At 38.1% G+C, this 121,776-nt stretch overlaps 7 protein-coding genes across 9 annotated transcripts; 5 read left to right on the forward strand and 2 right to left on the reverse strand.

Annotated features, from left to right (window-relative positions):
- Nucleotides 1-25,459: 25,459 nt before the first annotated feature.
- Nucleotides 25,460-34,801, forward strand: LOC121191193 (galactosylgalactosylxylosylprotein 3-beta-glucuronosyltransferase 1). 2 transcript variants are annotated; one of them, XM_041052317.1, is made up of 7 exons: nucleotides 25,460-25,581; nucleotides 30,175-30,282; nucleotides 31,426-31,574; nucleotides 31,811-32,322; nucleotides 32,483-32,779; nucleotides 33,015-33,120; nucleotides 33,529-34,801. In XM_041052317.1, exons 3-6 carry the CDS (start codon nucleotides 31,457-31,459, stop codon nucleotides 33,099-33,101), a joined length of 1,014 nt encoding a protein of 337 aa, XP_040908251.1. In that variant the 5' UTR covers nucleotides 25,460-25,581; nucleotides 30,175-30,282; nucleotides 31,426-31,456; the 3' UTR covers nucleotides 33,102-33,120; nucleotides 33,529-34,801. The 2 variants fall into 2 exon arrangements, with proteins under 2 accessions (XP_040908251.1, XP_040908252.1); XM_041052318.1 differs by having other exon boundaries at nucleotides 31,426-31,568.
- Nucleotides 34,802-34,922: 121 nt separating this feature from the next.
- LOC121191192 (beta-galactosidase-1-like protein 2) lies at nucleotides 34,923-41,818 on the reverse strand. Its single transcript, XM_041052316.1, has 19 exons — nucleotides 41,704-41,818; nucleotides 40,977-41,162; nucleotides 40,829-40,897; nucleotides 40,246-40,341; nucleotides 39,619-39,727; nucleotides 39,429-39,521; nucleotides 39,218-39,299; nucleotides 39,076-39,140; nucleotides 38,865-38,949; nucleotides 38,012-38,149; nucleotides 37,703-37,783; nucleotides 37,506-37,615; nucleotides 37,258-37,404; nucleotides 36,606-36,677; nucleotides 36,395-36,473; nucleotides 36,204-36,291; nucleotides 36,006-36,117; nucleotides 35,783-35,899; nucleotides 34,923-35,351 (listed from the first exon to the last, which is right to left on the reverse strand). Exons 1-19 carry the CDS (start codon nucleotides 41,793-41,795, stop codon nucleotides 35,265-35,267), a joined length of 1,908 nt encoding a protein of 635 aa, XP_040908250.1. The 5' UTR covers nucleotides 41,796-41,818; the 3' UTR covers nucleotides 34,923-35,264.
- Nucleotides 41,819-42,211: 393 nt separating this feature from the next.
- On the forward strand, nucleotides 42,212-49,909 carry ei24 (EI24 autophagy associated transmembrane protein). The gene is made up of 11 exons (XM_041052303.1): nucleotides 42,212-42,329; nucleotides 43,439-43,575; nucleotides 45,005-45,150; nucleotides 45,833-45,893; nucleotides 46,441-46,507; nucleotides 46,592-46,716; nucleotides 47,286-47,405; nucleotides 47,777-47,888; nucleotides 47,983-48,094; nucleotides 48,314-48,388; nucleotides 48,469-49,909. The coding sequence occupies exons 2-11, from the start codon at nucleotides 43,534-43,536 to the stop codon at nucleotides 48,629-48,631; spliced, it is 1,023 nt and encodes a 340-aa protein (XP_040908237.1). The 5' UTR covers nucleotides 42,212-42,329; nucleotides 43,439-43,533; the 3' UTR covers nucleotides 48,632-49,909.
- Nucleotides 49,910-50,353: 444 nt separating this feature from the next.
- On the forward strand, nucleotides 50,354-57,282 carry stt3a (STT3 oligosaccharyltransferase complex catalytic subunit A). 2 transcript variants are annotated; one of them, XM_041052194.1, is made up of 18 exons: nucleotides 50,354-50,400; nucleotides 51,190-51,310; nucleotides 51,412-51,472; nucleotides 51,568-51,689; nucleotides 51,907-52,052; nucleotides 52,203-52,293; nucleotides 52,382-52,488; nucleotides 52,573-52,737; nucleotides 52,928-53,108; nucleotides 53,270-53,425; nucleotides 53,569-53,660; nucleotides 53,818-53,973; nucleotides 54,958-55,146; nucleotides 55,268-55,384; nucleotides 55,462-55,564; nucleotides 55,781-55,969; nucleotides 56,265-56,380; nucleotides 56,899-57,282. In XM_041052194.1, the coding sequence occupies exons 2-18, from the start codon at nucleotides 51,223-51,225 to the stop codon at nucleotides 56,935-56,937; spliced, it is 2,118 nt and encodes a 705-aa protein (XP_040908128.1). In that variant the 5' UTR covers nucleotides 50,354-50,400; nucleotides 51,190-51,222; the 3' UTR covers nucleotides 56,938-57,282. The 2 variants fall into 2 exon arrangements, with proteins under 2 accessions (XP_040908128.1, XP_040908129.1); XM_041052195.1 differs by lacking the exon at nucleotides 50,354-50,400 and adding an exon at nucleotides 50,414-50,569.
- Nucleotides 57,283-57,537: 255 nt separating this feature from the next.
- si:ch211-266i6.3 (cytoskeleton-associated protein 2) lies at nucleotides 57,538-60,785 on the reverse strand. The gene is made up of 7 exons (XM_041050808.1): nucleotides 60,689-60,785; nucleotides 60,133-60,218; nucleotides 59,200-60,023; nucleotides 58,774-59,110; nucleotides 58,623-58,683; nucleotides 58,232-58,520; nucleotides 57,538-58,101 (listed from the first exon to the last, which is right to left on the reverse strand). Exons 2-7 carry the CDS (start codon nucleotides 60,175-60,177, stop codon nucleotides 57,837-57,839), a joined length of 1,821 nt encoding a protein of 606 aa, XP_040906742.1. The 5' UTR covers nucleotides 60,178-60,218; nucleotides 60,689-60,785; the 3' UTR covers nucleotides 57,538-57,836.
- A 943-nt stretch (nucleotides 60,786-61,728) lies between these two features.
- Nucleotides 61,729-65,637, forward strand: thap12a (THAP domain containing 12a). The gene is made up of 5 exons (XM_041050754.1): nucleotides 61,729-61,885; nucleotides 62,590-62,707; nucleotides 63,044-63,142; nucleotides 63,252-63,288; nucleotides 63,411-65,637. The coding sequence occupies exons 1-5, from the start codon at nucleotides 61,800-61,802 to the stop codon at nucleotides 65,225-65,227; spliced, it is 2,157 nt and encodes a 718-aa protein (XP_040906688.1). The 5' UTR covers nucleotides 61,729-61,799; the 3' UTR covers nucleotides 65,228-65,637.
- Nucleotides 65,638-66,297: 660 nt separating this feature from the next.
- Nucleotides 66,298-79,750, forward strand: si:dkey-250d21.1. The gene is made up of 11 exons (XM_041051166.1): nucleotides 66,298-66,643; nucleotides 68,341-68,461; nucleotides 69,468-69,575; nucleotides 69,686-69,722; nucleotides 69,887-71,688; nucleotides 71,817-71,847; nucleotides 72,861-74,626; nucleotides 74,744-74,792; nucleotides 74,987-76,785; nucleotides 77,451-77,487; nucleotides 77,572-79,750. The coding sequence occupies exons 1-11, from the start codon at nucleotides 66,555-66,557 to the stop codon at nucleotides 79,104-79,106; spliced, it is 7,374 nt and encodes a 2,457-aa protein (XP_040907100.1). The 5' UTR covers nucleotides 66,298-66,554; the 3' UTR covers nucleotides 79,107-79,750.
- Nucleotides 79,751-121,776: the final 42,026 nt, after the last annotated feature.

A 121,776-nucleotide genomic window follows, 5' to 3' on the forward strand; every position in this document is an offset into this window, starting at 1 on the left:
AGGAGGTGGGCCAGGGGGTTTGACAGCTTTAGTTACTCATTACATTGCAGATTTAGAATATTAATTCAAAATATGGATATTTGATTATCCATAGTGAATTAACAAATGACAAGTTGAGCTGGATTTGGGGATTTGGGATTTTTTTTGCCAGAGGTCCCTGCTTTGACATCCCTGCTGCAGTGACAGACTGATTTCATTCAAACGAACGAAGAGGCTGCACTTCTTCATGCAGGGCCTAAGTCAGTTTGAATGTGACCCTACAAAAATTATTGAACGTGGCTCCCCCGCCTTCGAACATAAGAACAGTGTGGGTGGAGGGGACTTCAGATGCTGTTCAACCATCTGGTAACCACTTCAGTTAGAGTATACTGTCAACTTACATTTTTTAAATAGTTGTAGTAGTTTTATATTTTTTTTAACTTCTTGTTTAAAGCCCCACACAGACTTATAAGATAAAACAAATACCATTGTCCATGTCCATACCATGTCCTCCTAAAACTCAGCTCACTACATCACTTAACAAATAAGACTTTTTTTTTTTTGATGTCATGATACTAGCATGTCAACATGTACTGTAGAACTGATTCTCTGCTCTGTAGGTAAGTAATTATGTAGTGATGGATGAAGAGAGAGGCTGCCTGGCAGTGCTGGAGAGTCATCTGTACCCTGCAAGTGCTTGGATGGCATGTGTGTACAGACGAGCGCACATAAAGTGCACTTATAAAGTGCACACATCATATTAATGCTGCCACAAGTAGGAACAGGTGAATTTTCTGCTATTGCAGAACTTCCCCCTCGTGGAGCATCTTCTTAATGGCCAGAAAACAGCTCCCTGCGTAACATTTGAAAGTCCAGACGTGATTTATAACACAGTCAGGACCAGTATGAATCATTTTGACAGTGAGGCAGTATCACCGTCAGGTAGGAATGAGTCCCACAGACCTGTTGCCAAACTATTTTGTGTTGCAAGATGGGTTTTCATGTTTCCTTAGAGCCCAGCGCTCTCCCAGTTTGCTCCAAATGGCAATGTTATTTGTCATGTGAACATGGCTGACAGTCAGATGGAGAAGGTGGATCACATATGTGAGGCCTGAGAATGATCTATTGCCCCAGATTGTTAGATATATGAGGTTTGTTTTACCAGAACGACATTTCGGGACATGACCTTAGGGTTATTCTAAACAACCTACATTTTTGTACAGAATATTTAAAATGAACAACTCTATCATCAGTATAAATAAGTGTAGAATTCTTAGCTGAAGCCACCAAGAAAGAAATTATTGCAGGACTGATGTTGTTCAGACCAGAACCTGCTCATCACTGCTGTCAAATATTTAGTAAATGATGGACATGAGACATAATTTGAATGTAATTTCAGTCTTATTTTTACATTGCCACTTTTAGAAAGTAATAACTTTTTTTTTTTTTAATTTCATTGTCACCCCCCAACCCCTGTGTGACTGTGAAAATAAAGCGGGGGGGGGGGGGGTTGGTCACACCTGCTGTACCTGTTGTCAAGCCGGTGATGGGAGGTCTGTCAGGAGAACTTGTCTGATTCTGTCTCATTTGTCTCATTACACTTCAGTTTGAAGTCTGACACTGAGCTTGTTTGTCTCAGGAATGTATTTTTCTCACGTTTAAAGAGGCCTGACGCTGACAGTATGTGAGCTGAAGCGAAAAGACGATTGTTATAAGACAAGGACTCGTAACAAAAATACTGCTGGATGATTATACAAATGGATGAGTCAAGGGATGTTATTGAAATGATAGAACAATGCAAGCTGTGAAGCTTGACAACATCAACAGTTTCCAGGAAGCCCATTAAGAGACAGCCAGGGCGGTGATGATGCAAAGTAGAAGATGATAAACATGTGTTCCAGTAGAAAGCCACATGCAGTAGGAGGAAAATGTCAGGTTTATTTCTGAACCTGTATTCACCATCAATAACAGAGCCATTTATGAAACAGCAGGGGCTGTTTGTCCTATCAAAAATAACCTGCTTCTCAATACCTTATTTAAAACAAGTGTGCAAGCAAATTTGCGAGGAGCTTCTGAGGTTTTGAAGCTGTTCTTTTGTGAGTTACTGTCACCAGAGAGTGAGATTCATCACAGTTTCCTTTCAGACTGCTGGAGCTTTTTGGTAGGTTGCATACGTTTAAAGTCAGAAAGCTCCGGAGAGGAAAAACACAATGTATATTACAACCCTTTGTCTTGGTGCTGTTTATAAGGATATGTGCAAAGCTGATTGTTGCTTTATGATGTTTTTCTGAAATGCAATATAATAAGAATTATTTGTGGGCAGATGTTATTACAAAAGCCCGAAGAATAAAACTATGATGCTTTCCTCCTTATTGAAGAGCCCTGCAGCTGTGCACTGCAATTTGTCATGGCAGAGGGCCTTGATGAAGGTGTTAACCTGGCTGGTGTAATATATGTGCTGTGTATAGTGTCTGTGTGAGCTGTCAGAACATAATGATCACGCCTCCCTTTTTGCTCGTATTCATAAATTATCGAGGCGTGGTGATTTATTGCAGGCTGTCACCGTGGCACAAAGTGTGCTGCAGCAAACCCCTGGAACCAAAGCTCCTCATGCAGATTCACATGTCGCAAAGTTACAGCATTAAATGAGTAGTTGTGCGTGAGGTGATGATCCCACTGATTTATCAAGCCTGCAAAATGATCAAAGTGATCCCAGTGTGAAAAATAAATTCTGCATTTCACTGTGGGTGACCTCCAGCTCTGCATTGGACACAGATAGTGAAGTAAATTAAAATAGCATAAAAGAAAATGTTGACTGCATTAAGAGCAGTAAAGTCCCAGCTCACTGCCATAAAATGGTTTCCTGTTCGCGGCTTTGAAAACAGCCACTGTTGTGAGCACACATGTCAAACTAGGCAGCGGTGTCAATTTAGGCAGAGGAGGATGTGGCAGCATGAGGCCTGGAATGACTGTGGGGGTTCTCAGGAGGTCTCACTGAGGAGTAACGCTCAGTTAATTACTGCCATTATTTCCACAGTCTCCTCCAGGGATAAAGGTCTTCTTGCTCGAGCTCTCATTATTAAACACAAGGTTGTTTGTCTCCTTATGTTGTGGGAGGACATGGAAATAAAAGCTGAGGGTCTGATTTAATGTGGTGCTTCTTCATTTTGGGCATGTGCATAACTTTAGACAGTTAAGGAGTAAGATGGCTGCAAAGAGGCGCTCCCAGGGTTTGTATGTTTTTGTTGTCTGGTAATAAAGGGTGACATGAGGCTGGTGCACTGGCTTTTAAAGATGCTGGGCAAGTACTTTTAAGCACAAGTGCACTACTGTCAAATTAACTGTGCTTCTTTGGAGGAAAAAAAAAACCTTACACAAATGAGACTATGATGAAGACAGTTAATGCTACTTCTTCTTCTCCCACTGTCTTTGCCACCGTTTCCTCCTGCTGCTCCGTGGTTTTTGTTTTACAGAGCAGCTGTGAGGATAAGGCTGATATCATCCTTTATGAAAGCCAGTACCTACAGAACAGAATACGCTGACGAGACGTTAAAATGGTGCAATTAGAAGAGTGGAGGGGGTGTAAATTGCTTCCCATTTGGACGTGTCTGAGCGACCTCCCTTAATATCATAAAGCAAAAAATTCAGCAGATGTGAAATATGAAATTACAGAGGTACCACATTTACATGTGATTTATATGTGATACACATATGTTCTTTATGTTTACAGATTCATTCATTTATGATTTATTGATGTTAGAATGCAATGTAATACAGGCCAGTTAGATTGAGCTACACAACCTCTGGGTGCTGTGGCTTCCTTTGTAGGCTCTGTAGGTTTTCTAGAAGAGTTCTATGAAGAATTGCTGCTCGTATGATTCACTCTGTCACATAAAGGCCATTATTCTGAGCTCTGATCACCATTCGTGTCACATGCCATACGTATAGCAGAGGTGTTATCCATCCTGTGGAGAGGGAATGATTGGCCCTGATTTCTGCTGGAGTGGTGCTTTCATGCAGGTTCCCTCACTCTAATTTGGAAAACGTGGGAGGAGGAACGTGGGCAATCGAGTGGGAAAAGTCAAGTCAGTTTAGTTTATGTAGCTCAGAATCGCAAATCACAAATTTGCCTCGAACTGCTTTACAATCTGTCCTGTCTTGTCCTATCCAGGACCCAAACCAAAGATGCCATGGAAGCCATGGCTGTGAATTGCTGTTCAGTGGACAGACACAAACAACAGTGTCAACCTTCCTTCCAGGGACTTGCCATTGCATGGAGGTGACCCTCTCATTCTGCGAGGAGACCTCCAACACAGCATGCTCATCCAGGGGCTCGAGAGTATCCCCACGCCTGCCTGGTGCCTCACACTCTGAGTCCAGCCCCTTGTGCAGGACTTTGGTTCCAGAGCTAGTGCTGAGCGTGGGGGTGATTCCCACTATGTCTGTTTGGTCGTTTTCTAGGACAGCAGCAGTGCAGAATTGCAGGTTCTGTTGATTCTACAGCAATTCTTAATTTTGCTGGAACAGCGCACAAAGCTGATTTTATTAAAACCATTTCAAAAGTGTGACCACTGGGATGTAAGGGGAAGATAGTGAGGCAACAGTGAGGGCTGCAAAATATCAATAAATAATAAGACTATTTATGTAAAGCAGTGACAACACCTCTCTTCAGTATTCTTTACATTTAAATCTGGTCCATTTAGTATGTTTTATTGAAGATATTTTAGTGTATAATTCATCTTAGGTGGATTCAGAAAATGTAAGGCATGTGAGTAAAAGAAAAAGTGGGAATAAATAAATCTATCTGGCAGTACTCTGTCAGATTTCCCCACAACTAATCAGAAATGCACATTTAAAGTGTGTACAGATAACATACTTAGGATGCTGATTTAAATTGCATGGTAATCCTGCATGGTAAAGTGTTCTGTTGATGAGAGAATACTTGTGAATGAAATATTAAGATCCAGCTTACATATATTTTCCTGAGACTATGCCTGTACTAAAAGGTACGATGTAAAACCAAGCCTGCATGGAAATGCAGATAAATATGTCTGTAGACATTTTAGTTCAGCTTGTTCATTTTAGGTATTACAAACATATTGGCTTCTGAAACAAGTCCTTTGATTCAGACCAGATGATTAAACATGATTTTTGTAAAATTCATTAAAAAAACTAAACCTTATTGTAAGGGGTAAATCTTGTGTTAAAAGTCACCCTGTGATCTGGAGGGTTAAGCCCACTCTGTCCCTGCCATGATGTGTGGGTGACTGAATGTACAGACACAGGAAACTGGAGTTTGCTGAGAGAAACAATCAGCCCCAGTCACATTAACACCAGCAGCACACCTGAAGAAAGAACAGTGGTGTGCCTACGCATGCCTCAGTACTGTCAGAGTGTTGGTGTTTGCACAGTGTGACTCAGTGCTGAGCAGGAATACCCAGGTAACTTAGAGATAACGTGACAACAGATTTCAAAGCGACAGGAAATTAGTAACTGAAACTTCTGAAAACCCTCTTGAGTAAAGTAATAAGCATTTACTCCCCCATAAACTACAATATTTTGCTGATGGGCTATCACAAAAAATAATATGCTAATAAAAAGAAATTATAAGGAAAGTATAGGCAAAAACGATAACCACACCACACCACAATTTAAAAATATATGGTTTACAGATCAAATTGAATGCACAATTTAATTCAATGTTGTTTTTTCCTCCCTCAATTAAAAATTCATTGTCCCTGTTGAGGGCTCCTACAAGATTCTTCCTGGACCCTAAAGCCACAACACTTCAACTCTTGCACCATTTTTTACTGAATAATGAAGCAAGGCCATTTGTTTTTTTAATAATTTATACTACAATGTAAAATAACCTTGGGATAAGCCTTGGTTCAAAATATATATATGAAGTAAATACAGGAACATGTGAATGTCAGCTTGACTGTGGTTTTACTACAGTGAATATAAGAAGCACATCTAACTAATAATCCTTCTAGTTTGATTCAGTTGCCCAGAGTTTCCTTTTTTTTGAGTACATCTAGGTGTGTAATTAAATAATCCAGTTTAGTTTGCATCACTTTTTATAGCCCTGAAGCATTAAGAGCCAAAATAGCCATTTGAAGCCCTGCTTGTTTGAATGTGGACGATAAAAAACACTTGCAGAGGTGCAATTTCTAACAGGACTTAACATCTAACCTCAGATGGCTTCAGGTAATTACAAAATCGGTTATATAACGTAAGGCTCCTACAATGAGTCAGTGTCACTGTGTAAGTACAGTGTAAGTCAGTGTTTCTTTAAGCTCTGCTGATAGAAAAAGTAGCCTCTTTGCACATTCGTTGCAAGTAAACACAGCTTCGTCTGCTGTGTGCTGGTACATGCAAAGCTATGGAGCAAGCTAAACAAACTATCCCCAGGGGTTGAATTTTGCAATAGCTTTTAAACCAGCGGAAACTGTATAGTATAAAACACGGTAAGCTTTGGTAATGTCTTCAACATGTGTTTATTTACATAAACCACAATCTGTCACCGTCTGCTTCCCAGTTCCTCTCAGCCTCTGTCTCCGGCCCCCTATTCTTCATTTGGGTCCATCCTTCCTGTGCTGTTACGGCAGTTTGTGACAGAATGATCTCACCAAACATGGACCCAGCAGACAAGTGCCTTTCAAGGAGGCACTGTATGATTTGTTGTACACCCTCGTGCTTGTTTAGAGAGTGGAAAAGAGCCTCTTGTGTTGAGCATGGCACTCAGGGAAGCATCTTCTAAGCCATGGTTGAAGAAATGATTACCCGGTGGCTTATGGACTTAAGGCTGATTCCCAGCCTGTCTCCGAATCAACGAGCCACCAGCCAGTCTTCCAGCCTACTAGCCACTAGTCTGCATGCTAGTTGGCTAGTCGAGACTAGCCTATGTCTCGTCTGTTTCATTTTGTCTGTACCTGAACCCATTCCTCTGGCCGACTGTTGTCCGTTCTTGACTCTGAGCTGGCCAATGTCAAGTCTGTTCCCTAGTTGGTTCCTGACTAGCCAACATCAAGCTTGATCCCGAGTCGGCCGACATCATGTTTGGTCCTGGTTCCTAGTCAGCAGCCCCTGCCAACCCCCTTTCTGATCTCCAGCCAGCTCTCCTTGCACACTGCCAGACCTCCTAGAGCATTGATCAGCCATCGTCTCAAACGACAACGACCATACAGATCATCATGCTGCGTGTTCGATGCTCCAGCCTTTATTGCGTCTGTTCTGCCTGTCTGTCCTCCTTCCCAGCTGTCCACCCAAGGTGTACTGCTCTTCCACTCTCCATCCAGCAGGCCGTCCTCTGTCCTGACCTGCTGTTCGCCCAAGGTCTTGTGCAAAGTTGCCAAGTTGCCGCACCAGGTCTTGTACAGAATTGCTTCTGTATTGTCCCCCATGCAACGATTCCTGCTCGGCTGATATCAGCCCTCCATTTCTCCAGACCTGCCATTCTTCATCCACCCAGCAGATGAAGTCCTGAATCCTGTTGTTTGTCTCTACCGGCCTAACCTGCCTATCTGCTTACTCACCAGTCATGCTTGTAAGCCTTATATCTTATTAATTAATTAATTAATATTAATAGACACTTCACCTCATTAGCTTGCCTTTGTGTCTGTGTTTGGGTTCTCCCTGCCTGTGCTGCTACACCACTTTCCCTGATGTAACTCTGTTACATCTGTACACCTGCCATCCACCTGAACCACCTCCTGGTGACTCTGCTAACATTAATAAATGTAATTCTTCTTTCATTCAAAAAATACGTTGCCCATGAACATAATCTTGCTGACGATTATATTTCCTACAAAACAAATTTACTGTTGCGGTTTACTTGTATAGAAATGTAAGTTCTAGGGTACAGGATTGTTCATAGTGCGTGTCGATAAAAAAAATTGTAGTAGGCCAAAACAAGGAAGGATAAGTCATTCTGTGTGTGCATGAAAAGTGTTCATGAAGAGTAGTTAAAGTCAGAGTCACCTCTCGCACCTATAACTTGAACCCGTTTGTTATTCAGCTGTTCATTTCACAACACAAAGACTGGAGAATCAGCCACAGAATACCAATTGAGCTGGGGAAGTGATTTGTTTGCTGGTTTGGGAAAGCCTGGCTTCAAGGCTCTTTGTGAAGGATGAATTAACACACATTGTAGGCCGCCCATTGAGACACCCAGAGACAAAATACCCGACCATTCAGCTTGGCTGAGCCTTTTTTTTTTTTTTTGCAACTTCCTTTGCCTTGTTCTCTCCCTCTCTCAGTCACCATTGCTACAGTTTGTGCAGCTGTTGTCTGGTAACAGTGGCAGTGACAAGATAGATGCTGCTTTCCCATAAGGCATTGGCTATGCAATAACTCTACTGTACTTAAAACAGCCCATAAGCCAAACAAACCACACTGAAAGCACAATCATCTCTCAAAAGCATTACTGTAGCTGCCTGCCTGATTCACCAACTCACCTACATGCCTTACCTGGCTTTATCAAATTTACATACAGTATTTATCTCTCATTTAAAATACATACGTGTATATATATATATTTCATGTTCGCAGTTTTCTGAGGCACTAGCTGTAAGAAGGAGACTACTGTGCAGGGCTTTGCCCTAAATATTGCCTTCACCCCTCTGGAGACCAACTTCCAGGAGATCTGGAAGTCTGTCAAAATGCTTACAGGGTCCCCAGGCGCTTTGACCTACTTGTTTCTTTTGCACAGCAAACTGTGGAGACATACAGAAACGGAAAATAGTTCATCATGTAAAGCACCCAATCATCTCCGCCAACACTCACATAAAAAAAGAGCGATGCAATGGCATGTTATTTTGCCAAAAACTGAATTCATTAAAATGAAGGCAACACACAGCGCAGACTAACTTCCCACATCACATAGGTATAAAGCAGAATGTAGGTTACTGAACCAAGCACTACAATCAGCTCTCCCACAAATTTTGCAGCAAAAGGAATAATCAAGATTATGTATCATGGACCATTATGAGACCATCATTTGTACATTTCCAGTTTTAATAAGATATGACCTTCAGTATGTATTTGTACATGCTGTATTAAGGCAGACATTTGCAGCAAAGGATACTTCACTTTACAGCTACATAACCAGGAGAAACATACTAATGCCTGCAGTTTCACTTTCTTTTTTCTCCACTAAACTTTGCAGCACTTCTGGGAAAATAAACAAATGAACATCCAGCCTTACTTACAAATCGCTGTGATTGGGGACAAAATGTAAAGGTCAGAATTCAGACTTTGAAAGGCCACAGCTGCTGCACCCTCCGGTCTCATTTTGATGAAGCTAGGAGGGATAATGTATCTTGTTGCACGCTGGCTTGAGCAAGGAGTGCATTATAAAGAAAATAAACACAGCAACACGTTTATTTACACAAAAACTCTGCCCACATATACAGTACATTACTTTAAGAGGAATATCTGTGGACACTGACCAATCATTTGAGCAATCTGCTACATTATAACTCGTGTCATATCAACCTTTTCATTAGCAAGGTTATGGAAATAAGCCCTTGCTCCAGCTATAGTGTGCTATTATAATGAACTACACTTGAGATAAGGGTTAAAATACTTCTGGTCGGTGGTGTAGAAGAGTGTTGTCACAGAACTGGAGCAGAGAGATTTCAAGGAATGATTGATGGCTTCAGGGGGGTTATTTCACTCCATCACCTCTTGGCTGAGGTGCACGTCTTACATAAAACAACACTGTTTTCTTCTCGTTTTCTTGCCATTAATCAATGTGGTGCATTACAGAGGCGTCTACTAATATGCACACTACCACAGCTTTACTACTGTTACAGTGAGGTGTTGGATTTTCATTTTTTTTTTTAATTACTGAGGTGTCCCATGATGCGTAGCCACAATCCATTATTTAGCAAAGGTTAGGCTCAAGTTTGGTGTATTACCCTCAGTAGCTTAGCATTTCTTTTAAATGTCACACCTTTCAAAAAGAGGAAAAGTGGCACTTAATGGTTCCTCAGGGGTGATCTTTCAATGTCAAAAAATGTCATCGCGTCCTACGTGTTTGGAAGGTAATTTTTGTGCTTGTTTAAATGAGAGGCTTTTCATCAGGCACCTTACATGCAGGCGATGTGATTTGGATCCTCTTTCCACAGTCTCTGTTTCCTTCTTAGACACACACAAACAGTACACAACTGATTAAATGATGCTTCCCCTCCTCTTTTCTTCTCATCCTTTTGAACCTGTGTCCCTCTCCAGTAAATGCCAGTAGCTGCTCATTGGGTGCTTAGAGGATGGGGGGGTTGGTCCTGTCCTCAAAGCAGAGACTCCCTCAGTCCCATATAAATACACTCACAGATGTCTCGCTTCAAGCCTCTCTGTCTGCCTCTCTCTCTCTCTCTCTCTAACTCCTACTGGATTCAGACAATTAATACTAAGAGCAAGAAAGAGGAAGTCGAAGGTATTTATTTGATGCAAGGGGAAACAGTGGGAGAGAGCAGGAGCAGCAAAAAGGTTGTGGAATAAGAGGAGAGAAAGAGTGACAGAGAAAGGAAGAGCGAAGGGAGGAGAGTAGAATAGAGAGAGGGAGGGTTTAGTGCCAAATAAGCTGCCCCCTCTTCTCCCACATCTCAGTCTGTGAGCACTGGAGCACAGCGTGAGCTGTGGAGTGCGTTCCCGACATGTACACCTGTAAGCCCTTTTCATTCACTGAGGGATGCAGCATTCATGTATGAATGGCAGCGACACCGTTGAGGCGTTAATGGCAGCAAAGAGTATTTGAAGTCTGTCTTGATGAGATCATTTGAGCTCGGAGGCAGAGGCAGCGGAGGAGAAGGCGACATGCACATCTACAGTTAAGGTCTGAACCTTTTCTCTTCTTTCTATCAGCCTTTTGAAATATGCAGGAGCAACACACACATATTTTGACTGTTTATGGAGGATTTATTGTTGCTCTCTTGGGTCTAATGTCATACTGCATGTTGTATGTTGAAGACGAGCTACAACAGAGATGAGTTTGTCAAACCCTCTGGTATCTACATGGTTCAGCTACAGAGAACTTTCATGCTGATAAAAGTGATTGACAGGAGGACTACAGTGAATCATGGGTACATCATTAGAGAGCTCATATGTTGAGGAGCTATGTTTATTTCCTAATTTCTTTGTCGTTTATTGTTTCACAGCATGAAATCTGGTCTGGTTCGTAAACTACTCTCGCTACAGTGACATTGGTTGTCTGCCTTAATATGATTTATGTTTTGTAATGTCACTGTCAAACCTTAGTCTGCTGAGACGTAGCCTGTCATTCTTGGCTCCGCTCAGCGCTACAGAAATGTAAATCTTTTAATTAAACTTTGGATAATCTTCAAGAGTTCATTCTGGCATCTTTCTGGCAACTTGTGTGGAGGAAAAACTGACACTGATGAAGATGCAGCACATTTAGTAAAATACATCTCACTCCCCTGCGTTATTTGTTGCCACAAAAATTCAGTAATTTAGGGAAATGGATTTGTCTCACCGTCAAAAACAACAGCACACTAAAAACAAAACAAAACAAACAAAAAAAAAAAGGAACAGGAAAAAAGAAAACAATACATCAGAAATCACTGAGTTGATTCGAGTTAAGATCTCCCAGCATTGGGATATTCTACTGATGTTGTTTCTGCCTTGCAAACTGTAAATCAATGCTTTTCAGTGTTTCTGATGCAAATTCATGTAAAATGAAATACTACTGAACCAGAAGCTTTAGCGACATGTCTCACACTTTGCAGTTTCCTTAATGGACTCTTGCATCCTCAGCGCTGATTCAGACCTTAACACAAAGCAGATTTGCAAAGCAGAATCCAGTGTTAAATCCCTGTTGGTCTAAAGTATCTGCACACAAAAATTCCACAGTTTAAATGCTCACTGTTCACTTAAACAGGGACACCTAAGTTATGAACAGGGAGTAAAAAGAACACTCAAACCACCTACAGATTGTACCAGTGAGTCAGTTTATTTTTTTCACATTAAAATGTGTTAATTGGAAATTATATCATACTGTGCATGTGTTTTTTTGACACGTTTTGAAATAACAAGCAGGTTAGAGAATGAGCCAATTTCCGAAAATCTTTTTTTTTTTTTTTTTTTTTGGTTCATACCAAAGGGAAAACAAACATGAACCTGCACTGCAGCCACCTCACTGTTAGTCAGCTATAAGTTCTATGACTGCGCCAGTACTGGATCACTGCTACATTATCTTTATAGATATTTAATGAGGTCTAAAAATGTAACTTTAACATGTACACTTATGAGGCTGCTTATTAACAAATTGCTCACAAATGCTCCCTGTTGAAATGGTTTGATCTAGAATGAACACGAACACCTGCTTGAAATTCATCAGAGAACTGTTTCATGGAGAATTGGAAATCTTTCCCAGCAATTTTGATTCTGCATCAGTTCCTGTGGAAACCAAATCAAATGCATCTCAGCAGAATTAAGAGCAGCTCAGAAGGATATTCAAGAGAAAATCATTACGCTTTGAACCAGCTCTGCACCCTTGCCATTTTTTATCTGCATACTCTGCTGTGCTCTTGATGTACATTACATAAAAGTGCCTTTGAGTCAGATTGTTTGAGGTTGTTTTTGCCCACTTGAAAGCTGGTTAAGATCAGAGGCAAATTCTCACTTCAAGCAGAGGGAATGCTGCATGAGCAGATCAATACACAGAGCTGGTCCTCGCCAAACCAGCACTATCATCCTACGATGCAGGATGCTGACTCCTCTGAAGTTCCCACTGAACTCTAATCTTTCATGCCAGGAACTGTGTCATTAATGCAAACTGAGGAGTGACTGAATGATAGATAGATTTTTGAATTTATTTGTAGTACCCAGTCCACAGAGAAGCTGTGGACTGGCTGTGTGGTGGTTGTAGATGTCCTGTAATGATGTGCTTTCGTTGGCGGGCTGGGGCTTGTCTTAGGCAAGTACTCAGACTCTTCTGTGGGAGTTAGCAGCAGTTGAATGATGTCTGTAAATAGTGAGGTAACCGTCTGATGGTTAGTTAATAATATGTAATATGGTCCAAACTAGTTGACGGGTTTCCTGGAATGGAAGGTGTGAGGTTCACATTGGTGATCAACTGATCCTCTGACTTTTTGTCTTGTGCCATCATCAGGTCAAGTATAATATATCCATTTATTTAGCTTATGACCAAATACCTGCAAAACTAATGACAGTCACATCAACTGTGATTTGTGTTTAGTGATAATTAACAAATGTCAGCATGCTAACACGCTCCAATAAAATAATGATCATGGTAAATATCATGCATCCTGCACTGTCACTGTGAGCATGTTAGTACGCTAATGTTAGCATTTACATTATTAGAGTCCAGTTTGAGTAACAGATCCAGCAGGTAAGTGTCAGGCAATGTGTTTTTGTCTTCTTCTGTTCAGACCGACTTAAACCCTGTGAAAAAGCACAGCCCTCTCATTCATTTCAGTGAGACTGGTCCACTGACACAGCAGGGGTGCCAGTGCAGAGAGCTTAGGCAAAAAAAAAAAGATGCAGGATCATCTAACAAATTTTTCCCTCGCTCAATTTTTTGCCAGACTCCAATGCAACATTATCCGACGAGGTGCTGAGATGGCCACGCTATCACACAGATTTAAAGGCTGAGCTTTTTTCTTCAGTAGAAGCTGCTGAGAGGGTTTAAACTGATTCAGGAAATTGTGTAATTCAGTGAACATAAATGCACTTTGTTTGTCGGCAGCTGTTGTGACTAATCCTGCTCCTAATTATTGTGACATTACACTGGAATTTGTGCTGCAATTTCCACCTGTATGGAAACAAGTTTGTTTCGCCGGCCTGTGACTCAGCTTTACCAAAGGCCAAGACGATACAGATACAGTATGCCCCACTCTCTTCTTGCAGTGAGACTTTAAGGAGTTTTTTTTTTTTTTAAAGAAATTTAGCTTGCAGTAAACATGAGTGAGGAGTGACTTTTTAACATGTTTTGAAGCAGAGGGTGGCCGTAACGCTTTGTTGCACTGGGAGCAGTCTTCACATAGAAATCTTGAAGGCAGGTGCTCAGTGATGCCAGGAGTAGTCCTGAGACAAACAACATCAGCAGGCAGGCCCTCAAGCTGTGAAATTTTAATGTTAAAATAAACAATATTCATCGGCTAAATGGTAATATTACAGCCTAAATTTGTATAAATGGCATTATAGTGATTGTTGAGTTGTTATCTACACTTCTGAACACATACAGTAGATCACTAATATGTACATTCCTGTATGGTGTAGTCCCGAGGGTGAAACAGAAGATATGGCACGCTTTGTGTTGATGTGTTAATTGGCTCATCATGACTTATGTGGTCACACATGTCCTGGTTAATGATGCCAATGAAGAGTGTTGAAATCAGCAACACGTTTCACAGCATGTATATTATGTATATTATCATGAAACAGATGAACACCATAAGTGCAATAATAACTGACTTTATTTATGTAGAACTTCTCAAAAACACAGTAAGAAAGTGATTTAAAGTAAAAAAGAACAAAAGTTAAAAAGTAAAAAAGCATACATTTAAAACAAGATAAATTATTAAAACAGTTATAAATGCCGTCGGTTGAGAAAAAGCTATGACTGTTTTAAGAAAAGATTTGAAAAAGGATACTGAATTAGTCCGCTGCTTAGGCAGGGAGTTCACAGCCAACACCCGGTCACAAATATAAGCAGGAGCCTGATCACTGATGCCTTAAATAAATGGTAAAATGTTAAAATCAATTTGAAAACTGACAGGTAAACAGGGAAGGTTAGCAAGAATCAGTGCAATGTGGTCATTTCTCTTAGAGCATGTTAAAAGCCTGGCAGCAACATTTAGTATCAGCTGTAGTCTTTGGATGTTCCACCGGCTGATACCAGAATGAAAAGGCGGTGCAGTGGTCCAGTCCAGGAGATAAAAGCATGTGTGACCTTTTCTAGATCTGCAGATGAAAAGAATGACCTGATCTTGCTTAAATATCTCAGCTGGACAAAGCAGGATTGTTCAGCCTTAGTCTCCCGACAGACAAAGGACAACTCTGAGTCGAAAATAACACCTAGGTTACGAGCTTCTTTTTTAACATTATTAGATAGAGCAATCAGACTGGAGGAGAGATGGTTAGTGCTGGGGCCCAGTAGTGTATAGTTCAGGGCAGAAGATTATAAATGACATACTGGTGGTATTAGGCTTTATGGGAACAAACGTGAAAATCAACATTATGACTATGCATGATTTTTGCCATGTATAACATTATATTGTAAATAAAATTGGACCCAGTATAGACCCCTGTGGGACCCCACAAAAGAGAGGTGCATGAGAGGAGAAGGCATCTCCAAGCACAACAGAGGAGGGCCTGTTAGACAGATATGAGATGAACCATACCAGAGTCACGTCACTGATGCCTTTATAGTTTTACAGACAGCTGATTAAGCCATTGTGGTCCATTGTGTCAAAGGCTGAGTCGAGATCAAGGAGAATTAAACTAGTATAAGCTTGCATCACCAGCAACTGCTTGGGCGGCTAAGGACATTGGTTTGCTTCAGTGCTCTGCACAGAGTGAAAACCAGATTGATTTTTTTTTTTAAATTTGTTTGTTTATTAAAGAAGCCAACTATAGGGAGATTTTTTTTTTATCTTAGGTAACAATGGCCACTTAGAGATGACTCTAAGATTACTGAAAACAGGAGTATCCAGGAAAAACAACAGTTAATAATGACTAAAATATCTTGGCCAACTGTGTGAAACACTGATTTTAAAAACTAAGTGGGAATTCAGTCTGAAGGGCAGGTGGATGATTCTGAAAGTGCAACAGTGGGTTCCAGGGTTGACAGAGAGATTTCATTAAAGTGAGTCAGTATTGAAGATGGACAGGAGTCAACATCAAGCTCTCTGAGTTCTGAGTTCTAATGTGCTGCTGAATCTCCAGCATTTTGTTGTAAAAGTAATGAGGAAATTCTTCAGATCTCTCTGGGGAGGATTCAGCTGGCTGGAGATCAATCACCAGGTTATGGCTTTAAAGAGAAGTCTGGGATTATGACCCTATTTAGTTATCAGATATGAAAAATAAGAGTTTTTTCTTCTTCTTTTTTTCCACACTGATAAATGGACATCAGATGTTTAAGAGAGGCAAAGGGAATCATCACATTTATCCTTCTTTCATTTCCTTCTGCCTTCTTGCATAGTCCTTTTAAATTCCTTATTTCTTAATTTAACCGCGGTAGAGAAGAACATTCTTTCTTTTAGTATCTGACAGGAGCTATAGAATCTAAAATATTTGTGCAGGAGCTATTAAAAGCACTGACAAGCTCCTCTAGAGTGAGGTGTTCATAGGTACGAAAAAATGTGTTTGAGGCAGTGAAAGAGTGACAGAGACAAGGAGCAGAGAGTGAATTAAGGAGGTGGGAACAAATCAGTGTCAGGGTTTAGGGTCAGGAGAGAAGAATGGTGTGAAATCAGCCCAGTTCACATCTTCCACACAGAAACTATGGAAACGCACATGGTCGAGTGTATGCTGTTTGCAATGTTCAGGATGTGAGACATACTGAATTTGATTAAAGAAAATCTAAAGTTTGATCAAATCAGAAGTTAAATAGGAGGAAGAGGGGCAACAAACATGAATATCAAAATCATCAATAAGAACATAATGATGATAAAAAAAAAAAGGTCTGAAACTTCCTGCAGATAGCCAGAGCTAAATGTAACAGTGCTGTACCGCCAGGAAGAGCAAGGCAGGCCATGCTCGACCAGTTAATGCTATAAACAGTTTGAATCACATTGAAGTGGAGGTGATATCTCGCCTTAAAATCATGTTTGCATTCAGCTCGCAATTTACTGCCCTCTTGTGGCTGCAGTATGTTATTGTCTGTAGAAGCTAGGTTGACTTCCAGCCATTGTATCTAATGTTTCTGTCACTTCTGTGGCTGTGTCTGATGATAAAGGCTGGGGCTTATCAATCAGCGTATTTTGGACATTTATGCATTGTGGGTAATCCTGGGATACTGGACGGATGACTAGCTATCGCTAGCTACAGACAAGTATGTTTCTCAAGCTCCCTTTGTCTTCAGCTTCCACTGCTCTGAAATCAGTTATGATATTGCACACATTGTTATACTCATGCACAGTTGCATGTGCATGTGTACTTGCACATTTGAAAATGACTTCAACTGTCTTTTCTTCCAAAGTCTTTAGAGGTAGCAGTAGCAAGCTCTGTTTGCTCTGTAAACGTAATTTGCTCCTTTATGGAGAATCTGATTCTGCAGTGAGCTTGATGTTTGATATGTTTGATTGTCAGTTCAAAGGAATAATCCTGATACTTTTTCAGAAAGGACGGAGTGCATGTTCACACAGAGTGCAGCAAGATGCAGGAGAAAGACTTTCAGCAGAGTAAAGACAGGCCGCACAAAATCAGGAGACAGGACGGGCTGTGAATTTAAAAGTAGCTACTATGTTTTAGTCTGGTCCATTTTTCTAATTGGTGTAGTAAACAGCTGAATTGCATATGGAGATGGTGGTTTGTGGGTCTGGGGCAGTGGAGGGTGTAGCTGATTATTCAGCTTGCCTGTCTGTAAAAGTCACCACACGTAACTGGATTAAAACACTTAAAATGGGCAATTTATTTTAAAAAAATAAATCTAAGACTCTCAAAGAAAGCCAAGTAAGACTGAATAACAACAAAAATTATTTCTGTGTATTCCTGCAATGCCCATGTCTCAACCCGTCAGTCTTAGCTGGACGACAAATAGAAATTCTGGGGGACATGATTCAGTGAGAGGAGCAATTTATCAGGAGTAATCCAGGACTCTGTGATGAAAAAAAAAATCAATATTTCTGGTCGTGATAAAATCCTGGCAGATAAAAGACACATTACATTATGACTCTTACAATACGTAAACAGAAAAGAACTGTTTCTGCAGAGGGAATGGAAGAAGTGGCTTTAACTGTTTCTGTGTGGACTGTGAGTACATTTTGGTCATGTTGGTATCACACACTGCCTTTCAGTGATCCTAACAGAAATGAAGGAGGTGGTGAGGGAGATAAAACCAACATCAGCAGAAGCAGCAGGACTCACACTGTGAGGGACAGGACCGTGAAGTCCAGAGCCAGGACGCTGGGCAGGGTCTCACTGGAGAAAGCATCAGTTATGGTTAAAAACAATAAAATTAATCAAATTAGATTCAATTTCTCTGTTTTTGATGAAAAAACAGAATTACTAATAAAACCAAGCCCAGTAACAGTTGGAAAATTCTGCATCTAATGGTGTAGACAAGTGGTATCACACTTCACTTGCTGGTGCAATTCTTGAGTTCTGCACTGATTTTATTCAGACTCACGGCAGCTTTTTACACAGCCTTCCACAACCACTCTGTTGTCTTTGCTGTAGATGTCTCACTGATAAAGACTGATTGTTATTAACTTTATTATCTGCAAAGAGGAATTGATCTGCAATGTTGGCACAGAAAACATACAAATAAAAATAATAATAGGACAGAGGACACACAAACAGAAACTCAGACTCATGGATCTGTTACCCAAACTGGACTTCCTGGATTGTATTTCCTGTCTCACCAGTAACTGAAGCAACCTGTTTGTCCGATCTAGCCCCTTAATGCAGAGATGTGTTCAATCTGCTCTGGTCCTGTCAGTCCTGTTTCACACTTTTTGATTTACCGTGTCGCCATGTTTTGGGCTCAGACCATCACATGACTCTTTGACTCTGTCTTGTAAGAAAAACAAAAGCAACAAAGTGATCACTGACTCTGAGCTGAGCCCCCTGCTCCTTCAGACTGGGGAGGATAGAAAGAGAAGGAGCAGCAGTGTGTGTTTCTTCAGCTAAATGAGTCACTCTGGTGATGCCTGGACCACTTAAAACTTACTGCACTATTTTTAAAGTTTCTCCCCCCTGGGGCAAACATTTTCAGCAATTGAGAAACTCGTAAACAAGTCTGTGTGTGTGTGTGTGTGTGTGTGTGTGTGTGTATGTGTGTGTTTGTAATGAAGATGGGTGGCGTACAGAATGGTTGTGTATAGTCTAATGGAAGCTGCTCTGCCTGTGTGCATTATAATTGAATCAAGGCCATGCATTCACTTGGTTGCTGATTGTGGTTGCTCGCTTGTTGTATATGAGGCAGTGATTGTTTTGAATGTATTTTTGCTCGTGTTGGAAGATAAAATTGCCTCTGTGGGGGTGCACAATACATTCAATCAATAAAATGTTTTTAGTGCTAATTTATTCAGATTTAACAGGAGGATTTTACGTGCATGAGTATATACATCTCACCTATATTTTCACTTTATGCATTTAGATCTGTAATTTGTGTTCATCACATCAGTTTTTTTAAGTTCATTCAAAGTCTAAAAAATAAATCACATCCTGTCTCACTGTACATCATACAGCACAGATGCTGATTTTCATGATGCCCGTCAACTCCATTTATCTCCGCTTCGTGAATGTTGCCACATTTCCTCCAAACGTGAAGACGAGAATATTCTGATGTCGCTTCAAGGCAAAATGAGAAGCTGCACCATTAGCTGTAGCTGCTTACACAGAATTGTTGTTTCTGGCTTTGATCATGAGAATAATTGGATTAAACTAATTACATGCCCAGCAGAATATTACACTGGTGCTCAGTGATCGTGTATACACTGTGATTTCTGATGGAACTGATTGTCATTTGCCTCCGGCTGCTGATTTAAATTGTATCATAAGAATGCATCAATTACAATATGGTCGTGTAAGAATTGTAATATAATTATTACTTTGATTATGGTCATATTTGGTGAATTGATACTGCAGTGAGACATGAATTTTGATGAATGTTGATTGCCTCAAGGGAAACCAACACATAATTATTTACTCCATCAACAAATCTAGTATGCAAAACAGCAAGAAAATGGTAATATTCCAGCATGATCAAATTATTCTCAACTTAATGCATGCTGTAATTATATTATAGTGTGCCTATAAATAAAGACAGGGAATGGGGGCATACAGGACCCATGGTGCTGATTCATTTTCTGTGTCTGAACCGTTATTGAAGTTGAAACAGAAGTTGATGTAAAGCTCAAAACTTTTTAATGTATTGAATTCGTCTCCAGTGTCTTGTAACATCAGCAAGATGGAAAATTGTGAAACAAACAATAATAAAGTGTGAATTTAACATTTAGATGACTTTGACCATGAAAGCAGCTTATTACATTGAGATTGGACTCCTCATGCATGAAGAGAGTCGGAGCAGTTCACTGAGACACGGTTCTTACTTTGCACCTGCCCATGATAAATGTCAGTGAGTTGGATTTGATTTGGCTCCATGGTTTTACCAGCCAGCACAACAAGACTGTTCAGTTTCTTTCTGGTAGCTAAGGAGATGTTGTCAAAACAGACAACAAACCAAAAGCATATTTCATCCACTTTGATGTATAAATCAGTGAAAGATAACATATTTCATTAAGAGTGTATTGAATATTTTCACATTTTTTTTAAATAACTGAGCTGACATATGGAAGAGTTGACTAAATTAAGCTTTGGTTGGAGTGTACAGTGCTGTGTTGGTGAAAATTTGCTTGCCAAACAGATTTGGAGTATTTACTTTTAATGACCATCTTCAGCTTGTTGTATGTATCAGTGTCCAGCTGATATACTGATGGTTGACATTGCTAGATGAGGAGGCCAATGGTAAGCATGATTAAATACAGTAACAGTGACATGATTCCTTTTCAATTAGTAGACAAAAATGTAGTGCCAAGAGCCACACAGCCTGTAATCTCTATTAATTAATGTGCCTGCGAGGATACACACACTGTCGTTACCCCTCATATTCACTGAGCTTAATTGTTATTTTTCTGTTTCTATTTATTTAACACTTTTGTGTTTGACTATGTATGTTTCACTGAACTGACAGTTATAGGAAAATGCTTGCATTTAAAATACTGTGAAGCATTTAGCTAATTACAAAGCTGTGGCAACATATTAAAACCCTTTTAAACCTGCCATAGAACCAAATCCTCCAGAACATATTTTACATTTTTACCTGCTGTGGTGCCACATATTTTTCTAAATACAGAGATGTCTTAGCTGTATCCCTCAAAATTAGAAATATAAAAAAGTTGCACAAAATAACTTTAAACCACAATAAATTTGAGTGTATTCACTGGCTAGTCTTTGAGATACACTCAAATTTATAAACTAAGACTAAAACAAAACGAACACCCGCTATCTGGATTATACTAGTTTTATTGTGTGCGCTGTTTATGGATTTTTTGCGACTTTTTACTGGTTTTCTGCACACCCACTCGTGGAAGAGAACAGCTCTCTGAGACATGTTTAAAGTTTGATATGTAAGTGTTACTCCTCCGGTTTAATATGCAAAAAGAATTATTGCTCTATCTTATGTGGTTGCAGTTTTACCGGCATTTAAAAATTGATATGCAAAAGAGATCGCCGGCGCTCCCGTCGGTTTAAACCCCTTAAAGATCGCCGGCGCTCCCGTAGGTTTAACAGGGTTAAAGAGAAATAGAGTCAACAACCTGACTCAATAATATCTATTATGTAGAACAATGCATATAAAGTTTGCAAACATTAGTAAAGATAAGCCACATTTTTCTCATTCTCTCTCTTATGAGCATTAAAATGTACATAGCAGCCAGTGCTGTTTATTCAATTCAGTTAGATTCAATTTTATTTATTATATATCACCTTCCAAAATCAGAACTGCTTGAACAGAATTGAGGGAGCTTTATCAGGTGCTTTATATTGGTTTATATATGGTTCCAGAGTTTATGTTTGTTATTGTTATAAATATATATATATAAAGCCAACATATACACAAGAAGATTCTAATTACAAATGCAAACAAATGCAAAGTGGGCTGTAAGTGGGAACATTTTTCCTGTCGGAGCTGTGAAATGCATTGTTGGCACAGTGCTATCTGTTACTCATTAACACTTTCACTGAAATGACTTCACACCGTCTGTACTTGTAACCGTCTTCACAGCAGAAAGCTGTAATTGCATACGCCCACATATTAAATTATTTAACCATCTCTCTTTTTTTTTTTAATAAAATAATTTCTGTAGAAAACATTCTTTAAAATCTATTTCTCATCCATTAGTTATAGTTTACTTCTTAAAACAAACTTTGGCTTCGCTCTACCCATATTTTATCCATAAGCCATGACAGTAGAAATTTGAGCACTAAATATCACATTTCCTGATATGAGTCTAGCCTTAGTAATTCTATATTTACTTGTCACCACTGAGTGCACAATGACGGCTGATAACAAATTACAATAGATTAATTCTGGAGCATTGTCTTGACAAATGAGGTCATGCTGGAAGCACTTGCAGCAAGTGTGTGTGCGTGTGAGTGTGTGTGTGAGGAGGAGACAGTGGAGGGGCCTAATACAAGTCTACCAGTCTTGTCAAAGTCAGACTGAAATCAGCAGGATGCCACTCCCCCACATCAGTTACAGATGGCTTTTGTATGATTTCTAAAGATCGTGATGTTTGATATTCTTCCCATCAGCTCACTGAAAAGACCTCAGTGCTTCCCTGTTGCTTCTTTACCTTATCATCGTCATCCCGTTTAGAAAAGTTAGGATGTTGTGCTGTCTGACAAAGACTGCCCCCCCCAAAGACCCCCTGCATCAGCATTTTATTTTAGACATGAGAAAGTGAAAACTTGTGCTTCCAAGTGGTGCAGTGAGAGGAATATTTAGTTCTGTTGGATGTGAGGCAAGACACTTGTAATTACCCACCACTCTACGTATTCATGTCAAACCATGTTTAGCCATGCTAGCTGTGTGGTTCTAGGGATGGCAGACAATCATGTCCCCCTGATAACTTTGATGACCCCTTAACTTCTCATCTAGTGCCATCATCAGCCTATGCTTTACTTTGTCTTAGCACATATTAACAAACTCTTCAAGAGTTCATAGCTTCTCTCAAAATACATCAAGAATAATTAGTTTGATGGCAATTTTGACAGTCACTGCTCTATTAAAGTGTGACCGTAAACCTTTGCAGTAACACTTATTGTACTGTGTTGTGTTGTATTCTGTGTACACCGAGATGTGTATCTACAAAATACAAAGTAAGTGAGAGAAATAACACTTGCAGAGATGGAGTTGTTGCAGTGAAGCCACTAATTATCACCCTGATGATTTAAAGGGCCCGACACCCTGGAAAATACAGTGAGTTATGCCTCACGTTGTTTTCAGCCTAACAAACTATTAATGGAATTTGGATTTGAATGATTTACATTTTAACAGCACACCTATACTTCTTTCTATATGACACCTTTGAAACTGCATCGTCATCTCATTAATCACACTGCTGTCAAACAGTGAATGGCGTTTCCCTCAGCTTCAGCACTTGAACAGATGCAGGCAGAATATTGATGGATTGATGGAAGTGATTAAATAACAGAAGTATGAGAGCACAAGGAGAAATACGAGAGGACGATGTGAAATTCTTTCACAGTGATTGTGCCGCATTACAAAAATGATTCCAATTTTTCCAGAAACTTATGATTCATCTGACTTAGAAATGTCCTTTGTGGCAAATGTCTTGCAGTGTGTATGGCAAACATGATGAGCTCAAAAGCACTCTGTAGTGTCACATGAGGACAAGGCAGCATAATGGCGAGTTGTTTAGAAATAATTCCCCTTTGGGGATCCTGGATACTCTGACACCAGGCGAGGGACGAGGTGTTGAGCTGAGAGCAATTATTCATCTACAGTAAGTCTGTTTACATGCACACATTATTTCAAATAGCACCGCAGATCATAATGCAGCTAATACTCATGAAAGGCTGTTTATAAGCACCATCTTACTCCGCTCCACATTAACATGTGCATGAATAAACAGCAGTGGAAGGATTTTCCAAAGGAATATGAGGCTGATGCTGGTGATGAGGTAGTGTTTTTACTATCTAAGAAATAAAAAAGGCTGAAGTTAAAAAATGTGATAAATCAACACACTGACTTGTTAAAGACATTTGTGTATAGATATAATACAAATGTCACAAATAAAATAGCTGTTGAGAACCTGCTGACTGAATATTGAAAATATATCTTTCACGACATGATTTCAAACGTTAACACATTAACCTGTCAAACACAGGTGTAACTATTGTATAGTAATGATGGCTAAATTCCACTCAGGTGTGCCAGTTTCAAGGCTCTGGTATTTTACATGCTGGCTCACTTGCAAAGGCAAAATGTGACACTTAAAATGCAACAGCATCATTAATCATATTAGCTACGATACATTCAAGCAATGTCGGCTGAATTGGAAATAAAGAAAAACCTCACATAACAGCAGTTTATAGGTGTTCACATTATTCCAGGATAGTTACCCCCACTGCCAGTCCTGTAGTCAAACCAATTAAATGTCCCAAATTAATGTCTTTTATTTTTTTATATTTCTGTCAAAACAGACAAACAAACAGTGTATAGCTCAATTATTTCATTAGCTGAAATGATTAAATTAGTGCTAATATTGTTATTTAGATATAATTTCCAGTAATGGTGCCTTTTCAGCGTGTGGGAGATATTTTCAGTGTCAGAACCTCCTAATATCTCTGATTTGGATGAACAAATCAGAGGCTGACATGAATGTTTTCCCTTTGCTTGAAATACGTCTGCAAGATGACATGAACTCCGCATTACATCTGTTATTTTTTCCCTGCAATGATAAGTCATGTCTGCCTTTACACAGGTCAGCAATAAGCATTTCTCTGACTGGTATACAGTAGGTTTTATTTCAACTACCCTGATCTCCCACAAGCTTTAATGGTAGTACTCACTCATCTAAGCCTCCTGTTATAAACAGTAACAGTCGCAGCCACTTCACCATCCTCCTTGATTACTGATATGAGCTGTGCTGCCGTTCACACTGCTTCAGTCTCTAGCTATGAACTTCCTTTAATTCAAGGCATATTTTTACCCCATCCCATTATTAGACTTTTCAAGCATAGGGGTCCATTCAGAAAGCACTCCTTTCATATGCCTGTCAGGAAATGAAAGCGAAGTGAATAGAAATGCCCTTACTGTCTGACTAGTGGACCATGTGACTTACATAGCTGTTTATGCCTCAGATAAACAACCCCCATGTTATGCATGGCTCTCTCAATTTTTCAAATCCCACTTCATCCCCAAGCAAGAATTCCATTTGTGGGGCTGTGACATTTTTTTGTGTGATTTATTCTATTGTCCCGAGTCCTGCGGCTACGGCTGCCCCTCCACCCGTCCCCTTGCCATCAGCTTTGACAATCCCAGCCTTTGTTTTTGCAATGAGAAGCAGCATTCTTCCAGAGGGATGACCTCCTCTGTCTCTACAGGGGCTGGCACTGAGGACGCGACCCTACCCAAGGATTGGATAGCACTCGCCGGATGCTGTGAACAAAATCCGTGAGTTGTCACCCCAACTCCGCTGCTCGTATGTGCACCGAACACGTTCTCCTTCAGCAGGAAGATAACTTGATGGATCCCTCTGTTCATCACAGCTGACACATCAAGGCCCAGCACCATTATCAGCACCTTCATCATTAACAGAGCACAATAGGATCAGACTCCGTGAGGAAAGTGGACCATCATTCATTTCTGTAAGTAAAACTTGATTATATTTACTGTAATTATTGATTTAACACTGTATTGTAATTAGTTCATTTGAGAGTCAGAGCTAATTGATATTATAATTGTTAAAATATTGTCTAAGCTGAATAATAAATAACTTTCCCTTGGCCAAAAAAGCACAACAAAAGTTTTTGCAGTACATGAAGGAGAGAAGAGATCTCATTCCTAAAATCCCACTGCACCTGAATATTAGAATTCCAGACCAGCAGAACACCGAGACACCAGGCTCAACTTTTACACACTGAACCAGTTGAAAAGGATTGTGAAAACACACACACACATATATATATAAAAAATACAGTAATACACCAGGTTACCTGCAACTGTCGATCATATACAGCCATGTACACTGGCCACTATAAGGATTTAAGGGATGAATGACAGTTGTCTGGATTCAGATGGCAGAAATGAAAGAAAATCTCTAATCTTCCCCTGCAGTGAATTTGTCACTGACAGCATTATTAAATGTACTGCAAACAGAGCAAAGCTTTGTTGTTGTTGTTGTTGTCTGTGACTGTGTCCGCCACCTGCCTGGGGGACTGAGGATGTGCGTGGAACTTGTTTGCTGTAATGAGGATTTGCACTGGATACAGTGTGCGGTGTCAAAGCCAGGGCTAATAAGTTGGAGGTTGAAAGCAGAGACAAAATAAGAAGGTGTGGCCGTTAGTGGTGTAGGTTAGTGAGACTGAAGCAATTTATCAAGACTCCATATCGTAGGCCTACCTATCTTTTGTTCTGTGCACTGCTCTCCAGGCTTGTTACCCTTTAAATGGAAGATCTTTCATCAGCCTTCCTTCAGTTTTTATCCGCTTCATAGCCCCTAGCAGCCACTGCCATTTGGCTGTCATTAGCACTAACAACATTAGTATGGATTTCCCAGCTGAGACAGGATTTAAAAGACACGTCTCTGAGAGGTCTGATATCAAGAGAGACCTATTTATAGTTTTCATGAGCCGAGCCATACATTTTAAACAAGCAGTAAGATGCTTTCGATCTTTTTAAGTGTTAAGTGAAGCTGGCACCACTTTCCACTCATCCTCCTTCCACTCCTGGGCCTTTGATCCAGTGAGGGTCTATCATTAGTGAGCGCTGGTTTGGAATCATTAGGCTTGTGATGTATGCCTGAGTCTTGTTTCCAGCACTACATCCAGGTCCATGCATCTACCTGAACTGGTTTATTCTGGTGCAATTTATGGGCTCACAGATTTATTTATTTATTTGTGGTTGCTTGGTCATTTCTTATATCTGATGCCATTAAAGTCCCACATGAACAGAATGACACACTTTGTACCAAATAAAGCAGCACAATCACGACACTGTAGTGGATACAAGTTCAGGTCAGTTTTGTGTGATTTAAGCGAATTATTCTTCCTTCTGGGCAAACAGGTTGTTGATTGCTGCTCTGACTGGCAACATCTAAATTAGCTTCATGGTTCAGTGCTTGCACAGTAAAATTGCCGTTTTTTTTTTTTACGAACGAGTCAGCACAGCTGAAGGAAACTATGCCTCATTATGTAGATGCATCAAAATGAATTAATTCAGGAACTTATCAAGTGTAAGATAAGAAACACTATGAAACGGTGAAAGTCTCAGTATTTGTGTATGTTCCGTTTGTTATGGCTCCAACCTTAGAAGGTTAAAATCATTACACTTACATGTTGTAGCTCCAGTTTTTATTCATTCATTTATTTATTTATTTTGTGCTGACTCAGCTACACCCTACAGGTGGACAGCCCTCCTGTCTAAAACCAATCCACTCCAGAATCCAGATCCTAAAAGAACAACTGAAAAAGGCCTGTTTCTGTTTTTCAGTTCATCTTTGACTTTGTGTGTCTGTTTTTTCAGATGTCTGTCTGCACTTGTGCTTTCTCAGCTGATGAGACCTGATGAACAAAAACAGGTTAGCTCTAGAAACTTAGCTGGAGCTACAGTATTTTCACATACCACCATGTCTCATGTCCTCCCATTATCCTCTGAGTTGTAGAAATGTTAACATTAGTACTGGTGATGGTGTGATCACCGTACTTACTGCATTTAGCTTTAAACATCCACCACATCAGTGGTTGTTGCTACACTGAGAAACAGGTGGAAGCTGAAAACTTGTCCTGCTTCTTTCTGTCCCTGCCTTCTGAAGTGCAGTAACAGATAAGAGTTTACAGACAGTTTGATGTTTTGATGACACAAACAGAGTTATTTTACTCCAGTCAGCATGCTGACTGTGATCATGTGCCGTCAGGACAGGAATTTCTGAGTTTGATTGACAGGGAAAACAGTGTTTCACTGCAGCACATCTGCCATGAAGACAGGTTTGTAAACTGGGTTTTCATCATTAATTAGCTCCACCATAAAGGTTTTTTTTTTTATTGTTCTCATTTGTCTGTTTCTTTGTCTGATAGCTGGCAGGATTTCTCAAAACCTCCTCAGCAGATTGATGCTTTGTCTTGAGAGACAGATGGAATTTAGTGGAAAGAAAACGCTGCTTTATTTTTGATGCCGAGAGAAATTTACATTCTGTTCAGAAGTCCTGAACTGTGAAGTGGTCTCACATTTTGTTTTCCCTGGACTCAGATTAGTCCAACATTAACAACAGGTCATTAACAATTCATCACAAGTAGATTTTTCTGCCATTTCAAATTTTTTAGTAAACAGTTTGATCAGCTCTCCTCCACATCAGGAGTATATTCACAGAATTTCCTTCAACAAATATATTTGATTGCCATATTTTTTCAGACATGTCCTCGTTGTCATAAATTGTCATAATTCTTGAACACATTGTGCAAGTGGAACCAAATGTAGATGAGAGATGCTTATATCAATTCAAGCAGTACCACTAAATGTGCTAGCATTTTGCCTATAGCTTGTCCTTGCACTGTGCCCTGTTCCCTGGATTTAAGCATTTTCCAAAAATCAGCACTATAGTACTAATGGTGATGCATTTAGTGTTGTTTTATGAGGATCTGTGAATATGTAGATGAGAGAACATAATCCCAAACTGCTTTTCCCTCTTTTTTGTCATTTCATGTTACAGCTTTGTCTCGCATCTGTTTGTGATGTGCCTGTTTGCAGCCATGACACCAATTCACCTTCAAATGGTGATGCAAAATGTTGAGGAGGTGGAGAGCGAGTCATGGCTTTTCAACATGATGTGCATGGATAATTAGGTTGTCTATATCGATGACATGCTGTTCAAACATGACCCTATTAAACCCATCCTGATGTGTTAATTATCTAGCACAACCTTTGATCTCAGACTGGGGTTGATCCTTTTTAATCAAGGATTAATTATGTCTAAAGACTTGTGATTAACCAGCAGAGGATCTGTCTCATGAAGAGACTCCTGAAGAGAGAGGAAACAAAAGCACACAGAGTGGTTAGAGCCTGTATTATGGATGTCTGTGGTGTAGATTGAAGACTGCAGGGCATGTGGACTGCAGGAAACAGCTGACCAAATGGATGATCAGTGAGCTGCTGTAAGCATGAACATGTATACACATACATATGTCTGCTATCAGGATTTTTTTTAGAGAGAATTTTACCACCATCAACAGAAATGCTTGCATAGCCACCACAAATATAAGCTGAACCAGGTAAAACTGCGTGGCTGTAGGTTTTTTTTTCCTTATTTCCTGTTTCCACCCTCCACCATCTAAATTCAAATGCAATGCCTCAGTCATAATGAAGAGAAGAAAAGAAAGCCTCCACCAAAGTACATTCAAGTATGTCTAATATTTCAGTTGTTAACGACCATCAATTTATCGCCACTCTGAGCCAATCTAAATTTTTCCCGTCTGCATTTGTCTTGTATTTGACTTTGATTTGCACACTTAGTACTTAGTAATTTCCACTGTGTAGTGATGTTTCACAGCAGGTTTAAAACTGGTCATGTTTACGTCAAATATAAAGACTTCATGCTCACCACCTCTAGTTCATTTACGTTCCCCATCAGTACAGTTCAGCTTCTAAAATCCTTCAGACATTCTGGATTTGGACTTTGGTCCAGAACAGTGCCACTAAAATATGTTTGATTAAATTGTTTAATTACAAAATCTGCTCTCAGGAGCCTGTTAAAGACCATGTATGATTGTTTTGTGGCTTAAAGACATACTGTATATCTTTTTTTTCCTGAAAAAAGATATGTCTTTATTTTTTCTTTTTACACCAGTTATTACCAGTTATTATTATAGATTTAGTTATACATACTATCTGAAATTAGTTTCTTTGACAACTTAGCACATTTGCTTTTCTATTTTTGTGGCAAGGGTGTAATCGTGGCTGTAAACGGCATGAACCCTACTGCTATAATACAAGTGACTTTTTGTAATGAATCACATCAAAGTCACACAAGTAATGTAAAAGGAACAGTTGCATCCACCAGCAATGTTAAAAATTTCTCAGATATATTTTGTAAATCTCGAGGAACCTGATCATAAAATCATCAGCTTTCACACTTAAGAGCGTTTTGAATAACTTCAATCCAAGAACAACATATCTGCACAGCTACCCTGAGATACATGCCATGCTGTCAAATGAATTCTAATCCTACATATGTTTTCTCTCTGCAGGGATAATCCACTGAACTGAACCACTGATGCACAGTTTCCTCTCCTCCAGGTTTCTTTGTGCAAAGTATCAAACCTTGGATTGACCATGTGTGTTGGCTATAAACTTAGGTAAGACGGAATGGAAATAGACTGCATTTATATACTATAGTGCCTTTATCCAAAACACTTTACCATTTCTTGCTCATTCACACACACAGGCACACAGTGAGCTACCTTGCAGGCTGGATCAATTTGTAGTTCAGTGTCTTGCTCAAGGACACTTCAGCATGTGGAGGAGGTGCTAGGGATAGAACCACCAAACCTGCAATTAATATCTGATCCAGTCTACTTCCTGAGCCACATATGTTTTTCATTCTTCGTTCTACCCATGTAGAATACCACGTAGGACAGATTCTCATGTAAAAGCCAAATAACAGCCTCAGGCTATTTTAAGGTTTAAGGAACCTACAAAAGAGTGAAATCATGATGTCGATGTCTGTGTCAGCTGTTTACAGGCAGGAAAGGGGCCTGACCCCTTCAGCCACGCTGCAGCCGTCTTCGAATCATTAACTCAGATGTTCTCTGTAGTACACCAGTATGCTTTCAAATGAGACAAAAAGAAAGCTCGGAGCAGTTCCTGACCTATTTTCTGTTTTGCAGCAGTTCCAGCAGGCTGAGACTGCTTCTTTACAAAATGCCTCCTTCCTTATAGCATGTGCCTTGCAGCTACAGTATGCTGGTGTTCAATAGAGGGCCACCATGTATGGACTTTAAAATGCAATTCACATGATTTGAAAATTCAATAAACCAGCTCATCCATTCACAGGCTAAAGAAAGAGTGCTAAATATATCACTAAGAGCAGCAATTGTTTCCTATAGAAATGATTGCTCTAAGTGGAGTCTGGTGAAAGACACACAGCAAAATCAGCTAACTTTAATCATAATTATACAGCACTCTTTAAGAAACATTTGAAATCAGTTCCATTCATGTATAAGTAATAAATAAAAGTCCTTAAAATGTAATTAATTTAATAAACAAAACAAAGTAATAACTATAACAGAACAACAGTAATTATATATATTAGGATATGCATACATGAAATAATTACAGCGATATAAATCCGACAGCATTTAAAAGCAGATTTCCAAAGACACTATCTTGTTCTCTTCTGTGAGATCTATAGATGGTTATTGGAAAAGCTGCAACACCTCATTTCACAGCTCTCTGGCTCCTGCGATTCTGCGCCTTATCATGTGCTGTATGCCTTGCAGGTAGTGACATGACTCAGGTCTGACCCTGGAGATGCCGAAGAGACGAGACATTGTCGCCATTGTGTTGATCGTGTTGCCTTGGACACTGCTCATCACTGTTTGGCACCAGAGCACCATCACTCCACTGCTTGCTACTCGAAAGGGTAAAGGTAAAATAGATCAAAGAGCGAGTATTTTTTCCATATGCTTCCAGCCAGGGGGAAAAAGGTCAGATGATGCTGGAATGCCATGAGGCAAGGGTGTTATGCACAGGAGGTCAGGTCTCATGTAGGACAACAAACTGTTGAGAAGAAACGCAGATTTGAATTTACAGAAGCTGAAAGTAGCTGCATCCACTTTTGAGAGCACACAGAGACTCATTGTGTTCATTTTCCCTCCTATTTAGATGACAGGCATGACGGTCGCTCCAGCTCCAGGAATACTTTTGCTTTCAAGGAGTCCTGCTCACTGCAGAACCGGGACATTGTGGAGGTGGTGCGCACTGAGTACGTCTACAGTCGGCCTCCGCCCTGGTCAGACTTCCTGCCCACTATCCACGTCATCACTCCCACTTACAGCCGGCCAGTGCAGAAGGCAGAGCTGACACGTCTGGCCAACACCTTGCTCCACGTGCCCAACCTGCACTGGATCCTGGTGGAGGACTCTCAGAGGAGAACCGCTCTAGTCAGCCGTCTTCTCCTGGAGACAGGTCTCAACTACACCCACCTCAATGTGGAGACACCTAGGAACTACAAGGTGCGTGGGGACACTAGGGACCCCAGAATACCACGTGGTACCATACAGAGAAACCTGGCCCTCCGGTGGCTCCGTGAGACATTCAGTATAAATAACAGCCAGCCTGGGATTGTCTACTTTGCAGATGATGACAACACATACAGTCTGGAGCTGTTTGAGGAGGTGAGAAGATGTGTCTCAAAGCAAAAGCAAACATGACTTAGAGAGACTTCCTACCTGTGCTTCCTACATGTCTTTAGCTAAATCTACATTTTGGGATTTATGGAATTTAAAGTGATTGACACAAGTGACTTTTATCTCTGTCTGTGTTTCTAACTACCAGATGCGTTTCACCCGAAAGGTGTCAGTGTGGCCAGTGGCTTTTGTGGGTGGCCTTCGGTATGAGTCCCCTAAAGTAAACACCCTGGGCAAGGTTTACGGCTGGAAGACTGTATTCGACCCACACAGGCCCTTTGCCATCGACATGGCCGGGTTTGCAGTGAACCTGCACCTCATTGTGTCTAAACCTCAGGCTTATTTCAAGTTACGTGGAGTGAAGGGAGGATATCAGGAGAGCAGTCTATTAAAGGAGCTGGTGACTCTCAGTGACTTGGAACCTAAAGCTGCTAACTGCACTAAGGTAAGAAAAGAGTTTTCTGCCTGTAACAAGCTGCATCTGTAAATGCTGGTAGTGTAAGGAGGATGTGTCTTTACACTTACAGCTCATTTAAAATGTGCTACATTCTGCCTCTGGGTATTGTGTAATATATTGCAACTGAGCTGCATTTCAAGCCAGAATTTATTTTTCTGTCTTCGTATCTCATCATATTGACTTGTATTTCTGTTTCTCTCCTTTCCTTTCTTCTTACTCACAGGTATTAGTATGGCACACACGGACAGAGAAGCCTGTGCTGGTAAATGAGGGCAAGAAAGGATTTACGGACTCTAACGTGGAGATATGACATACTTCATCTGACACAGGTAATAACAGAGATTTAGAAATGCAAATTATAGCCTTTCCACACAGTGATTATTTTGGGGGATGGTGCACACATGTGCACCATGAGATATGGACCTCACTTGAAATAGATGCCTGACCTTTATATAACATGTTTAAAGGATTGTCTCCTGTGGAGTTTGTTTTGAAAAGGTGAGACATGCTAAGGGTATGTGTCTATGGATGGAAATGTTGACCTGTCTGTCGCTTTAGTTTTCAGGTACCAATTAGTGCCATGTCGAATATGTTGGAGCTTTCAGAAAAATCCTTGTCGTAATTGAGACTTGGAAATTTCCAATTACGATAACTCCAACATGTCATTAGTACAACCCCACAGAGCCTCTTAGTCTTGTTCTTTGTTTGTCCTTATCAAGTGTAAATTGTTGTTTCAGGGGAAGTTTTTCTCCATGGGATTCTACCTGGACTCAAACCAACCTCAGAGCTCCTAAGAGTCAGAAATATTACCACAGCACAGTAGCTGTACTTCAGCGCAACTTAGAAATGGAGAACCACCTGTCCACCCCAGGAGGCAGCACAAAGCCATGTGCGTGTACCCACCAGAGTATCAAAGCACAACTGCACGAAAACAAGCCTGTGTGTTCTGTTTGGAGCACTGGCCGATGTGAGACGCTGGTAGGAGTTGCCAAAAGGAGCCCACTGAGGTCTCCTCAGAGAGCTGAGACAAAGGATGTTATGCGATTTAAACTACAGGAAGGGATGGCACAGCAAGCAATAAACAGCCCTCTCAGCACAGACAACACCAGCCAACCATCCAATCAGCATTAAATAGGACCCTTTTGTTCTAAGGCAAGCTGGCTGTCGGGCACAGGGCTGCACAGAGGAATAAAAGGGGTCCTTGTCATAAGTGAGTCAGCACTGACTGACAGACTGCGATGGGGGGATCTGAGCCCTCCCCACGTCTACTGTACAACACTGAGCTATTTAGATAGCACCCTGAACCCAGCACTAATTAGGACTTCTGTTACTCCTCAACACACATTCACACATGCTCAGCTGGCACACTGCACACTATGAGCACACAGACACACACACACACTCAAAAACACAGAGCAACAATGTCATCCCTTACAGTTGTTTACTCCAAGCTTTTGTTTATTCCTGATATGCTGTAACGCTACTGAGCTCTGCTCATATTTAAGGGAAGATTCAGTATTCCTAGGGGCCTGTTCACTTCACAGGCTTCCTCATAAGCTAATCAAAAAACTCACTCAGTGAACTGAAGGTTTCTCAGCAGAATTATTTATTGTTTCAGTGCAACTGGTACCATTCACTTGTTAGTTGTGAGCTATGCTTGTGAGAGTCAATGGGATATGAAGTCACTACTCTAAAAACTGGATGTGCATCCTTTCAAATAGCTGTATTACAAAGTCTAATTATTCCCTCCATGGATGGCTGGCTTGGAAGTGATGATTTCATACCCCAGTGACTTGCAGGGGCACTGCTTACAAATGCTAATTGGTCTCTCAGACTCTGCGACTGTTTATGGTTTGGTCAGTTATTGATGTGAGAAGCATCTAAAACCTTGAACTTTCACTTTAAGAAAAAGGGTTTGGTGTTGCTACATTGCTGCTTGTGCTTCATTTGAAAGCTGTTCACATCACTTCAGCTTCAGCTTGTGTTGTCCCATAAACTGTTTTCTTTTTTTTTGTTTTGTTTTGTTTTGTTTTGTTTTGTTTTACAGGCTAAGATGTTTCCAGTTCAGTCACTGCTACCCAGCACACACTGAAGAATATTCACGTAAACAATGCAAATCTAATACTATGACATATAACTGCCATCCCCAAACACAAATTATTACTCTTTAACTGGGAATCCACAGGCAGGATGATGTAGTTGATGTTTCTGCTCCATGTGTAAAGAGTCACTGGATCTAAAGGTACTGTATGTACATAGCTATAAACTACTCCCATACAAACATGTCTCACTCTGTCTTTGATTGACAGGTGTATTAGATAAATATTGGGCTGCATGTATGTGGATTTTAAGGTATTAGAAAAAGAAGATGATTTTAACAGCACTGATATATCTGAATCTGATGTGTGAAACACTTTGTAAAAGAAGACACATTTGTACACAAAAACAAAGCTCATACAGGCGGTGGTGACAGTCACTGGATGTCTGCTGCCATGCCAAGATCAGGTGTATCCTCAAAGTGGACCCTGTAGTCTCCTTCTTGCTCCTCAAACACAATGACCTTATTTATTTAAACAGAAAAAAAGTGATAGACTGTGAGCCTGTAGAGACCTGCGCTGTGCTTTAACACTGTAAAACACTTAAAGGAATAGTTTGACATTTTGGGTAATGCAAGATCAATTGCACTCTCATGTCTGTATGCTGAAAGTGAAGTTAGAGCCGGCAGCCAGCTGACTTAGCTTAGCATAAAGACAGTGAACATGGGGAAACAGTGGATTAAACAGTGGACTATGGATTAAATTAATAATATATATTATGTGCTTTAGAGGTGCTGTTAGTACGTTTCTGTGACGAGGCAGGGCCAGGCAGGCAGTCTCCCCATGTTTCCAATCTCTATGCCAGGCTAAGCTAAAAGTGTCTTAGCATTCAGACATGACAGTAGTATCAGTCTTTTCATCCAACTCTTGTCAACACAGCAAATCACAGCTGTACCTGGTTGATTCCACTGTTGAGAAAAGGACTGGGGAGGTAGAGAGTCTGCTGGGGGCCAATGGACCAGTAGCGGCCCAGATTCAGCCCATTGATAAACACAACACCTTTCTCCCAGCCCTGTGGATCCACAGAAAATGTAAGTGTTTCATGGTGCATACATGAGGTATTTCTCATACAAACACACATGCGCAAAAACACACATAAACAGATTTGTTTCACTTACTGGCAGCTTCACAAATGTGTCACTCGGATACCCATATGCAAACAGCCTCCCCATGAAAAATCCGGGGAAGCTGGAAGATTCAGGAAGAGTTTTCCATGGTGCCTGATAAAGACTGAAATAAGGCATCCACTTCAAACACACAATTACAGCAAAGTGAAAGTGATATGTAGTGTGTTAGATTCAATAAAGAACACAAACCTATCAATAAAGCTGGGTTTCATATCCAGGCTGTATATTGTAAAATCCCGCAAGGGGATATTGTTTAATAAAATGTCTCCCACGAGGCCTGTAAGAACACAAATCAAAATTGGCTTGTACAGTATGCACTGAGTGCTTGAGTGATTTAAAAGCATGCAATAGCAATGAACTGCATATTGTCTGTCAATCACCTTTATGTTGTTTATCAAGGTCCCTTCCCTGGTGAACTCGTCCACAGTTTTCCACCAGTAAACTCAAGGTACGCCGTCCCTGCAGGGATCGATTGCTTTAATGTCTTTTGCAAATTTTAACGGACAACACTTCAGCATCCATCACATCTGGTAAGTACTGTGAATGCTGTTTATTGGCCATTTGCCTTTGTTTTCCAACTTGATGCCATACCTTACCATCAGGAACCGCCAGCTCCACACTCTGGCGCTTGAAAAGGCCAATGTAGCTTCGGTCTACAAACACCTAGGAAGAAACGTTTTTCTGTAAAATAAATTGTATTATAATAGAGGACACATAAACTCTGTTCTGCTTGAATTAAAAATCTCAAATGTGGCTTTAGGTTTGCCAACTATAACCACAGACTACAACAAAAAAAGAAATGTTTGCATCTTTTATGTGTTGAATGACCTGAAATGTGTAATGTGGGCATATAAACAATATGGAGCGGCTGCTTCATTTTTCTTGTACAGGAAAAAAACAAGGTCTAATGTTTTAAGTAGTGGACTTTAAGGGTGCCGGTATGCAGACTTTCTTACGTTTGAACAGAGCCAGGCTGGCTCACTCCCCTTGTTTACAGTCTTTATGTTAAGATAAGCTAACCAGCTACTGGTTATAACTCTATTTTGTGTATAGATAAGACAGTTGTGTTGATCTTCTCATCTACTGTATCTCTTGGCAAGTGAGCAATATTTCCCACAATGTCAGACTCTTCCTTTATATTTAGTTTCAACAGCTACGAATATATTAAGGATCATAATGTATGAGGGTAGTTAATGGCAGGCCACAAAGTGAAATCATGCCTTCATGTACTCTGAGGACTCACTAGGGCTCGGTCTCGGACATTGTTCCCAGACCTCAATAATCCTCCACTAGTGATGGTAGTCTCATACAGAGTGTAGCCATAGGACTGGCCGTTCCCATTGTTCACAGGTAGATTCTCCATGTTCACTGGCTTGTGTGACTTAAATGGCTGTGGAGAAAATTGAAACAATTAAATTAGCTTACTTGGCTGAAAAGTACTCTTCTTATTATTACACATATAAATTACAGATAATCTTACATAAAACATACTCCCTCAGTGAAGCTCAAAGCATCCCATAAGGACAGGTGCTGGTACATGATAGCTGGTTCATAAGCCTCCCTGTAATGCAGGGCCGGCATGTCAGGAAAACTCTCACTTCCTGCACAGAGAGGTCCAAGACACGATCAGACAAAGACGTAGGTCACAGCATCACTTTATTCTCCTCTATGTTGAGTGTTAAACTTACTGCTGTAGCGAGAGAGTAGATCTCTAAGGAGATGGTACTTTGGAGTATACTCCCCAGATTCAGACAAGGGAGCATCATAATCTGCAAAAAAAAAAAAGAAATTGTAACAGGCCGTAGATTAAATGTCATGCACTGCCACCTGCTGGGTGTAGAGGGCAATGCTGTTCTGTAGACAGGAAGAAACACAAAGTGCACCTCAGCCCTGACATGGCAGGGTTTCATTATTATGATTAAAAAAAAGGCTTATGTTTTGCATTAGAGACACAGCTAATTTGTTTGTGATAAAGCACATGACACAGAGGAACCAACCATAGCTGGGGACCAATGCTTTGTAGGAAGGATCAGCGAGTGCTCCGCTTGTGAACCCAAAGCTGGAGCCTCCGTGGAACATGTAGAGATTGACAGACATGCCGCGCCTTACAATTTCCCTCACGGTGGACACCATATCTGACAGGAAGTTCAACATGTAAACAAACTGACTCCTTAATAACACAGGGAAATCATAACTGCAATACCTCTGAACCTTTAATGGAGTTTTTAAGCCATGTTATTGAAACCTTATCAACCCTTTGCTGACGTCTTTGTCATCTACACTGACTCATTCTAAAGTAAGCTGGCCCCGTCTCTATCATTTGCATTTGTGTTCACATTGTTGGTCTGTAGCTGCTGTTCCTCATGCAAAAAGCAAAGTGGTAGGAAAATATATCTATATATAACTCAAATTAATGAGACAGAACTCATTTGTTTACAGCAGATTAGAGTGACTCAAGATTAAATAATGCTACAGGGTGAGGTAAAAAGAAATATTTAATGAAGAGATGTCATTGGTAAATAGACAAAAGATTTTAAGTGACTGCTACTGTGATGGGAGTAGGAAACTCATGGCAAAGTAGCTTTGTTCAGGTTTTCAAAAGTGAATCTACTGATATTTTGTATTAGAATTTATTTAGAATTTGCATTCCTCATTCTGACTTATCATGTGTTAAATGTTGTAGCATATAAACAAAGCCAGTCCCAAAAGCAAGCAGTAATGATACTGGGTGGATTATCATGGAAAACTGAGCATGGATTGAATTGAGAGCATGAAAATACCAGTATAGATGAGTCACATTCATCTACAAAAAAAAAAAAAAAATGAACATGAAAAAAGAAACTCCCCTACCCTCTGGAGGAAGCACATGGTGGAGGTCACCCCACACATCATACCAGCCAGTATAATAGTCCATCACCATGGCGGGGCTGTTGGGCTGACACACAGAGCATCATAGTTAACGGATTGGGCCCAGCTATTACCTTAAACTGCTAATTGTTCCCACCTGCATCAACTGCACTGTGACAGACAGTGAAACAGTGTGGAAAGGTGAGGTACACACCTGGATAGCATTCAGATCCTGGATGTCTCTCTGATTTAGCTTCTGCAGCTTCACTGATCTGATGGCTGCAAGATAGGATATCACAAAATAAGCTGTATGTGTGTTATTGTCTGTGTGTGTGTGTGTTAATAATTCACTATACCTCCATTTACACCCCCCGACTTCAATGTATTGTGGTTGTCTGATGTGAGTAACAGCTCACTGATCCCTCTTGACTGTAAAGCCTGTCAAAATAAAACAGAATGTCAAGACTTGAGGTATGAACGTCATTAGACTGATCAGTTCTATTTTAGATCTGATCTATTTTACATGTGTGTTTGTATGTGCTAGAGGGAGCAAACCTATCATATTACCTCTTTAATAAAAAGCATGTAACTTTCATCCTTTGCAAAGGAGCCATATCCGTTTTCAACCTGCACTGCGATAACAGGACCTCCTTTTTTATACTATGAAACACAAGCAAACATTTTATTATAAGGATGACAAGTTAAATGAACTGGAACTACAACACATTTGTTTCCAGCGTCAGTGATGAAAAGCGACCTGCAGCGGAACCACTTTTGGTATAAGTTTGTCAAAAAAAGTGTTGACAGCCTGAGTGAAGCCTGGGTAAGTCGTCCTCAGTCTCATGCTGCTGTCACGGAGGAGCCAGCTGTAAGCAGACACAAAACAAGATGCTTAGTTATGACTAAAGCCACAGCGCTACAAGAATAATGGAGGCACAGTAAGTCTACCATAGTGGACAAAGCTTCACATACTGGTCAAGGACTCCCTTTCAGCAAGATGTGACTTTTTCACCCTGGTTGCATTCAACAAGAAAGTGGCACATTGTGGTTCAGATCAAGTGGCTTTTGTGCTGTTGGCTTAAAGTCACTTGCAACCACAATTCTATTTATTCAAGGACATAAACTGGTCAGAACTATTCCAACAAAGCTTTGGGTTTAAACCTACACCTTGCGTCATACATAAACAGGGCATTTCTGCCTTTATTTGACAGCAGTAGTAGAGATACAGGCAGGAAACATGGTGAGAGAGAGATTCCCCAGCCAGGAGGTGAACTGTGAATGTTGTAATTGTGCCTTAACTGTTAGACTACAGGGGCACTGAAAATCAGGATTTCTATGTAGTGTTTTTCTTCAAACAATTATATGCAAAGAGCAATAGCACTACCTTGGCAGTCCGCCTAGGTCCAGCTCAGAGGAAATGTAGGGCCCTGGACGTAAAATCACCCACAATCCCAGTTCAGCAGCAAGACTGATGTAGGCTCTGAAACAAAGTCAGAAAAGAAGAAGAAATAAACAGTTTCTATCTGCACACACACAAAGTTTAGACTGTGAGTTAGGACCCACATCTCATTGTTTGAGGAGTGTGAAATGTGCTTGGCAACAGCAGTGGCAGGCTGAGGCGTCATATTCCTTTTCACTTATGGTTAATTGCTTGATAAGTTGCTGTTGTTGTGGAGATGCCGCTGTTGTCAGGTTGGAGTCTGCCTCTAGCTTCTCCCCTGAGCACTGGGGCAGATGGATGAGAGGGAGGGGAGAGAATTCCCAACACGCCTGAGCAGGTAATATTGTTAGTACAGCAGCTAAAGAGGTGGTGCATGGTGTTTCCATTCTTATTATGGTCATTTTTATAGTGCGTATTTGAATTAATGAGAGCGTGGACTGCACTCTCAGGAACGGCACATGCGGTGGTGATTAATCATGAGTATTTTGTATTCAAGTCACATTCAAACTACTCTACTCCAGCTTACTCTAAATCCAACTGTGTGTGGAAGTTGAAAACCCCTCTCTCTGGTTGGTGCAGACTCCATGGCACATACCTGCAAGGACAGTCTTTGTTACAGTTCATAGTGGTGACCAGGGTTGTGACACAAAACACATCCGTAGCAGTTTTCGTACGTGGTGAGGGTGTTGATGCCACAGGCCTTCATTTTCATCAGGCGGTCCCTCCAGTAGGCCCTGGGCACACGGAAATAGTGGATGGATCCCCCGAAGATATGGAAGGGCTCTCTCTCCAGGGTGAACTGGGAGGAGTTGGCGCTCAGGCCCACCTTCCTGCTCATCCTCCGTCCCCCTGCTGGCATGCTTGAAGAGGGGGTTGTGGTTTATTTGTGTCACACTCATATTGTGTAGCACATAGGCTATTGTGCGTGAACTGACCACATCACATGCTCGATAGGAATTTGCAAATGTCTTGTGTTGGCAAACCAGCAGGAACAGATTTTGAATTTAGAGGCAGGACAGACAGTCCATTATGTTGTAGCTGAAATGGGTCTCTATTAAAGTCCCCAGGGCAAAACTTCTATGTGCAATAGTTAGATATAGATTCAATTTGTTTCACTTTATAGTAGCTTTAATACCTTGTGGTTCCGTATTCCTATCCTGCAGAGATTTATTGTAGAGTCTGTAGTGTAGTGCCTTTAAGCATTCCCATCACATTTATAATAGAATAGAATATAAATATATAGTGTTACGCTCTAATAGTCTATCCCTATCCCTACAGAGACTGTACTGCTATAACAACTCGACGGATCATTAATTAACAATAAGGTTTGACATCAGGCGCAAACTGCCCCAAAGTAGCTCTAACTGAAAGATGTTGAACAACAGTGAGAACTTAACTTACCCGAGATATATGTACATAATGAAGCCAACGATGCACAGACAGATAAGTGCATATTTCCTTTTGTGCGTGTTCCTTATCCTCAGGACAACCATCGAGGGTGTGTGACACGGGCAGCAGCCGGGTGAAGTTTACATCAGCATCTGAGCACAGATGAGCGCACGATGGGGGCAGGAGTAACGCGCCGCCTCGTGGGAGTGACCCCGCAGAGCCACGGAAATCTAATACACCTCAACAACAGGGTTTGCCCGTGTGTCTGTGATACTCTCTGGCTTTCGTAGAGTTGAATAGGCGAGGATGACTTTTGTTCGAAGTAACTACATCCAGTGTAATTATATTCCTGATAGTAATAATACCATTTATTAAGACATAAACTTCATCATTTAAACTTTTTAATCGCAAAATGTTTATATTCAAAAATAGTGTCTGTAGATAAATAGTGTCGCCTCTCATCCTCCACCCAGGAGAGGACTACACTTCCCATGTTCCTTAGAAATCGGAGCTTGCGCAATATGTTTTCCACGGCCCTGTCTGCTGGTAGTGTCTGTTCAGTGTTGTTGTTGTGACATTAAGGGGGGCTAAAAGAAAGAATTAACGAAGTTAATACAACCCTGAGCCTGTCGCATGAGGTAAGGAAGACACCGTGATTAGCTGTGCGCTCTGTCTCTGACTCCACTCGCTGGTTTCGGTGTTGTCTTGACGGAAAACACAACAGTTACATTAGTTGTTGAGCGTTAACAGTTAGCTAGCAGCACAGGCAGACAAGCTAGCAGAGCACTAAACAAACCAACGAAAGCCAAAGATTATGAAACCCGAGGCATCAGTCTGACTAGAAACACCCTGAGGGTCTTCACATATCAAATGGTTAAGACTTTTTGGCTGGCTGCAGAGATCCAGCTAACACTGTTCGCTGTCACCTATGTGAGCTAACCCACTGAGTCAGCCTGCTAACGTTAACTTAGACAAACAGTAATACCAAGCAGCTGAAAAAGCGTTTTACTTTCATCGTGCCATGAAACGTCTATAATTGACCCGAAACCAAGAGAGGTGAGGCTGCTGTTGTACAGCGTTACCATGCTAACAAATTCATGGCTTTACTGTAAACAAACAGGACAATAGCAGCGTTCACTGGGCAGACTGTAGCTCTGTTTCCCTGTTTTCAGTTAGCTAATAACATCAGATCCTGTTAGAGTTCATTCTGTTTATGAATAGACAACTCGTTTGTGTCCAAAGGAGAGATTATTAGATTATTATGAAAACATGAAAAAAAAAATAGGGAGAAATGACAAATCACGCATTGGCATTACTTTTTAAACCAAATGTGGTGGGTAGATGTGGTATTTTTAGAAACACAGATATGAATCAGTGCAAAATGGCTGCTAAATGATGAAAATACATAGAAAGAAATGATGTACATGAAAAATTTAGAGACCTAAATAAGTCATTAAATAAAGGGCTGATCTTCTAAACAAGTTAAAGCTGCAGTTATTTTGTATAACTATGTTCAGTTCCACTGATGGATAAAGCTGACATGGGTGTGAAAGTCAAGTGAATTACATTTTACTGCAAACAAATTCACTACTGAATGTGCTTTTAGCAACTGTGTGTCTCATCATACCAGAGTGAATCTCTGGCTGTTTAGATTCTTCATTGTAAGAGCAGTATAAATAGAGAGAAAAATGTCCACTCATTAACTCTTTTGCTCACTTTCTTCTTCTGTGGTTTTGGGTGGTTGCAGGTTACTGGGTGAGCCCCTCCCTGCCATGAGAGCTGACCACCAGGTCACCAGCCCCCCCTCCTTCTGCAGTTGATGGATCTGCAGCTGGTCCAGAGATGACAGACAGCGTCAGGGCCTTCCTCCGCAATGTTGCGACGGTCAGCACACACACACACACACACACACTGGCATACAGTACTAACACACAAGCTGTGCCATATGGCACAAGGGTGAAGTTTGCAGACAGTGAAACTAATCCATGCTGTCATACTAATGGACTGATTCAGCTTCATTTTGAAATATCAAAGAAATACACTCACTGGCCACTTTATTAAGTACACTTTAATACACTTTATTAAGTATAATTGCTGTTTTATTTTGCCACGTATGTAAACAGGGTGGAAAGCTGTTTTATGAGATTGTACAGGTGTACCTAATAAAGTGGGTGTAGTGTAGCATATTTGTTGTTCATGCATGATTGTTGTTCAGTTAAGCAGACTAAGGACCGTAATCTTGACACACTGCCATGTCATACAGTCAAGAAAACAGGTGGCAGATATCCAGAACTAGACATACGCCCCACTTGCGTGTTATTTATCCCTCTTATCCAGTATCCCTGAAGTCAATGTTAGGTTAATAGAGCCTATAGTATATTTGTTGTAGTGTCCACAGAACTCAGTTGAATTCACATTGAGCATCCCATTTTCTTACTGATGAACAGTACTGTGCAAAGGTTTAAGTCTCTAAAATTCAAGTGAGGATGCTTTAAAAAATAGTGGAAAATAGTAGTTTTTTCAGTTAACTTAGTTAAATCAGTTAACTTAAAATTATCTAGTTAATGTTGATGTACAGAAGGTAACTGCAATCAGACCAGTCTTCTGGAAATGTTTGTGTAGTTTTCCTAGGACAAATGAGGATGGTTGAACTTCATTTTCTGTTTATCACCTTGTACCTTATCACAGTGTACCCTCAGCTTGAACGTGAGCTGGCTGTACTCCAGACAAGTCCGAAGATAATATTTGTCTTTGGAGTAATTCCAGATAGCTCTTTTCTGACCCCGTTAATTGTGTCTCTCTGCTGCCTCCATACAGCAGAATAGACTTTGTGGAGCGTTTCACTAAACAGTCTGTAATAGCTATTGATTACAATTGGGGCAAAAGTCACCTTCATTAAAAACTGGGCTTCAGCATAATATCCTGCCATCATCCAGCCTCCATTATCTCTCTCTCATATGATGGAGGCATTTCTCTTAATGTGACAGGGAAGGATGTAATTATATCATAGAAGGTTGGACAGAGGGAATAAGGGAGCATTATACTAAATAGTAAATAGTAATTCAAATTTTTTATAGAGAATATGTCACAGGACGTCTGTGCACTGCTTCGACTTGAGCAATCATGATTTAATATAAATATAAAAACTTATGAACGTATGATACTTATGAACCTGAAGCATTATCTCTGCAAAGCTCTGAAATTCTTGTGCTCAACAAACACTAGCTGAGACGTTTCAGGGCTCCATTACAGAGGTCATTTCAGCAAGTTAGAAACCTCATGTGTGCTTTCTCTGTTTCTCTGGGCTGTCTAGGGGATCAAGGACTCCATATTGGGGATTGGAACAATCTCCAAGCTGGATGCCCGCATCCAGCAGAAAAGGGAAGAGCAGCGGAGGAGAAGGGCCAGCGGGGCCCTGGCACAGAGAAGGGCACAGAGTGAGGAGCGCAAACCAGACAAGTAGGCCTGAAAAGTGTTACTGTTATCTGACTCTGGCTATTTCAGAAAATTCCCACAGATCATTTTTATTTCTTTGCATACATCATTGTGATTTATGGGATTGGGCTGCTTCCACTACTCCTCCGATTGACAGTAGTTTGTACTCAATGAGCATAGCTTTGCAGATTTTTTCATAAAGACTTTCAGAATTATAAGAGATTATGTTTCTCACAGGTAGAACTTCCTGAGTACTATTCCCCACAAACTCTATCAATCATGGCGAAATCAAACTGAAGACAAGTGATGTTTTGGGTTCGGTCCTACCGATCCTTTCAAAAGAGCAGGAATTTACACAGTTTGAAAGGAAGTGCTAAGCTCAGGTCAACAAAATCCTCTGAGCATCTGTGGCTCTTCTGTCTTGTAAACAAGATGTGGTTGGACATTTGTTTAAATTATAAGGTGATGAAAATAGCTACATACATGTATAAATTACAGTATGTTGTTGGAGTACTCATCAGTCTACAGGGTGTACACCCCTCATTTGAAAAGACCTAAATCCTAATTGATTCTGATCCACACTTCCAAATACCTTTAGCCTGGGACAGATATGTATAATTAATATTTAAAGTAAAGTTTAAGTGAAACCACACTGTGTCTTTAATAACCTGCAGTGATGTTTATTATTATTTATGTTCTCTTTCAGTGAACCCAAAGTAGCCAGCAGGATTTTTCAGTGCTGTGCCTGGAATGGAGGAGTGTTCTGGGTAAGATAATGGACCTGCTGGTACAGCACAGCCTTGTCTCTCACAGACAGGCTGCAGGTTCTGACTTTGACAGTTTGGATATTTTTTCTTTTTTTAGCCACGTGATCTCCTAGACTTTTCTCTTTTAGCTTCTGTACAATTTTGGGATTAAGTCCTTCTTATAAATGTCAGTTGAAGTAATTGTTGCTCCCATGGTGTGTGGGCCTTAATAGCCCCTGTCCCTAATCCTTTGGGTGCTGTCTGCTGGTCCAAAAAAATCTTAATGTCTTGAATGTGATTATATAAATGCAAAAGCTTCCAAGCTCTTAGAGTTCTTTTTATTCCATTTTATTTTCCTGCGTGTCAAATTGATGTAACGGTCAAGTATCAGTGAAACTGAACAGATTCTGAAATGCCTGCTGTGTGAGGAACAGTGTTCACTTCATTTAGTCATCCCACTTCAGCTTGTTTTTTCACACTTGTAAATATTGCTGTATATTATACTACACAACACAGCTTCAAGTATTATGAGTTGAAGAGTAAATATATTGTTTCATCTCCTCTACAGCTCAGTCTGTTTCTCTTCTACCGGGTGTTTATCCCATTGCTGCAGACTCTCACAGCAAAAGTCATCGGTATGTATGGCTGCTAGTGAATCTGGAGCAGGTTCTCTGTGTTGTGGTAGGAAGCAGTCAGCCAACCAGCTGTTTTTGCTGCAGGTGACCCCTCCCTCCATGGCAGTGTGTGGTCCTGGTTAGAGTTCATCCTGACCTCCGTCTTCAGCGCTCTCTGGGTTCTCCCCCTGTTCGTCCTCAGCAAGATAGTCAATGCCATCTGGTTCCAGGTTAGACCCTGCTTTGCTGTGCTGTAATGATATGATGCCACAAAAGGCAGGCATTATAAAATCTACACATAGATCCCACTGCATAGACTAATATATCCACAGAGTCCTTTTCAGGGGTCTTCAATGACTTTTGTTACATGCTGTTATGCAAACAGCTATTTCTACAGCTGCATAATATACATTTTATTGTCAGTGCAACATGAGTGTTTATAATACATTTACAGTTACAACTGACTTCAGGCTGAGATTCACTAAGCTGGTGCTGCTTCTCATACTTTACAATGAAGTCCGTTCTTTCAGAGCAATGTTTCAGACTGAATAAGCACAAAAATGGGCAAAATACACAGAAGTTATAGACAGATTGTAGATAAAGTTTTACTGAGTTGAACTAAAGTCAGACAGTTTGTGGATTCCTATGACTTCAGCTGCTTCATAGTAAAAGCCTTGCTGTTATGTAGCTCTTTTATGTTAGAGGATCAGTATATAATAGTACATATTAAAATATTGAAGTGCTTTGTGTGCTTTCAGGTTTTCAGGTATGAATGTTAGCGTGTGATTCTCTGTTGCAGGATATTGCCGACCTAGCATTTGAAGTGTCTGGCTGTAAAGCTCAGCCGTTCCCCAGCGTCAGTAAGATCATCGCAGACATGCTCTTTAACCTCCTCCTCCAGGCACTCTTCCTCATTCAGGTACATTTTTAGCACAGACATGATACACGATCACACGGTGCTGTGTGACATGCGCAGACAGGGACACGGATACCTTGTGTCCTTGTCTGTGTGTGGTCATTCAGAGTGGCTGCTCTCAGCAGCATCATCAGAAAATGTTCAAAATATAAAAAAGCTGAATGCTGTCACACTTGGTGAGGTTTATTTCAGGAACCGGTGACGAGGGCTGTTGTTACTTGTTTCGAAAACTTTTAGCACCCCAACTGCATTCATTTCTACACAAATTAGACAGAATCTCCAAACTAAAGCAACTGAGATGAAAATGCATAGACTTCTGTCTTGGTCCAGTCTTGGTGAATATAATTATGTTGTGTATATCCACGGTCCTCTAGGGTATGATCGTTAGCCTCTTCCCCATCGATGCCATTGGACAGATGGTTAGCCTCCTCCACATGTCTCTGCTCTACTCCCTGTACTGCTTTGAGTATCGCTGGTTCAACCATGGTGAGATGCCAACATTATGCCTCACATCCAAAATAAATCATCTGCAATGAAAGGAGAGCTCAAACAAAAATATGGCTGTTTATGTTTGTTGAAGGCATCGAGATGCACCAACGACTGTCCAATATTGAGAGGAACTGGCCTTATTACTTTGGCTTTGGTTTACCAATGGCTCTGCTGACCGCCCTGCCCTCCTCATACATCATCAGGTAAAACTGCTCGATTCATCACGAAATAAACAGTCATTTTTCTACCTTAATGCAATTTTATATCATAAATTAAAAGGTGTGGAGCTGTAACAATTAGTTGATTAATCAACCAACAGAAAATTAATCATCTATTTAGTTGTTTCAATATTTTGTTTGTTTGTTTTGAACCTTATGTTCTCTGTGGGTGAATAATCTTTAATATATGTCTTATCTTCCTAGTGGCTGCTTGTTCTCCATCCTCTTCCCTCTATTCATCATCAGTGCTAATGAGGCTAAGACGCCAACTAAGCTGTAGTAAGTGTAAAAATGTATTTTATTTTTTTAATGGTTTGCTTTCGATGCATGATTCACTGATCACATTTCCACCGTTTCAGCCACTTCCAGCTGCGTCTCTTCTCCCTGGTTGTGCTGATCAGCAACAAGCTTTTCCACAAGACAGTCCACCTGCAGTCCTCCCTGACGTCGTCCGCCTCCTCAGAGAGGCTGTCCTCCCCTCACACCTCCCCGACCCGCCAGAGACCTGGGCCCACCCAGTGATGGATCCACTTGAAGGAGAGGAGATGGCGACGGATGAGCGGCTTCACTCAGTGTGAAAAAATGATTCTTCCAGAAGGATTTCCCTTAATGAAGATGACATGTGGTTTAGGACAAAGGGTTTAAATGTTTTTATCTAATCCCAGGCCCTTTGGTTGTTCATTTGCAGCACCCCACCAGACACGTTTTTAGTGTGACACAAAAATCGACTGCCCTGTGCCTCACACTCAAAACACATTATATACTCAGCTCTTGACTTGTTTTCTTTTGTGAATTTTCTTTCATTGTTTTTTGTATAATGTGCCATTTGAGTGAATCTCCTTTAATAAATTACAGCACAAGAAATCATGTAGTTTTAATATGTTTAAGCAAACTTATGACTTTTTTTTTTTTTACTTTAAAGGGGCTTGTTTGCATTGAAAAAAACAAAGCACAGTCTTGTTTTACACGTTTTCGTGATGTTGCAAGTCACATTCCTTCGTCACAGATTGAATGCTTTCTTGCACATGGATCTGTGTTTCTCTGTCTAATTATGGTGTCCAAGCTGTTCCAGGAATGACCTTGTACGGTTACAAAGGGAGGATATTTTCATTCTGTTACAGCTTTGTTTTTCAAAGAATTTACAAATCAGTCCAGGAGCTGCTGTAACAAGGATTGCTGATCTTAATAGTGGAAACCAAATAACAAAGTCACTCTTGTTGTGTGTTGACTAAAGGTTTTCTTGGTGTCTCATCCCAAATTCAGATGTCACTCCACTGTCTGAGACGTACGTGTTGCAAATTACAAGGTGACACCAGCAGAGGAAAAGCTGCCTCAGTGTTTTCAGTCTGTGTGAGTTTAGTAGGTGATAGGTGAGATGACACTGCCAAACTGTTGCGTCTTTGTTTTATTTCACTTCGACCACTACGATGCTAAGCTCTGTAATAAAGGAAGGAGTTCTGTAGTTTAAGTCTTTATATCAGGTGACCAGGCTTAACCTGCTTTCTCTAGTTTTCCCCCAGAGAGCAAATGAAACTGGTCCCTAAAGATCCTCAGCTGTTTGCTTTTTGTGCTGTACATAGTATTAATTCATCCTGAATGTTCAAGCAGAAGCCCACCACCATGCAGAGACCCAGTCACCAAGTTTTCACTCACTCATCAGAGGGGAGGGACCCTGATTTGAAAAGTGTGCAGTTACTGTAAGGAGAGCATAGTGTCTGTGCAGACTGATATTTGTGAGTGAGGTTTTGTAAAAGTAATACGTCTAATTTCAATAAAATTGGTCCGTATTCAACATTTTGATCACTGTGTGCAGGGATTTGCTGCTACTTACCGTACTTAACACTGTTACACATATGTAGTGATATGGTGGGTGTGCAATCCACATTATAATGTACGTGCATGAAGAGTCTATGTCATTGTGAGAAATTAATATACATGTTGATATACACATTACTTCTCTTTTTGCAAGTTAACAACTACATACTGATGAAGTATTAGCTACATTGTCATGTAGCTAGTAACTGGACACCGGTGACATTTTCTTGTCGTAGGAGCTGTGAACCAGTAGGGGGCGACACCTTTCCTTTGCCCACTAAGGACACGTCACTACACCACAGCGACAAGGTAGGGAACCGAATTTGATGGACGGCCAAAGAGCCAATCAGATTTATGTGGATTTTAGCTTGACTGAAGCTCAACCAATAAACGCGCAATATTAGCACAGCAGGGGCGGGATTAGCTCACGGCGAAGGTAGTGTGTGAAAAGTGTATGAGTAACAGGAGCGGAGCGGGTGAGTCTCACTGAGCATTAAATAGCAAACCTGTGTACTTATTTAGCAGCAGCCCTTTTTTATTTTAGGCTGCTGACCTCCTGCAATACATGAAGGTGACACCGGTATTTACAGAATAAGTCAGAGAAGAGACGTGGGGCAAGAGTGTTCATCAAACAGCAGCTAGCAGGTTAGCCTCGCTAGCTACTCACACACTTCTCTAGCTGGATGGAAGCAGCATCAGTACTAGCCGGCCTGATGCTGACTGTCTAACCTGTAACAGTGCGTGTGCTCATTGTAAATGCATACATAATGTGTGTTAATAGCTTGTTAACAATTACTAGCTGCTGCTGATTTCTTGCTCTGAGATGTTGGAAAGGCTGGGAAGCTGTCAGTGCTGTAAGGCGCGCTCTGATGGTGCTGCCTTTAAAGTTAGCTTTAATTTGAGCTCTGCTGAGCTTAATGGTTTATGTTTTCACTTTGCAAAAATACTTCTTAATGTAAAATTCGAAGAAAACGGACACATGTCCCTGCAGAAGTTTTCCAGAGTCGGCGCTTCCTGGTTCCTGACGCCACATCTTAGTGCGTGGCCTTATCTGGTTGGGCTGGATATGGTGGTTGACTCCTAGGAGCTGCAAGACTTTGATTTCTCTTCTGAAGATTTGGCTTTCATTTTCTCAATTAGCATTTTTTTTTTTTTTTTTTCTTGCTTAAAATGAAGCATTTCCGAGTCAGTGCTGGACTGCAGATTCTGCTGCGCTTTTCTCCACAGTTGTCTCAGTGTTACAGTGTTTGTCTTCCTCCCAACAGGTAGTACGGTGAGCTGTCCCTAACCTCGCCAAAATGACCAAGCTGGGCTTCCTGCGTTTGTCCTATGAGAAACAGGACACGCTGCTGAAGCTGCTCATCCTGTCTATGGCTGCTGTTCTCTGTGAGTCTTCTACTTCCTACACACACACACCAGTATTGTCTCTTTTATATTTACAACAAACATAACATCTGGATCAACCATGTGCTGTTTCTTTTCTTCAGCATTCTCCACCAGACTCTTTTCTGTCTTGAGGTTTGAAAGTGTCATCCACGAGTTTGATCCGTAAGTGCTGCCTGTGTCATGGTTATCTCCAAGGATTGTTAGCTGGTGTTCCTCTTTAAAGTAATGTCTCACTTTCATCTTTGTCTCACCTTCAGGTACTTTAACTACCGTACCACCCGCTTCCTGGCAGAAGAAGGATTTTACAAGTTTCACAACTGGTTTGATGACAGGGCATGGTATCCTCTGGGGAGGATCATTGGTGGCACCATCTATCCAGGTAGGAGTTACATGAAATCACCAGAGAACAGTACAAGTTTAAGCCTTAAGCCTTTTTTTCTTGGTTGTTTGACATCAGGTACACGGAAGTTCAAGTGTTGAATGAGGTTCAGAGGAGAGATGTCAGTGAGCCTCATGCAGCGGTTGCTGTACTTGGCAGTAATGCAAAGTTTACTTGAACACATTTCATACTGTTTCCCTCTCTTCTCCTTCACCAGGACTGATGATCACGTCTGCTGTCCTGTACCACATCTTACATTTTTTCCACATCACCATTGACATTCGTAACGTCTGTGTCTTCCTGGCTCCCTTGTTCTCCTCCTTCACCGCCATAGTCACCTACCACTTCACCAAGGAGCTGAAGGTAAAACACATAATAGATACATATAAGATACAGAATAAACTGTACTACATAATGTTATAAATCTGTAATTAAATACAAAGCTAGTTTTCCTTGAAGGGGCACTTCAGCAGCATGAATGTACTTCCACTAAACGCTCTTTTGTCTCTGTAGGATGCAGGTGCTGGGCTCCTGGCTGCTGCCATGATTGCAGTGGTGCCTGGTTATATCTCTCGTTCTGTTGCTGGCTCCTATGATAATGAAGGTATATGCGTGATGCGCATAACAATGTTGTTTAAGGAAAATATCTCACAAGGATTGTTAATCTAATTCCTCTGTGCTGTCCTAATTAGGTATTGCCATCTTCTGCATGCTGCTGACCTATTACATGTGGATCAAGGCTGTCAAAACAGGGTCAGTGTACTGGTCATCCATGTGTGCACTGGCCTACTTCTACATGGTGAGGAGATCTAAATATGTACATGTTTAACAGAATTCATTCAGAGTTTGCAAGGGTCATAATGAAGTGTTTATGTGTTTGTAGGTTTCCTCCTGGGGTGGCTATGTGTTCCTGATCAACCTTATCCCCCTCCACGTCCTGGTGCTGATGCTCACAGGCCGATTCTCTCACCGCATATACGTAGCTTACTGCACAGTCTACTGCCTGGGCACCATCCTCTCCATGCAGATCTCTTTTGTTGGTTTCCAGGTAAGGCCAAAATCTTATGTGACACCAGTTACTCTGGTAGAGACAGACAGTGTCCATAAAATAAAAAAAAATGCCTGAATTGGTAGTAAAAACCTGGGCCAAAAAAGATTTTAAAAAATGTCGGGTAAAGAGGTTTCTCTCTGTTCTGTGACACACACGTCACCTCCCTCTCTCCTCTCTCATACTCCAGCCGGTGCAGTCATCAGAGCACATGGCAGCCTTCGGTATGTTTGGCTTGTGCCAGATTCATGCCTTTGTGGACTACCTGCGCAGCAAACTCAACGCCCAGCAGTTTGAGGTGTTGTTCAAGAGCGTCATCTCCCTGGTGGGCTTCATCCTGCTGTCTGTGGGCACTGTGCTCATGCTGACAGGTAAGAGGAGTGACAAGGAGCACCTGTAGATTAACTGGCATATGGTGACATACTGGGTGGAAAAAACCTCTTTAAAATGTTTGCTTCACCCGCTCCCTACTTTCTAATTTGAACTTCTTTTGCTTTGGACCATAAATGATTTAAACTTATCTTTCCTTCAGGTAAGATCTCTCCATGGACTGGTCGTTTCTACTCGCTGCTGGACCCCTCCTATGCCAAGAACAACATCCCCATTATCGCTTCTGTCTCTGAGCACCAGCCCACCACCTGGTCCTCATACTACTTTGATCTCCAGCTGCTGGTCTTCATGTTCCCAGGCAAGTGTGCATTCAGCATAAACACAAGGGGAGAGAAGCAAGGGGTTTATACTGTATGATCACTCTCAGATACAAATGAATCACACAGCTTCCTTAGTACTTGTTGGCTTTTGATTGACAGTTACCTTTTTCCTTCCTTACAGTTGGTCTTTACTACTGTTTCAACAACCTGTCGGACGCCAGGATCTTCATCATCATGTACGGAGTGACCAGTATGTACTTCTCAGCTGTCATGGTACGTCCTGAACAGAGCTGCACAGACTCCTCAGAGAGCTCTTTATTTATTTTTTTGTGTTAAGCTTTTGTGAATGGAAAACATGTATTTAGGACTGAATTTGCATGAATCTTTATATGTAATGTATTAATGTACCTCTTGTTTGTTGCTCCCTCAGGTGCGTCTAATGTTGGTGTTGGCTCCAGTCATGTGCATCCTGTCAGGCATTGGTGTGTCACAGGTGTTAACCACATACATGAAGAATCTGGATGTGAGCCGGCCAGACAAGAAGAGCAAGAAACAGCAGGACTCCACCTACCCCATCAAGAATGAGGTAGGAGGTCTGAGAGGCTGCTTCAGAGAGCTGTTAGAGGGTGGTGCCATCTACCCTCTGTTTGCATAGTGTACACCACCCACATGTTATATCTTTACGTTGAGACTGTTTTTCTTTTTTAGAGGTTAAATTTAATAATTAACAGTATGAACTCATGGTTTTTGAAAACTAGGTGTCAAAAGCTAAATTAAAAGGTAATAGAGGTTATTTGTGTATCCAGTGGTACAAATTTAGTTTTGAGGTACTTGCACTTGTTTCTATTTTCTGCTACTAAATTCCACTGCATTTCAGAGGGAATTATTGTATGTTTTACTCCAATACATTTGTTTGATATCTAAAGATACTGGTTACTTCTCAAGTTCTTCTCAATGATAAGCTTTAAAAAATTCAATACACTGTTAAACATTAAACCAGTGGCTCTCAACCTTTTTGGCTCGACACCCCCCATGTAAACATTGTGTAGCAGGGGCCCCTTGTCATGTCTCACATGTCTGAACAGCTCCGCCAAAGAGACATTTCCCCTCAAATTTCTGACATGGCTTAATTTAAATAATTTGGCACAGTGATGTAAAATTATCCAACATGTCACAGAAAAAGCAGAAAAGTCCAAACACTGTGAACAGAGTTTTGTAGCAGTGTATTGTTTTTTCTTCTTTTCTCTCCCATTAATCATGTGGCAAGCCCTCAGGCCTTTAGAGGGGCCTGACCCTTAGGTTGGTAACCACAGAACTAAGCTCCCTGCAGCCATTTTTCTGCAGAATGAGGACTTTTACTTTTGATACTTGCAGTGCATTTAATCACCAATAACACTTTTACCGAAGAAGGATTTTAAATGCGTAGACTTTTACTGATAAAACGCAGAACAGTTCTTATTAACTGGATCATGTCTGAGTTGTTCTTAAACCATTTCTTATTTCAGTCAGAATAAAAGCAAACATACAGAAGGTTAAAACCTGATGACGTGCTGTGTTTCATACCTACCAGGTTGCCAGTGGGATGATTCTGGTCATGGCCTTCTTCCTCATCACATACACCTTCCACTCTACCTGGGTGACCAGTGAAGCTTACTCCTCTCCCTCAATTGTCCTGTCGGCCCGTGGAGGTGATGGCAGCCGCATCATCTTCGATGACTTCAGAGAGGCTTACTACTGGCTCCGCCACAACACTCCTGAGGTCAGTCACACCCACAGAAATAAAGAAAAAGTCAGTCATCAAATCAGGATGCTGAATTGTGTTCTTGAGTTATGCACAGTCATAAGTCAGAGTGCTTTCATTCAAATGTTTGTGTTTCCAGGATGCCAAAGTCATGTCATGGTGGGATTATGGCTATCAGATAACTGCCATGGCTAATCGAACCATTCTAGTGGACAACAACACGTGGAACAACACTCACATCTCCAGAGTTGGGCAGGTGAGCTGTGTAACCTTCAGGGTGCTCATGTTTCTGAAGTACTGCTGTGTTGACCGCGGCTGCTGTTTGCTCTTTAGGCCATGGCATCCACGGAAGAGAGGGCGTATGAGATCATGAGGGAGCTGGATGTCAGTTATGTCCTGGTAATCTTTGGAGGACTGACGGGCTACTCCTCAGACGGTACGTGCCAAGTTTCAGTAGATCAGAGTCACTACACTTAAAACTGTATTTAAGTGGAATCACTGTACTAGAAATTATTTGGTTACTGCCATTATTACTTAGTTATAGAATAATTCTGTCACTGAAGGTCATAGAAAAGTGAAGCAAAAATATGGCCTAATGTTTTTGGAAAGCCTTTCAATGAGCACCTGTGTAATCAATCTCTGTTCATCACAGATATCAATAAGTTTCTGTGGATGGTCCGAATTGGAGGAAGCACTGACACAGGCAAACACATCAAGGAGCATGACTACTACACTCCCACCGGAGAGTTCAGAGTGGACCGCGAGGGCTCGCCCGTCCTTCTCAACTGCCTCATGTACAAGATGTGCTACTACCGCTTCGGCCAGGTCTACACAGAGGCCAGTGAGTAACTACAGCCTGGTGGGATCTGTTTGTCACTGTGCATCAGCCAGTTTGTCTTGCAGTCAGAGGCTTATTGAGAATGACCCACATGTAAGCATTTTTGAAAGGACTCTTTAAGTTTAGGCTGATCAGTGCAGCTCCTTTGTTTGCATGATATGCTGTGGCCAACACAACTGTTGGCTACAACAATGGAGCATGACTGTGAGCAGCTGTATCAGCCTCTAAGCTGACTGCCTTCAGCATATATATTCATTTTGTCCTGTAATTCTGATGATCTGATCCATCTTCTCTGCAGAGCGCCCACCTGGTTATGACAGAGTGAGGAACGCTGAGATTGGGAACAAAGACTTCGAACTGGATGTGTTGGAGGAGGCCTACACAACAGAGCACTGGCTGGTTAGGATATACAAGGTAAAAGAGTTAACTGTCCTTCTCTGACATATCAGCCTTTAGGTACTACTAGTTTGGTGTGGTGTGGTTTACTTGTTGAGATCAGCACTTTTTGAAACCATTTCTTCTGGGGACATTTAAGAAACTGCAAAGTTAAGCAGACATGACAAAGTGAAGAAAATTGGCTCAACATAAGTTGATGGTTCCAGGGACTGAAATGTTAGATTTGCTTGTTTCCTTGCTGTGTTACATTACAGTAAAATGAATTACCTTTAGGTTTTGAACAGCTGGTGAGGCAAAACTAAGAGACATCACTTTGGGCCAGAGGAAACTGGGACAGAATTTTTAATTGTTTTTTGGTGTCTTTGAGGCCAGATGAATATTTCATTAAATAATCAAATGACCTGAAGATAATTCAGTAATGAAACTATTGCAGCCCTCAGTGGGATACATTTACAATCAGTCTCATAATGGATTCATTTGTGCCTGAGGGTGAATTTTTCTGTTCTTAAATTTGACAAGTCCATTTGTTTTTCTAGGTGAAAGATCTGGACAACCGGGGTCTCTCAAGAACATAAAACCTTCAGATGACAGTGAAAACAGCCTTTTAGCGCACAGCACTGAACACCTTCCCCTGTGGTCTGCAGATGAGTGGGAAAAGAGTACTTTTTATACTTTTTGTTTGGGGGAAGAAAATTGCATCAGAGATTTTTTTTTGTGGATTTTTTTTTTTTTTTAATTTTGTTATAATGAAATGTCTCATCTGGATCAGAGGAAGGTGGTGTAAAAACATCCAGTCTGATGTCAGGAGTTTGCCATGAAGTGGTCAAAAGAAAGCAGTGTTCATTTATGAGCGCTTTGGATTTTTACAACATGGTCAATTAAAGTGGGATTAAACATGAAAAATGTGTTGTTTTCTTCCCCTCTCACAAAATAAATTGAGATGCCTGAAGTGGTAACTTCTGCATGAAGGAATTTACCTGTATTGTCAGGTATTTGTGTCCTCCTTGGTCCCTGAAGAACTCGGCTGCTGTATGTGACCAAAGCTGAGAGCGTAAGAGGTAGAAATCTTTGATCTTCACCTATTGACATTACCACAGATTGCTTATGTCTGGTATGTAGGCTGTATGATAGAGACTATCAAATTTCAAAGTCTAGTATCAAAGCACAGCTACAGATAAGGCAGTACTCTTTTATTGTAGTGCATTTGGCAATACAAGTCAACTTTACATTAAAATAAAAAGTGTTAGGGGAATGTTTATATAATACATTCAGAACAGAAAATAGTTTGACAAGAATTATAAGTTCTCCCCATAATACAATAATGATTTAAATGATAGCTAAAATACGTTGAGCAGATGCAGCTTAGGAAAACCATCCTGATATCAGTATAAAGTGTCCATTTTACCCCATATAATTCTGAAGGGTGTGTTGTTTTTTTTAAGTTTTCTAAACCAACACAGATAAAGGGAGCTCTTCACAGTCTGGACTCATCTGGCAGATCTTCCAGAAGTGCAGGGTTTTTTCTGTAAATGTAGGCATTGGCATCGTCATCCAGCTTCACCAGCTCAGCCAGTGACGACACACAGGGATCGTGATCGACCAGCATCGTCGGCAGCCGGGAGGATTTGCGTTGGATGCGGCTGGAACGGCGCACTGGTGTCAGAAACTTCAGATCTTTGATGTTACTCTTTCTCCTGGATGTACTTGCACTGGTCTCACCTTCAATTGTCTTCCTGACACTACACACAAGAGACATTTAAAGGGGGGAAATTATTGTATTACAAGTGAAACTAAATTGCTTTTTGGCTGTTAAATTCATAGCAGAATGAAACGACTCATTTAAAGACTTGGGCAAGAGAATGGCCTCACCTTTGCAGGTATGGCGTCGTCTTCACGCTGTATTTTACTACTGAAGCATCCTCCATCTGTGGCGTGGTCTCCACCACATCTTCATCATCATCATCACTTTCTACTTCCTCATCATCATCTGTCTCCACTTTGTGTTCATCACTTTCTTCTGCTTCATTCTTCACCTGCTCAACTTTGGGCTGCTCGCAGGGAGGAATTTCATTCATTGCCTCCTCCTCTTTACATTCACCCTCTTCTTTGCCATCCTCCGTTTCAACTTTATTACACTTATCTGGCACCTGTGAGAGTTCTTATGGAGGCAAAAGTACCATGTTTGTGTGAATAGAAGCAAATCAAGCCAGCAAAACAAACACAGAACAAATCAACAGTGGGCTGGCACAGGTGAACTTACCATCGCTGCATTTGGAGGGCGTCGCCATGGCCTCCAAAGCATCACACAGGTTCACAACAATCTGCCAAAATGAAAACAAAGAACCTGGTTTATCACTCTGGGCGGTAACGTTTTTCATGCAGCTACAACAGCACCAGAAACAGTTCCTTACATCATCCACTGTGTCCTGTGGGTCAATGAGCTGATCTGCATCAGAGTTTTCAAGCAGCTCCAGGGTGGTGTTCATAATCACTGGAGTTTGGTTGTGTGTTGTTAAATCTGCTCCCTGTAGATCTGCACTGTCAGCAACAGCAGAGTCTGGCTTATGTGCTTCCAGACTGGGTTGGGGTTCAGGCCTGGGCTGTGCATCAGCCTCGGGCTCAACATGAGGCTGTGTTTTGAGAACAGCTTCAGGTTTGGAGACTTTGGTTTTTGGGGGTGCTGCTGTTGTCATGGCTGGTCTCTTGAAAGTCTTGCCCTTGGAAGCCAGCCACTCAGCCAGCTTTGCTCTACAGAGAGAAACAAAAACTTTTTGGAACTTTTCTGACGTACAAGGCAAAACATCAGATGTGTTAGTGTGTAGAACAAAAAATGTTACCTTCTTTCCTCAGCAGTCTCCATGGTAAATCTGTACTGGCTGAGAGTGCTTGAGACAGGAGGCTTGTTGACCTTCTTGTCTGTCACTGGAAGCTTTGGCTTTGAGTTCTGAGTCCCACTTCCCTTGGTGGGAGCCACAGTTGTGTTTCTGGAGCTGGTACTGGTTAGTGTTGCTGGGACGGTTCTGGCAGGAGGGCGAGCTGAGTAGAAGCCAGCAGGTGGGCGGTTGATAACAGCAGGCTTGGACACCTGAGCAGGTCTATCGACCACTGACTTAGACCTTGTTGGTGCAGGTTTTTGTGTGCCATGACCAGGCAGGTCAGCAACAGATTTGGACCTGCTTTTTGACACATTTCCAACCCTTTGGCTCTCAGTCTGGGGTGCTGATAGTTTGGGATCTGCCTTGTCCAAGCTCGAACTTGACTTCCAAATGGATCCAATTTTTGACTGGACAATCTTGCCTTTGTACATGCCAGGGGCAGATTTGGATGTCTGCACGGCAGCTGGTGGCTTTGGAGCTTCTGCAGCTATTTTTTTGTGTCTCACAGCCTGTTCTGTGAGGAAGGCCCGGCTATATGTTTGCCGTTGTTTGACATCAGATGCAGCAATTCCTTTCCCACTTTTCTGCACGGGCTTTGCCTTTTGTAGAGCCTCACCAGACGTTGACCTTGTGTCTGCTGGTTTGTTTTTGGCTTTAAGAGGACCATTTTTGGCCAAGGTCTCCTCTTTTTCTTTGCCTTTCAGTTGGAGTGGCACAGCAGACGTTTTATCTCTGTTGATGAAGGACTTGCTTCCATGTACTGGCTGAGCATTCTCCTTGTTTCCCTAACACAATTAAAATAATAAGACCATTATATAGACAGGGAAGACTCTGAGTGTTACTTATAATACAACACAAGACAAAACGATTTCATGTTCACTAACGTTAACTTACTTTCTTATTGGTGTGGTTTCGTCTTGACACTGCGACGTTGTCCATTATGTAGCGTCAAAAAACGGTTAAATCAATGGTGTAGTTTTCTGAAATGCGAAAATAAAAAAATAAAAATCTGCAAGTTCTTATTACGCCTGTAGGCGTTTACAAGAGGCTGCCCCCAAAACTCCCCCACACTGTCAAAACCTTATAACTTGATTTCGCTGCAAGTACTGACAGATTTCATGTTTTCTTTTTATAGAAAACAACATCTACAAGTACAATAACATCTGCTCTGTATCTACTTTCGTGTGGACTGTGTATATAAAGACGTTAGTCACGTTATGTTTATTGAAAAACAAAGAAATACTAACGTTAGCTGGTGTTGCATACAGTTCAGTAATATGGCGCAACGTTAACGTTGTGTTCACCGCCTAACGTCAGCTGACATGTATGTTTAAAAGCAAGTAAGCGTTAATGTTAGTGGTTAATGAACATTAGACGCAATGCAGCTGTAGTTTAGTTGTAGCATTATATTCAAATAAAGTTAACAACAAATATTACATTACTAACTTACCCTGCTGTAGTCGTTCGCAGGTCAATATAAGGAGAACGCCCCTCCACAAAACCACAGCACTCGAGCTAAGGACGTCGCTTGTTTCCCTGTGGGGAAAAACCTAAGATTTGACTTCGCGCTGTTGAGCTCCAATTGGTCACGCTAGTATCGCGAGAGACGAAAATGAACCAATAGAATGTCTCCAAACTAAGAACGGGAATTGAAGAAGAAGAGCTCCATTCTTACATCCCACAAGTTCGCATCTCATCTGTTCAAATGTTTGAACCCAAATAGGATTCCACTAATACCGGTCCCTGCAAACAGCTACGCCCAGTGCACTGCGCCCTTGAGTCGGCCTCTGTAAACAAACACACGGCTATAACCTCCAGCAGGAGGTCATAATCATCAGAGAAATAAGGTCAGCAAAAGCAGTTATTTTCAGGAGCCATTGCATATTTGCATCACGTTGTAATTAATCACGTTGTAATTAATTAAATTAATGATCGCAAACAATTTCTATACAAGCAGAAAAATGCAAATACTAGTGTTTTAATAATAAGAATATGTTTTGGAATATGCCATGGCATGTTTTCAACCTTTGGGCTTTGAAAAGACCGCTGAGGATTATGGGAACGAACTAAGCGCCTAAGCGCGCGCTCCTTTGTTACACGTTGTTAAATACATCAAGCTTCACAAAATTGTTTGAACACGCAAGCCACTTGCCTTCAAAATAAAATCAAAATCACTGTCACAAATTAAAAGCATATGCTACATTATTTATCTCCGGTCTTTAGGAGTTAAAGTATCAAAGACATGAGGATAAATAAACCAAGAGGGATCCTCTGGTGTTCTCTCAGTGACTTTCAATTTGACAACCTAACGTAGTGTAGTCGGCATGGGGTATTGTAAAAGTGCTTATTTATAAGAAAATGAGACACTTGGATAGTTTTGCAAAAAGCAATTGCTTTTTCATGTTAGCCATTCTACAACTTTACAAACTCGTTCATGCATTTTATTTTGAAATTAAAAATCGGAAGTCAGCTTGTTTCAAGTGGCTTGACAGCTAGGTGTTAGCAGTTGGCCGTCCTCAAGGATCTCACAGCAAAACACAGGTGTATGATACAAACTTACAATGCAGAATCACTGTGTTGTGCCGAACTGCACTAGTGGCAAATCCGACCCTCAGCCACTCTTCAGGTTTCCTCATGATCCAGAAAGGTAACTAAATGATAACACCGATGCTAAAGCACATAAGAAGCTTTCTAGCTACCCTGTGGGAACAGTTATTTGTTAGCAGAATGTGAGGCGTGTGTCAAAACAAGGTTAAATTTGATTAAAATTCTCTTTTTGGTTCAAACCTGGTCCTACAACACATCCTTTACTAAAGCTGATAAACGTTCAAATATAGCTCAGTACTTTTCATCGCGCCAACTAAATTCAAAAGTTTGACAGGTTCACGTGCCGTTGCTTCTTTATAAACGTATACACACCTGACACATCATGAAATCTTCTGTTAAAATGCTTTGGCAAAGCCGGTGTAACTAAATACAGCTTGTTGGTTAGCATAAGGATTAGTACTACATCTAATGTGGATGCAGACCAGGTATAGTATATTATTCCTGAACAGGCATGTCTGTAACCACTTAGTTATTCCCAGTATGAACCCTTTTGAAAATTAGTAAACCTTACAGTAAGTAAGAGGATTGCGTTACACTTTTTATACCTTTGAAGTGTTTTCTCATGTACTATTCACCATTACATTCTCAGTCATTGTTACAAGTGACTAAATACTGGACAAATATGCAGCATGCCATTAATAGTTTGTGAGACTGATATAGCACTGAACCATGAATGAACCTCAAATCCAAAATTCCTGTTGACTTTTACACTTGTTCTCATTTTGGTTTGACCACTGCTTTCAGGTCCAAGAAGTGGGTTGAAAAATGCCAGAGGAAAGACCTTGTAGACAAATCACCAGACCAGCTGCACAGATATTACAGAATGTGTGGAAAGCATTTCGAAACATCTTCGATCGACAGTGTAAGTTATTAAGTTGCACATGATTTTGGTCTAAACTGCAGAGGACAGTGTGACCACAGAGATTGTTGTGCTTGTAATGCATTCACCAATCTTTGAATACTTGTAATGCATTCACCAATCTTTGAATACTTGTAATGTGTTCACCAATCTTTGAATACAAAAAGTGAGAAGCCAGCCCTGCGTGTTATTTCATTAGTTATTTTGTAAATACAGTATATATTGTAGTGTTTGGTGAATATTTAATATAGGTACTGAATAGAAGTTAAACATAGTAATATTTCATTAATATTCTTAGTCTTTATTAAATGAATGTTTCTGGCTTGACTTTGTTTCCAGGATGCTCAGAGTACAGTGCTGAAGGATGATGCCGTACCAACTATCTTTGACATGCCAGGCCAGCCTCAGAATGGACAAGTGAAGCGCAGTAAAGAGATGGTGGGTAAAATAAATAGTTCAAAATGGGAAAAATAATTTGTATGATTCGATTTTTGTAGTTTCCATGACATCACATTTTTAATTGTTTCTGATCTCTTTATTTTTGTAGACCAAAGATGATGAAACAGAGAGCAGGGGGCGGAAAAGTAAGTTGAAATATCAGCACACGCTTACAAAGGAGATGAAATGAGTCCCGCATCCACATTTGTCACAAGATAATGTGATTGATTTAGTTTCCATCTTGCAATTGTCTTTGTTTCCCTTTTAGAAATCAAGAAATCTCAAGCAGACATAACTAAGGAAGATGTCCAGACAGTTCCAGAGGAAGAGGAATGCAAAGAGTATTTCAAGTCATTGTTTGAAGTTCTTGTACTGCTGGGAGAGCAAAGCATTCCTCCCACAGGGCCTGGTGACAGGAACCAGGATGGTCTTGGGTCAAGCAACTTTCAGGCATTGTTAGAATATCGCATGAATTGTGGAGATGAAGTCCTAAAGAAGAGGTACGATGTGAATAAGGAGTGCTGCTCCTCAGCTCAGCTCAGTCAGTTGATTGAGGTTTGTGAGAAGTACATCCGCAGTAAGCTGGTGGAGGAAGTTAAACAAAATGGCTTTTTCTCATTACTTACTGATGATTTGGTGAAGATCTCAGGAGAATGGTACCTCCCTGTCTTCGTCCGCTTTGTGGACCAGTCTAACTGCCAGCGGGAGAGGTTTTTTGGATTCTTGAACTTTGAAGGTGATGGAGATGCTCTGGCAGAGAAACTGCTGTCTGAAATGAGTGACGAATGGGGCTTGGATATGGAACAGTGTAGAGGTCAAGCCCACTCCTGCTCTGGGACACATTTTAGTAAAGTAAAAACATTTTCTGCCAAGCTGCTTGAGAAGTATCCAAAGGCAGTGCTTACACTGAGATCTACTCGTGCACTGAACGTGTCACTGGCCAATGGTATGGCTCTGTCGGGGGTTCAGCTTGTCATGTCTACCTTTAAGAAGATTGAGTCATTCTTCGGTCAGTCCCATTTACTGCAGTTGGAGATGGAACATGCTATTTCAATTTTCTACTCAGACAAAGAGGAGAAAGCCAGTGAACTGAAACAGATCTGTCATACTAGCTGGACCAGACGACATGATGCGTTTGAGGTGGCAGTGGAAATCCTGGAGGCCCTACTGCTCTGTGTGGACAGTGTGCATGACAACGAAGACATGAGGTGGAACGATCAAATCACACACAATGCCTTAGAGATTTCAAAAGCACTAGCTGATTTTGAGTTCATCATGGCGTTGGTCGTGCTGAAAAACGCAATGACACTTACTCGAGCATTTGGGAAGAACGTGCAAGGGAACGCACTGGATGCTCATTTTGCTGCAAACAGTTTAAAAGCTGTAATGCACTCCCTGAAGGAAGTGTCTGACAACATTGATGTGTATCATGAGTTCTGGACAGACGAGGCTGTTAATCTAGCTGCTGCGATGGAGATCCCGGTTAAGGTTCCTCGGTCGTTCTTGAGAAGGCATCAGTCAGAATGTGGAACCATTCGGCCAGAGAATTACTACAAGGACCACCTGTCTGTTCCTGTGGTGAACCACATCATCAAAGAAATGAATGAACTCTTCTGTGAGGACCACCTGAAGACTCTGAAGTGTCTGTCACTGGTCCCTGCCGTCACAGAGCAACATAAGTCCACTGAACCTGAAGAGGAGTGCATACAGGTGTTCAAAAATTACATCCCCAATGCAGGAACCCTCTCTGCTGAGCTGCACTGTTGGTGGGTCAAATGGAGCAAAAAAGGCAAAGGTGAAACTTTGCCCTCCAACCTCCATGAAACACTGCACCTGGCTGATGTGAAGTTCTTCCCAAACATGCTTGCAGTCCTGAGGCTGATCGGCATCCTGCCTACCTTGGCTCTGGAGGACAGCTGCAATGTGGCTTATAAGCGCTTCAAGATGTACATGGAGAACACGCCTGACAAATTCAAGTCAAAAAGTCTCGCTCTTTTGAACATGAACTATGATGTTGGGTATGATCTGGATTCAATGGTTGAGGTCTACATGAACACACACCCTGACAGCGGGGAGGTGATGTGAGTCAAGTCAGTTGTGATGTGGTAATGAAACTTCTAAACAGATTATTCACATCTTTGTTAATGAGTGATGTGCAGATTGTGTAATCTTAATTTTGAGATAAAGTTTTGTTTTGTTTTTTTTGTGATAAAAATGTAGAATGCAGAACATCTGGACAGCAAAGTGTCATACCAGACATCATTAATACTCTTAGAAGTGTGTGTGTGTGACCCATGGATCTGCTGACATTTAAGGGGATCAGCCATAAAACCCTCCCTGAACATGTAAATAAACAGATAGGCTCTTTGGTTAACCACCAAATTAACCACCATGTGTTGAGATCTGTTTGTTTTCAGGTGCATGATGAGTTGGAAATAAGGACAACGTAACCTGAGGCTTAAAGTTTCCTCCTGTAAATAAAAGACCTTTCATTTTTAATCGATGCCCTGTGCAGTCTGTATCACTGTCCATCTAGATATTACGTTTGTGAATGGAGTGCATGTTAGTAGCTAAACAGCTGAGTAACCATCTGCTCTGAGAGTCAAATTTCCAACATAATGTTTTGTGTTAATGAAATCTGATATGATTGAAGACTAAAACCATTTGGCCTGCATACACAGTTTGCTGAAATGCCCTTTCAGTCAGGTCTCCTTCACTGTATATGCTTAGAGTAACATTTTTGAGTTGAATTGTTTCTTCTTGTCCCTTTTCAGGAGGTTGATCTCCTAAATACCTGAATGTTAGGTTTTTGTCAAGTGAGGGCAAGAAGGGGGCCATTATCTGGTGCCATATGTTATCAAATTTTAAAAAAATAAATCTTAGACAAACCAGTTGACACAGTATGGGCAGGTTTATGGTCTGTCATAACTAGGTGTAGTCCGTAATACATTTTGTCCGAACACGTCTGCAATCAAAAGTGATTATATCCGGTGAGAAAGACCACATTGGAGGGCCTGGGGCACTCGCCTGCTTTGTTCGGTTAGAACTGAATAGGATGTAAATTATCTTGACACTGAAACTCTTTGGCCGGGCCTGGCGGAGCCACTCTGCCCTCTGCTGGGTAACATTTTATACTGCATGGTGTAGTTCCTGGTTGATGGGATAACACGCTTTCGGCGACTCTTGGCTCACCACGCAACATCAACTTTTGAAAGCATGGAATTAGTAGGTTCTTAGTTTGCCAAAGAGACATTAAGCGAAAATATCACTGAAACTCAACTGCGTGGATTGCAGGTTTTGCCCGAGGCATGACTCTGTAGACTCTCCTGCAGGTTTGCTCATAGTAGGCTTGCCAGCTTGCAACCGCCAGCTAAGCTAGCTAACTTACTAGCTAGCTACATTGCAGTCCAAAATGACTGACTGCTGCGCCGCTGTGAACTGTGATTATCAACCAGGGGAATCAGCCACTACACTTTTCAGCTTCCCTGTGGATCCGGAGCGGTAAGAGTGCTGTTTATTTCATTGAGATGTGGGTTAAAAATGAACCCCGAGCATGCACAATGAATGTGTTAGCTATCCACTGTTAGCTCTAGCGTTAGCTTAACATCATGTTGGCTAACAGTGACACAACTCTGTCGAAAATGGCGCAGACTAGTTACTCTTGAAAGAAAATCCATGTGAAATCGGCTCCGTTCATTCATTTAGGCTCTGAGACCGACACTGGCGATTGATAGTGGCTCCGTCAATTTATCTTTATGTTCAGTCATTTCACAAACTAAGAGAAACCACACTTTTCAAACTTTTTTGCTGTAATTTAAATCGCCATCGGTACACGACACCTACCGTCTCAGTAGTGTGTAACGATAGAAAGACTGATCTTAGCTCAGGAAAATTAAAATGCCTCTCAGTGATAGTGCTTTTGGGTGTTATTGTAGCTGTCGCTTACCAAACTGCGCCATTTTGCTCTACAGTTCATTATAAACTATATAAACTGGAACTTATATTTACGTCGTTTTAACAGGTGATGTCCGTATGAATAAATAGCAGTCTAGCGCCTCCCTTTTTTATCCTGTTGCTGTTTCATAACTGGCGCTGTTTTTTTCGCTTTGAGATCCCAGTAGTATTACACAATCACAGGCGTGTTATCGTGCTTAAAATCAATTGAGTAGCATTAAATGAATAACTGTAATTGAATGACAGCTGCAGTTCATCTGCTTGGATCACAACACTGCGTGTGTGCACAGGAAACGTAACCTCTAAGCCAGAGGAAAGACTGCCTACTAATACATCACGGGGTCTCAACAAATTGAATACCCGGCCCTGCAATGAGTTTGTGTTTTTCCTTCCCCTCCTTTTGCTCTGTGTGCTCGTTTTTTTTAACTGGCATCCACCTAATATTATGTTAAACAGAGGGAAGTAAATCTTATTGGCTTGTGGGTATTTCTATACACCCCCAGTCTCTGCATGCATCAATAAAATAAGTTGACAGGAAGTGAGAGAGAGGGAATAAAAGGCAAAAGAGCTCATGTATAATTGTGAAGGCTTCAGTCAGCAATGTGCTGCTGATTTGTTCTTTCTTTTTATCATTCATTGCTAACTCTGAGGCACAGTTGTGTTACAAATTCAGCTAACCAAAGCAGATTTGTATCAGTGGGTCTGTTAAATCCACGTAATTGTTGCAGATACGGCCCCATAACAGCACTGTGCATGTGCAATAAGCAACAAAAGCATCTCTCACAAACATGGTTGTGACTGGATGTTATGTTTCTCTAAAACTCTTTTACCATAACAACTGGCATTTTTAAAGTTGTTTCAGTTATCAGCTGAAACAAATAGCATGTACAGTGGTTTGTACCAAGGTAATAATGTAGTGTTTGTCTGTCTATGTTGTGGGACTAATAGTAATTTACTATTTGTTTTTCACACAGTTGTACTCTCTGAGATAAGAATAGAATAGAATAGAACAATAATTATTGAATAAACACTATGTTATTTTTGTTAAACTGATGAATTGAAATTAACAGTGTTAGAAATCTCAAACCTTTGAGAGCTTTAATGGCTTTTTATCAAGTCATTATTTAACATCCATAGAATATGGAAGACAACATTCACATGTGTTTTGAAAAGTTCCTATTGTAATATTCAAATCTGTGGTTGTGACCCCAGCAATTTATGCCTCCCCCTCCTGTGTTTTTCAGCTGCAAGCAATGGCTGAACAACTGTCGTCGCCAAGATTTGTCATCAGAACCTCCTGAGCAGTTGCATAAGCTGTACAGACTTTGTGCAAAGCACTTTGAGCCCTCTATGATTTCTCATCAGGTAAGAAGCAAATCTTTGGCGTCTGTTGTAGAACAAGGAGAAGAAGAATTGTCATTTTGTGCCCTGTTTTGTTATTATAGTGTACTGTAGTCTAATCAAAACATCAGCCCTTGTTACCCATCAGTGTACACTTAACAGCCCATAATGACAAAGTGAAAACATGTGTGTAGAAATCTTTGCTAATTTATTAAAAATGAAGCTATTTTGAAAAGTATTCAGACCCTTTGCTGTGGGACTCCTGATTGTGATCAGGTGCAGCCTGTTTCCTTTAATTATCTTTGAGATGTGTCTAGAATTTGATTAGAGACCTCTGCAATAAAGTTTTGTGGTGAGACATAGATCAGGGCAAGGGTATAAAACCATTCCTAAAGCACTGGGGGAGACTGGTCTGAATTTAGGGGAGTATGAATACAGCCAAGACAATCCTGGAGTGGCTTTGGGACAAGTCCCTGACTGTCCTTGAGCAGCCCAGCAAAAGCCCAGACTCAAACAGACACCCAGACACTTCCCACCCAGTCTGACGGAGCTTTAGAAAAACTGCCAGGAAGTATGGTAGAAACTACCTAAATACAAGTGTGCAAAGCTTTTAGAGACTCACCCAACAAAACCCCAAGCTGTAACTGTTGCTAAAGGGGCTTCTACAAAGTACTGAATCAAAGGTCTGAATACTTTTGGAAATGAGAGAAAAGATTTTTTCACTTTGTCATTATGGGTTATTGTGTGTCATTGAAATAATGGCAAATTAATCCAATTACAGTTAAATCTACAACACAATGAGTGCAAAAGGTGAAGGGGTCTGAATATTTTATGAAGCCACTATAAGCTGCATGTGTACCAAAAAGAAGAGGAATAAAGGAAAATAAACATTAAGAATTACATTGCAGCACTAGAATGTAGTGTGTAACAGACTGCATAATGAGCTTTGATCACCTTGATCAGTTTATTGTGTAAATTTGACTGTTGAGGCATGGTATAAAAGTGTGAGTTCCTGCTTTTTGTTTTCCAGAGCGCCTCCAGTTGTGTCTTAAGGGAAGATGCTGTTCCAACACTATTTGACTTTACAACACCTGCGAATAATCAATCAACCTACAGCAGGAAACGAGCTAGAGATCCTGTAAGTGTTTCAGTGTTTGAAATGACTGCTTTTTAAATGACTGCAAATGACTGGATTTTTCATCAGACATGAAAAATGCAAACATGTAATTATCCTTTTCATCTTCCTAGTCGGAAGAGGAACCTACGTCTGTGAAGAAAACAAAAGGTACAGCGACTGTTTAACTTCATCAGAATGTCTTGATACTTGAAAAATTCCTTGTTTAAGTCCCCCGGGATTTAGACTATATTAAAATGTATTAGCTCTTGTTGTAGATTCACTGAAAAATCATCTTCCTCTTTTAATCCATTTTTTTCTCTCTTTCCCATCAGAAAACACAGCAACAGCAGAAGTGACTGAGGAGACAGATGAATTGTCTGGAGAGAACAGTGCGGTGCCTGAACTGCAGAAAGATGACCACAGCCCAGAGGACGTGGCCAGCTCCAAAGCAAAAGAGACTCTGAAAGTATATTTTAAGGAGATCCTGGCACTGACTGGATTCAGTATCAATGGTGCAAACATCAACACAGATGAGCCGATCGGAGGTGCCAGGGGTCAGCAAGCTCTCAATCGTATCTGCGTGGAGAAAATTGACAAGAAAGAAATCCTCCAGTTCAGCGAAGACCTCATGCGGGAGGAGATCCAGAACAGCCTCAGACTGGCACGATTTTTCTCCATACTGCTTCAGGATGTGACCTGCATAGAGGGAAAGGAGCAAATCCCAGTTTTCATCAGGTCTGTCACAGTAGCTGGGTTCCCACAAAAGCACCTCATTGGGTTCCTGCCATGTGACATGGATGCAGAGAATCTGTTTTACATGCTTCTCTCTGAGTTGAGAAACAAGTGGGGTCTGAGGATGGAGCACTGCAGAGGACTCACTTACCTGGTTACAGGAAGTGTGTGTCAGAAAATGCGAGACCTCACCTGCAGGATTCTGCAGGAGTTTCCACAAGTAGTTCTGTCACCGAGTGACCCATATGCCTTCAACATATGGATTATTCGCTGCATGCCTGTGCCCTCCATCCAGAAGGTTGCAGACACTGTAGAGGAGGTGGCCTCATTACTCAGGAGAACGCCAGAGCTGTCCAAGAGATTGGAAGGAAAGATCCAGATGACATATGGGCATGTAAAAGGGGAGGTGGACAGAGTCAAAGCAGCTGTCAGTGGGAATTGGGAATACAGCACTGATGCCTTCCAGACTATGTTAGATATTCTGGAGCCATTCCTGAACTGCATCAATGAAATGATTTCAAAGGTAGATGAAGACACTGCTGAACAGATGGCCAAGCTCAAGCCAGTACTGAAGAATTTCAATTTCATTATCACACTTGTTGTTCTGAAGAACACTCTCTGTTGTGTCAGCATACTCAACTCAAGTCTCAGGGGAATAATTAGCATCAGCAGTACCTTGCAGTACACAATTTCCAATGCCTTAAAGCTGGTAAACAAATATCAACAGGAGCTTGCAATATTCCACAGGAAATGGTTTTCAGATGCAGTTGGCAGAGCCAAGAAACTAGGAGCAGAGGTCACTAAACCAGAGACGGACCAAGGAGTCACAACCGAAACACCACTGGAGGACTTTTACAGGGAAACTCTGAGCCGGCCTATCTTGCAGTATCTTGTTGCAGAGGTGAAGAGAGTGTTCAGCACAGAGATGGTGAGGATTCTCCGATGGCTCTCGTTAGTGCCATCTTACATGGCTGACCACAATTTCAGCATTCGCAGAGATAAAGTAGCAGATGCCAACTTGAACAACCTGGCGAGGCCAGACACATTCTACGAAGAGCTTGGCTGCTGGGAAGTGAAATGGAGGCATGCAAGCAAACGCAGAATCCTACCAACCACCGTGTTTGCTACGCTCAAGATTCCAGACATTGGGTTTTACCCAAATGTGCAGAGCTTGCTGAGGGTGTTAGGCACTGTTCCATGTGTAAATGCAGAGGCAGATGTGTATGGTCAATACCATATGGTACTGGAGCGGTGCCACTCCTACCTGAGTGCCACACCAGAGGACCAAAGACAGTGCAGCATGGCGTATGTCTATGTGAACCAGGATGTGCACTTCAGTGTTGAACAAATGGTGGACTCATATGTCCAAAAGCATCCAGACATCCTGCAGCTGCTGCAAAAGGTTCGTAGACTTTCATTAGCAGGATTTTATTAAAATTTCATAGCTCACTTTAGTGATAAAGAAACTTTTCTACCTAAAAATACATTGTATTGTGTTTGTGACCGTGTGTGTGTGTGTGTGTGTTACAGGATGATGATACAAAAGAGAAGCCTTCCAAAGGTGAGTGATTTTTAAAATCGTTCATTAACATGCTGCAATCTGTGATTAATGCCAAGGCTGTTCTACCACATAAATCCAAAACAAAACGATATTTTTAGGCAGTGCTTTTCTCACAATACAGCTTTATACACAAAGATGCTGAGGTTACAGAATGAAGGTTACAGTATATTTTTAGCAATATGAAAAGTTAATGTGTAAGTTTTGGAATTGAACATGCACTTCAGTGGAAATCACTTGAGCAAGTTGATTAGTATTTTTGTTAAACTGCAGTCTTCAGTATACACGTTTTTTTTTTCTGGACTGTGACAGCAGAGCCAGCCCTATAAATGCAGATGGCTGTCTTTGACTGGTTGACTGACTGATGAAGTCGCACCAAGTGGCTGGCCAAGTGTTGGAGTTTCGTCATTGGCCATTGCTCTTTCAAAATTAATTGGCGCCAACAGTTATGTCATCAGGAGGGGCTTTTACATGCAGTGTTGCCAACTTAGTGCATTTGTTTGATTTGATTTACTGACTTCTTTCTTTTTTTTTTCCTTTTTTCACCAAAAAAGACGGCGTCATGGTTATAAAATCAGGATTTTGACAGAGCAGAGCAGCAGCTTGGAAATGTCCTGGAAGTGACTGCTGATTAACATGTATCTTCATAGGCTGTGTTTCAGTCACTATTTCATACGTATTCTGAAAAACAGTAAAACATGCAAATGAGAGCAGCTTTATTGGGAATTCAGCAGTATTAAATGAATATATATGAGAGCACAGAGAGGAGGAGAGAAGCACACAGACAAAGGGCTGAAACTGGCTGACACTATGCAGAATGTAAATCAACAGTACCACTAATATGCTAATTAGCGTATTACCTCATCTAGTGACATTTAGCAACTTTTCGAGCAGCTTTAGCTATTTTCCATTGAAAATGGTTGACACAGACCTAGTCTTGTTTGCTTCTTTACCAGTGTGTCCCCCACTAATACAATTCAATAAGCTTACACAACCATTCTCACTTTTCATTTCAGTGGCAGCCCATGGAAACCATGCTGAAAAGGACACTGAAGAGGAATTACAACTCATAAATCTAGAGATGGATGCTGAAAGGCTCGTAGAGATGAAGTGTGCAGAGACTGATAGAGAAGCTCTTAAATCTGCTTTGCAGGCTGCAGTGACGGCTGCATACAGCAGTCAGAGCAGGCTACACAGTGACACTTCTGCTCAGGACGGAGAGGTCGAGTATGTGACCAAGTCTGAAATGAAAGAAGTTCTCACTGTGTGTGAGAACGCTGTCAGGGAGGGAATCCTTACAGAGGTGGGGAGTTCATTCTTTTCCTTGTTCATTGACCGTGTAGTGAAACTGGGGGAGAAGGACTATCTCCCACTTTTCCTTAGGTTTGTGGACAGTTTTGATGTCATGCGGCTGGAGTTGATGGGATTCCTTGAGGCAGATCTCGATTGTGATGCTATGGTACAGCGTCTCATGGAAATAGTTACAGTCGAGTGGCGGCTTGATTTGAATAACTGCAGAGGGCAAGCGTACCTTGGGTCTGGTGATGTCTCCTACAAGCTGAAAGCCTTTGCCTGCAAAGTTCAGGAGAAATATCCTCTTGCTATAAGCACACACTGCTCTTCCTACTCTTTCAACACATGGTGGTCAAAATCCATCCCAGTGCCTGCTGTTAAAAGAGCCCTGGATACATTTGAAGAGGTTTTGATGTTTTTTGGTAGCAGTGCTATTTTAGAAAAACAGGTCGACCATGTAATAGCCATTGGTCTTAGAGAGAGCTATGAAAAAGTCCAAGAGTTACAAGGGAAGTTCTGTTCCCTTTGGCAGGAGAAGCACGATTCTTATGAGGTGTTTGTGCAGATGTTGGAGCCCCTGGTTGAATGCCTGGAGAAAATCAAGAACAACCCTCAGAGATGGAAAGCCTCTCTGTCTGAACAAGCTGGGGCGCTTCTCTGCAAGGTGATGGAGTTTGATTTCATCATTGCAATGGTGGTCTTAAAGAATGCGTCCTCCTTTACCAGAGAGCTGAGTGCAGGTCTCCAGAAGGACCACTTCAGTGCCGCATCCCAGCTTTGCCAAATCAGTGGCATTGTGGCCACTCTGAACCGAGTAAAGACGAACATGAAGTTGTTTCACCAGAACTGGTTCGATGAGGCTTGTGCAATGGCACAGAGTCTAAGAGTGCAGATCGAAGTGCCTGAAAACTGTTTGCCAAGGGATGGCATGATAAAGCCAGTTGGGTTTTACAAAGATGGCTTAAGTGTGCCCCTAGTCGATAACCTTATCAATGCAGTGAAGGATCACTTTTCAGAAGACCACAAAGAAGCTCTCAACTTCCTCTCCCTGGTTCCATGCTCAGTTACAGTCAGTTACATGTTTGAGAGCTTGAAGTCAAAGCCTCCTCTCTACAGCAGTGATCTCCCAGATGCTGACAACTTCTTCACAGAGCTGTGCTGTTGGAGAGTAACCTGGAAGACCAAAGTGGCATCTGTGACCATCCCAAGTTCCATATTTCACACACTACGTCTGCCACTCATGCAGTACTTTGGGAACATCAATGCGCTGCTCAGGATTATGTCCGTGCTACCCAGCACAGCACTGGAGGACTGTGGTGTCGTAATGCGCCACAAGAAGTTCCAAGACTACCTGAGAAATACAAATCCTAAAGACAGGTCCTCGTGCTTGGCTATGCTGCAGGTGGGCACAGACTTCAGCAGAGACCTGGACCGCATGGTGACCCAGTGTCTGAAGGTTACTCCGCAGGCCTTGGAGGGTATTTGTCTGGTACGTGCTTGTATTCTTTAATTAAAATGACAGTGTGTTAAATTTCTATTTTTTTTTATTATTTTATTAAGTATACAAATGTCAGACTAATTTTTATGTACCTTGATGTACTTACAGGACAAGGAATCCAAAAGTTTCACCAGGAACTCTGAAAACAATATGGAAGGTATGGTGTTTTGATTACATATTTATTAACAGTCTAACAGTCTAAGTCTAAGTAATAAGAGTGACTAAACTAATGGCGATGTGAAGTTATTGAAAGTTGTTTTTTTCTTTGTTCATTCTTGTTTTGTTTTTGATTTGAAAGTTTGCCATAACAGTCCTGTTGTGCTGTGTTGTTTTTCTCCCTGATATATTTAGTCGACTCTGTCAAGGAGGAAGCTGAGGAGCCCAAAATTGAGCACTCTCCTGATAAGATTGAGGACCAAGACATGAAACCAGCAGATGAGAATGGGCACGCAGGAGATAATCGTCAAAGTTTGGCAACGGTATTCAGACAGGCCGCTCGACTGGGTAAAAAGAATAGCAGTCTGTCTGACCTGTCAGGAGAGGACAGAGAAGTTTTCATCCAGGAGCTCAGCATGTGCCACTGGTTTGGAAGAGAGAACAAAAGCACACCTTGTATAGGTGATGATGAGATGGTGAACCTCCTCATAAACGGAATCAGAGATGTCATACTCAAGGAAATACAGGAGTCTCCATTCTTCTCACTTATCACAGACAAACCCGTTAAAATTGCTGACAAGACACATCTACCCGTTTTTGTCAGGTACGTTGGAGAGTCTGCTCCTAAAGTAGAGCTCATGGGTTTCTTACCATTTGATGAAAGCTGTCATGTTGATACACAAGCGAAAAACCTGGCAAAGATTCTCACCGAAGACTGGGGCTTACCGATGTCTCACTGTCGAGGTCAAGCGTTCATGCACTTGGGCTCAGGTTACCAAAGCCTGAAGAAAATGTCTTTGGATTTCCTCAAGAGCTATCCGCTCTCTGTTGTGACACCCAGTGAGTCTTGTGGCCTTGCCCATTGGCTGGCAGGAAGTGTGCCTTGCCCTTCAGTAGCAAAAATGCTGGACATCACAGAAGACTTGCTGCTGTTCTTCGATGAATCTCCTTGTCTGGAGGGTCAGTTAGCGCAGGCCGTCGATGGGCTTTTAAATATGCCAAGAGAGGCCCTGGAGGAAATTCCAGAAACTTGTTGTTCGAGGTGGAAAAAGAGAGAAGACTTCTTTGACATACTCGCTGACACATTAGAGGGGATTCTCAGCTGCCTAGATGCTGTTAGCTCTAGCGCCACGGGTGCCAAGTCAATGCATGCACAAGTTCTCTCTACCGCTCTGAGAAATATGGATTTCATTGTCACCCTTGTGATTTTGAAGAACGCTTGTGCTCCTCTTCGTAACTGTAGCACTGTCTTCCGCTGTGGAAATCCTGCTGATATTCTCTGTGAGGTGGAAAAAATCCCTTCAATCATAGAGACTCTTAACAAAATGTTAGAAAATGTGAGCACTGTGCACTCCACGTGGTTTGAGCAGGCCTTCCAGCTAGCAACCAAGGTAGCTCCTGAACAAGTGTGCTTCTCAGAGGAAGCCAACAACTATGAATCTCCCGAGGTTTATTACAGAGAAAACCTGAGCGTACCTCTCCTCAGAAGTCTCATTGATGAGATGAAGTACAGCTTCTCAGACAGCCACTTAAAGGCCCTGTCGGTCCTGTCGCTGCTGCCCTCCTGCAATCCACAGCCTGTTCTGACGGAGTCCACAGACAAGCCATTCAGCCTCTATCTTGCAGATGTTCCTGAGCCAGAAGCGGCCGAGCAGGAGATCAATGCCTGGGCCGCTGTCTGGAGAGAGAAATACCAGGATGTTGCTCCTCCAACATCCATTGCTGAAACACTAGTCCATCCTGAGTCAAAAAGCCACCCAGCCGTTACCTTGCTGCTTAGGCTAGTGGCTGTCCTGCCGAGTGTCAGTATGGAGTGTGATCTGATGAAGACCACGCTGAATTCCATGAGGGATCTGTTAAAAAACACTCTATGCAAAGGCAGCAGAATGGATCATGTAATGCTCCGCTCTCACTGCACAACACTGCAGAGACTACCAGAGGTCATTGAGAAGTGCATGGAGGTGGATCCAGAGAGCCGTCCATGTCTGTCCCAGGTAAATGTTTTTCTTTGTTGTTGGTTTTTATTTAGATCAAACTAGATCTGCAACAGTTAGTCGATTGATCAACAGGAATTTCAGCTGTGATTTTCAGAATTGATTAAATGGGCAGTATGTAAATATTTTAGTTTAAAAGATTCAAAAACGAACTAAGATTATCAACAGAATGTGAAGAAATAACAGTGCATGTCCTTGTTTCTTATAATAGGGGTGGGCAGCCCAACTTTCTGGTCATAATGTGCTACCCCCCGTTTGTTTGGAGTATGAATTTAACAGTGGGCCAGTTCTTGCACATTGTCTACACATTTGATTTTCTAGTGATTTTCTTGGTAAAAATGTACAGCTTTCCAAATGTAAATATTTCAGATTTCAGTCTTCTGTGATAGTAAATCTTTGGGTTTTGGACTGTTGGTCAGACAAAATGAGGCATTTGAAGGTGTCACTTTAAGTTCTGGGAACTTGCAATGGGCATTTTTCAATTTTCTGATATTTTAAACACCTAACAAATAAATAATTAGTCACAAAATTAATAATAATGAATAAATTGATAATAAAAATATTCACTAGTCAAAGCCCTGGATCATAATTTTCTTCATCATGTTGCAGAACAGAACAAAATTAAAATCTTTTCACAGTCAGTAACCAAAGTTTTTATTTTTTAGGTGATGGGAACTTTGCAAGGACTAAAGTTGGACCATGGTAAGTGCATTCACAGCAACTAGATAATGAAGAAATAACTGTGTATAGTTCTGTTTTAATTTAGTTTTTAATTTTTGAAATCAGGAGGCACTGAAGAAAAACCAGGGGCACCAACAGAATCGCAAGCCTCCGGTGTAGCAGAGATGCCCGCTGATGGAGAGGTGAATTTGGCTGACAGTGAGGTGGTCCTGGAGGTCGTTCAAGGACCAAGAAAAGCAGTGTCTTTCTATGAACCAGAAGTACGTGAACAAATCCTCAAGGAACTCTGGGACTCTCAGTTCTTCACAGTTATAACTGAGCGAGCTGTTGAAATTGATGGCGAGCTCTATGTCCCCTTGTGCATCAGGTACCTAAACAAAGAGGACATGCAGTGTGAGGAAACACTGGCTTTCGTCCCTTTTGTAGAAGACCCGGTTATTCTTGCAGAGGCTATTGAGATTGCGCTGTCTGAGAAGTGGGGTCTCAACATGGAGTACTGTAGAGGACAGGCCTTGCTGAGTGTTGGTGAAGTAGGAGCTCAGATGAGGGCTGTAAGTTTAGCTATAGCTAAGAAATACCCCCAGGCTGTAAGAACTCTCAGCTCTGCTTTGTCTCTTAATGTGTGGCTGGCTAAATCTTCTCCTGCTGAAGAAGCAGCTGATGGAGCAGTTCTCATAGGTAAAATATTACATTGGCTCACAGAGGATGTAGAACGCCAGAACAAACTGGAAGACACAATCCTTCACGTGTTCCAGCATGACGAAGGAAAGGGCAACGAGCTGAGGGACAAACTCATCAAGAACTGGGAGAAGAGCCATGACATGCATGAAGTGATGGTGGAGATTTTAGAAGCAGTCACGCTCTGCTTGAATGAGCTGAAAGGGGAGGGAAGTGTTTCAAACCGGCAGCAGGCATCGCAGTTCTTCGACGCGGTCCGAAACCTTGAGTTCATCCTGTCGACAGTTGTGCAGAAAAACGTCTTGAGCGTCACTAAAAAGCTCAGTCAGTCTCTGCAGGGCAAACCATTAGACATGCTACTCGCTGTGAATAATCTGCCCGATCTCAAAGCATCCCTCACTAAACTGAGGAGTGATATTGACACCCATCACAAGGCCTGGTTTGAGGAAGCTGTCACGCTGGCTTCTAAACTCCATGTCACAATGTTGCATTCGGTGCTTCTAGAGCCACTGAGCGAGTTTTACAAAGAATCAGTGAGCATCAAGATTGTAGAGCACTCAGTAGCGGAGATTGACGACCTCTTCACAGAGAAGGTACTGGATACTTTGAGGTGTCTGGAGATTGTGCCTTACGCAATGTCCAAAGTAGAAACCAGCATTCTTAGTGGTCTTGTGTTCCGCCTGTACAAAGAGGACTTGCCAGATCAGGTCTCCCTTCACTCTGAAATGAGGTCATGGAAGGAGAAATGGTTGGATCCCCTGGCTGGCTATCTCCCAACTACAGTGCTCGATACTCTCAAGACGTCACAGATTAGAAGTTTTAGTAACATTGAGACTCTCCTCAGACTCCAGGTCATCTTGCCGTTTTCAAGGAGAGAGAGCAACTTCAGGCAAGGAAAAAGAAGCTTACAGGAGTTCATACAGCAGAAAAAGAGATCCCTGTCTGAGCTCCACCCTCTGTAAGAGTTGCAGGTCTTCCGTCACGGTTAGCAGGTTTGAGTAAAGCTTATGAGATGTCACAGCCACCGTACTTAAGAACTATTGTCTCAAGCCTAATCAATATTTCTGTGTACATTATTGATCTAAATTTTTTTTTGAGATTTTCCTTTTGTTGTTCTCCTGCAAACCAAGCCCTATGTTATGGTTTTTTTTTTATTATTATAATTATTCTGTAGTTTGTACAGTTGTACTGCCCAATGGGACCAATATCTTGGCAAAAAAAAAAAAAAAGACAAAGCAATGCTCCTCTGACGGTTATCAATGCTTGTGTGCCTTGATGCTAAACTAATAATTCACCCCATGATAATACAAATGTTTAAAAATGTCCCATTGGCGTGTGAAACAACTCTATTTTTTATCATTACCAGAAATGAACAGACTGACTCCTGTATCACTGTCATAAATTCATTACAATTATTAAATTGCACCCTTACCTTTCCTGGGCACAAATAGAGGTAGTTCCATCATGTCTTCTGATGATTTCCCATGTTTCCTGTCTCTTTGCAGGAATGAATTTGCTGTAAACGTATCTTTGAAAGAATGTTTCCTTGATAGGAAAACCTTCATATATATATTTGTCAGAAAAGAAATAAAATGCTCCAAAAATATGTTTTTGTCCTTTGGGTTTCTCTTTGTTATTGTTTTTTTTTTAAGCTACATGTACAGTGGACTTTCTTGTGTTGTTACATCTGCAGGTTAACACAAGATGGCGTAGTGAGGCTGTAATTTGCCCCCAAGAGGAAGGAACTGAATCTGGTCACAAGTGGGACTTAAAACAGGGAAGTATACCTCTAAGGTTTAACGCTGAAAAATAATTTGAACATTTTTAAATCTTCATACCTGTGTTGATGGTACTTATTGGTAATGTTAACTATTCTCTAAATACACTTTTTTCACTCCTACTGGTATGACCATGTTATTTATTGAGAATACACAGCTACAGATGGCCTGTGTGAATTTTTTCTTTTTTCTTTTGAGAAGAAGCTGAATGGTAGGTGTCATAAGGACATGTTTCATTTTAACTCTGCTGCCTTCCAAAATGGGCTGACATTGTTAATGATTGCTGACTGAACATAGTCAATCCACCCTCTGGTTCAGGTCATGATGCACTGAATAAAAATTCCTTGCGTGATTCAATTACTGACCAACGAGGATGTGGGTTTAGTGCAAGGGTTATCAAGGTCACAAAACCACCACACTATCTCTAGGTACCTGATAAATATTTATTTTACAATTACTTTTTGTCCTCAAATAAAATATGAGGCCACTGCTATGCTGGGTATGTGAGGAAGGCAGGTTTGACTTCTATCTGCCAGTGATGCAAATCATGGCTTTGGGGCTCCATTGTTACAACTGTGGCTGAGTTAATATGTAATTTCTGGGAACAAGTGTATTCTGTGGGTCTCCTGTTGGCTCTTGTCTGCCTTTCTTGTCAATTATTTGCTATGAAATTCAATCTGGTGTAAAAGCTCTTACAAAGAATTTCAACACAGGTCCTGCACTGACAATTAGAATAGCGAGCTACTGTAGCTATTATCATTTATTTAAGCCTTATCTAACTATTGACCAATGGCAATATCAGTGCAGGGTTTATTCTAACTTGAAAACCTCTAATAAATTATATTGTTAAAAAAACCTATACAGCTTTTATTTGTTTATTTTATAGTATTTGAATGCTGGTTTGTTACCAGTTGTTCTCAGTAGCTATTTAGTAAAAACAGTTCTGAATGAAGCCTTACTGACATTTTGAACCCCAGGGCTTATTTACATCACATCAAGTCTGAGTTAGAGACCTCATCCCTCTTAAAACAAGGACTAAACTTAGTAGTTTTTTGGACAAACTGGACCTGTTTGTCCTTGACATACCCTGTAAAGAAAGACTATACATTACTGTTAAAACCCCACTATGTACATGCATTTTGTGTTTGTTGACATGAAGCCACCTAATCTTCAACACCGATAACCCCACTGAGAGCACTTTTTAAAGCGACATGTATTCTTCCTGTGAGCTGTAACAGCAGATGCCTCCCTGACAAAGCCCTGATTGTCAGTGCTCAGCTCAGTGTGAAAGGAGCATCTCCGTGTCCCCACTCAGCTGCTGAGCAAACAGATCTGCCTCCGCTGTGTTCACATGCAGGCCTCGCTGTAGCCATATGCAGCACAGGAGCACACCGGCATCCCCTCACAATAACCCTAGTCTGCTTTTTCTTCCAAGAGTACTGTGCCTCCCACAAGCTGTGTTTTATTTATTTATAATTCAGGCGTAGATGTGGACGTTGTTACTGTTTAATTCTCAGGTGTAGCCTGTGTGTTTGAGCATGAAGAACACATCCTCCGTCTTTAAACAAAACAAGGTATAGCCATAATTGACCCGTGCACCAGGTTTCCTGCTGGAAGTCAAGGTCCTGCACTAATGTAAAACCTGTGGCACTCTGTAATCATGTCCATACACAGCCAGGATTTAACTACACTCTGGAGGGGGAGACAGAGGGCTTAAGTGGATTTTATTTCAAGGTTCCCTTTCAGGGAAAACTGGCAGCACAAGGCTGAATTCAGATCTTGCTAGTACTATGAGCAAAACCTTTGGTTTGGATTATTCAACTAGTTGATTGTACTCTAATAGAACACTTTTTACTCACTGCTGTAAAGCTAAGGAATTTTTAACTGTGAGTACTGAAGCTTATGGGAGATTAATGTAATCCTGAGGCAGTGAATAAATGTGATTTATGATTGCTAACAAGCTTTACTTGGTTGTCTGAAATCAGTGCTCAGCTCCCTGTTTTTTGCATCTTTTTCTTTGGTCCTGGAACACTTTCACAGAGCCATGGGCCTGCAGCTTGGAATTCCTATGGTTTTTGTAATCTTTAAAGAAGTAAGCTTTAATAATTTATAAGGATGCTCTGGTGCTCTCGTGCCTCTGCCAACCAAAATCTAAAGGGCTGAAATCATAAGAACCAGATGTATATGCACAATTTATCTATTGTAGTGTTTGTGGGCCTGCATCTGGTATGGTGCCTATCCTTGTGATTCCTCCATCACGCTTTTCTGCCTTGTGTTTACCAGGAGGAGCAGGCGGAGAGAAGTCTGGAAATGAATGGAGTGATAATGGCTTCATACGGAGGGACAAAGTGTGAGACAGTGCTGCCACCCTTGATGCTGGAAGAAATATCTTTTTTTTTCCAAAAGGAAATCCACCCAAAAAACAGATACATAGCTCAGTCTTGGACCGGCTGAAATCTAAAGAGACAGACTACAGTGACGATGCAGCTGTTCCACAGACAGTAAATAACGAAAAAAGTCTCCAGACCTTTAAGTGGATTATAAACACGTCCTCTAATTCACAGGTGTGAGGGCTGCTCTACATTCATGTCATTTAGCTGGATCACAAGATGTTCAAAAATTCCTCTTCTCCATTGATTCGGCACTGATTCTGTGTCAGTGAAACAAATCTAAATCATAACACCTCATCAGATAATGTCTTGAGCTTCTTATTTCTATTCTGGGTGAGAGCAGTGAGTGTAAAATCGACTGAATCCCTGGAGTAGAAACAGTCTTTAAAAGTCTGTTTTGTGGGTGGATTTTCTCTTTAAAGTTGTTGTTGGAGCTCATTTCCACACATTGAATTTAGCTCAGATTTATGATGCTCTGGTGATATGACTGGAATGTAATTTGCATAATTAGTTGTAATGCTGGAATTGGCTCGTCTCCTGGCTGGTTAACCCATAACGCATGCAAGTTTCATGCCCTCAGTTCAAACAACGGCAACTATGATGATTGTGTTTTTTCGAGAATGATCCTCCAGTGCCCCTAAACGTCTGGGCAGTGCATTTTCCACAGGCTTCATGAGCACACTGCTCATGGTGTAGGCTCCTGGAGGACCACATGACGTGTTCAAAAGTGCCACCCATCTGTCACTTGAAAGGGCTCTGTCCTCAAAGCACAATAAAGACAGAGGTTATAAACAAATGGCACACAAAAGATGTGTATCCAGTCAGACAGATTGGACCGAGCTTGTTGTTTCTGTGGCAATCCCCACTGTGAGCTACGGCAGCTTTCAAAGGAGGGACACCAGAGGGTGATGGGATTTTCACATGGCTGCTCTGAAGCTGTCACTGCCCCTCTACAGGTCTAATCTGACAGTTCTTACCCTTTCCAAAAACTGTTTATGACAAACACAGTGTTCTTGTTATTTTTCAATAATCAGCTGGCAGCAGAGCGGAGCTCCGTTCAGTGTTTAGTCGGAGATAAGAGGCAAAATGAAAGCTAACCGTTACGGACATGATTCACTGATTGTTTCCATTCAAAAATCCCCTTTTAAGTCTTTGCTTTATTGCATTTATTATGGCTGTTAATCAAACTCCTGGTTTTAATTTGGATTGGAAAATTATCTATGGTTGAGTGGATTTTTGTGGGTAATGGAGAACAGGCAGAGTAGCCAGAAATGAATGTACCTCATCAGAGAGTTAAACTTTTATTCATTTATCATTGTGGTTTACATATTTCTAAAAGGGTCTAGATTTAAAAAGTAACATTACAGTGAACGTGTGAATCCGTGCACTGTAACATTACAGTAAACGTGTGAATCCGTTTGTGGAACAAAGGTTTTCTCATTGTAACTGAACAATGTTGAAAACATACCATCTACTTAATTTTTTTTTAATTTCACTTAAACTTTTTTTACCAGCAAAGTTTATTTTTTAGTTTTATATGCACCCTGTTGGGAGCATGGGGTAATTTTCCAGGGGCATAATAGTAACTCTGCACCCATTCAGATTCTGATCCTCGTGGGTGGGGAAGTTGAGTGTAGGAATGCACTGATCCACATTTTTTCACTTCCAGTCCGATCCCGATACCTGAATTTGGATATCTGCAAATACCAATACTATTCCGATGCAAGAGCTCTGTTTGCTTTAATATTATTATTATAATTATAGTTGATGTTATATGATGCTGTAATTAATATTCTCTACAGGTAAATATGATATGTATAATTGTATGCACATATGTCCCTAAAGGCAACATGAGGTAAGTATAAGGTCTAGTGATGGGAATTCTGGCACTTTTTAAAGAACCGGCTCTTCTGGCTCGGCTCACTAAAAAGAACCGAGGTTTTTTTGGCATATTTTGAGGCCATACTAAAGTATGACTTATTTGGCCTATTTTGAAGCCTTACTATACTATGACCATTTTTATGACATTTTGAGGCCATACTAAAGTATGACTTTATTTTGGCCTATTTTGAAGTCTTACTATACTATGACCATTTTTATGACATTTTGAGGCCATACTAAAGTATGACTTTTTTTTGGCCTATTGTGAAGCATTACTATACATAACCTTTTTTGACATATTTTGAGGTCATACTAAAGTATGACTTTTTTTGGCCGATTTTGACGCCATACTATAATATGACGTTTTTTATGACATTTTGAGGTCATACTAAAGTATGACTTTTTTAGGGCCGATTTTGACGCCATACTATACTATGACGTTTTTTTGGCACATTTTGAGGTCATACTAAAGTATGACTTTTTTTGGCCGATTTTGACGCCATACTATATTATGACGTTTTTTGGCACATTTTGAGGTCATACTAAAGTATGCCTTTTTTTGGCCGATTTTGACGCCATACTATACTATGACGTTTTTTATGACATTTTGAAGTCAAAAAAATTTTTTGACTTTTTTTGGCCGATTTTGACGCCATACTATACTATGACGTTTTTTATGACATTTTGAGGTCGAAAAAAATTTTGACTTTTTTTGCCCAAAAAAAACGCCATACTATACTATGACGTTTTTTATGACATTTTGAGGTGAAAAAAAATTTTGTCTTTTTTTGCCCGAAAAAAACGCCATACTATACTATGACGTTTTTTATGACATTTGGAGGTGGAAAATTTTTTTGACTTTTTTTGGCCGATTTTGACGCCATACTATACTATGACGTTTTTTATGACATTTTGAGGTCAAAAAAAATTTTGACTTTTTTTGGCCGATTTTGACGCCATACTATACTATGACGTTTTTTATGACATTTTGAGGTGAAAATTTTTTTTGACTTTTTTTGCCCCAAAAAAACGGCATACTATACTATGACGTTTTTTATGCCATTTTGAGGTCATACCAAATTATGACTTTTTTTGGCCGATTTTGACGCCATACTATACTATGACGTTTTTTGGCACATTTTGAGGTCATACTAAAGTATGACTTTTTTTGGCTGAATTTGACGCCATACTATACTATGATGTTTTTTATGACATTTTGAGGCCGAAAAAAATTTTGACTTTTTTTGGCCGAAAAAAACGCCATACTATACTATGACGTTTTTTATGACATATTGAGGTCAAAAAAAATTTTGACTTTTTTTGCCCGAAAAAAAACGGCATACTATACTATGACGTTTTTTATGACATTTGGAGGTGAAAAAATTTTTTGACTTTTTTTGCCCGAAAAAAACGCCATACTATACTATGACGTTTTTTATGACATTTAGAGGTAAAAATAAATGTGGACTTTTTTTGCCCGAAAAAAACGCCATACTATACTATGACGTTTTTTATGACATTTTGAAGTCGAAAAAATTTTTGACTTTTTTTGGCCGAAAAAAACGCCATACTATACTATGACGTTTTTTATGCCATTTTGAGGTTATACCAAATTATGACTTTTTTTGGCCGATTTTGACGCCATACTATACTATGACATTTTTTGGCACATTTTGAGGTCATACTAAAGTATGACTTTTTTTGGCCGAAGAAAACGCCATACTATACTATGACGTTTTTTATGCCATTTTGAGGTTATACCAAATTATGACTTTTTTTGGCCGATTTTGACGCCATACTATACTATGACGTTTTTTGGCACATTTTGAGGTCATACTAAAGTATGACTTTTTTTGGCCGAAAAAAACGCCATACTATACTATGACGTTTTTTATGACATTTTGAGGTCAAAAATAATTTTCACTTTTTTTGCCCGAAAAAAACGGCGTACTATACTATGACGTTTTTTATGACATTTGGAGGTGAAAAAATTTTTTGTCTTTTTTTGCCCGAAAAAAACGCCATACTATACTATCATGTTTTTTATGCCATTTTGAGGTCATACCAAATTATGACTTTTTTTTGGCAGATTTTGACGCCATACTATACTATGACGTTTCTTGGCACATTTTGAGGTCATACTAAAGTATGACTTTTTTTGGCCGATTTTGACGCCATACTATACTATGACGTTTCTTATGACATTTTGAGGTCAAAAAATTTTTTTTGACTTTTTTTGCCCGAAAAAAACGCCATACTATACTATGACGTTTTTTATGACATTTTGAAGTCGAAAAAATTTTTGACTTATTTTGGCCGAAAAAAAAACGCCATACTATACTATGACGTTTTTTATGACATTTTGAGGCCGAAAAAAATTTTGACTTTTTTTGCCCGAAAAAAACGCCATACTATACTATGATGTTTTTTGGCACATTTTGAGGTCATACTAAAGTATGACTTTTTTTGGCCGAAAAAAACGCCATACTATACTATGACGTTTTTTATGACATTTTGAGGTCAAAAAAAATTTTCACTTTTTTTGCCCGAAAAAAACGGCGTACTATACTATGACGTTTTTTATGACATTTGGAGGTGAAAAAATTTTTTGTCTTTTTTTGCCCGAAAAAAACGCCATACTATACTATCATGTTTTTTATGCCATTTTGAGGTCATACCAAATTATGACTTTTTTTTGGCAGATTTTGACGCCATACTATACTATGACGTTTCTTGGCACATTTTGAGGTCATACTAAAGTATGACTTTTTTTGGCCGATTTTGACGCCATACTATACTATGACGTTTTTTATGACATTTTGAGGTCAAAAAAATTTTTTTGACTTTTTTTGCCCGAAAAAAACGCCATACTATACTATGACGTTTTTTATGACATTTTGAAGTCGAAAAAATTTTTGACTTATTTTGGCCGAAAAAAACGCCATACTATACTATGACGTTTTTTATGACATTTTGAGGCCGAAAAAAATTTTGACTTTTTTTGCCCGAAAAAAACGCCATACTATACTATGATGTTTTTTGGCACATTTTGAGGTCATACTAAAGTATGACGTTTTTTGGCCGAATTTGACGCCATACTATACTATGACGTTTTTTATGACATTTTGAGGTCATACCAAATTATGACTTTTTTTGGCCGAAGAAAACGCCATACTATACCATGACGTTTTTTTATGACATTTTGAGGTCGAAAAAAATTTGGACTTTTTTTGCAGGAAAAAAACGTCATACTATACCATGACGATTTTTATGACATTTGGAGGTGAAAAAATTTTTTGACTTTTTTTGGCCGAAAAAAACGCCATACTATACTATGACGTTTTTTATGACATTTTGAGGTCATACCAAATTATGACTTTTTTTTGGCCGATTTTGACGCCATACTATACTATGACGTTTTTTGGCACATTTTGAGGTCATACTAAAGTATGACTTTTTTTGCCCGAAAAAAAACGCCATACTATACTATGACGTTTTTTATGACATTTTGAGGTCGAAAAAAATTTGGATTTTTTTTGCCCGAAAAAAACGCCATACTATACTATGACGTTTTTTGGCACATTTTGAGGTCATACTAAAGTATGACTTTTTTTGGCCGATTTTTACGCCATACTATACTATGACGTTTTTTATGACATATTGAGGTCAAAAAAAATTTTGACTTTTTTTGCCCCAAAAAAATGCCATACTATACCATGACGTTTTTTATGACATTTGGAGGTGCAAAAAATTTTTGACTTTTTTTGGCCGAAAAAAACGCCATACTATACTATGACGTTTTTTATGACATTTTGAGGTCGAAAAAAATTTGGACTTTTTTTGCCCGAAAAAAACGCCATACTATACTATGACGTTTTTTATGACATTTGGAGGTGAAAATTTTGACTTTTTTTGCCCGAAAAAAACGCCATACTATACTATGACGTTTTTAATGATATTTTGAGGTCAAAAAAAATTTTGACTTTTTTTGCCCGAAAAAAACGCCATACTATACTATGATGTTTTTTATGACATTTTGAAGTCGAAAAATTTTTTGACTTTTTTTGGCCGAAGAAAACGCCGTACTATACTGTGACGTTTTTTATGACATTTTGAGGTCATACCAAAGTATGACTTTTTTTGGCCGATTTTGACGCCATACTATACTATGACGTTTTTTATGACATTTTGAAGTCGAAAAAATTTTTGACTTTTTTTGCCGGAAAAAAACGCCATACTATACTATGATGTTTTTTATGACATTTTGAGATCGAAAAAAATTTTTGACTTTTTTTGGCCGAAAAAAACGCCATACTATACTATGACGTTTTTTATGACATTTTGAGGTCATACCAAAGTATGACTTTTTTTGGCCGATTTTGACGCCATACTATACTATGACGTTTTTTATGACATTTTGAAGTCGAAAAAATTTTTGACTTTTTTTGCCGGAAAAAAACGCCATACTATACTATGATGTTTTTTATGACATTTTGAGATCGAAAAAAATTTTTGACTTTTTTTGGCCGAAAAAAACGCCATACTATACTATGACGTTTTTTATGACATTTTGAGGTCAAAAAAAATGTTGACTTTTTTTGCCCGAAAAAAAACGCCATACTATACTATGACGTTTTTTATGACATTTGGAGGTGAAAAAATTTTTTGACTTTTTTTGCCCGAAAAAAACGCCATACTATACTATGATGTTTTTTATGACATTTTGAGATCAAAAAAATTTTTTTGACTTTTTTTGCTAGAAAAAAACGCCATACTATACTATGACGTTTTTTATGACATTTTGAAGTCGAAAAAATTTTTGACTTTTTTTTGGCCGAAAAAAACGCCATACTATACTATGACGTTTTTTATGACATTTTGAGGTCGATAAAAATTTTGACTTTTTTTGCCCCAAAAAAACGCCATACTATACTATGACGTTTTTTATGCCATTTTGAGGTTATACCAAATTATGACTTTTTTTGGCCGATTTTGACGCCATACTATACTATGACGTTTTTTATGACATTTTGAAGTCGAAAAAATTTTTGACTTTTTTTGCCCGAAAAAAACGCAATACTATACTATGATGTTTTTTATGACATTTTGAGATCGAAAAAAATTTTGACTTTTTTTGCCCGAAAAAAACGGCATACTATACTATGACGTTTTTTATGACATTTGGAGGTGAAAAATTTTTTTGACTTTTTTGCCGGAAAAAAACGCCATACTATACTATGACGTTTTTTATGACATTTTGAGGTCGAAAAAAATTTGGACTTTTTTTGCCCGAAAAAAACGCCATACTATACTATGACGTTTTTTGGCACATTTTGAGGTCATAATAAAGTATGACTTTTTTTGGCCGAAAAAAACGCCATACTATACTATGACGTTTTTTATGACATTTTGAGGTCATACCAAATTATGACTTTTTTTGGCCGATTTTGACGCCATACTATACTATGACGTTTTTTGGCACATTTTGAGGTCATACTAAAGTATGACTTTTTTTGCCCGAAAAAAAACGCCATACTATACTATGACGTTTTTTATGACATTTTGAGGTCATACTAAAGTATGACTTTTTTTGGCCGATTTTGACGCCATACTATACTATGAAGTTTTTTATGACATTTTGAGGTCATACTAAAGTATGACTTTTTTTGGCCGAATTTGACGCCATACTATACTATGACGTTTTTTATGACATTTTGAGGTCATACCAAATTATGACTTTTTTTGGCCGAAGAAAACGCCATACTATACTGTGACGTTTTTTATGACATTTTGAGGTCATACTAAAGTATGACTTTTTTTGGCTGATTTTGACGACATACTGTACTATGACGTTTTTTATGACATTTTGAGGCCGAAAAAAATTTGGACTTTTTTTACCCGAAAAAAACGCCATACTATACTATGACGTTTTTTATGACATTTTGAAGTCGAAAAAATTTTTGACTTTTTTTGGCCGAAAAAAACGCCATACTATACTATGACGTTTTTTATGACATTTGGAGGTGAAAATTTTTTTTGACTTTTTTTGGTCGATTTTGACGCCATACTATACTATGACGTTTTTTATGACATTTTGAGGTCAAAAAAAATTTTGACTTTTTTTGCCGGAAAAAAACGCCATACTATACTATGACGTTTTTTATGACATTTTGAGGTGAAAATTTTTTTTGACTTTTTTTGCCCAAAAAAAACGCCATACTATACTATGACGTTTTTTATGACATTTTGAGGTGAAAATTTTTTTTGACTTTTTTTGCCCGAAAAAAACGCCATACTATACTATGACGTTTTTTATGACATATTGAGGTCGAAAAAAATTTTGACTTTTTTTGCCCGAAAAAAACGGCATACTATACTATGACGTTTTTTGGCACATTTTGAGGTCATACTAAAGTATGACTTTTTTTGGCCAAAAAAAAACGCCATACTATACTATGACGTTTTTTATGACATTTTGAGGTCAAAAAAAATTTTGACTTTTTTTGCCGGAAAAAAACGCCATACTATACTATGACGTTTTTTATGACATTTTGAGGTGAAAATTTTTTTTGACTTTTTTTGCCCAAAAAAAACGCCATACTATACTATGACGTTTTTTATGACATTTTGAGGTGAAAATTTTTTTTGACTTTTTTTGCCCGAAAAAAACGCCATACTATACTATGACGTTTTTTATGACATATTGAGGTCGAAAAAAATTTTGACTTTTTTTGCCCGAAAAAAACGGCATACTATACTATGACGTTTTTTGGCACATTTTGAGGTCATACTAAAGTATGACTTTTTTTGGCCAAAAAAAACGCCATACTATACTATGACGTTTTTTATGACATTTTGAGGTCATACCAAATTATGACTTTTTTTGGCCGATTTTGACGCCATACTATACTATGACGTTTTTTGGCACATTTTGAGGTCATACTATACTATGACGTTTTTTGGCACATTTTGAGGTCATACTAAAGTATGACTTTTTTTGCCCGAAAAAAACGCCATACTATACTATGACGTTTTTTATGACATTTTGAAGTCGAAAAAATTTTTGACTTTTTTTGGCCGAAAAAAACGCCATACTATACTATGACGTTTTTTATGACATTTTGAGGTCGAAAAAAATTTGGACTTTTTTTACTCGAAAAAAATGCCATACTATACTATGACGTTTTTTATGACATTTGGAGGTGAAAATTTTTTTTGACTTTTTTGCCGGAAAAAAACGCCATACTATACTATGACGTTTTTTGGCACATTTTGAGGTCATACTAAAGTATGACTTTTTTTGGCCGAAAAAAACGCCATACTATACTATGACGTTTTTTATGACATTTTGAGGTCAAAAAAAATTTTGACTTTTTTTGCCCGAAAAAAAATGCCATACTATACTATGACGTTTTTTATGACATTTGGAGGTGAAAAAATTTTTTGACTTTTTTTGCCCGAAAAAAACGCCATACTATACTATGATGTTTTTTATGACATTTTGAGGTCAAAAAATTTTTTTTGACTTTTTTTGGCCGAAAAAAACGCCATACTATACTATGACGTTTTTTATGACATTTTGAGGTCATACTAAAGTATGACTTTTTTTGGCCGATTTTGACGCCATACTATACTATGACGTTTTTTATGACATTTTGAAGTCGAAAAAATTTTTGACTTTTTTTGCCCGAAAAAAACGCCATACTATACTATGATGCTTTTTATGACATTTTGAGATCGAAAAAAATTTGGACTTTTTTTGCCCCAAAAAAACGCCATACTATACTATGACGTTTTTTATGACATTTGGAGGTGAAAAATTTTTTTGACTTTTTTGCCGGAAAAAAACGCCATACTATACTATGACGTTTTTTATGACATTTTGAGGTCGAAAAAAATTTGGACTTTTTTTGCCCGAAAAAAACGCCATACTATACTATGACGTTTTTTATGACATTTTGAAGTCGAAAAAATTTTTGACTTTTTTTGGCCGAAAAAAACGCCATACTATACTATGACGTTTTTTATGACATTTTGAGGTCGAAAAAAATTTGGACTTTTTTTACTCGAAAAAAATGCCATACTATACTATGACGTTTTTTATGACATTTGGAGGTGAAAAATTTTTTTGACTTTTTTGCCGGAAAAAAACGCCATACTATACTATGATGTTTTTTGGCACATTTTGAGGTCATACTAAAGTATGACTTTTTTTGGCCGAAAAAAACGCCATACTATACTATGACGTTTTTTATGACATTTTGAGGTCAAAAAAAATTTTGACTTTTTTTGCCCGAAAAAAAATGCCATACTATACTATGACGTTTTTTATGACATTTGGAGGTGAAAAAATTTTTTGACTTTTTTTGCCCGAAAAAAACGCCATACTATACTATGATGTTTTTTATGACATTTTGAGGTCAAAAAATTTTTTTTGACTTTTTTTGGCCGAAAAAAACGCCATACTATACTATGACGTTTTTTATGACATTTTGAGGTCATACTAAAGTATGACTTTTTTTGGCCGATTTTGACGCCATACTATACTATGACGTTTTTTATGACATTTTGAAGTCGAAAAAATTTTTGACTTTTTTTGCCCGAAAAAAACGCCATACTATACTATTATGCTTTTTATGACATTTTGAGATCGAAAAAAATTTGGACTTTTTTTGCCCCAAAAAAACGCCATACTATACTATGATGTTTTTTATGACATTTGGAGGTGAAAAATTTTTTTGACTTTTTTGCCGGAAAAAAACGCCATACTATACTATGACGTTTTTTATGACATTTTGAGGTCGAAAAAAATTTGGACTTTTTTTGCCCGAAAAAAACGCCATACTATACTATGATGTTTTTTATGACATTTGGAGGTTATACCAAATTATGACTTTTTTTGGCCGATTTTGACGCCATACTATACTATGACGTTTTTTGGCACATTTTGAGGTCATACTAAAGTATGACTTTTTTTGGCCGAAAAAAACGCCATACTATACTATGACGTTTTTTATGCCATTTTGAGGTCAAAAAAAATTTTGACTTTTTTTGCCGGAAAAAAACGTCATACTATACCATGACGTTTTTTTATGACATTTTGAGGTCGAAAAAAATTTGGACTTTTTTTGCCGGAAAAAAACGTCATACTATACCATGACGATTTTTATGACATTTGGAGGTGAAAAAATTTTTTGACTTTTTTTGGCCGAAAAAAACGCCATACTATACTATGACGTTTTTTTATGACATTTTGAGGTCATACCAAATTATGACTTTTTTTTGGCCGATTTTGACGCCATACTATACTATGACGTTTTTTGGCACATTTTGAGGTCATACTAAAGTATGACTTTTTTTGCCCGAAAAAAAACGCCATACTATACTATGACGTTTTTTATGACATTTTGAGGCCGAAAAAAATTTTGACTTTTTTTGGCCGAAAAAAAAAAACGCCATACTATACTATGACGTTTTTTATGACATTTTGAGGTCGAAAAAAATTTGGACTTTTTTTGCCCGAAAAAAACGCCATACTATACTATGACGTTTTTTGGCACATTTTGAGGTCATACTAAAGTATGACTTTTTTTGGCCGATTTTTACGCCATACTATACTATGACGTTTTTTATGACATATTGAGGTCAAAAAAAATTTTGACTTTTTTTGCCCCAAAAAAATGCCATACTATACCATGACGTTTTTTATGACATTTGGAGGTGCAAAAAATTTTTGACTTTTTTTGGCCGAAAAAAACGCCATACTATACTATGACGTTTTTTATGACATTTTGAGGTCGAAAAAAATTTGGACTTTTTTTGCCCGAAAAAAACGCCATACTATACTATGACGTTTTTTATGACATTTGGAGGTGAAAATTTTGACTTTTTTTGCCCGAAAAAAACGCCATACTATACTATGACGTTTTTAATGATATTTTGAGGTCAAAAAAAATTTTGACTTTTTTTGCCCGAAAAAAACGCCATACTATACTATGATGTTTTTTATGACATTTTGAAGTCGAAAAATTTTTTGACTTTTTTTGGCCGAAGAAAACGCCGTACTATACTGTGACGTTTTTTATGACATTTTGAGGTCATACCAAATTATGACTTTTTTTGGCCGATTTTGACGCCATACTATACTATGACGTTTTTTATGACATTTTGAAGTCGAAAAAATTTTTGACTTTTTTTGCCGGAAAAAAACGCCATACTATACTATGATGTTTTTTATGACATTTTGAGATCGAAAAAAATTTTGACTTTTTTTGCCCGAAAAAAAACGCCATACTATACTATGACGTTTTTTGGCACATTTTGAGGTCATACTAAAGTATGACTTTTTTTGGCCGAATTTGACGCCATACTATACTATGACGTTTTTTATGACATTTTGAGGTCATACCAAATTATGACTTTTTTTGGCCGATTTTGACGCCATACTATACTATGACGTTTTTTGGCACATTTTGAGGTCATACTAAATTATTACTTTTTTTGGCCGAAGAAAACGCCGTACTATACTATGACGTTTTTTATGACATTTTGAGGTCATACTAAAGTATGACTTTTTTTGGCCGATTTTGACGCCATACTATACTATGACGTTTTTTATGACATTTTGAGGTCATACCAAATTATGACTTTTTTTGGCCGATTTTGACGCCATACTATACTATGACGTTTTTTGGCACATTTTGAGGTCATACTAAATTATTACTTTTTTTGGCCGAAGAAAACGCCATACTATACTATGACGTTTTTTATGACATTTTGAGGTCATACTAAAGTATGACTTTTTTTGGCCGATTTTGACGCCATACTATACTATGACGTTTTTTATGACATTTTGAGGCTGAAAAAATTTTTTGACTTTTTTTGGCCGAAAAAAACGCCATACTATACTATGACGTTTTTTATGACATTTTGAGGTCGAAAAAAATTTGGACTTTTTTTGCCCGAAAAAAACGCCATACTATACTATGACGTTTTTTGGCACATTTTGAGGTCATACTAAAGTATGACTTTTTTTGGCCGATTTTTACGCCATACTATACTATGACGTTTTTTATGACATATTGAGGTCAAAAAAAATTTTGACTTTTTTTGCCCCAAAAAAATGCCATACTATACCATGACGTTTTTTATGACATTTGGAGGTGCAAAAAATTTTTGACTTTTTTTGGCCGAAAAAAACGCCATACTATACTATGACGTTTTTTATGACATTTTGAGGTCGAAAAAAATTTGGACTTTTTTTGCCCGAAAAAAACGCCATACTATACTATGACGTTTTTTATGACATTTGGAGGTGAAAATTTTGACTTTTTTTGCCCGAAAAAAACGCCATACTATACTATGACGTTTTTAATGATATTTTGAGGTCAAAAAAAATTTTGACTTTTTTTGCCCGAAAAAAACGCCATACTATACTATGATGTTTTTTATGACATTTTGAAGTCGAAAAATTTTTTGACTTTTTTTGGCCGAAGAAAACGCCGTACTATACTGTGACGTTTTTTATGACATTTTGAGGTCATACCAAATTATGACTTTTTTTGGCCGATTTTGACGCCATACTATACTATGACGTTTTTTATGACATTTTGAAGTCGAAAAAATTTTTGACTTTTTTTGCCGGAAAAAAACGCCATACTATACTATGATGTTTTTTATGACATTTTGAGATCTAAAAAAATTTTGACTTTTTTTGCCCGAAAAAAACGCCATACTATACTATGACGTTTTTTGGCACATTTTGAGGTCATACTAAAGTATGACTTTTTTTGGCCGAATTTGACGCCATACTATACTATGACGTTTTTTATGACATTTTGAGGTCATACCAAATTATGACTTTTTTTGGCCGATTTTGACGCCATACTATACTATGACGTTTTTTGGCACATTTTGAGGTCATACTAAATTATTACTTTTTTTGGCCGAAGAAAACGCCGTACTATACTATGACGTTTTTTATGACATTTTGAGGTCATACTAAAGTATGACTTTTTTTGGCCGATTTTGACGCCATACTATACTATGACGTTTTTTATGACATTTTGAGGTCATACCAAATTATGACTTTTTTTGGCCGATTTTGACGCCATACTATACTATGACGTTTTTTGGCACATTTTGAGGTCATACTAAATTATTACTTTTTTTGGCCGAAGAAAACGCCATACTATACTATGACGTTTTTTATGACATTTTGAGGTCATACTAAAGTATGACTTTTTTTGGCCGATTTTGACGCCATACTATACTATGACGTTTTTTATGACATTTTGAGGCTGAAAAAATTTTTTGACTTTTTTTGGCCGAAAAAAACGCCATACTATACTATGACGTTTTTTATGACATTTTGAGGTCGATAAAAATTTTGACTTTTTTTGCCCCAAAAAAACGCCATACTATACTATGACGTTTTTTATGCCATTTTGAGGTTATACCAAATTATGACTTTTTTTGGCCGATTTTGACGCCATACTATACTATGACGTTTTTTGGCACATTTTGAGGTCATACTAAAGTATGACTTTTTTTGGCCGAAAAAAACGCCATACTATACTATGACGTTTTTTATGACATTTTGAGGTCAAAAAAAATGTTGACTTTTTTTGCCCGAAAAAAAAACGCCATACTATACTATGACGTGTTTTATGACATTTGGAGGTGAAAAAATTTTTTGACTTTTTTTGCCCGAAAAAAACGCCATACTATACTATGATGTTTTTTATGACATTTTGAGATCAAAAAAATTTTTTTGACTTTTTTTGCTAGAAAAAAACGCCATACTATACTATGACGTTTTTTATGACATTTTGAAGTCGAAAAAATTTTTGACTTTTTTTGGCCGAAAAAAACGCCATACTATACTATGACGTTTTTTATGACATTTTGAGGTCGATAAAAATTTTGACTTTTTTTGCCCCAAAAAAACGCCATACTATACTATTACGTTTTTTATGCCATTTTGAGGTTATACCAAATTATGACTTTTTTTGGCCGATTTTGACGCCATACTATACTATGACGTTTTTTATGACATTTTGAAGTCGAAAAAATTTTTGACTTTTTTTGCCCGAAAAAAACGCAATACTATACTATGATGTTTTTTATGACATTTTGAGATCGAAAAAAATTTGGACTTTTTTTGCCCGAAAAAAACGGCATACTATACTATGACGTTTTTTATGACATTTGGAGGTGAAAAATTTTTTTGACTTTTTTGCCGGAAAAAAACGCCATACTATACTATGACGTTTTTTATGACATTTTGAGGTCGAAAAAAATTTGGACTTTTTTTGCCCGAAAAAAACGCCGTACTATACTATGACGTTTTTTGGCACATTTTGAGGTCATACTAAAGTATGACTTTTTTTGGCCGAAAAAAACGCCATACTATACTATGACGTTTTTTATGACATTTTGAGGTCATACTAAAGTATGACTTTTTTTGGCCGATTTTGACGCCATACTATACTATGACGTTTTTTATGACATTTTGAGGTCATACTAAAGTATGACTTTTTTTGGCCGATTTTGACGCCATACTATACTATGACGTTTTTTATGACATTTTGAGGTCATACTAAAGTATGACTTTTTTTGGCCGATTTTGACGCCATACTATACTATGACGTTTTTTGGCACATTTTGAGGTCATACTAAAGTATGACTTTTTTTGGCCGAAAAAAACGCCATACTATACTATGACGTTTTTTATGACATTTTGAGGTCAAAAAAAATTTTGACTTTTTTTGCCCGAAAAAAAACGCCATACTATACTATGACGTTTTTTATGACATATTGAGGTCGAAAAAAATTTTGACTTTTTTTGCCCGAAAAAAACGCCATACTATACTATGACGTTTTTTGGCACATTTTGAGGTCATACTAAAGTATGACTTTTTTTGGCCGAATTTGACGCCATACTATACTATGACGTTTTTTATGACATTTTGAGGTCATACCAAATTATGACTTTTTTTGGCCGATTTTGACGCCATACTATACTATGACGTTTTTTGGAACATTTTGAGGTCATACTAAAGTATGACTTTTTTTGGCTGAAGAAAACGCCATACTATACTGTGACGTTTTTTATGACATTTTGAGGTCATACTAAAGTATGACTTTTTTTGGCTGATTTTGACGACATACTGTACTATGACGTTTTTTATGACATTTTGAGGCCGAAAAAGATTTGGACTTTTTTTGCCCGAAAAAAACGCCATACTATACTATGACGTTTTTTATGACATTTTGAAGTCGAAAAAATTTTTGACTTTTTTTGGCCGAAAAAAACGCCATACTATACTATGACGTTTTTTATGACATTTGGAGGTGAAAATTTTTTTTGACTTTTTTTGGCCGATTTTGACGCCATACTATACTATGACGTTTTTTATGACATTTTGAGGTCAAAAAAAATTTTGACTTTTTTTGCCCGAAAAAAACGCCATACTATACTATGACGTTTTTTATGACATTTTGACGCCGAAACAATTTTTGAATTTTTTTGGCCGAAAAAAACGCCATACTATACTATGACGTTTTTTATGACATTTGGAGGTTATACCAAATTATGACTTTTTTTGGCCGATTTTGACGCCATACTATACTATGACGTTTTTTATGACATTTTGAGGTCATACTAAAGTATGACTTTTTTTGGCCGAAAAAAACGCCATACTATACTATGACGTTTTTTATGACATTTTGAGGTCATACTAAAGTATGACTTTTTTTGGCCGAAAAAAACGCCATACTATACTATGACGTTTTTTATGACATTTGGAGTTAAAAAAATTTTTTTACTTTTTTGCCGGAAAAAAACGTCATACTATACTATAACGTTTTTTATGCCATTTTGAGGTTATACCAAATTATGACTTTTTTTGGCCGATTTTGACGCCATACTATACTATGACGTTTTTTATGACATTTTGAGGTCGATAAAAACTTTGACTTTTTTTGCCCAAAAAAAACGCCATGCTATACTATGACCTTTTTTTATGCCATTTTGAGGTTATACCAAATTATGACTTTTTTTGGCCGATTTTGACGCCATACTATACTATGACGTTTTTTATGACATTTTGAGGCCGAAAAAATTTTTGACTTTTTTTGGCCGAAAAAAACGCCATACTATACTATGACCTTTTTTATGACATTTGGAGGTGAAAATTTTTTTTGACTTTTTTGCCGGAAAAAAACGCCATACTATACAATGACGTTTTTTAAGCCATTTTGAGGTTATACCAAATTATGACTTTTTTTGGCCGATTTTGACGCCATACTATACTATGACGTTTTTTGGCACATTTTGAGGTCATACTAAAGTATGACTTTTTTTGGCCGAAAAAAACGCCATACTATACTATGACGTTTTTTATTACATTTTGAAGTCGAAAAATTTTTTGACTTTTTTTGGCCGAAGAAAACGCCGTACTATACTGTGACGTTTTTTATGACATTTTGAGGTCATACCAAATTATGACTTTTTTTGGCCGATTTTGAGGTCATACTAAAGTATGACTTTTTTTGGCCGAAGAAAACGCCATACTATACTATGACGTTTTTTAAAGACATTTTGAGGTCATACTAAAGTATGACTTTTTTTGGCCGATTTTGACGCCATACTATACTATGACGTTTTTTATGACATTTTGAGATCGAAAAAAATTTTGACTTTTTTTGCCCGAAAGAAATGCCATACTATACTATGACGTTTTTTGGCACATTTTGAGGTCATACTAAAGTATGACTTTTTTTGGCCGAATTTGACGCCATACTATATTATGACGTTTTTTATGACATTTTGAGGTCATACCAAATTATGACTTTTTTTGGCCGATTTTGACGCCATACTATACTATGACGTTTTTTGGCACATTTTGAGGTCATACTAAATTATTACTTTCTTTGGCCGAAGAAAACGCCATACTATACTATGACGTTTTTTATGACATTTTGAGGTCATACTAAAGTATGACTTTTTTTGGCCGATTTTGACGCCATACTATACTATGACGTTTTTTATGACATTTTGAGGCCGAAAAATTTTTTTGACTTTTTTTGGCCGAAAAAAACGCCATACTATACTATGACGTTTTTTATGACATTTTGAGGTCGATAAAAATTTTGAATTTTTTTGCCCCAAAAAAACGCTATACTATACTATGACGTTTTTTATGCCATTTTGAGGTCATACCAACTTATGACTTTTTTTGGCCGATTTTGACGCCATACTATACTATGACGTTTTTTATGACATTTTGAGGTCAAAAAAAATGTTGACTTTTTTTGCCCGAAAAAAAACGCCATACTATACTATGACGTTTTTTATTACATTTTGAGGTCAAAAAAAATTTTGACTTTTTTTGCCCGAAAAAAAAACCGCCATACTATACTATGACGTTTTTTATGACATTTGGAGGTGAAAAAATTTTTTGACTTTTTTTGCCCGAAAAAAACGCCATACTATACTATGACGTTTTTTATGACATTTTGAGGTCAAAAAAAATTTGGACTTTTTTTGCCCGAAAAAAAAACGCCATACTATACTATGACGTTTTTTATGACATTTTGAAGTCGAAAAAATTTTTGACTTTTTTTGGCCGAAAAAAACGCCATACTATACTATGACGTTTTTTATGACATTTATAGGTCAAAAAAAATTTGGACTTTTTTTGCCCGAAAAAAACGCCATACTATACTATGACGTTTTTTATGACATTTTGAAGTCGAAAAAAATTTGGACTTTTTTTGCCCGAAAAAAACGCCATACTATACTATGACGTTTTTTATGCCATTTTGAGGTCATACCAAATTATGACTTTTTTTGGCCGATTTTGACGCCATACTATACTATGACGTTTTTTGGCACATTTTGAGGTCATACTAAAGTATGACTTTTTTTGGCCGAAAAAAACGCCATACTATACTATGACGTTTTTTATGACATTTTGAGGTCAAAAAAAATGTTGACTTTTTTTGCCCGAAAAAAAACGCCATACTATACTATGACGTGTTTTATGACATTTGGAGGTGAAAAAATTTTTTGACTTTTTTTGCCCGAAAAAAACGCCATACTATACTATGATGTTTTTTATGACATTTTGAGATCAAAAAAATTTTTTTGACTTTTTTTGCTAGAAAAAAACGCCATACTATACTATGACGTTTTTTATGACATTTTGAAGTCGAAAAAATTTTTGACTTTTTTTGGCCGAAAAAAACGCCATACTATACTATGACGTTTTTTATGACATTTTGAGGTCGATAAAAATTTTGACTTTTTTTGCCCCAAAAAAACGCCATACTATACTATTACGTTTTTTATGCCATTTTGAGGTTATACCAAATTATGACTTTTTTTGGCCGATTTTGACGCCATACTATACTATGACGTTTTTTATGACATTTTGAAGTCGAAAAAATTTTTGACTTTTTTTGCCCGAAAAAAACGCAATACTATACTATGATGTTTTTTATGACATTTTGAGATCGAAAAAAATTTGGACTTTTTTTGCCCGAAAAAAACGGCATACTATACTATGACGTTTTTTATGACATTTGGAGGTGAAAAATTTTTTTGACTTTTTTGCCGGAAAAAAACGCCATACTATACTATGACGTTTTTTATGACATTTTGAGGTCGAAAAAAATTTGGACTTTTTTTGCCCGAAAAAAACGCCGTACTATACTATGACGTTTTTTGGCACATTTTGAGGTCATACTAAAGTATGACTTTTTTTGGCCGAAAAAAACGCCATACTATACTATGACGTTTTTTATGACATTTTGAGGTCATACTAAAGTATGACTTTTTTTGGCCGATTTTGACGCCATACTATACTATGACGTTTTTTATGACATTTTGAGGTCATACTAAAGTATGACTTTTTTTGGCCGATTTTGACGCCATACTATACTATGACGTTTTTTATGACATTTTGAGGTCATACTAAAGTATGACTTTTTTTGGCCGATTTTGACGCCATACTATACTATGACGTTTTTTGGCACATTTTGAGGTCATACTAAAGTATGACTTTTTTTGGCCGAAAAAAACGCCATACTATACTATGACGTTTTTTATGACATTTTGAGGTCAAAAAAAATTTTGACTTTTTTTGCCCGAAAAAAAACGCCATACTATACTATGACGTTTTTTATGACATATTGAGGTCGAAAAAAATTTTGACTTTTTTTGCCCGAAAAAAACGCCATACTATACTATGACGTTTTTTGGCACATTTTGAGGTCATACTAAAGTATGACTTTTTTTGGCCGAATTTGACGCCATACTATACTATGACGTTTTTTATGACATTTTGAGGTCATACCAAATTATGACTTTTTTTGGCCGATTTTGACGCCATACTATACTATGACGTTTTTTGGAACATTTTGAGGTCATACTAAAGTATGACTTTTTTTGGCTGAAGAAAACGCCATACTATACTGTGACGTTTTTTATGACATTTTGAGGTCATACTAAAGTATGACTTTTTTTGGCTGATTTTGACGACATACTGTACTATGACGTTTTTTATGACATTTTGAGGCCGAAAAAGATTTGGACTTTTTTTGCCCGAAAAAAACGCCATACTATACTATGACGTTTTTTATGACATTTTGAAGTCGAAAAAATTTTTGACTTTTTTTGGCCGAAAAAAACGCCATACTATACTATGACGTTTTTTATGACATTTGGAGGTGAAAATTTTTTTTGACTTTTTTTGGCCGATTTTGACGCCATACTATACTATGACGTTTTTTATGACATTTTGAGGTCAAAAAAAATTTTGACTTTTTTTGCCCGAAAAAAACGCCATACTATACTATGACGTTTTTTATGACATTTTGACGCCGAAACAATTTTTGAATTTTTTTGGCCGAAAAAAACGCCATACTATACTATGACGTTTTTTATGACATTTGGAGGTTATACCAAATTATGACTTTTTTTGGCCGATTTTGACGCCATACTATACTATGACGTTTTTTATGACATTTTGAGGTCATACTAAAGTATGACTTTTTTTGGCCGAAAAAAACGCCATACTATACTATGACGTTTTTTATGACATTTTGAGGTCATACTAAAGTATGACTTTTTTTGGCCGAAAAAAACGCCATACTATACTATGACGTTTTTTATGACATTTGGAGTTAAAAAAATTTTTTTACTTTTTTGCCGGAAAAAAACGTCATACTATACTATAACGTTTTTTATGCCATTTTGAGGTTATACCAAATTATGACTTTTTTTGGCCGATTTTGACGCCATACTATACTATGACGTTTTTTATGACATTTTGAGGTCGATAAAAACTTTGACTTTTTTTGCCCAAAAAAAACGCCATGCTATACTATGACCTTTTTTTATGCCATTTTGAGGTTATACCAAATTATGACTTTTTTTGGCCGATTTTGACGCCATACTATACTATGACGTTTTTTATGACATTTTGAGGCCGAAAAAATTTTTGACTTTTTTTGGCCGAAAAAAACGCCATACTATACTATGACCTTTTTTATGACATTTGGAGGTGAAAATTTTTTTTGACTTTTTTGCCGGAAAAAAACGCCATACTATACAATGACGTTTTTTAAGCCATTTTGAGGTTATACCAAATTATGACTTTTTTTGGCCGATTTTGACGCCATACTATACTATGACGTTTTTTGGCACATTTTGAGGTCATACTAAAGTATGACTTTTTTTGGCCGAAAAAAACGCCATACTATACTATGACGTTTTTTATTACATTTTGAAGTCGAAAAATTTTTTGACTTTTTTTGGCCGAAGAAAACGCCGTACTATACTGTGACGTTTTTTATGACATTTTGAGGTCATACCAAATTATGACTTTTTTTGGCCGATTTTGAGGTCATACTAAAGTATGACTTTTTTTGGCCGAAGAAAACGCCATACTATACTATGACGTTTTTTAAAGACATTTTGAGGTCATACTAAAGTATGACTTTTTTTGGCCGATTTTGACGCCATACTATACTATGACGTTTTTTATGACATTTTGAGATCGAAAAAAATTTTGACTTTTTTTGCCCGAAAGAAATGCCATACTATACTATGACGTTTTTTGGCACATTTTGAGGTCATACTAAAGTATGACTTTTTTTGGCCGAATTTGACGCCATACTATATTATGACGTTTTTTATGACATTTTGAGGTCATACCAAATTATGACTTTTTTTGGCCGATTTTGACGCCATACTATACTATGACGTTTTTTGGCACATTTTGAGGTCATACTAAATTATTACTTTCTTTGGCCGAAGAAAACGCCATACTATACTATGACGTTTTTTATGACATTTTGAGGTCATACTAAAGTATGACTTTTTTTGGCCGATTTTGACGCCATACTATACTATGACGTTTTTTATGACATTTTGAGGCCGAAAAATTTTTTTGACTTTTTTTGGCCGAAAAAAACGCCATACTATACTATGACGTTTTTTATGACATTTTGAGGTCGATAAAAATTTTGAATTTTTTTGCCCCAAAAAAACGCTATACTATACTATGACGTTTTTTATGCCATTTTGAGGTCATACCAACTTATGACTTTTTTTGGCCGATTTTGACGCCATACTATACTATGACGTTTTTTATGACATTTTGAGGTCAAAAAAAATGTTGACTTTTTTTGCCCGAAAAAAAACGCCATACTATACTATGACGTTTTTTATTACATTTTGAGGTCAAAAAAAATTTTGACTTTTTTTGCCCGAAAAAAAACCGCCATACTATACTATGACGTTTTTTATGACATTTGGAGGTGAAAAAATTTTTTGACTTTTTTTGCCCGAAAAAAACGCCATACTATACTATGACGTTTTTTATGACATTTTGAGGTCAAAAAAAATTTGGACTTTTTTTGCCCGAAAAAAAACGCCATACTATACTATGACGTTTTTTATGACATTTTGAAGTCGAAAAAATTTTTGACTTTTTTTGGCCGAAAAAAACGCCATACTATACTATGACGTTTTTTATGACATTTATAGGTCAAAAAAAATTTGGACTTTTTTTGCCCGAAAAAAACGCCATACTATACTATGACGTTTTTTATGACATTTTGAAGTCGAAAAAAATTTGGACTTTTTTTGCCCGAAAAAAACGCCATACTATACTATGACGTTTTTTATGCCATTTTGAGGTCATACCAAATTATGACTTTTTTTGGCCGATTTTGACGCCATACTATACTATGACGTTTTTTGGCACATTTTGAGGTCATACTAAAGTGTGACTTTTTTTGGCCGAATTTGACGCCATACTATACTATGATGTTTTTTATGACATTTTGAGGACGAAAAAAATTTTGACTTTTTTTGCCCGAAAAAAACGCCATACTATACTATGACGTTTTTTATGACATTTTGAGGTCAAAAAAAATTTTGACTTTTTTTGCCCGAAAAAAACGCCATACTATACTATGACGTTTTTTATGACATTTTGAAGTCGAAAAAATTTTTGACTTTTTTTGGCCGAAAAAAAACGCCATATTATACTATGACGTTTTTTTATGACATTTTGAGGTCGAAAAAAATTTGGACTTTTTTTGCCCGAAAAAAACGCCATACTATACTATGACGTTTTTTATGCCATTTTGAGGTTATACCAAATTATGACTTTTTTTGGCCGATTTTGACGCCATACTATACTATGACGTTTTTTGGCACATTTTGAGGTCATACTAAAGTGTGACTTTTTTTGGCCGAATTTGACGCCATACTATACTATGATGTTTTTTATGACATTTTGAGGACGAAAAAAATTTAGATTTTTTTTGCCCGAAAAAAACGCCATACTATACTATGACGTTTTTTATGACATTTTGAGGTCGATAAAAACTTTGACTTTTTTTGCCCCAAAAAAACGCCATACTATACTATGACCTTTTTTTATGCCATTTTGAGGTTATACCAAATTATGACTTTTTTTGGTCGATTTTGACGCCATACTATACTATGACGTTTTTTATGACATTTTGAGGCCGAAAAAATTTGGACTTTTTTTGCCCGAAAAAAACGCCATACTATACTATGACGTTTTTTATGACATTTGGAGTTAAAAAATTTTTTTGACATTTTGCCGGAAAAAAACGTCATACTATACTATGACGTTTTTTATGCCATTTTGAGGTTATACCAAATTATGACTTTTTTTGGCCGATTTTGACGCCATACTATACTATGACGTTTTTTATGACATTTTGAGGTCGATAAAAACTTTGACTTTTTTTGCCCAAAAAAAACGCCATAATATACTATGACCCTTTTTTATGCCATTTTGAGGTTATACCAAATTATGACTTTTTTTGGCCGATTTTGACGCCATACTATACTATGACGTTTTTTATGACATTTTGAGGCCGAAAAAAATTTTGACTTTTTTTGCCCGAAAAAAACGCCATACTATACTATGATGTTTTTTGGCACATTTTGAGGTCATACTAAAGTATGACTTTTTTTGGCCGAATTTGACGCCATACTATACTATGACGTTTTTTATGACATTTTGAGGTCATACCAAATTATGACTTTTTTTGGCCGAAGAAAACGCCATACTATACTGTGACGTTTTTTATGACATTTTGAGGTCATACTAAAGTATGACTTTTTTTGGCTGATTTTGACGACATACTGTACTATGACGTTTTTTATGACATTTTGAGGCCGAAAAAAATTTGGACTTTTTTTACCCGAAAAAAACGCCATACTATACTATGACGTTTTTTATGACATTTTGAAGTCGAAAAAATTTTTGACTTTTTTTGGTCGATTTTGACGCCATACTATACTATGACGTTTTTTATGACATTTTGAGGTCAAAAAAAAATTTGACTTTTTTTGCCCGAAAAAAACGCCATACTATACTATGACGTTTTTTATGACATTTTGAGGTGAAAATTTTTTTTGACTTTATTTGCCCGAAAAAAACGCCATACTATACTATGACGTTTTTTATGACATTTTGAGGCCGAAAAAAATTTTGACTTTTTTTGGCCGAAAAAAACGCCATACTATACTATGACGTTTTTTATGAAATATTGAGGTCGAAAAAAATTTTGACTTTTTTTGCCCGAAAAAAACGGCATACTATACTATGACGTTTTTTGGCACATTTTGAGGTCATACTAAAGTATGACTTTTTTTGGCCAAAAAAAACGCCATACTATACTATGACGTTTTTTATGACATTTTGAGGTCATACCAAATTATGACTTTTTTTGGCCGATTTTGACGCCATACTATACTATGACGTTTTTTGGCACATTTTGAGGTCATACTAAAGTATGAATTTTTTTGGCCGAAAAAACGCCATACTATACTATGACGTTTTTTATGACATTTGGAGGTGAAAAAATTTTTTGACTTTTTTTGCCCGAAAAAAACGCCATACTATACTATGATGTTTTTTATGACATTTTGAGGTCAAAAAATTTTTTTTGACTTTTTTTGGCCGAAAAAAACGCCATACTATACTATGACGTTTTTTATGACATTTTGAGGTCATACTAAAGTATGACTTTTTTTGGCCGATTTTGACGCCATACTATACTATGACGTTTTTTATGACATTTTGAAGTCGAAAAATTTTTTGACTTTTTTTGCCCGAAAAAAACGCCATATTATACTATGATGTTTTTTATGACATTTTGAGATCGAAAAAAATTTGGACTTTTTTTGCCCCAAAAAAACGCCATACTACACTATGACGTTTTTTATGACATTTGGAGGTGAAAAATTTTTTTGACTTTTTTGCCGGAAAAAAACGCCATACTATACTATGACGTTTTTTATGACATTTTGAGGTCGAAAAAAATTTTGACTTTTTTTGCCCGAAAAAAACGCCATACTATACTATGACGTTTTTTATGACATTTTGAGGTCATACTAAAGTATGACTTTTTTTGTCCGATTTTGACGGCATAATATACTATGACGTTTTTTATGACATTTTGAGGCCGAAAAAATTTTTGACTTTTTTTGGCCGAAAAAAACGCCATACTATACTATGACGTTTTTTATGACATATTGAGGTCGAAAAAAATTTTGACTTTTTTTGCCCGAAAAAAACGGCATACTATACTATGACGTTTTTTGGCACATTTTGAGGTCATATTAAAGTATGACTTTTTTTGGCCGAAAAAACGCCATACTATACTATGACGTTTTTTGGCACATTTTGAGGTCATACTAAAGTATGACTTTTTTTGGCCGAAAAAACGCCATACTATACTATGACGTTTTTTATGACATTTTGAGGTCATACTAAAGTATGACTTTTTTTGGCCGATTTTGACGCCATACTATACTATGACGTTTTTTATGACATTTTGAAGTCGAAAAAATTTTTGACATTTTTTGCCCGAAAAAAACGCCATATTATACTATGACGTTTTTTATGACATTTTGAGGTTATACCAAATTATGACTTTTTTTGGCCGATTTTGATGCCATACTATACTATGACGTTTTTTATGACATTTTGAAGTCGAAAAAATTTTGACTTTTTTTGCCCGAAAAAAAAACGCCATACTATACTATGACGTTTTTTATGACATTTTGAGGTCATACCAAATTATGACTTTTTTTGGCCGATTTTGACGCCATACTATACTATGACGTTTTTTGGAACATTTTGAGGTCATACTAAAGTATGACTTTTTTTGGCCGAAGAAAACGCCATACTATACTGTGACGTTTTTTATGACATTTTGAGGTCATACCAAATTATGACTTTTTTTGGCCGATTTTGACGCCATACTATACTATGACGTTTTTTATGACATTTTGAAGTCGAAAAAATTTTTGACTTTTTTTGGCCGAAAAAAACGCCATACTATACTATGACGTTTTTTATGACATTTGGAGGTGAAAAATTTTTTTGACTTTTTTTGGCCGATTTTGACGCCATACTATACTATGACGTTTTTTATGACATTTTGAGGTCAAAAAAAATTTTGACTTTTTTTGCCCGAAAAAAACGCCATACTATACTATGACGTTTTTTATGACATTTTGAGGTGAAAATTTTTTTTGACTTTTTTTGCCCGAAAAAAACGCCATACTATACTATAACGTTTTTTATGACATTTTGAGGTCATACTAAAGTATGACTTTTTTTGGCCGATTTTGACACCATACTATACTATGACGTTTTTTATGATATTTTGAAGTCGAAAAAAATTTGGACTTTTTTTGCCCGAAAAAAACGCCATACTATACTATGATGTTTTTTATGACATTTTGAGATCGAAAAAAATTTTGACTTTTTTTGGCCGAAAAAAACGCCATACTATACTATGACGTTTTTTATGACATTTGGAGGTGAAAATTTTTTTTGACTTTTTTGCCGGAAAAAAACGGCATACTATACTATGACGTTTTTTGGCACATTTTGAGGTCATACTAAAGTATGACTTTTTTTGCCCGAAAAAAAAAAACGCCATACTATACTGACGTTTTTTATGACATTTTGAGGCCGAAACAATTTTTGACTTTTTTTGGCCGAAAAAAACGCCATACTATACTATGACGTTTTTTATGACATTTGGAGGTTATACCAAATTATGACTTTTTTTGGCCGATTTTGACGCCATACTATACTATGACGTTTTTTGGCACATTTTGAGGTCATACTAAAGTATGACTTTTTTTGGCCGAAAAAAACGCCATACTATACTATGACGTTTTTTATGACATTTTGAGGTCATACCAAATTATGACTTTTTTTGGCCGATTTTGACGCCATACTATACTATGACGTTTTTTGGCACATTTTGAGGTCGAAAAAAATTTGGACTTTTTTTGCCCGAAAAACACGCCATACTATACTATGACGTTTTTTATGACATTTTGAGGTCATACCAAATTATGACTTTTTTTGGCCGATTTTGACGCCATACTATACTATGACGTTTTTTGGCACATTTTGAGGTCATACTAAAGTATGACTTTTTTTGCCCGAAAAAAAACGCCATACTATACCATGACGTTTTTTATGACATTTTGAGGCCGAAAAAAATTTTGACTTTTTTTGGCCGAAAAAAACGCCATACTATACTATGACGTTTTTTATGACATTTTGAGGTCGAAAAAAACGTGGACTTTTTTTGCCGAAAAAAACGCCATACTATACTATGACGTTTTTTGGCACATTTTGAGGTCATACTAAAGTATGACTTTTTTTGGCCGAAGAAAACGCCATACTATACTATGACGTTTTTTAAAGACATTTTGAGGTCATACTAAAGTATGACTTTTTTTGGCCGATTTTGACGCCATACTATACTATGACGTTTTTTATGACATTTTGAAGTCGAAAAAATTTTTGACTTTTTTTGCCCGAAAAAAACGCCATACTATACTATGATGTTTTTTATGACATTTTGAGATCGAAAAAAATTTTGACTTTTTTTGCCCGAAAAAAATGCCATACTATACTATGACGTTTTTTGGCACATTTTGAGGTCATACTAAAGTATGACTTTTTTTGGCCGAATTTGACGCCATACTATACTATGACGTTTTTTATGACATTTTGAGGTCATACCAAATTATGACTTTTTTTGGCCGATTTTGACGCCATACTATACTATGACGTTTTTTGGCACATTTTGAGGTCATACTAAATTATTACTTTCTTTGGCCGAAGAAAACGCCATACTATACTATGACGTTTTTTATGACATTTTGAGGTCATACTAAAGTATGACTTTTTTTGGCCGATTTTGACGCCATACTATACTATGACGTTTTTTATGACATTTTGAGGCCGAAAAAATTTTTTGACTTTTTTTGGCCGAAAAAAACGCCGTACTATACTATGACGTTATTTATGACATTTTGAGGTCGATAAAAATTTTGAATTTTTTTGCCCCAAAAAAACGCTATACTATACTATGACGTTTTTTATGACATTTTGAGGTCGAAAAAAACGTGGACTTTTTTTGCCGAAAAAAACGCCATACTATACTATGACGTTTTTTGGCACATTTTGAGGTCATACTAAAGTGTGACTTTTTTTGGCCGAATTTGACGCCATACTATACTATGATGTTTTTTATGACATTTTGAGGACGAAAAAAATTTTGACTTTTTTTGCCCGAAAAGAACGCCATACTATACTATGACGTTTTTTATGACATTTTGAGGTCAAAAAATTTTTTGACTTTTTTTGCCCGAAAAAAACGCCATACTATACTATGACGTTTTTTATGACATTTTGAGGTCAAAAAAAATTTTGACTTTTTTTGCCCGAAAAAAACGCCATACTATACTATGACGTTTTTTATGACATTTTGAAGTCGAAAAAATTTTTGACTTTTTTTGGCCGAAAAAAAATGCCATACTATACTATGACGTTTTTTTATGACATTTTGAGGTCGAAAAAAATTTGGACTTTTTTTGCCCGAAAAAAACGCCATACTATACTATGACGTTTTTTATGCCATTTTGAGGTTATACCAAATTATGACTTTTTTTGGCCGATTTTGACGCCATACTATACTATGACGTTTTTTGGCACATTTTGAGGTCATACTAAAGTGTGACTTTTTTTGGCCGAATTTGACGCCATACTATACTATGATGTTTTTTATGACATTTTGAGGACGAAAAAAATTTAGACTTTTTTTGCCCGAAAAAAACGCCATACTATACTATGACGTTTTTTATGACATTTTGAGGTCGATAAAAACTTTGACTTTTTTTGCCCCAAAAAAACGCCATACTATACTATGACCTTTTTTTATGCCATTTTGAGGTTATACCAAATTATGACTTTTTTTGGTCGATTTTGACGCCATACTATACTATGACGTTTTTTATGACATTTTGAGGCCGAAAAAATTTTGACTTTTTTTGGCCGAAAAAAAACGCCATACTATACTATGACGTTTTTTATGACATTTGGAGTTAAAAATTTTTTTTGACATTTTGTCGGAAAAAAACGTCATACTATACTATGACGTTTTTTATGCCATTTTGAGGTTATACCAAATTATGAGTTTTTTTGGCCGATTTTGACGCCATACTATACTATGACGTTTTTTATGACATTTTGAGGTCGATAAAAACTTTGACTTTTTTTGCCCAAAAAAAACGCCATAATATACTATGACCCTTTTTTATGCCATTTTGAGGTTATACCAAATTATGACTTTTTTTGGCCGATTTTGACGCCATACTATACTATGACGTTTTTTATGACATTTTGAGGCCGAAAAAAATTTTGACTTTTTTTGCCCGAAAAAAACGCCATACTATACTATGATGTTTTTTGGCACATTTTGAGGTCATACTAAAGTATGACTTTTTTTGGCCGAATTTGACGCCATACTATACTATGACGTTTTTTATGACATTTTGAGGTCATACCAAATTATGACTTTTTTTGGCCGAAGAAAACGCCATACTATACTGTGACGTTTTTTATGACATTTTGAGGTCATACTAAAGTATGACTTTTTTTGGCTGATTTTGACGACATACTGTACTATGACGTTTTTTATGACATTTTGAGGCCGAAAAAAATTTGGACTTTTTTTACCCGAAAAAAACGCCATACTATACTATGACGTTTTTTATGACATTTTGAAGTCGAAAAAATTTTTGACTTTTTTTGGTCGATTTTGACGCCATACTATACTATGACGTTTTTTATGACATTTTGAGGTCAAAAAAAATTTTGACTTTTTTTGCCCGAAAAAAACGCCATACTATACTATGACGTTTTTTATGACATTTTGAGGTGAAAATTTTTTTTGACTTTATTTGCCCGAAAAAAACGCCATACTATACTATGACGTTTTTTATGACATTTTGAGGCCGAAAAAAATTTTGACTTTTTTTGGCCGAAAAAAACGCCATACTATACTATGACGTTTTTTATGACATATTGAGGTCGAAAAAAATTTTGACTTTTTTTGCCCGAAAAAAACGGCATACTATACTATGACGTTTTTTGGCACATTTTGAGGTCATACTAAAGTATGACTTTTTTTGGCCAAAAAAAACGCCATACTATACTATGACGTTTTTTATGACATTTTGAGGTCATACCAAATTATGACTTTTTTTGGCCGATTTTGACGCCATACTATACTATGACGTTTTTTGGCACATTTTGAGGTCATACTAAAGTATGACTTTTTTTGGCCGATTTTGACGCCATACTATACTATGACGTTTTTTATGACATATTGAGGTCAAAAAAATTTTTGACTTTTTTTGCCCCAAAAAAACGCCATACTATACCATGACGTTTTTTATGACATTTTGAGGTGAAAAAAATTTTTGTCTTTTTTTGCCCGAAAAAAACGCCATACTATACTATGACGTTTTTTATGACATTTGGAGGTGAAAAAATTTTTTGACTTTTTTTGCCCGAAAAAAACGGCATACTATACTATGACGTTTTTTGGCACATTTTGAGGTCATACTAAAGTATGACTTTTTTTGGCCGAAAAAAACGCCATACTATACTATGACGTTTTTTGGCACATTTTGAGGTCATACTAAAGTATGACTTTTTTTGGCCAAAAAAAACGCCATACTATACTATGACGTTTTTTATGACATTTTGAGGTCATACCAAATTATGACTTTTTTTGGCCGATTTTGACGCCATACTATACTATGACGTTTTTTATGACATTTTGAGGTCATACTAAAGTATGACTTTTTTTGGCCGATTTTGACGCCATACCATACTATGACGTTTTTTATGACATTTTGAAGTCGAAAAAATTTTTGACTTTTTTTGCCCGAAAAAAACGCCATACTATACTATGATGTTTTTTATGACATTTTGAGATCGAAAAAAATTTGGACTTTTTTTGCCCCAAAAAAACGCCATACTACACTATGACGTTTTTTATGACATTTGGAGGTGAAAAATTTTTTTGACTTTTTTGCCGGAAAAAAACGCCATACTATACTATGACGTTTTTTATGACATTTTGAGGTCGAAAAAAATTTTGACTTTTTTTGCCCGAAAAAAACGCCATACTATACTATGACGTTTTTTGGCACATTTTAAGGTCATACTAAAGTATGACTTTTTTTGGCCGATTTTGACGCCATACTATACTATGACGTTTTTTGGAACATTTTGAGGTCATACTAAAGTATGACTTTTTTTGGCCGAAGAAAACGCCGTACTATACTGTGACGTTTTTTATGACATTTTGAGGTCATACTAAAGTATGACTTTTTTTGGCTGATTTTGACGACATACTGTACTATGACGTTTTTTATGACATTTTGAGGCCGAAAAAAATTTGGACTTTTTTTGCCCGAAAAAAACGCCATACTATACTATGACGTTTTTTATGACATTTTGAGGTGAAAATTTTTTTTGACTTTTTTTGCCCAAAAAAAAACGCCATACTATACTATGACGTTTTTTATGACATTTTGAGGTGAAAATTTTTTTTGACTTTTTTTGCCCGAAAAAAACGCCATACTATACTATGACGTTTTTTATGACATTTTGAGGTCATACTAAAGTATGACTTTTTTTGTCCGATTTTGACGGCATAATATACTATGACGTTTTTTATGACATTTTGAGGCCGAAAAAATTTTTGACTTTTTTTGGCCGAAAAAAAACGCCATACTATACTATGACGTTTTTTATGACATATTGAGGTCGAAAAAAATTTTGACTTTTTTTGCCCGAAAAAAACGGCATACTATACTATGACGTTTTTTGGCACATTTTGAGGTCATATTAAAGTATGACTTTTTTTGGCCGAAAAAACGCCATACTATACTATGACGTTTTTTGGCACATTTTGAGGTCATACTAAAGTATGACTTTTTTTGGCCGAAAAAACGCCATACTATACTATGACGTTTTTTATGACATTTTGAGGTCATACTAAAGTATGACTTTTTTTGGCCGATTTTGACGCCATACTATACTATGACGTTTTTTATGACATTTTGAAGTCGAAAAAATTTTTGACATTTTTTGCCCGAAAAAAACGCCATATTATACTATGACGTTTTTTATGACATTTTGAGGTTATACCAAATTATGACTTTTTTTGGCCGATTTTGATGCCATACTATACTATGACGTTTTTTATGACATTTTGAAGTCGAAAAAATTTTGACTTTTTTTGCCCGAAAAAAAAACGCCATACTATACTATGACGTTTTTTATGACATTTTGAGGTCATACCAAATTATGACTTTTTTTGGCCGATTTTGACGCCATACTATACTATGACGTTTTTTGGAACATTTTGAGGTCATACTAAAGTATGACTTTTTTTGGCCGAAGAAAACGCCATACTATACTGTGACGTTTTTTATGACATTTTGAGGTCATACCAAATTATGACTTTTTTTGGCCGATTTTGACGCCATACTATACTATGACGTTTTTTATGACATTTTGAAGTCGAAAAAATTTTTGACTTTTTTTGGCCGAAAAAAACGCCATACTATACTATGACGTTTTTTATGACATTTGGAGGTGAAAATTTTTTTTGACTTTTTTTGGCCGATTTTGACGCCATATTATACTATGACGTTTTTTATGACATTTTGAGGTCAAAAAAAATTTTGACTTTTTTTGCCCGAAAAAAACGCCATACTATACTATGACGTTTTTTATGACATTTTGAGGTGAAAATTTTTTTTGACTTTTTTTGCCCGAAAAAAACGCCATACTATACTATAACGTTTTTTATGACATTTTGAGGTCATACTAAAGTATGACTTTTTTTGGCCGATTTTGACACCATACTATACTATGACGTTTTTTATGATATTTTGAAGTCGAAAAAAATTTTGACTTTTTTTGCCCGAAAAAAACGCCATACTATACTATGATGTTTTTTATGACATTTTGAGATCGAAAAAAATTTTGACTTTTTTTGGCCGAAAAAAACGCCATACTATACTATGACGTTTTTTATGACATTTGGAGGTGAAAAATTTTTTTGACTTTTTTGCCGGAAAAAAACGGCATACTATACTATGACGTTTTTTGGCACATTTTGAGGTCATACTAAAGTATGACTTTTTTTGCCCGAAAAAAAAAACGCCATACTATACTGACGTTTTTTATGACATTTTGAGGCCGAAACAATTTTTGACTTTTTTTGGCCGAAAAAAACGCCATACTATACTATGACGTTTTTTATGACATTTGGAGGTTATACCAAATTATGACTTTTTTTGGCCGATTTTGACGCCATACTATACTATGACGTTTTTTGGCACATTTTGAGGTCATACTAAAGTATGACTTTTTTTGGCCGAAAAAAACGCCATACTATACTATGACGTTTTTTATGACATTTTGAGGTCATACCAAATTATGACTTTTTTTGGCCGATTTTGACGCCATACTATACTATGACGTTTTTTGGCACATTTTGAGGTCATACTAAAGTATGACTTTTTTTGGCCGAAAAAAAACGCCATACTATACCATGACGTTTTTTATGACATTTTGAGGCCGAAAAAAATTTTGACTTTTTTTGGCCGAAAAAAACGCCATACTATACTATGACGTTTTTTATGACATTTTGAGGTCGAAAAAAACGTGGACTTTTTTGCCGAAAAAAACGCCATACTATACTATGACGTTTTTTGGCACATTTTGAGGTCATACTAAAGTATGACTTTTTTTGGCCGAAGAAAACGCCATACTATACTATGACGTTTTTTAAAGACATTTTGAGGTCATACTAAAGTATGACTTTTTTTGGCCGATTTTGACGCCATACTATACTATGACGTTTTTTATGACATTTTGAAGTCGAAAAAATTTTTGACTTTTTTTGCCCGAAAAAAACGCCATACTATACTATGATGTTTTTTATGACATTTTGAGATCGAAAAAAATTTTGACTTTTTTTGCCCGAAAAAAATGCCATACTATACTATGACGTTTTTTGGCACATTTTGAGGTCATACTAAAGTATGACTTTTTTTGGCCGAATTTGACGCCATACTATACTATGACGTTTTTTATGACATTTTGAGGTCATACCAAATTATGACTTTTTTTGGCCGATTTTGACGCCATACTATACTATGACGTTTTTTGGCACATTTTGAGGTCATACTAAATTATTACTTTCTTTGGCCGAAGAAAACGCCATACTATACTATGACGTTTTTTATGACATTTTGAGGTCATACTAAAGTATGACTTTTTTTGGCCGATTTTGACGCCATACTATACTATGACGTTTTTTATGACATTTTGAGGTCAAAAAAAATTTGGACTTTTTTTGCCCGAAAAAAAACGCCATACTATACTATGACGTTTTTTATGACATTTTGAAGTCGAAAAAATTTTTGACTTTTTTTGGCCGAAAAAAACGCCATACTATACTATGACGTTTTTTATGACATTTATAGGTCAAAAAAAATTTGGACTTTTTTTGCCCGAAAAAAACGCCATACTATACTATGACGTTTTTTATGACATTTTGAGGTCGAAAAAAATTTGGACTTTTTTTGCCCGAAAAAAACGCCATACTATACTATGACGTTTTTTATGCCATTTTGAGGTCATACCAAATTATGACTTTTTTTGGCCGATTTTGACGCCATACTATACTATGACGTTTTTTGGCACATTTTGAGGTCATACTAAAGTGTGACTTTTTTTGGCCGAATTTGACGCCATACTATACTATGATGTTTTTTATGACATTTTGAGGACGAAAAAAATTTTGACTTTTTTTGCCCGAAAAGAACGCCATACTATACTATGACGTTTTTTATGACATTTTGAGGTCAAAAAATTTTTTGACTTTTTTTGCCCGAAAAAAACGCCATACTATACTATGACGTTTTTTATGACATTTTGAGGTCAAAAAAAATTTTGACTTTTTTTGCCCGAAAAAAACGCCATACTATACTATGACGTTTTTTATGACATTTTGAAGTCGAAAAAATTTTTGACTTTTTTTGGCCGAAAAAAAATGCCATACTATACTATGACGTTTTTTTATGACATTTTGAGGTCGAAAAAAATTTGGACTTTTTTTGCCCGAAAAAAACGCCATACTATACTATGACGTTTTTTATGCCATTTTGAGGTTATACCAAATTATGACTTTTTTTGGCCGATTTTGACGCCATACTATACTATGACGTTTTTTGGCAAATTTTGAGGTCATACTAAAGTGTGACTTTTTTTGGCCGAATTTGACGCCATACTATACTATGATGTTTTTTATGACATTTTGAGGACGAAAAAAATTTAGACTTTTTTTGCCCGAAAAAAACGCCATACTATACTATGACGTTTTTTATGACATTTTGAGGTCGATAAAAACTTTGACTTTTTTTGCCCCAAAAAAACGCCATACTATACTATGACCTTTTTTTATGCCATTTTGAGGTTATACCAAATTATGACTTTTTTTGGTCGATTTTGACGCCATACTATACTATGACGTTTTTTATGACATTTTGAGGCCGAAAAAATTTTGACTTTTTTTGGCCGAAAAAAACGCCATACTATACTATGACGTTTTTTATGACATTTGGAGTTAAAAATTTTTTTTGACATTTTGCCGGAAAAAAACGTCATACTATACTATGACGTTTTTTATGCCATTTTGAGGTTATACCAAATTATGAGTTTTTTTGGCCGATTTTGACGCCATACTATACTATGACGTTTTTTATGACATTTTGAGGTCGATAAAAACTTTGACTTTTTTTGCCCAAAAAAAACGCCATAATATACTATGACCCTTTTTTATGCCATTTTGAGGTTATACCAAATTATGACTTTTTTTGGCCGATTTTGACGCCATACTATACTATGACGTTTTTTATGACATTTTGAGGCCGAAAAAAATTTTGACTTTTTTTGCCCGAAAAAAACGCCATACTATACTATGATGTTTTTTGGCACATTTTGAGGTCATACTAAAGTATGACTTTTTTTGGCCGAATTTGACGCCATACTATACTATGACGTTTTTTATGACATTTTGAGGTCATACCAAATTATGACTTTTTTTGGCCGAAGAAAACGCCATACTATACTGTGACGTTTTTTATGACATTTTGAGGTCATACTAAAGTATGACTTTTTTTGGCTGATTTTGACGACATACTGTACTATGACGTTTTTTATGACATTTTGAGGCCGAAAAAAATTTGGACTTTTTTTACCCGAAAAAAACGCCATACTATACTATGACGTTTTTTATGACATTTTGAAGTCGAAAAAATTTTTGACTTTTTTTGGTCGATTTTGACGCCATACTATACTATGACGTTTTTTATGACATTTTGAGGTCAAAAAAAAATTTGACTTTTTTTGCCCGAAAAAAACGCCATACTATACTATGACGTTTTTTATGACATTTTGAGGTGAAAATTTTTTTTGACTTTATTTGCCCGAAAAAAACGCCATACTATACTATGACGTTTTTTATGACATTTTGAGGCCGAAAAAAATTTTGACTTTTTTTGGCCGAAAAAAACGCCATACTATACTATGACGTTTTTTATGACATATTGAGGTCGAAAAAAATTTTGACTTTTTTTGGCCGATTTTGACGCCATACTATACTATGACGTTTTTTGGCACATTTTGAGGTCATACTAAAGTATGAATTTTTTTGGCCGAAAAAACGCCATACTATACTATGACGTTTTTTATGACATTTGGAGGTGAAAAAATTTTTTGACTTTTTTTTGCCCGAAAAAAACGCCATACTATACTATGATGTTTTTTATGACATTTTGAGGTCAAAAAATTTTTTTTGACTTTTTTTGGCCGAAAAAAACGCCATACTATACTATGACGTTTTTTATGACATTTTGAAGTCGAAAAAATTTTTGACTTTTTTTGCCCGAAAAAAACGCCATACTATACTATGATGTTTTTTATGACATTTTGAGATCGAAAAAAATTTGGACTTTTTTTGCCCCAAAAAAACGCCATACTACACTATGACGTTTTTTATGACATTTGGAGGTGAAAATTTTTTTTGACTTTTTTGCCGGAAAAAAACGCCATACTATACTATGACGTTTTTTATGACATTTTGAGGTCGAAAAAAATTTTGACTTTTTTTGCCCGAAAAAAACGCCATACTATACTATGACGTTTTTTGGCACATTTTAAGGTCATACTAAAGTATGACTTTTTTTGGCCGATTTTGACGCCATACTATACTATGACGTTTTTTGGCACATTTTGAGGTCATACTAAAGTATGACTTTTTTTGGCCGATTTTGACGCCATACTATACTATGACGTTTTTTATGACATATTGAGGTCAAAAAAATTTTTGACTTTTTTTGCCCCAAAAAAACGCCATACTATACCATGACGTTTTTTATGACATTTTGAGGTGAAAAAAATTTTTGTCTTTTTTTGCCCGAAAAAAACGCCATACTATACTATGACGTTTTTTATGACATTTGGAGGTGAAAAAATTTTTTGACTTTTTTTGGCCGATTTTGACGCAATACTATACTATGACGTTTTTTATGACATTTTGAGGCCGGAAAAAATTTTGACTTTTTTTGGCCGAAAAAAACGCCATACTATACTATGACGTTTTTTATGACATTTTGAGGTTATAAAAAAATTTGGACTTTTTTTGCCTGAAAAAAACGCCATACTATACTATGACGTTTTTTATGACATTTTGAGGTGAAAATTTTTTTTGACTTTTTTTGCCGGAAAAAAACGCCATACTATACTATGACGTTTTTTATGACATTTTGAAGTCGAAAAAATTTGGACTTTTTTTGCCTGAAAAAAACGCCATACTATACTATGACGTTTTTTATGACATTTTGAAGTCGAAAAAATTTTTGACTTTTTTTGGCCGAAAAAAACGCCATACTATACTATGACGTTTTTTATGACATTTTGAGGTGAAAAAATTTTTGACTTTTTTTGCCCGAAAAAAACGCCATACTATACTATGACGTTTTTTATGACATTTTGAAGTCGAAAAAATTTTGAATTTTTTTGCCCGAAAAAAACGCCATACTATACTATGACGTTTTTTATGACATTTTGAAGTCGAAAAAATTTTTGACTTTTTTTGGCCGAAAAAAACGCCATACTATACTATGACGTTTTTTATGACATTTTGAGGTCGAAAAAAATTTTTGACTTTTTTTGCCCGAAAAAAACGCCATACTATACTATGACGTTTTTTATGCCATTTTGAGGTTATACCAAATTATGACTTTTTTTGGCCGATTTTGACGCCATACTATACTATGACGTTTTTTGGCACATTTTGAGGTCATACTAAAGTGTGACTTTTTTTGGCCGAATTTGACGCCATACTATACTATGACGTTTTTTATGACATTTGGAGTTAAAAAAAATTTTTGACTTTTTTGCCGGAAAAAAACGTCATACTATACTATGACGTTTTTTATGCCATTTTGAGGTTATACCAAATTATGACTTTTTTTGGCCGATTTTGACGCCATACTATACTATGACGTTTTTTATGACATTTTGAGGTCGATAAAAACTTTGACTTTTTTTGCC

This window comes from Toxotes jaculatrix, chromosome 12, assembly GCF_017976425.1.
Source record: "Toxotes jaculatrix isolate fToxJac2 chromosome 12, fToxJac2.pri, whole genome shotgun sequence".
In the NCBI taxonomy this organism is placed as follows: Eukaryota; Metazoa; Chordata; class Actinopteri; family Toxotidae; genus Toxotes; species Toxotes jaculatrix.

Coding starts and splice junctions, on each gene's coding strand:
- LOC121191193 (XM_041052317.1), top strand. CDS start 31,457: ATGCCGAAGAGACGAGACATTGTCGCCATTGTGTTGATCGTGTTGCCT. Junction 31,575..31,810: donor TGCTACTCGAAAGGGTAAAG/GTAAAATAGATC, acceptor CCTCCTATTTAG/ATGACAGGCATGACGGTCGC. Junction 32,780..33,014: donor AAGCTGCTAACTGCACTAAG/GTAAGAAAAGAG, acceptor TCTTACTCACAG/GTATTAGTATGGCACACACG.
- LOC121191192 (XM_041052316.1), bottom strand. CDS start 41,795: ATGGTTGTCCTGAGGATAAGGAACACGCACAAAAGGAAATATGCACTT. Junction 41,163..41,703: donor ATTATGTACATATATCTCGG/GTAAGTTAAGTT, acceptor CCCCTCTTCAAG/CATGCCAGCAGGGGGACGGA. Junction 38,950..39,075: donor AGGATCTGAATGCTATCCAG/GTGTGTACCTCA, acceptor TCTGTGTGTCAG/CCCAACAGCCCCGCCATGGT.
- ei24 (XM_041052303.1), top strand. CDS start 43,534: ATGACAGACAGCGTCAGGGCCTTCCTCCGCAATGTTGCGACG. Junction 46,508..46,591: donor TCTCACAGCAAAAGTCATCG/GTATGTATGGCT, acceptor TTTTTGCTGCAG/GTGACCCCTCCCTCCATGGC. Junction 48,095..48,313: donor CCCTCCTCATACATCATCAG/GTAAAACTGCTC, acceptor TTATCTTCCTAG/TGGCTGCTTGTTCTCCATCC.
- stt3a (XM_041052194.1), top strand. CDS start 51,223: ATGACCAAGCTGGGCTTCCTGCGTTTGTCCTATGAGAAACAGGACACG. Junction 52,294..52,381: donor TGGCTCCTATGATAATGAAG/GTATATGCGTGA, acceptor TGTCCTAATTAG/GTATTGCCATCTTCTGCATG. Junction 53,109..53,269: donor CACTGTGCTCATGCTGACAG/GTAAGAGGAGTG, acceptor TCTTTCCTTCAG/GTAAGATCTCTCCATGGACT.
- si:ch211-266i6.3 (XM_041050808.1), bottom strand. CDS start 60,177: ATGGACAACGTCGCAGTGTCAAGACGAAACCACACCAATAAGAAA. Junction 60,024..60,132: donor GAAACCACACCAATAAGAAA/GTAAGTTAACGT, acceptor TAATTGTGTTAG/GGAAACAAGGAGAATGCTCA. Junction 59,111..59,199: donor GAGACTGCTGAGGAAAGAAG/GTAACATTTTTT, acceptor TTCTCTCTGTAG/AGCAAAGCTGGCTGAGTGGC.
- thap12a (XM_041050754.1), top strand. CDS start 61,800: ATGCAGAATCACTGTGTTGTGCCGAACTGCACTAGTGGCAAATCCGAC. Junction 63,143..63,251: donor TGAAGCGCAGTAAAGAGATG/GTGGGTAAAATA, acceptor TTATTTTTGTAG/ACCAAAGATGATGAAACAGA. Junction 63,289..63,410: donor AGAGAGCAGGGGGCGGAAAA/GTAAGTTGAAAT, acceptor TTTCCCTTTTAG/AAATCAAGAAATCTCAAGCA.
- si:dkey-250d21.1 (XM_041051166.1), top strand. CDS start 66,555: ATGACTGACTGCTGCGCCGCTGTGAACTGTGATTATCAACCAGGGGAA. Junction 71,689..71,816: donor TCCTGCAGCTGCTGCAAAAG/GTTCGTAGACTT, acceptor TGTGTGTTACAG/GATGATGATACAAAAGAGAA. Junction 77,488..77,571: donor AGGACTAAAGTTGGACCATG/GTAAGTGCATTC, acceptor TTTTGAAATCAG/GAGGCACTGAAGAAAAACCA.